At 37.1% G+C, this 144,179-nt stretch overlaps 2 protein-coding genes, 1 long non-coding RNA gene and 1 other non-coding gene across 9 annotated transcripts; 3 read left to right on the top strand and 1 right to left on the bottom strand.

Annotated features, from left to right (window-relative positions):
• Window positions 1–60,226: 60,226 nt before the first annotated feature.
• TRNAT-GGU (transfer RNA threonine (anticodon GGU)) lies at window positions 60,227–60,298 on the bottom strand. Its single transcript has one exon. It is a non-coding gene; the product is annotated as a tRNA-Thr (tRNA).
• Window positions 60,299–81,377: 21,079 nt separating this feature from the next.
• LOC133806185 (GPI ethanolamine phosphate transferase 2) lies at window positions 81,378–115,115 on the top strand. 4 transcript variants are annotated; one of them, XM_062244310.1, is made up of 18 exons: window positions 81,378–81,645; window positions 81,738–81,831; window positions 81,995–82,036; window positions 82,134–82,301; window positions 82,394–82,478; window positions 82,582–82,688; window positions 82,996–83,076; window positions 85,227–85,313; window positions 91,217–91,269; window positions 91,354–91,456; window positions 91,654–91,794; window positions 92,215–92,311; window positions 98,885–99,107; window positions 112,370–112,463; window positions 112,620–113,645; window positions 113,888–113,980; window positions 114,109–114,392; window positions 114,741–115,115. In XM_062244310.1, exons 1-18 carry the CDS (start codon window positions 81,521–81,523, stop codon window positions 114,880–114,882), a joined length of 3,045 nt encoding a protein of 1,014 aa, XP_062100294.1. In that variant the 5' UTR covers window positions 81,378–81,520; the 3' UTR covers window positions 114,883–115,115. The 4 variants fall into 4 exon arrangements, with proteins under 4 accessions (XP_062100294.1, XP_062100300.1, XP_062100304.1 ...); XM_062244316.1 differs by lacking the exon at window positions 85,227–85,313 and having other exon boundaries at window positions 81,379–81,645; XM_062244320.1 differs by lacking the exon at window positions 81,378–81,645 and having other exon boundaries at window positions 81,736–81,831; window positions 82,129–82,301.
• Window positions 115,116–117,512: 2,397 nt separating this feature from the next.
• Window positions 117,513–120,850, top strand: LOC133832657 (anthranilate phosphoribosyltransferase, chloroplastic-like). 3 transcript variants are annotated; one of them, XM_062262976.1, is made up of 4 exons: window positions 117,513–117,835; window positions 117,995–118,244; window positions 118,564–118,654; window positions 119,973–120,412. In XM_062262976.1, the coding sequence occupies exons 2-4, from the start codon at window positions 118,104–118,106 to the stop codon at window positions 120,074–120,076; spliced, it is 336 nt and encodes a 111-aa protein (XP_062118960.1). In that variant the 5' UTR covers window positions 117,513–117,835; window positions 117,995–118,103; the 3' UTR covers window positions 120,077–120,412. The 3 variants fall into 3 exon arrangements, with proteins under 3 accessions (XP_062118960.1, XP_062118952.1, XP_062118957.1); XM_062262973.1 differs by lacking the exon at window positions 117,513–117,835 and adding an exon at window positions 120,784–120,850 and having other exon boundaries at window positions 117,866–118,244; window positions 119,973–120,078; XM_062262968.1 differs by lacking the exon at window positions 117,513–117,835 and having other exon boundaries at window positions 117,865–118,244.
• A 17,674-nt stretch (window positions 120,851–138,524) lies between these two features.
• LOC133832643 (uncharacterized) lies at window positions 138,525–139,255 on the top strand. Its single transcript, XR_009892575.1, has 3 exons — window positions 138,525–138,604; window positions 138,970–139,084; window positions 139,170–139,255. It is a non-coding gene; the product is annotated as an uncharacterized LOC133832643 (long non-coding RNA).
• The last annotated feature ends 4,924 nt before the right edge of the window (window positions 139,256–144,179 follow it).

Raw genomic sequence — 144,179 nt, 5'->3', positions numbered from 1 at the left:
ACTAATACCTACCTTTATCCTGAACATGCTTTTTCAAATAATAATCTTCCAACAACTCACCCACCCTCAAAGTAATGTTATGCATCTCACACGTGACTTCAAGAGCCATTATCACCCTCCAAGCCTTAGGCATCAGCTGGCCAGGGGAAATCCTATGGTAAGAACATAATTCTAATATTGGACTAGGGATAGGGAGTCGAAAACCCTCCTTAAATGGGAGTTCATATAAACAAACTCAGCATGGCAAGTTCCAGTCAGCTCGCTCACAAAGGGCAGGAGCATGAATATCAAAGTAAAGAGGGATATTAAAATGTTGACGGATCACCGGTAGCTCATCTAGGAGGACTAAAGAGTGGGGATTGGAGTTTGAAAGAGGGAGGCCAGGTTTGCCACCATCTATAGGCTCATCATTGTTGCCCCACCCTATTGTAATAATCTCTAAAAGCATCCTCGTCATAGTCTACTACTGTCACGGGGTTACCTTCACTTTCTAACTGGTCTCTAAGGTCTTCATCACTAGAAAAATAAAACAGTTGGCTTAAGCTGCCAACACAACTACCACGATTGCTGGTAAACATAATGAAGATCACCTAGAATAAAACACTAAGTTCTGGGGAGTCAGGAATAATATAGAATCAAGCATGATCAAGCACACCAGAACATAAACATTTTACTCAACAAGATAGTAACCATCCAACTAGCCAACCAAACACATTTATCAAAATAGCAAAATATTCATCAAGAGGTGTAACTATTTTAATCAAAGTATAGCTAGCACAAAGGTTCAATAAAATAATAAGAGAGTGATTAAGTATACATACATGAGAAAATAAATGACTCAAATGGAATCATTTCTACATCTCAAGGGATGAGACTTAGACTCCCTAAAGAGATTCACAATTGATGGTAACCTATCTTAATACTAGTTACCTAACTAGTATTAAGTTCAATAGGTAATAACAAGTCAATCAAGTGAATATTAGTAGTACTCAAATTGTGTCCCATCTGAGAAATGAGCACTAGTGTGCTACCAAAATGAGGGTTAAAACTGAAATGTTTTTTTTTAATAGAACTCAGTCTTGAGAAGACAAGTATTTTAGGGTAACTACCTATATAGACCTAGGGGTGGTGCTGCCCCTCATGAGAAGTGAGAGTCATTCTCAAGAAAAGTTTATGAATGGAATGTGCACATGGCCATTAACGGTGCAAAGTGAGACATTGAGGTCTCAAGCGAACATAGCAAAGGTGTGTGTGTGTGTTACCATCAATTTGTTATCAAGGAACAGTGGTTCAATGCTTCGGCAATCAAAATTTCAACAAACTTTGTGATAATTACACTATGGTAAAGTTCAAGTTGAAAGACACTTTACCTTATGCACTAATGCAATGGTTCCTAAATAGAGAGTAATTATTTAATCAAGTGGAGGAATATATTTTAATATAATGATTGATTGATTAAATAAGTGTTACAAGAAGTGATTATTTAATCTAAGTGGGGGAATGTTATGTTATTTTAGATAATATAATATTAGATTAAATAATGTAACAAATGTGATTTGTCACACTTTGTAACATAATATTGAGAGTTACTAAATTGGACATATGTGTGTGTCCAAGTGTAACATATTTTGGACTTACAAAATTAGCTACAAATTTGTAACTTCCAAATATCACCCAATAATGTGTAAATTGAGAGTTACACATTTTGAGATTGAATTTCATAAGCCATAATGTGATATGGCTGTTGAATATATGCTTTTAACTCCCGTTAGGTGTATGAAGGCTACAAAATCATGTGGGAAAGATATTGAGACGTTTTGAGAAAATGTGCAAAATTGCGAGAGTGTAACAGCCTCCAGGCCGCGGCCAAGAGCATCCCAGGCACAACCTGGAATGTCTCAGGCTGCGGCCTGGGGTGTTGGCAGCCAAATTCCATTTTGTAATTTTTTTCAATTTGAACGTTTTCAACAAACTAAGTAACTCACAAATCTTCATTTTAATTCCATAAATATCCAATTAAACATTGTTAACAACCAATAGGGTTGGTGGAATTTGAAATTCAAAAGGTGTCTCAAAACTCTATAAATAGGAGCCTAATGCTCACTTGTAAGACATACCATTTTCTATCCACAAAGCATTTGGCTAGAAAATACACCAAAAGGCTTGATAATTCCAGAGACCTATTTCCATACTTGAGAGTCCTTTAGTGCTTAGAGAATAGGAGGAAATAAGCTTTTGGACAAATTTCTTGTACCTTGTTTAATTTGGTGATTCCCACTACTCTACACTTTGGCTGTGTGAGAGTTCTTGTTCTTTTCTTATTCTTTATTTCTTTTGTTCTTATTTCTTTATTCTAGTCTACATCTTTATTTGTATTATTTATGCTTTGAGTTGTATTCTTCTTCTTCTACATCTTTCTATTTTATTTGTATCTATTGCAATTGAGTTGTAACATTTCTTTAATCAATTACCTTGTTTATTATATTTTTGCATAGAGTTGTATTTTTTGTTTTCCCTATTTCCATTGAATAATATATATTCTCTAATAGATGCTACTATCAAAAATGGAATAGGAGCAGCTGGTGTGGTGGTCCGAAGTTGAGATAATGGAATAGAGATGATTGTTACATCCCCAATAGTGATGAATAGCCCTCTTAAAGTGGATATGATGGTCTTGTCTTTCGCTATTTTCATGGTGGGTTGTTATCGTTGGTATTTTTGGATTGCCTTTATTTGTGCAAGGCTTTGGAAAATGAAAATTTCACAGAGTAGAGAAGCTTTGCTACTTTTACTAGAGTCCTTCAATTGGTTAGATCTTTTAATTTTCTTGTTGTTTGGATTAGTATGAACTTTAATAAAGGTGCTCACCAGCTTGCGGTGTGGGTAAACCATGCTAAAATCTTTGGTACCTTGAACTTTTGGGAGGTGATCCCCAATGTGATCACTACTTTACTTGGCGGGTTTATTTTAGGAAGCTTGATAAGGGTATTTGGATATTATATTTGTTATCCTTTTGCATTTAGATAATGTTAATTTCAAGTGTTTTTAGGTGTTCTTAGCTTTGTTTTATGAGTCTTTGATTTTTAAGCCATAAAATATTTTATAAGGTATTATTGATGAATTTGATATATTTTTGTGGTTAGGAATGGATGTGCAATGCTATGAGTCAAGAAAATGAAGTTTGTGATAAGTTTGAAGTGTTTTAGAAGTCCCTAAACGAGGTTTGAGCTTAAAGTTAAAGATTACGAAGAAAAAACATGTGAGAAGATTTTGGGCTGTGGCCGCAGCCTGGGAGTTAGAGAGTAGTGGTCGCGACCACCATAATCTCCTTACTACGGTCGCCGTGCGTAGCCTGCCCAGAAACATCCCATGGCCGCGACCACTAGGAATCAGTGGCTGCGACATGCAATAGCATTTTTCTTAAAATTTTAATTTTTAAATGTAATTTTTAATGGGCTATAAAAGGGAATAGGGTTAACTTTGAATACAACTTTGGATTGCGAATTTTAGAGGCTAGAACAGCAGAGGAGGAGAAAAGACATCAACATATACATTCTTCAATCTAGTTTTTCTTTCTTCTCAAAATTCTTTTATATTCATTGAATATTTATGTTTATGAATATGGATGTGATTATGGAGTAGTTTTCTTTAAAGTTGAGGGTTATTTCAAAACCCTAGACATGAGATCTTGAATGCATTGATGAATTTTATTCCTTCTATTCCCTCATATTAAATTGCTTCTATTTTTCTATTTGAATGTTATGAATCTTGTAAAATCTTGTCTAGATGGCTACTAATTAGGGTTTTTCATTGTTCTACTATCATCTTAGGATTGTTATTCACCTAATAGTTTATGATTCTAAGTAGAGTGATAAATTACATTTAGGACATTGTGACAGGTATTTTGATTGTGATGGAAAATAGAACCTAAGTTAAATGAATTGCATGCTTAATGAATTTGTTGCCTAGATTAACATGTTTCCATAGTGTAATGCTTTCACTAGGTTAATTAGATCGCATGCTTAATGGGTTTATTGTTGGGTAAAAAGGGTTAATTAAGAGTGCTTAGCTTTAATTAATTATAATAGGGAAGCTGGGATGATTTACTGCTTAAGTGTAATTGCAGGGTTAATAGTTTAAGTGGGAATAAGGAGTATTATTCGTCATTGTTGATAGATTGATTGTCGAAGGTGGAGAGTAATTCTTGACTATTTCTTTAATATTGTTCTATCCTTAGTTATATAATCTTGTATCATTATTTTATTTTATGTTTTTCAGTTTTTAAAAATAAAACCCCTATCTAATTTCTATTTAGCTGTTATTTTGAATAATAGTTTGATCATAATCCTCGTGTGTTCGACCCTTAATTACAACTATACTAAAGTAGCTGGTATACGTGAATAAAAATATATATTTAAATTTGATACGGCATACGACACCCATCAAATTTTTGGCGTCGTTGCCGGGGACTATTGTAAGTCTTTTTATTATTCAATTTAATTAACTACATACTAACTAGTCTAAAAAATTTTATTGCAAGTGTATATGTCTGGTGACGATACTCAAGAAAGACTACAAGCCATAAAGCAATATCTTGAGACATCGTGTCTCGCTCTTCAAGGACTATCACTGACAATCCACTCTTTCATCCTTCAAAGAAAGTCAATCCAGTACAAATACCATTACCATCTAACAACGATTCTGACTCTGAAACATCAGTTAAGTCTCAAATGGCTCAGGGAAAGACATTGAAAGAGTTGGTAGTGCCAAATCTAGACCATCAACCTCTGTGTATTCAATATCCAGCGTTGGAAATTAACTTTGAACTCAAGTCGGGCCTCACACATTTACTACCTTCTTTCTATGGGCTACCAGGAGAGGACCCGAATAAGTATCTGACGGAGTTTCACATAGTCTGCTCTAGTATGAAGCCATCATTAGTAACTGAAGAGCAAATAAAATTAAGAGCATTTCCATTTTCTTTGAAGGATGGTGCAAAGTAATGACTCTATTACCTTCCTCCTGGAACTGTTAATACTTGAAATGAAATGAAGACAGTGTTCTTGGAGCGTTACTTCCCAGCATCTAAGGTTGGCAGTATAAGGAAGGAAATTTGTGGCATTTTCCAACGAACTAGGGAGTCATTATATGAGTATTGGGAGAGATTTAAGAGGCTATGTGCTAGCTACCCCCACCACCAAGTAAGTCAACAACTCCTGATCCAATACTTTTATGAAGGACTATTTCCATTGGACAGGAGCATGATTGATGCCGCAAGTGGGGGAGCATTGGTGGACAGGACTCCTGCTACAGCTAGGAGTTTAATTTCTAATATGGCAGCCAACTCCCAACAGTTTGGAGTTTGTCATGAAGTTTCAGTTAAGGGAGTAAATGAGACAAACTCTAAAGTAGAACAGCAGCTTGCGCAGTAAACTAGTATGGTTCAACAAATGGCTTTAGGTCAGCAAGTGAGACCTTGTGGCATATGTCAGTTGGTGGGGCATCCTACTAATGCATATCCCACACTAGGGTGGAACATCGGGCGGGTTTTCGGGGTTTTGGGTGTAAGAAAATGGTACCAAACCCATTTGAAACAATTTCAGATTTATAGCATTTTCGGGTTTCGGGTGGGCTCGGGTTGCGTTGGCTCGGGTTCGGGTGTCAAATGGTCAGTTTTTGGATTTGGGCCTTCAATGGGCTTTGACATTTTTTTTTTTCAAAAATGTCATTTTTTGAGTTTTTTTTTACTTTTGTCTTGTATTTTTTTTTTTACGTTTGTCATGTTGTCTTAGAAACTTAATTTGAACATAATGTGTAAAAACAAACATAATTTTCATGCCACATTTTCATCATGCCAAACATAATTTCAACACAATTTATAGAAAGTTAGAAACTTCATAAAGTCTCTTCCCTAACTAATGACCATCAAAAGTTCAAATTCAAAATACAAACATAAGAAAATAAAAGAAGTCATAAAGTCCAAAGTCCAAAATAGGTACAAACGTCCAAATAGTAAATATTAAATACTAAACAGTAAACACTAAAAAATTTGGTTCATAAAGTCCAAAAAATACAACCATAATTCCCAAACAAACTTCAATTCCCGGATTGTTGTGCAGACGATGAGGCTGAAACTGAAGATGGAGCATGAATAAAGGGAGCGCTATCATCGGTCATTATCTCTGCAAATATTATTAAAATAAAGATAAATCAATATAAAACACTTAGACGCTTGAATTGAAATAATGAAAATTCGTAATAAAATTACTAGACTCAAGATCATCAGAGGTTTGAAGCACTTCTGCTTCATCCATGTAGTCTCGAACGATGATAGGTTGATGTGAATTGCTCCACCAATTCTGGAGACAAATTAATGCTTCAACCATCCTTGGGCTTAGCGAACTCCTAAAAGGATCCAAAATTCGACCCCCAGTTGAAAATGTCGCCTCAGAAGCAACTGTGGTAACTAGTATAGCTAACACAGCACGAGCCATAATTGACAAGAACTTGTATTTGCATCCACTACTCGCCCACCATCCCAAAACATCAAAATTTTGACTTGGTAGCTCAACTGCCTCTTCCAAATACTTATTGACCTCATTTTTTGTCTTACCACCCTCCTTCTCCATTTTTCATGCCACATCCTCATCATACATGACCTCTTACTCTTGTTACAGGTACTACTGGTGGTAGGCCGAGCAGACATGACATATGAGGATGAACCAGAAACAATAGCTTAAGACTGAGTCCTTTATTGATCAACATGTGTATCAATTGACTCATGATATTGATTAAACATTGCCCGTATGGTTTGCTCCACCCCTTTAACCATCATAGTGCATGTGACATCATCATGAATATCACCAAAGCAATGAAGGAGATAATCAAGCTTGTATCTGGGGTCAAGAACCAAGGCAATCAGAAGTGCCCAATTACATTCATCAAGCTTTCCTCAATACTTGTCATATTTCTACTTCATATTCTTTACCATGCCACGCAACAACTCATCCTCCTCATCATCAAGTGTTAAGTCATTCAACTCGTGTTGCATATTGCATATTTCAATGAAGTACTTATTAGCGGTGACGTATGTGGACCCACTAAACCTCAATGTTACATCATAAAATGTCTCAAGAAATCTCACAAAAACTAACGCATCCTGCCAATGTTTTTCAAATGGTGGTCCCTCCTTTGGCTTCCCATCTTTGTCAGCCTCATTAAAATATTTCAAATAATTTCCATCACCTTCCATTCTTTCAAATGCCTTTCGAAATTTGAGTGCACAATTAAGCATGAGGAATGTCGAGTTCCACCTTGTTTGGACATATAAACAGAGAAGTCCCTTGCATTCGATCCCTTCCTCTTTCACATGTTCCTTAAACGTTATAAGCCTAGAAGAGGAAGACCTAACATATCTCACAGCATTTCTAATTGCAGCAATGGACTCATATTTTTCCTTCAACCCTTCACTGAAAATTAAGTTTACTATACGAGCACAACACCTCATATGTAAGAACTTTCCTTCCAAAATAAGTCCTTTCTCTTTCTCTCTAAACTTCCTTTTCAAGTACCTAATGGCAACATCATTAGAGGAAGCGTTGTCTATCGTAATAGTAAACAACTTAGATATACCCCAATCATTCAGACATCGCTTGATCTCTTTGCCAATAGTTTCCCCTTTATGATCTATCACTTGGCAAAAGGGAATAATTCTTTTTTGGTATGCCCAATTATTATCAATCCAATGAGCTGTGATGACCATGTAATTCATATTTTGGATGGATGTCCATGTGTCTGTAGTAATAGATAACCTCTCATTGCTCAAAACCTTTTTCAATGTCACCTTCTCTTCTTCATATAACTTCAAAACATCCCTAGCAACAGTCATCCGATAAGGGATCACGAACCTAGGTTGAAGAGTTTTCACAAATTTTTTGAAGCCCTCGCCCTCAACATGTCTAAATGGTAACTCATCTAACACAATATATTGTGTAAGAGCTATCCTACAAGCTTCTTTGTTATAAGCCAATGCTACTAAGCTTGTTTCCCTCTCCTTTCCTCCCTTAACCTGTTAAAAACTTAAAATCTTCTGTTTTTGGTCATCTATCCTCCATGGAAAAAACTCACAAACGTTCCTAAAATGGTTCCATAGATGACTTGTCCCATGTTTTCTTGTGTCACTGTAACGCCCTACTACCTTAGAGCCGTTACTAAGTGAGTTCAAAACAGAAATTGTGCATTTAATTGACTCAAAGTGGTTTCTAAAACCAAAAGTGTGATTAAACCAGAGTTTAAGGCTGTATTGTTTTAAAATGGTCAACTTCATTGAAAACGTTAAATATAAAACATCTGGGATCCCAAAATAAGGTTTACAAAATGTTTACAACTCAAAAAAAATAGATTTACACTTGATCAGCTATCAAAAGAATGGTTAAATACAGCCATATACAAAATGCCCCCAACCAAAGCAGTCGGGCAGGCCGAACATGTACGCGCCGCCCCCACGCTCTCCATACTCATGGCCGGTTGATTGACTCCTTGCTTTTACCTGCCACACAGAGCACCCGTGAGCCGAAGCCCAGCAAGAAAACCCAAATAGTACATAACATATGCAAATCATATAGCTAGCATAATTCACTGATAAATAGGAAAACCATCATAATAAACAAGTACGGCCATGCCGCCCCAGAGGCTTACCAAAGCCTGGGGTTTCGGTTCTCACCGCGAGGATAACTCATGTATCCCTTGGGTCCCACCCTGAATATAAGCATCCCATATGCTGTGTGTTACTTTCGGCCCCATGGCCGCCCCGGCCTACGCCGTACTCGGCCCCACGGCCTCCCCGGCCTAAGCCGTTCATTTCATCATAATCACACATATAGTACATTCAAAATAAGCATTCACACACATCACGGTTCATTTAAGGTTAAGCATTTGCACGTAATACAATCCGGGGCCATGCCCTAATCTCGGGTGTTACGGTTTTCTTACCTGTAATCCGTGCTTTCCGATGCACCACGGTCACGAGCACGGTCCTCTAGCACGAGCCTGTCCGAAATCCTAGTCACAACACACATAAAACACTTTTAATACTAACCAAACCCAAAACCACTTCCCGGGACCAATCCCGCACTCTCGGGACCTCTAAAACCTTAAAACAACACCCCGGAGGCATCCCCTGAACCCCCGGAGCTAAGACCTAAAATTGCCAAAAAAGCTATCCTGAAAATTGCCTTGTGCTGCGGCACCACATCCTTGTGCCGCGGCACCCATCAGACAGAAGCTCCCTTGCCGCGGCACACAAAAACCCTGCCGCGGCACACCTTCGCAGACCCAAAATTCTGGGTTTTTCCTGCAATTTTTCCCGAGCTTTAACCTCTCCAAATCACCCCAAACCAAAACCTAAACCCCAAAACTCAAATCCAAACCTCATATGAACAATCTAACACCCCATAAACACTAGAATCAAATCCAAAACATCAACACACACAAGATCCACTCCTTTGATTTCAAATTCAACAACCCAAACCAAAACCCATGAAAATCTTAACTCAAGCATTAAATTCCTCAACCAACACAGAAAACAAACTTAAATAAGCATAAGATCCTTACCTCAAGAGTAGAATCCACCCTAAAAGTTCCCTTGATCTCCTTCTAAGCTTCCCACTTCAGCCCCTTCTACACCTCTTCTTCTTTCTTCTTCTTTGCCCTAGCCTTTCTCTCCTCTTCTTTTCCTTCTCTTCTAATTTTATCAAAGCCACAAGTGAACCCAAATGCCCAAACCGTACCCCCTAAATCCCAGCTGCAAAATTTCTATTTGTCTTGCCAAAAGACCAAATTACCCCTCCTTACTAATCCTTCTAAGCTAAACCTTCAAGGGTACTTAAGTCTTAACACTTTCATTTCAATTCTACCACTTCCTATCTTAAAACTTGTTACTCACAGCAGTTACAAATGGTTACCAAAATACCAATAACTAATCACTCTTTCTAAACTCAACTTATAAGATTCTCGAAGTACCCCTAGGCTCCTCCCGAGCCAGGTACAACATCCCGTTGTGACTTTTAGACTAACTGGCTCACTAGGACCGTCTCGATGCGTGCATCCTGATAAAAACATCACACTCACATGGCACAATTCACATAGTACAATTATCACAGTTATGCCCTAACATGGCCAAGTTACAATCATGCTCATTCTAAGACAATCAGTTCTACATGCATACTGATTCACATAGTCATGCATCTCAAATAATCAAATAGTCATATAACGTGCAATAAATCATAATGATGCATTAAACTTAATAAAGTCACACACAAAATCCCATCATGCCCTCCAGGCATACTACTCCAGGCCCTTAAGCCTTAACACTGAATTTGGGTCGTTACAGTCACAAAAAAAAAAAAAACCAGATCCACAATAGTTACACATACACTTAGACGGAGGAGGCTTTTCCAAAGGATTGGTTGTTGATGGGGGTGGGGGAGGATGAGGGTCTTCCTTGGTGAAATGTTCCCAAATGGAAGACCATTTTGCCCTTTTGTAGGGAGGGGAGGCTTAGAACTAGAATAAGGTTTACCCTTCTTCCTTCTACCCCTAAGTTGACATTTATCTGTATGGTTATCAGTGGGAGTAAGAGGTTGATATTGATTCTCTTTTGCATGAGTTTCATCGACTTCCTCAGTATCCATCACCTAATATAAATGATTTAACAAAAATACATAACTAAATCTAATCAACAGAACAACACACAAGCCTATAATCCACTACAACTGAGCAGCACACATTCACACACAAGCCTAGAATCCACTAAAATAAAGATAATAGATTAAGAATTACCTAAAGCTTTTTATTAGAAGCAAGTCGCAACATCTTCAAATTTATCGACCACTCAGCACTTACCTTCTTCTCAAAATCACTACAAATATACATAACAAATAATTAAACAGATTAAATAAATCCAAAACAAAAAAAATAGGATATGTCTATTTGATTTAAACACACAAATAATAATATGCAATAATAATAATATGACTACTATTATAGTTGCTGCCTTTGATTTAAACACACAAATAATAATATGCATATGTCTATTTGATTTTATTTGAATCACACAAATAATGGTTGCGTATGTTCTATATTATTTAATATTTACACCAAAAAAACTTTCATAATCATTAACATAATCTATTAATCTTCACTCCTATATCAAACAATAATATATGTAAATTTAGTATTAGTTTGAGAGTGTATACCTGCCTGAGAGTAAGAGACAGACCGAGCCGAAGGTGAGTGAGAGTGAGAGAGGTGAGGGGCGAAGAGGAGAGGGGCGGCTGGGTTGGGGTGTGAGAGACAGAGGGAGTCGAGATGAGAGAGAGGAGATGGACGGAGAGGAGAGGGGTCGAGGCCAAGGGGGGCTGGCTTAGGCTGGAGGTGCAGCTGGGGACCTGGGGTGGGGTGGTCGGCTGGGCGTTGCCGTTGTGGTCGGGGAAGAGAAGAGAAGATCATTAAAGAAGGAGAGAGAAAGATAAAGGGGTCGAATGAGAGGGGCAGCTGGGCGTTGCCGTTGTGGTCAGGGAAGAGAAGAGAAGATCATTAAAGAGGGAGAGAGAAAGATAAAGGGGTCGAATGAGAGGGGCAGCTGGGCTGGGGGTACGATGGTGGCTGGCTGGGGATGGGGTGTGGGCATGGACGTGGGGTGGTTGGTCGGGGCCACTGTTGCTTGCTGGGACTGGGGGGTTCGGGGAAGAGATGTCACGAGCGAGAAGAGAGAGGGGGATTTAAGGTTAAGGAAAAAATACTAAAAAAAAAATTGGGATTTTTTTGGATTACTTTTCAGGTTTCGGGTTTAACCCAAACCCGCACACAACCTAAACTCTAAACCCAAACCTGAATGTGTTCGGATCAGTTCGGGTGCACCCGAAAATTCATGTGTTGGGCTAAAACTGGGTTTTGCGGGTTTGGGTCAGTCAGGTTTTGCAGGTTAAATATTCAGCCCTATCCCATACTTCAAGAGGATACCAATGAGCATGTAAATGCAATTGTTGGGGGGGGGGGGGGGGGTGTTCCCAGGGCAACCTAGGCAAAGGTATGACCCTTATGCTATAACTTATAATGAAGGATGGAAGGAACATCCTAATCTTTGATATGGGAATCAACAACAAACTGTGCCTACTAGACAACCAGGGTTTCCTTATCAACAAAGGCCACAACAAACCTATGCACCTCATCCTCAACAACCTCTTATCTCACAAGCTCAAGATCCATCAATACCGGATATGCTAAAAACGTTAGTGGCCTCCAATATACAGACTCAAGTAATTCTTCAAAGCGCTCAAGCGTCCCTGAAAAATCTAGAGAACAATATGGGTCAAATAGCCACTTCATTAAGTCAAAGTGAGCTACAGAATCAAGGAAAATTACCTTCACAGCCTGTTCGGAATCCAAGGGAAAATGCTAATGCCATCACATTAAGAGATGACAAGACTTATGATCCACCTACTATTCCATCAAGTTCAAAGGATGCACAATTACCTCCTACCCTATCCTCCCAACAAGACAAAGATGAAATCCTAACCTCAACACCCAAACCTAAACCAACTATTCCCACTTATGTCACTACTCCTCCATTTCCTAGTCGTTTGAGAAAGACAAAGAAAGATGAAGCTGAATAGGAAATATTAGAGACTTTTCGCAAGGTTGAGGTAAACATTTCTTTACTTGATGCCATTAAACAAGTACCTCAATATGAAAAGCTTTTAAAGGAGTTATGAACCTATAAGAGGATGCTAAAAGGGAATGAAAATGTGAGTGTGGGGGAAAATGTTTCGGCGGTACTTCAAAAGAAACTTCCACCAAAGTGTAAGGATATTGACACCTTCACTATTCCTTGCACTATTGACAATAAAAGGATTGAAAGATGTAGGTTAGATTTGGGTGCTTCAATCAATGTAATACCTTACTCTATTTACACCTCTTTGAATTTGGGACCACTTGAAGAAACAGGGGTGATCATACAATTAATTGATCGTTCTAATGCCTATCCAAGGGGAGTAATAAAGGATGTATTGGTCAAAGTAAATGAATTAGTATTTCTGGCAGACTTCTACATTCTTGATTGGAAGATGACTCAGCTCCATGCTCTACACCAATTTTTTTATTGGGAAGGCCATTTTCAAAGACAGCTAGAACTAAGATAGATGTTCATGATGGAACTTTGACCATGGATTTTGATGGTGAAGTGATTCGCTTTAATATTTTTGAGGTTATGAGGTATCCAAGTGATGTTCATTGAGTTTCTTCAATTGATATTCTGGACTCATTGTCACAAAGAATTCTTAATTTACATGGAGAGGATGGGTTAGATGTTGTTTTAAGGGAACCAATAGACTTGAAGAAAGATGATGTTACTACTGAAGTAAAGGAGACGGTGGCTGCACTTAATAGTGATGGAGAGGTTTCTAATGAGGTACTGTTCTCAGAGTTGCCTATTTCTCATGAGCAGCTTCAACCCTCTGTTAAATCACCACCCAAGCTTGAATTAAAACCACTACCGGAGCATCTGAAATATGTTTACTTGGGTGAGAAAGAGACATTACTGATCATAATCACCACATAACTTACCCAAGTACTAGAGGATCGTTTGATAAGGGTACTTTGGGAATACAAAATAGCCATAAGACCATAGCAGATATCAAGGGAATAATCCCAACTATGTGTATGCACCATATTCTCCTTGAAGAGGGGTCAGCCTTCTAGAGAAGCTCAACGAATGTTAAATCCACCTATGATGGAAGTAGTTGAAAAGGAGATAGTGAAGCTCTTAAGTGTGGGTGTGATTTACCTATTTCAGACAGCAAGTGGGCGAGTCCAGTTCAAGTAGTTCCTAAGAAATCAGGCATCACTGTGGTAAAGAATAATGAGGATGAGTTAGTGCCCATGAGAGTCCAAGCAAGTTGGCGAGTTTGTATTGATTATAGAAAGTTGAACACTGCAACTCGAAAAGACCACTTCCCTTTGCCATTCATCGATCAAATGCTTGAAAAATTAGTAAGACACGCTTATTACTACTTTCTTGATGGTTATTCAGGTTATAATCAGATTGTTATTGCTCCTAAAGACCAAGAGAAGACCACATTTACATGCCCATTTGGCACATTTACTTTTCATAGAATTCCATTTGGATTATGCAATGCTCCTACCACTTTTTAGCGATGTATGGTTAGTATTTTCTCAGATTACATAGAGAACATCATAGAAGTGTTTTATGGATGATTTAGTGTGTATGGTGATTCTTTTGATAAGTGCCTCCACAGCTTAACTCTAGTTCTTAAACGATGTATTGACACTAATCTTATATTGAATAGGGAGTAGTGTCACTTTATGGTGCAACAAGGTATTGCTTTGGGGCATGTTATTTCATAAAAAAGGGATTGGAGTGGACAAGGCCAAAATTGATCTCATTCATTCTCTTCCACCACCATCAAGTGTGAAAGAAATAACATCCTTTCTTGGTCATGCATAATTCTATAGGCGGTTTATAAAGGATTTCTCAAAGATTGCTTCTCCCTTATGCAATCTTCTTCAAAAGGATGTGGCATTTGAATTTAATGATAAATGTTTGTTTGCATTCAACAAATTTAATGAATTCTTGACATCAACACCTATTATCCACCCACCGAATTGGGAGTTACTGTTATATTATTTTATAATATAATGTAATATTATATTATATTATATTATAATATAATGTTTAGATTAAATAAATGTGACAAAGTGTGTCACATATTGTAACATATAATAGAGAGTTACAATATTTAGATATATGAGATATATCCAAATTATGTAACATATTTGGTGTTACAAATTTGTAACTTCCAAATATTACCCTTTATTGTGTAAAATTGTTGTTACACAATATTGAGATGAATTTCATAAATACATATGTGATATGGCTGTTAGAGATATGATTTTAACCCCAATAATGTGTTTTGGGAGTTACAAAATCATTTGGGAGGGTTTGGAATCGTTTGGAAAAACATCACATTTTTAAGTGCTGAAATTGGTCGGTGGCCGCGGCCTGTGGGACAGAGCCTAGTGGCCACGGCCACAGGCCAAAAACTGACAAATTTTCAGTTTTTTCAATCTTTGTTGAACGGCTCAAAAAAACCCAAATAACTCCCAAATCTCCTTTTTAATTCCATATTAATCCAATTAAACATTGGTAACAGTCATGGGGGTTAGTGGAATTTGAAATTCAAAGGGTGTCTCTAAACTCTATAAATAGGAGCCTATAGCTCACTTGTAAGACACAACATTTCTATCCATTAGAGCACTTGGCTAGAAACACCTTGAGGCTTGATAATTCCAGAAAGCTTTTCCAATATCTGAGAGAGATCCCTTAGTGCTTGAGTTAGGGGGAAATAAGCTTTTGGACAAAGGTTTTAAACCTTGTTCAAGTTGGTGATCCCCAACCCTCTTCACTTAGGTTGTGTAAGTGAGAGTTTCTTGTATTTCTGTTCTTCTTTCTATTGTATAGTTTTCTTCTTATTCTCTTGTTCTTTTTAGTTGTATTTCTTGTTCAAGAGTTATAATCTTTTCTTTTCTTTTCTTTTGTTTCAAATACTTTACTTTATTTGTAACCTTTTGCTTTGAGTTGTATTTTACTATTCTCTTCTTCTTCATCATCTTCTTCATTTCCTTTGTTTATTTGTAATTTTCAGTTATAGAGTTGTAACTCCTTTTAATCAATCATTATTTATTTGTAATATATAGCATAGAGTTGTAATATTATTATCAATTTCCATTGAGGCAAAACAATTTTTCCTAACATTCAAAAGCTTATCCATTTTTGTTTCAATGGAAGGGGAGATAATCAAGATCATGAACCAAGACCTAGTGAGATTGGATAGGTTTTATGGATCTAATTTTACTAGGTGGCAAGACAAGGTGAGGTTTCTTTTAACCACTCTTAAGATCACCTACATCCTTGAGTCATCCTTGGCACCTCTAGCCGAGCCATCCGACAAAGACACTCTCGAGGAGGTGGAGAAGAGAAGGAAGAAGGAGGAGGACAACCTTCTTTGTAGGGGTCATATCCTCAACGCCCTATCCGATAGGCTCTATGACCTCTACACTGAGACCAAATCAGCCAAGGAGATATGGGATGCACTTGAGAAAAAGTTTAAGGCGGAAGAGGAAGGTACCAAAAAGTTTTGATATCTCAATACTTTGATTTCAAATTTTTTGGTGATAAACATATTCTTCCTCAAATTCATGAATTGCAAATTATTGTTAATAAATTGAAAGTGTTAAAGATTGAGCTTCCCGAGGCCTTTCAAGTTGGTGCTATAGTGGCTAAATTACCACCAACTTGGAAGAGCTATAGGAAAAGAATCCTTCATAAAAATTAGGATTATTCTTTGGAGGAGATCCAAAAGCATATTCGAATCGAAGAGGAATCGATATGTAGAGATAAACTTGTGGAGGGGTCTAATGGAGAGACTTCCAAAGCAAATGCGGTGTCACAACCAAAACATCCCAAAAATAAAGGGAAAAAGGGTAATGAGAAACCTTTGGGTCCAAAAATCACCCAAACAAGTTTAAGGGCGAGAAAGGTCCTTGCTTTGTGTGTGGGAAAAAGGATCACTATGCTAGAGAGTGTAGGCATAGAAAAGATCAACAAGGACCTAAGGTGAACGCAACTCAAGAGGAAAACATAGTTGCTACCCTTAGTGAGGTGAATGCGGTCCAAGGCAAGGTGAAAGGGTGGTGGTATGATACATGTGCCACCGTCCATGTCACCTATGACAAATCATTGTTCAAGACATTTGAAGAGTCAAAGGGCAACCATGAGATACAAATGGGCAATGAGGGCAAATCCAAGGTACTTGGCAAAGGTACTATTGATGTCTACTTCACCTCCGGCAGAAAAGTTACATTAGTGAATGTACTTTATGTTCCCGAAATGAGTAGAAACTTGGTAAGTGGTGATTTGCTTGGCAAGCCCGGCATTAAAGCCGTTTTTGAGTCCGGTAAACTTATACTTACCAAATCAAATGTATTTTTGGGAAAGGGGTACTCTTGTGAGGGTATGGTTAAATTGTGCACCAATGATGTAACTTTCAATGTTATCAATAAAAATGCTAATTCCGCCTATATTGTTGAGTATGATTCTTTATTTTTGTGGCATCTTAGACTATCGCATATAGGTTTTTCTACCATGAAAAGAGTAGTAAAATGTGGTATGATTTCATGCAATATTAAAAACTATGGTAAATGTGAAACATGTGTTAAGGCAAAAATGATTAAGAAACCATTTCCTAGTGTAGAAATATCATCTAATTTACTAGATTTAATCCATAGTGATCTTTGTGAATTAAATGGTGTTTTAACTAGAGGTGGTAAAAGGTATTCTTACTTTTATAGACGATTTTAGTAGATATACCTATGTGTTTCTTTTAAAGCATAAAGATGAAACTTTTGATGATTTTAAATTGTATAAATTAGAAGTTGAAAATCAACTAAATAAAAAGATTAAGGTGCTAAGAAGTGATAGAGGAGGAGAGTACTTCTCTAATGAATTCAATACATTTTGTGAAGAAAATTGTATAATTCATGAGTGCACTGCACCTTATACACCACAACACAATGGTGTTGCCGAAAGGAAAAATAGGACTTATCTAGAGATGATAAATTCTATGTTGCTGTTTTCTAAGTTGAACTTAAACTTATGGGGTGAAGCGCTTTTAACCGCTTGCCACATTCTTAATCGAATACCGATGAAGAAAAATGAGATATCTCCATATGAGTTATGGAAAGGAAGAAAACCCAACATAGGGTACTTCAAAGTGTGGGGGTGTCTTGCATATTGCAAGAAAAACGAACCTAATATAATAAAGTTAGGTTCAAGAGCCATAAAGTGTGCTTTTGTTGGTTTTGCTAACAATAGTAAAGCTTATAGGCTATTAGACTTAGAGTCTAATATTATGATTGAATCTAGAGAAGTTGAATTCTTTGAGAATATGTTATGTGACAACAATTCTCAAGCTTCAACATCTCTAAAGGAGAATTTGTTATATGAGAACAATTCTCAAGCTTCTACATCCAAAGTTGATTCTCAAGAGGAGAATTCTCAAAAGGATGTAAAGCAACCCTTTGAACCTAGAAGAAGTCAAAGGCTTAAAAATCATAAAAGTCTAGTAGTGGATGAGATAGATTCTCAACGAATTTCATTCTACATGGTAGAAGGAAATAGAGAGGAAGTCATTAGGAAAATTCCTATTGTACTTCTCGTTGAGGATGATCCTAAGACTTATAGAGAAGCTATGCAATCGAGAGATAATGCATTTTGGAAAGAAGCCATCAATGATGAGATGGATTCCATTCTTTCCAATAACACTTGAGAATTGGTAGACCTCCCACTGGAGTCTAAGCCAATTGGGTGTAAGTGGGTATTTAGGAGAAAATATCACACTGACGGCACTATCCAAACCTTTAAAGCTAGATTAGTAGCTAAAGGGTTTAGGCAAAAAGAGGGTATCGATTATTTCGATACCTATGCGCCTGTTGCAAGAAAAACTTCTATAAGAATTTTGTTCGCTTTAGCTTCTATACACAACTTGTACGTTCATCAAATGGATGTCAAAACGACATTCCTTAATGGTGACCTCAATGAGGAGGTCTATATGGAACAACCCGAAGGGTTTGTCCTACCAAAATATGAACAAAAAGTTTGTAGACTTGTAAAATCCTTATATGGATTGAAACAAGCTCCTAAGCAATGGCATGAGAAATTTGATCAAGCCATCATGTCTAATGGGTTTAGACATAACAATGGAGACAAGTGTTTGTATTCCAAAACTTGTAAGGGATATGTGATCATTGTTTGCTTATATGTGGATGACATGCTTATTCTAAGTAATAGCATGAAAGGGATAGAAGAAACGAAGAGGTTTCTATCATCAACCTTCAAGATGAAAGATCTTGGAGAATTTGATACCATACTCGGTATCAAAGTAAAGAAACATAGTAGGGGTTTTGCGTTAGGGCAAGCCCACTATGTTGAGAAAGTATTGAACAAATTTAACCATCTCAAGGTTAAAGATGCCAATACTCCATTCGATCATAGTGTAAAACTAGAGAAGAATGAAGGAAGAGCGGTAGCTCAATTGGAGTACGCTAGTGCTATAGGGAGTCTAATGTACGCTGCCCAGTGTACTAGACCTGATATAGCATTTGTAGTAAGTAAACTTAGTAGGTTTACAAGTAATCCAAGTGTGGATTACTGTAAGGCAATTGGAAGAGTCCTAGGTTATCTTAAGAAAACCAAAGAACTAAGCCTTCACTACTCCAAATTTCCTTCGATTTTAGAAGGATATACAGATGCAAGTTGGATATCCAATCTTGGGGACAACTTGTCCACAACTGGTTGGGTATTTACACTTGGTGGAGGTGCAATTTCTTGGGGTTCCAAGAAACAAACCTGTATATCTCATTCCACTATGGAAGCAGAGTTCATAGCTCTAACTGCTACCGGCAAAGAGGCCGAATGGTTAAGGGATCTGTTGATAGAGATTCCCCTAATCAAAGATAATGTATCTACTATATCGATACATTGTGATAGCCAAGCGACATTGGCTAGAGCATACAGTGGAGTGTATAATGGGAAGTCTAGACACATTAGTCTAAGACATGGATATGTAAGAGAATTGATTCAAAGAGGAGTCATCTCAATATCCTATGTGAGAACAAGTGAAAATCTGGCGGATCCTTTCACTAAGCCACTAACGAGGGATTTAGTGGCTGCATCATCTCGAGGGATGGGACTTAAACTCCCTAAAGAGATTCACGATTGATGGTAACCTATCTTAACACTAGTTATTCAACTAGTGTTAGGTTAAATATGTAACAACAAGTCAATCAAGTGAATATTAGTTGTACGCAAAACAAATCCCATCTGAGATATTGAGTACTTGTGTGTTACCAAGTGGAGGGTTAAAATCAAAAGGACTTTAATAGAATTCAGTCTTGTAAAGACAAGTATTTTTGGTAACAAAATACTGTAAGAATTCTACCTATATGGACCTAGGGGTGGTGCCGCCTCTCATGAGAATTGGGAGTATTCTCAAGAACGTCCATGAATGGAAAGTGCACATGGCCATTAACGGTGCAAAGCGAGACATAGAGGTCTCAAGTGAACATCGCAAAGGTGTGTGTGTTATCACCGATTTGTCATCATGAAAAGATGGTTCAATGCCTAGTGCAACCTAATTTTCGACAAATTTTGTGATAATTACACTATAGTAATGTTCAAGTTGAGAAACACTTTGCTTTATGCACTAATGCAATGACTCCTATAAGAGAGAGTTCTTATTTAATCAAGTGGGGGATATGTTATATTTCAAAATATAATGATTGATTAAATAAGTGTTACAATAGATGACTATTTAATCTAGTGGAGGAATGTTATATTATTTTATAATATAATGTAATATTATATTATATTATAATATAATGTTTAGATTAAATAAATGTGACAAAGTGTGTCATATATTGTAACATATAATACAGAGTTACAATATTTAGATATATGAGATATATCCAAATTATGTAACATATTTGGTGTTACAAATTTGTAACTTCCAAATATTACCCTTTATTGTGTAAAATTGTTGTTACACAATATTGAGATGAATTTCATAAAGCCATATGTGATATGGCTGTTAGAGATATGATTTTAACCCCAATAATGTGTTTTGGGAGTTACAAAATCATTTGGGAGGGTTTGGAACCGTTTGGAAAAACAGCACATTTTTAAGTGCTGAAATTGGTCGGTGGCCGCGGCCACTGAATGTTGGTGGCCGCGGCCTGTGGGACAGAGACCAGTGGCCGCGGCCACAGGCCAAAAACTGACCAATTTTTAGTTTTTTCAATCTTTGTTGAACGGCTCAAAAAACCCAAATAACTTCCAAATCTCCTTTTTAATTCCATATTAATCCAATTAAACATTGGTAACAGCCATGGGGGTTGGTGGAATTTGAAATGCAAAGGGTGTCTCTAAACTCTATAAATAGGAGCCTATAGCTCACTTGTAAGACACAACATTTCTATCCATTAAAGCACTTGGCTAAAAACACCTTGAGGCTTGATAATTCCAGAAAGCTTTTCCAATATCTGAGAGAGATCCCTTAGTGCTTGAGTTAGGGGGAAATAAGCTTTTGGACAAAGGTTTTAAACCTTGTTCAAGTTGGTGATCCCCAACCCTTTTCACTTAGGTTGTGTAAGTGAGAGTTTCTTGTATTTCTGTTCTTCTTTCTATTGTATAGTTTTCTTCTTATTCTCTTGTTCTTTTTAGTTGTATTTCTTGTTCAAGAGTTATAATCTTTTCTTTTCTTTTCTTTTGTTTCAAACACTTTACTTTATTTGTAACCTTTTGCTTTGAGTTGTATTTTACTATTCTCTTCTTCTTCATCATCTTCTTCATTTCCTTTGTTTATTTGTAATTTTTAGTTATAGAGTTGTAACTCCTTTTAATCAATCATTATTTATTTGTAATATATAGCATAGAGTTGTAATATTATTATCAATTTCCATTGAGGCAAAACAATTTTTCCTAACAGTTACCATTTGAAATAATGTGCGACGCTAGTGATTATGCAGTAGGAGCAGTCCTTGGGCAAAGAGTTTGTAAGGTTCCTCATGTTATATACTATGTCTCTCAAACTCTTAATGATGCTCAGTTGAATTACTCTACTACGGAGAAAGAGCTTTTAGCAGGTCATCTTTGCTCTTGAAAAGTTTCGGTCTTACTTGATTGGAGCTAAAGTTATTATTTACACTGACCATACAGCTCTTAAATATTTACTAGCTAAGAAAGAAGCCAAGCTCGGACTTATTTAGTGGATTGTACTCCTTCAAGAATTTGATCTTGAAATAAAAGATAAGAGAGGGTCAGAAAACTTGGTGGCTGATCATTTAAGTAGAATTATTCGGGATGAAGATAACTTGTAATTAAATGAAAAATTTCCTAACAAACAACTCCTAGCTCTTAAAGAAGTTATTCAATGGTTTGCTGATATTGTTAACTATTTGGCCACTAAAGAGTTACCAGGAGACCTTACAAAAGCTCAAAAGAACAACATTAAGCATGATGCTAAGTTCTACATTTGGGATGAGCCTTATTTATGGAAACACTGCTCTGATCAAGTCATTCAAAGGTGTGTTCCCGATTCTAAATCTCAATCTATCCTTGTTTTTCCACATTCTCATGCTTGTGGTGGTCATTTTGGACCAAAAAGAACAGCCCATAAAGTACTTGGCAGCGATTTTTATTGGCCTACAATTTTTAAAGATTCATATGCATATTGCAAGGCTTGTGACCGTTGTCAACGAGTTGGTAATATTACTGCTAGGGATCAAATGCCCCAAACTCCCATACTTATTATCGAGATTTTTGATGTATGGGGCATTGATTTTATGGGACCATTTCCATCGTCATTCAGTTTTGAGTATGTTCTTTTAGCGCTGGATTATGTATCTAAGTGGGTGGAAGCAAAAGCAACTAAAGCGGATAATTCTAAAACGGTGAATGAGTTCATTAGATCGAATATCTTTATGAGATTTGGTACTCCAAGGGAAATAATTAGTGACCGAGGTACTCATTTCTACAATAAAACTATTGAAGCTTTATTTCGGCGCTAAAGTAACCACTGCCTACCATCCACAAGCAAATGGTCAAGCCGAGGTATTGAATAGAGAAGTCAAGTCTATTCTTGAAAAGACGGTGAATCCAAATAGGAAGGATTGGAGTGTAATACTAGATGATGCTCTATGGGCATATCACACGACATACAAGACACTGCTTGGTATGTCACCATATCAGTTGGTGTATGGAAAGCCATGCCATTTATCGGTTGAATTAGAGCATAAAACTTGGTGGGCTTTGAAAAAGTGTAACATGATGATGGACAATGCAAACCAACAAAGAATGCTGCATTTACAAGAGCTGAAGGAAATTCGTAATGATGCTTATGAGAGCTCTAAGAATTACAAAGAAAAGACCAAGGCCTTTCATGATCGAAATAGAATTATTCAGAAAATGTTTGATGCGGGACATAAAGTATTATTGTATCATTCTCGTCTTAAACCCTTTCTGGGTAAGTTGAAATCCCGATGGGTTGGACCATTCATAGTGGTACACCATTATCCTCATGGAGCAGTAGAAATTTCAAGTCCATCAACGGGAAAAATACTCAAGGTTAATGGCCAGAGATTGAAGCTTTATTATGAGTCTTTTGAGGAGGAACAAGCTATTGTGATTCACCTCTTCGATCTGGAATATATTGATGAGGTATGAAAAGGTTTTACATCGAGCTAGCGACATTAAACTTAGCCAAAGTTTATGTACTTTCTTTTATTTTAAAGATATTTTCGTTTAATTTATTTTTCCATGTAATTTTTTCTTTTTGAACTTAGTTTAAATATTTTTTATATATTTTAGAACCATGAAAATCATGAAAAAAAAAAATTGGGTTGTGGCCGTGACCAGCTCTATTCCAGGTCGCGCCCTGGAGAATATGGAGTAGTGGCCGCGCCCACCAATAACCCCAGGCCGCGGCCACATAGCATTTTCAGCCAAAAAAAATTTTAATACCTCCCATTTCATTTTTTCCACTTCCCACAAAAACCAACCCCAAACCGAAAAAACTTTCGAATTTTCACCAAATTCTATCATTTCAAACCCATTTTCACTCAAAATATTCCCCAAAATCATCACAATTCCAATCATCAATCTTCATTTTCTAAAATTTTCATCTATTCTCATCAAAATTTTCATCTTCTACAACATTTCCCCTTTCAAAACCTAAAACCCCATAATTCCAAAATTGACAATTGAGGTTGTCCAAGTAGTTTCAAGGTGATTCATTGGCACAATCAAGCTTCCAATACTTTCTATTGTCAATTACAAGTAAGTAGTTTCTCTTCATTATTTGATTTGTAGGTTTTGAGTATTGAAGAATAATTGGGCATTTTGGATTATATGATTTTTGGTGGATGAATTACTTATCTATTGTGATCATTGGCTTGGATTAAGTGTTTATGTTGTTATATTAGTGATAATCTAAAATTTGGGGAGATTGGATTACTACAACATAATTTTCAACTCTTGGATTAGCTCATGCTTGCTAAGTGTTTGATAAAAGTTCTAAGAGAAGTGTGATTGAGTTTTAAGGGGAATTAATTGAATATTTTTTAAGAGGAAGCATTTAATTGCTTAGTTGATATTTGGTTGGTGTAATTAGAGGAGTTTGAATTGATATTTTTGGGGTATCTTGAATTATTCTCTTAGATCTTGATTATTTTTGTTAAAGGAAGCTTGTTACTGAGTTTTGAAGTGAAGAATGGCAGCAAAGAGATTTAGAAAGCATACCAAAGGTGCTTCCTCATCTGGGGTTCAATTTGATGCCAACAAATTTTTTTCCAATGAGGCATTCAAACGCTATCAAGATGCGGTAGTGAAGCAGAAAACAATGATTGAAGAGAGGGGATTTGATATGGAAGTTCATCATGGGTATCCATCCATTGTGGAGCAGATTGAGAAAAGAAATTGGAAGAAATTTTGTTCTCAACCCGATGATGCAGTAATTGTTAGGAGTATGTCCTAAAAACATGTAAAAGACATTTATTATTTCGATGAATAAATAAATACAATGGTCTATTATTGTTATATATAGATTATTAAATTATTGTTTGAATAATTTTGTAAATATCAGAAAAAATTCCATATTTATTATTGAGGATGTGATCTTGTATTAGTACGAGAGAATTAAGATCACATGAATGAATAAAAATATTCAACAACAACAAATTGAAGTTATGGAATTCTTTAATTGGGGTTGTAAGTACGGTTTGCTGAGTATCATGTTGATACAAATAATCTAGATTTGGATTATTGATGTGGTAAGACATCTCGGTAAATGTGCTTTATATAATATGATTATATATGACATGGACCGATATGAATAAAAGTCTTTATCCAAAAACTATTTAATAATAAAGACTTGTAATTCATATCATAACTAGTGATCATTTATAGATCAACCTAAATCCTGAGTGTTCATGAACTCCTGTTCATGTTTATTAAATTGTTTGATTCATTCATTAAGGTCTCTTCATAGAATGAGGCTAATGACTTTTGTTTTGGAGATTTAATATCATGGATAGCTGGGAACATGTATCAACAATACAGAATCTAATCTTTCCTAACGGATCGTATATTAGTTCCCTTAAGGGTTAATTCTGGAACTGAATGATTTTGAGCTCAAATCTATAATTAGATTATAGATTAATTATTCACTAGAGAATTAATGGTACTTAAGGAATAAGAAGTAAATTAGAAAGGTAAAATGGTAAATCTTCCATTCTAATTTATGAACTAATTAATTAGAGGGTTGAACTATTGTAAGATGGTTATATCAATGGACAGCTTAGAATAAGATTTTTGTAAAAGTATATCTATAACATAAAGAGTTCAATTCTGAATTTATAGTGGAGAAATATTATAATTAATAAATTAACTATTATAATTAAAGAGTTTAATTATTTAGTTTCAATTTATTGGAGTTTAATGTTATAGGTTCATGGTCCCTGAAATGGCTTAAACAAACACTGACAAAGATAAATACAAAAAATGGGCGAAATGACTTATTTGATAAGTAAAATATTTGTCTATGCATTAAACATAATTATTCTATAATTATGTGTAATTAATTAATTGAGAATTAATTAATTATTTGATTTAACAAAAATATAATTAATTTTGAATTAATTTATTTTTGGGTTATTTGGTATTTAAATACTAATAAAAATTGGGAAAAATCACATGCCTTCCTTGGCATATGGTACACGTGTAGCACAGTGCACAGTCATTGTGCTACACACACAAGAAACTTCTAGAAGTTTCTTTGTTCCACTATTTTAGTTGTTTAAATATTAAAGAAATAATGAGATATTGTAATATGATTAAAATATTATTATTTAAACAAAATCTGATAACTAATTAGTTATTTTCAAATTGTTTAAAATAACTAATATTTTATTTTTAATATATTGAATATATTAAATATAAGAGATCAATTTTTCAGAATGATACTTTTCAGTGATAAAAAATATATCGTGAAATCTCCTTGAGAGAAAGAGAACAGTGATACAAGCATAGATCACTGTTCTTCAAAAACTTAGGTCCAAACTTTATCAGATCTCATATGTTGAGAACATCTGATAAATAGATTTTGCATATTGTTTTGTATAGCGAGCCCACACTCGTTCTTTGTGTGCTGAGAACATTTTGGAAGATCTTGGTGTGAGATCTCAATTATTTTTGTCGTACAAAAAGATAGCAGCAAGGAAGGACTTGAGGTAATTTTCTGTTCGTATCTTTGATTCAATATATATATATATGTAAAGAAGTAGATCTAGAAATCTTGTGGGGTTAAATTAACAATTTTGATTGTTGTTTCGCTGCGTATAATCTCTGATTTGATCTATTAAAACCAACAAATGGTACCAAAGCCATCTTCACATATATATATATGTATTGAATTTGTGTGGGTTTAGTATTATGCATTTATTTATTTTTTGATGAATGAATGGATGACTTAATATGATTGAATGCATGAGAATGTTGAATCGTTAATTATATGGTGTTTTTGGGTTAGGATTTGTTTATGATTAGATCATTGTGTAAGTCATTAAAGGGCATAGGATTTATGTAATTTTATTTGGTTTTTGACACCATAAAATACTAATTTCGATCACACAAAGTCAAAACGAAGCCCGAGATTCAGAATTCAGCCACCGTTCCTTCGAGGCCACCCTCCGAGCAATTGCCAGGGACGTCATACGAACAGGTCCGTATGGTTTCGTACAAATGGGCCCCGGCAGCATTTTTTGATGCCACGTGTCCCCGTCTTATTGGTCCTTAATTTTTTTTATTTTCTGAAATTAATCTATTATTTTGGTAATTTTTAAAATGTTAAATATCCTATTTATTAGAAATTTGATATTTAAATAATGAGATAATTTGGTTATCTTAACAAACTTTTTTGAATATATTATTTAAAAATTTATTTTTCTAAATAACAGATTTTAATTAAATTTATTTTAGATTTTAATTAAAAAGGAAAATAAAATAATGATTATTTAAAAGTTTTGTTTTAATTAATCAAGATAATTAGAAAATTGTTTTCTTATTATTATTCTGGATCAACGACACATATCCTACCGAAAGTAAAGTAAAGAAGCCCCGATGGAGATCAAGGCGGTTTTATTTTAATTTTATAAAGAGGTTGTAAAATTAGAAATACCCAAAAGCACCCGGTTCAACATTTATTGGTTATTTATTTATTTAAATAATTATTTTCATGTGATTGATAATATGTTCATGCATTTTATGCCATACATAAAAAACCCACACAGTCATTATCATGCATCTCATTGGTAGAAACATGATTATTAGGATTGTCCTATATGTTTATATGATTTGTTTTACGTAACCAATTGCATATAAAGTACTTAGTTTTATTCTTTGAAAACTTGGTAAAATATCACATCGGTTTTAAGTCTTTATGACTTAATTTCTTTAAACCAACTTTATTTTAAAATTGTTTTTTAGTAAAGTTTAGATGAACATAATTGGTAATTTAATTGGATATGGACCTAGAAACTCGTTTTCTTTCCAATTTTAATTATGTTCATAAAGTTTAAAGAATCTATAATTAATTTGGAATTAATTAGGTTAAAAACATTTATTTCAAAATAGTGAGTGAGAGAGGGTTGATATCTCAACATAACCCGTGGTCTCCATTATTAACATAACACTGTGAGACAAGAATAGTGCCTCGCAACGGCTTTGTTTTCGTCCCCCTAAGGAAGGTGTCTAGACATGTCAATAGCAAGGTTATATTTCTTACACAGATAAGAACTAATGATGTATTTTAGATCATACCGACCCTAAGGCGGCATGTCCTAAGTTAAGTCATGAACTCTGAAATAATGGGTTACACTCACAAAGTTATGATTAAGCTTTTGCAGTGGATAACCATAACTTGACCAAACTAAGCGGTACTTTAATGTTTAAAAGAAAAAATAATGAGTTATTTTAAGTTTTAAACAATCAAGATAAGAACGTCTTATAAATTCTCTAAGATTAATTTGACCGACACTAAGGCAGCACTTTAATTGTTAGAAAGTTTTATCGTGGAAATTAAAACTTTATTTTATGTGTTTTAATTGTGCTCATGCATCATGTTTAATTTCTGAAATTTTGATATTTATTTTTGTAGAGTCTAAGAACTTTACTTAGCTAGTTAGATAGTAGTAGCAATAGTAATAATTGTAGTATTTTTATGACTGTGGATTTTGGTTCAGGCCGGGATTTAATTGGACACTCGTAGTAGCACTTGTAGATTTTCTATGTTTAACCTATAGTTTAAGAATATTAATTTTAACCTAAGGTTTGATTAATATGACTGATATTGATGGTATATTTATTATATTATAAGGTTTAGATAGACCCAATAAGATAGTAACACTTGTCATATGTATGTTTAATGAAAATTAAGTATTTTTGAGGAATAAGTTTATTAAGATAAATATTTGAATATCCTAGGGTCTGTCAGCAGCTTTGAAATCGTTAGAGGACTTAGTCAAGGCTGTTTACTCAATTCAAATTAGGCTGAAAATGTGCAATTTCGTGTTTAAATATTTAGCGTATGCCAATATATCGCAGTTATAGGGGGTGATATATCGCAGTATGGGGATACGAAAAACACGTAACTTTGCACGATCACCTCGACGAGCCTCGGACATACTAGCCCAGGCAATATATCGCCTACTAGGAGCGATATATCGGCTCCTTTGATGAATTTTTGAATGTTTTTGAAAACGTTCTCATTTTAATCTTTAACCTCTTGATAAGTCCAACATCTTTCTGACCGAGTCTTCAGCCTCTGCTGAACGATAATTCAAATATTTTTCACTTAAAAAGCCATTATTTTATTCAAGTTAAATGAAGATCTTTTCATTCTTGAACTCTATAAATAAGACCTAGTACCCAGCCATTTATTCATTCATCAAGCTAAGTTCAGAGGCTGCAAGCTGCTAGGTTATTTTTGAGTGCTTAAACACTTGGGTTGGGAATTATAAGCTTACCAAACACTTGGGAAGTAAGGTTTATAACACATTTCAGTTCGAGGTTTAGATCGGTCATAGAAGCATTCAAATATTTCAAACTCTAGTTCATTTTGGTATTGTTTTCCTTAAGTTCTTATAGTATTCTACTCAACATCCTAACTTTATTATTTATTCTTGGTTAGGAAATCTAAGATCTTGAACATAAGGTTCTTGGTAAGTATCTTTAAATGGTATAGTTCTTTCATTATTTTCATCCATTTTCTTTAGTACACTCACCCTTTCATTGATGGTTTTTAGGAGTGTTCCAAAGTCCCAATCCTGTTCTCATATCCCGGTATATTTGGTAAGGAAAATAGGATAGGATATTATATGTTATCTTATGATTTATGTGTTATGTTATGTATGTTGTAGACTTGGGCATATGACTTGTATAACTAACAAGCCCCAATAAATTTATGGGCATATGACTTGCTTAGCTAGCAAGCCCCACAAATCTAATGGGCATATGACTTGTTTAGTTTACGAGCCCCAAGTAATAATGGCCATTATAGTATGTGTGACATATGTTTATGATATGTTTTATTATATGTTGCGTTATGAATTTTATGTATATGGTTTACGTGTTAGGTTTTCCTTGCTGGGCATTAGGCTCACTCCTTTATGTTTATATGTGCAGGAAAATAGCTTTGGTGGTGGGAAAGGTTCTTGGAAGCTTGGGAATGTGTATTGAGGCGGAATGGAATTGATGGATCGAGCGTTCGATTCGAGGATGAAGTCTCTTTAAATTTTATATGTATTTTCCGCACTTTATTATGTAATCCATTTATTTAAAATTATGTTATGTTTTTATTTTAAAACAATGGGATCCCATATCCTACTTTAAATTTTATGTAGTTTAACATTTGTTTTACAAGTTTTTAATGAAGTTATGATTATTTCGCTTGTAAGTATTATTAAAAATTAGTGTCTATGTATAGTTGTCGTTAATGGTCCAAAGTCTAGAGTAGTTGGGTCATTACAGATGGTATCAGAGAAAACGGTTCATTCGCATGAAGTTCTCCTCGATATACACACTCAAAGCTCTGAATCTGACCGCCAAGTAAGTATTTAAGTTATAGTTATTATGCTTATATGTATAGCTAATGATTTTAGCATTTATGTTTTCAGTTAAGTATGAACGGAGCATTAACCTATGAGGATATCCGAGCCATTAAGGCTTTAAAGAGAATAAGAGAACTGAGAAACACCATAGGAACACTAGAGAGAATCACTCGGAGACTGCTTTTGTTCCACAGAGAAACAGGTCACCTTCAAGAGTCTAAGCAAATCATGATGAGAGCAACGGAACAATACGTTTTAGTAATTAGACTATTTAGAGATTTTCATCCCGTAATTGCAGCCTTAGAGGAAATATGGGAAACAATGGATGATGAAGATGAATTGCCAGCAGCAATGTGATATTACTTTCTCTTAATTAGGTTCACTTCAAAATTAGAATTTCAGTTTACAAATGAGCAAAAACATAGGATTTTTACGAACCTTCCTCGAGGACATTTTGAGGCACATGATAATGAAGACTATGAAGAATTAGATGATGATATGCTAGATGAAGGATCGGATGTAGAAGATCCTGATTTTTAGAATAGTTAGTTTCATTGTTTGTTTTATTTATTGTTTGTTTTATGGTTGTAATAAGTGAAAACTTTTTTTTCCAAATTAATATCATGTTATTTTGTTATCATGTATGAGTTTGATTTTTATTTCGCAATCATAATAGATAATAAATCAAACAAATAATGACTAAGTTCGGTGAGGGTGGATACAAATCAATGAACCAAGTTTCTATATTGAGAGTTAGGGGGCCATAGTAATGGGAACGATTTTACTGATCCCAGCCCTCCCTCAATATGGTTAACTTTGGAACAAAGATGAGTTTCGAGCCTGAGAATTAAGTCATATAGGATGAATGGAAACAGACTTAGAAAATAAAGATGGCTTGTTTTTCTAAGTATAGAAACCCACTCTAATAATAAAGAAGACTTATATAATTTTTTCATAAGAAGTCATAATCAATAGGTCCAAGATATGTTTGTTTAAGAATAAGTTTTTGCCTTAGAGCCTATTAGGTAAAGTTCTAACATGTTTCTTTCAACTGTTAGAACTCTGCTGCGATGTCGCTCCGAAGATCTGCATGCACCAACGGAAACGCCTCCAACGCTGTTCCAGTGAACAATGAAGCCCCTCCAAGTCACAGAAGGGGAGCGCGTGCTACTGCCAGCCGCAACGCGCCGGCACCGCCAGCTGACAACACTGCGGAGATCGCCAGACTGCGACAACAAGTCGAGGAACTTTTGCAGCAACAACGACAACAGGCTCAGCCCCAGACTCAGCCTCAGCCTCCACTGCAGCCGCAGCCACAGCAAATGGCCTCAGCATCCCAACAAGTTGGTCCATATGGGGGATGACCAGTGGCGAACTACGTGCCGTATCCAGTACAGCATATGGAGCCAGTTTATGAGAGGTTCCGCAAGCAGCACGCTCCAAACTTTGAAGGGACTACAGACCCCTTTGAGGCAGAAGAGTGGCTAAGGAATGTGGAGCCAATTCTGACGCACATGAATCTCAGTAATGCAGATCGTATATCCTGCATCTCGTCATTGCTCAAGAAGGATGCCAGGATATGGTGGGACTTGGTCCAGCAATCGCATGATGTTGCCACCATGACATGGACTCAATTTATGGAGCTGTTCCACAAGAAGTATTACAATTCGGTTGTACTCGCTTCGAGAGTTTAAAAGTTTGCCAACTTGAAGCAAGGAAGTTTATCAGTGGCAGAGTATGCTCGTCAGTTCGACCACTTAGCTAAGTTCGCATCTAAGATGGTTCCAACCGATTTTTTGAGGGTGAACAAGTTTGTTAGAGGACTTCGACCGAAGATCAAGATGGGGGTTAAGCTAGCGAACCCAGGGAATACTACGTATGCTGACATTCTAGAGACGGCAATAGAAGTAGAGAGGTTGCAGGCTAATGTAAGTAAAGAGGAAGCCAGTAAGCCTGAGCCTAGATAGCAGGGTCAACCTCAGAACAGTCGGAACAACAACCATAATAGCAACAATCATTCCGGCAACAACAGTAATGGTCAGAAGAAAAGGCATCCTGATAACAAGCAATCTGACAGCGATAAGAAGGCACGGACAAATAATGGAGGAAATAGGCCGGGTTATGTGGAATACCTGCCATGTGCTAAGTGTCAGAAGAAACATCCTGGAGAATGCCGCGCAAACACCAAGGAATGTTTTAACTGTGGTCAGGAAGGATACCAGAAAAGAGATTGTCCTCAGTGCAAGCCAGAAGGGAAGAAGGACGACAAGATGGTTCCTGCTAGGGTTTTTGCCTTAACCCAAGGAGAGGCTGATGCTAGCAATAAGGTGGTAATAGGTCAGGTTTCTATCCTCAATAACATATGCTCTGTATTATTTGATTCGGGAGCCACTCATTCGTATATCTCGTTAGGAATGATAGAAAAACTAGACAAACCTTATGAAAGATTTAGAACTAGGTTTGTAACCGAGTTGCCTTCGGGCAAAGTAATTCTATCATCACGGATAGTACGAGGCATACCGATCAAGATTGAGGACGTAGAACTAGAAGGAGACTTGATAGAATTGGTAATCAAGGACTTTGATGTAATACTAGGCATGGACTGGCTAGCACGGCATGGCACAACCATCGACTGCAAACGCAAGAAGGTGATGTTCGAGACTCCTAACGGCCAGAAACTATGCTTCATGGGACAAGCTTCAGGATTACGCACCCTGTTAGTATCATCTCTCAAAGCTCAAAGAATGATGGAAAAAGGATGTCAAGCGTTCTTAGCCAGCATCACAGATATGGTAAAGGAGACACCACTTAAGGTTGGAGATGTCCATATTGTAAGAGAATTCCCAGAGGTATTTCCCGATGACTTGCCAGGATTGCCGCCAACTCGGGAAATTGACTTCACAATAGAATTAGTACCGAGCACCGAGCCTATCTCTAAGGCACCATACCGGGTGGCACCTACGGAACTCAAGGAGTTAAAGACGCAGCTACAAGAACTCCTAAACTTAGGTTTTATTAGGCCAAGCCATTCGCCATGGGGAGCCCCGGTGCTATTCGTGAAGAAAAAGGACAGAAGCATGCGGATGTGTATAGACTATCGCGAGCTGCACAAGGTAACAATTAAGAACAAGTACCCGCTACCCCGGATCGACGACTTGTTTGATCAACTCCGAGGCACGACTATATTCTCAAAGATTGATTTACGGTCCGGGTATCATTAGCTCAAGGTAAAGGGAGAAGATATTCCTAAGACAGCCTTTAGAACTCGTTATGGATATTACGAGTTCTTGGTTATGTCCTTTGGTCTTACTAACGCACCAGCTGCATTTATGGACTTGATGAATAGGGTCTTCAAAGACTACTTAGATAAATTCGTCGTAGTATTCATCGACGACATCTTAGTATACTCTAAGGATGAAGTAGAACACGAGGAGCATTTGAGATTGATTTTGTCGCGACTAAAGGAGCATCAACTCTACGCCAAGTTCAAGAAATGCGAATTTTGGCTTTCGCAAGTGGCATTCCTTGGGCACATTATATCAAAAGACAGAGTTGTAGTAGACCCAACAAAGGTAGAGGTCGTGAAGGATTGGCCAAGACCAAAGAACGCATCGGAAGTAAGAAGCTTTCTAGGGTTAGCAGGTTATTATAGGAGGTTCGTAGAGGGCTTTTCTAAGATAGCCACTCCACTCACCAACTTGACCCGGAAACAACAAAGATTCAACTAGAATGATAGATGTGAAGAAAGCTTCCAGTTGCTTAAGGATAAGCTTTACTCAGCACCAGTACTCTGTGTACCGACACCCAACGATAAGTTCATAGTCTACTGCGATGCATTGAAGCAAGGATTGGGTTGCGTACTGATGCAAAATGACAAGGTGATAACCTACGCCTCACGACAGTTGAATGAGTACGAGCAGCGCTATCCAACTCACGATATGGAATTGGCAGCGGTGGTCTTTTCGTTGAAAATCTGGCGCCATTATCTTTACGGAGAACGGTGCGAGATTTATACGGACCACAAGAGTTTAAAGTACATCTTTACTCAGAAGGAGCTCAACATGAGGCAACGCAGGTGGTTAGAGTTAGTAAAGGATTACGACTGTGAAATCTTATACCACCCGGGGAAGGCAAATGTAGTTACTGATGCGCTAAGTAGGAAAATTTATGGAAGTTTAGCAGCATTAGCCAGATTAGAAAAGCCACTGCAGCAGGAGCTGATCAATGCCGGAATAGAAGTAGTTTTCGACAAGCTGGCTAACTTGTCTATCCAGTCGAATCTGTTAGAAGATATACGGATTGGTCAGGGACATGACGACACACTAGCAGCACATATGGATGTAGTCAAAGAAGGCAAGACCACAAATTTCTCAATATCTAGTCAAGGTTTATTAAGATATAAGGATCGGATATGCGTGCCAAATAATCAAAGGATTAAGAAGACGATTCTAGAAGAAGCGCACAGTACCCCGTACTCAGTTCACCCAGGATCTACCAAAATGACTCATGACATCAAGATAATCTATTGGTGGCCAGGGATGAAGAAGGACATAGCAGAGTTTGTGTCTAAGTGTCTTGTATGCCAGCAAGTGAAAGCAGAGCATCAGTAGCTTGCAGGCTTATTGCAGCCGCTTAGAGTACCAGAATGGAAGTAGGACGATATAGCTATGGACTTCGTGACAGGTTTTCCAAGGACAAATAAGCAGCATGATTCCACTTGGATAGTAATAGATAGACTAACCAAGTCGGCTCATTTCCTGCCTGTTAAGACTTCATACACGGCAGACCAATATGCAGACATCTACGTCCAAGAGATAGTACGGTTGCATGGAATCCCCAAGACAATAGTGTCGGATAGAGGATCGGTGTTTACATCGAGATTTTGGGGAAGTTTACAGCAAGCTATGGGTACTAAGTTAAGTCTTAGTATAGCTTTTCATCCTCAGACAGATGGGCAGTCCGAGCGTACGATTCAGATTTTAGAAGATATGCTATGCGCATGTGTACTTGATTTCGGAGGATCATGGAATAAGTACTTGCCGCTAATAGAGTTTTCCTATAACAATAGCTACCATTCAACGATTGGGATGGCACCTTATGAATTTCTTTATGGAAAGAGGTATCGATCACTGTTGCATTGGGACGAGGTAGGAGAAAGGCAGTTTCTAGGTCTTGAAGCTGTTTGACAAGCTCAAGAAGCAGTAGCGCTTATTAGACAGCGTATGCTTACTGCTCAAAGCCATCAGAAAAGCTATGCGGATGCCAAGCGACGCGATGTGGAATTCAAAATCGGAGATCAAGTCTTCTTGAAGATATCTCCTATGAAAGGTGTGAAACGGTTTGGGAAGAAAGGCAAACTTAGTCCCCGATTCATAGGTCCTTTTGAGATATTGGACAAAGTGGGAGCAGTTGCGTATAGACTAGCCCTACCGCCAACACTAGCAGATAGTCACAACATGTTCCACATCTTGATTATGCTACGCAAGTATGTGTCAGACCCATCTCATGTCCTCAAGTACGATATGATAGCACTCCAGAAAGACTTGAGTTACGAGGAACAACCGGTTAGCATCCTGGATAGGGGTGAAGCAGTTTCGGTCCAAGAGCATTCCTATAGTCAAAGTCCTATTGAGTAATAGTTCTGAACGAGAGGCAACGTGGGAGTTGGAGGAGGACATGCACAGCCGGTATCCAGAGTTATTTAGTAAGTAAATTTCGAGGACGAAATTCTTTTTAGTAGGGAGAATTGTAGAGTCCAAGAGCTTTACTTAGCTAGTTAGATAGTAGTAGCAATAGTAATAATTGCAGTATTTTTATGACTGTGGATTTTGGTTCAGACCGGGATTTAATTGGACACTCGTAGTAGCACTTGTAGATTTTCTATGTTTAACCTATAGTTTAAGAATATTAATTTTAACCTAAGGTTTGATTAATATGACTGATATTGATGGTATATTTATTATATTATAAGGTTTAGATAGACCCAATAAGATAGTAACACTTGTCATATGTATGTTTAATGAAAATTAAGTATTTTTGAGGAATAAGTTTATTAAGATAAATATTTGAATATCCTAGGGTCTGTCAGCAGCTTTAAAATCATTAAAGGACTTAGTCAAGTCTGTTTACTCAATTCAAATTAGGCTGAAAATGTGCAATTTCGTGTTTAAATATTCAGCGTATGTCGATATATCGCAGCTATAGGGGGCGATATATCGCAGTACGGGGATACGAAAAACACGTAACTTCGCACGATCACCTAGACGAGCCTCGGACATACTGGCCCAGGCGATGTATCGCCTACTAGGGGCGATATATCGGCTCCTTTGATGAATTTTTGAATGTTTTTGAAAACGTTCTCATTTTAATCTTTAACCTCTTGATAAGTCCAGCATCTTTCTGACCGAGTCTTCAGCCTCTGCTGAACGATAATTCAAATATTTTTCACTTAAAAAGCCATTATTTTATTCAAGTTAAATGAAGATCTTTTCACTCTTGAACTCTATAAATAAGACCTAGTACCCAACCATTTATTCATTCATCATGCTAAGTTCAGAGGCTGCAAGCTGCTAGGTTATTTTTGAGTGCTTAAACACTTGGGTTGGGAATTATAAGCTTACCAAACACTTGGGAAGTAAGGTTTATAGCACATTTCAGTTCGAGGTTTAGATCGGTCATAGAAGCATTCAAATATTCCAAACTCTAGTTCATTTTGGTATTGTTTTCCTTAAGTTCTTATAGTTTTCTACTCAACATCCCAACTTTATTCTTTATTCTTGGTTAGGAAATCTAAGATCTTGAACATAAGGTTCTTGGTAAGTATCTTTAAATGGTATAGTTCTTTCATTATTTTCATCCATTTTCTTTAGTACACTCACCCTTTCATTGATGGTTTTTAGGAGTGTTCCAAAGTCCCAATCCTGTTCTCATATCCCGGTATATTTGGTAAGGAAAATAGGATAGGATATTATATGTTATGCTGTATGTTATTTTATGATTAATGTGTTATGTTATGTATGTTGTAGACTTGGGCATATGACTTGTATAACTAACAAGCCCCAATAAATTTATGGGCATATGACTTGCTTAGCTAGCAAGCCCCACAAATCTAATGGGCATATGACTTGTTTAGTTTACGAGCCCCAAGTAATAATGGCCATTATAGTGTGTGTGACATATGTTTATGATATGTTTTATTATATGTTGCGTTATGAATTTTATGTATATGGTTTACGTGTTAGGTTTTCCTTGCTGGGCATTAGGCTCACTCCTTTATGTTTATATGTGCAGGAAAATAGCTTTGGTGGCGGGAAAGGTTCTTGGAAGCTTGGGAATGTGTATTGAGGCGGAATGGAATCGATGGACCGAGCGTTCGATTCGAGGATGAAGTCTCTTTAAATTTTATATGTATTTTCCGCACTTTATTATGTAATCCATTTATTTAAAATTATGTTATGTTTTTATTTTAACACAATGGGATCCCATATCCTACTTTAAATTTTATGTAGTTTAACATTTGTTTTACAAGTTTTTAATGAAGTTATGATTATTTCGCTTGTAAGTATTATTAAAAATTAGTGTCTATGTATAGTTGTTGTTAATGGTCCAAAGTCTAGAGTAGTTGGGTCATTACAATTTTTCTAAATATAATAATAATATTTGTATTTTTTTTATTCAGAATATGTCTATCTCTGGTAATCCAATCACTGCTTTAATCGCACAAGAAAAATTAACTGATGATAACTTCATAAAATGTAAATCAAGTATGAATCTATTGTTGGTTAGCGAAAACCACAAGTTTGTCCTAAATGAGGAATGTCCTGAAGAACCTGGCGCCAATGCCTTGAAACATGTTCGGGACAAATTTGATGCATGGATTCAATCCAATAACAAAGCTAAGTGCTCTATGCTTGTAAGCATGAGTGATGTCTTACGAACAAAGCATGAATCCATGGAAACTGCTTTTGAGATACTAGAATCTCTTAAGGAAATGTTTAGGCACCCATCTGATCAAAGTCGTCACGAGGCTACTAGAACCTACATGAATGCTAAGATGAAGAAAGGTCAATCTGTGCGTGAGCATGTCTTGAACATGATCAGTGTACTCCATGAAGCTGAGACGCATGGAGCAGTCATGGATGAAAAGACACAAGTAAGCATTATACTTGAGTCTTTAACTCCTGTTTTTTCTACATTCACAAAAAATTATGTCATGAACAAATTAGAATTTAACATGACACAATTGCTGAATGAATTACAAACTTTTGAGTCTTTGAACAAGATGATCTCAAGTCAAGCTGAAGCAAATATTGCTGAAGCAAAACCATCTTCTTCTAAGAAGAAAAGGAAAAGCAATAACAATGACTACAAACCTAAAAAGGACAATTTGAAAAAGGCAAAGAAGTCATCCAAGGCACCCGAGAACAAAAAGAACAATGACCCCAAAAAAAAGGCACCCAAAGGAACGTGTTTCCATTGTAATATCGATGGTCATTGGAAGGGAAACTGTCCAAAGTATCTCGCCGAGCTGAAAGAGAAAAAGAAAGGTAAATTAGATTTACTTGAACTCGAAGCTTGTATGGTGGAACATGATAAATTATCATGGATAGTTGATTCTGGTTCCACTAACCATGTTTGTTCTTGTTTGCAGATGCTTGAGTCCGCAAAATAGTTGGAGCAAGGAGAGATGACTATGGGAGTGGGAAGTGGAGCACTTGTTTCAGCTAGAGCATGTGGAACAGTCCGTTTAAATTTTAAGAATAATTTTCTAGTTTTGAATAATGTTTTCTTTATTCTTGATATTACTAGAAACATTATTTCTTTATCTTTGTTACATGAACAAAATTTTGGCATTTCTTTTAATAATAATATGATTTTAATTTCAAGGAATGGGAACAATATTTGTCATGCAAAACAAAAGGATGGACTGTACATGCTTAATCCAATTGAAAAATCGCTCAATAATTATAAATTATTTAAAGTAGCTATTCCACAAAGTAACAAAAGACAAAATGTTTCTAAAGAAAATGACACGTATCTTTGGCACTTAAGATTAGGTCATATTAGTCTAGATAGGATAAACCAGTTAACTAAAGATGGACCCTTGAGGGAACTAACAGTTGGAACCCTACCGGTTTGTGAATCCTGTTTATAAGGAAAATTGACAAAACAACCTTTCACTTCAAAGGGAAATAGAGCCAAAGAACCACTAGAGCTTATACATAGTGATGTATGTGGTCTAATTAACATTCAAGCTCGAGGTGGTTATGAATATTTTGTCACATTCACTGACGACTATTCTAGATACGGTCATGTTTACCTAATGCTTAAGAAGTTAGAAACTTTTGATAGGTTTAAAGACTTCAAAGCCTTAGTTGAGAAGCAATTAGGTAAATCTTTAAAGACACTCCAATCTAACCGTGGTGGTGAAATTTTGGATTTTGAATTCAAAGATTTCTTGCTGGAGCATGGTATTCTATCCCAACTCACAGTACCTGGAACACCACAACAAAACGAAGTTTCTGAGAGAAGAAACCATACCCTGTTGGACATGGTCAGGTCTATGTTAAGCTACTCTTCACTTCCCTTATCGTTTTGGGGATATGCACTTCAAATAGCTAATTACATTTTGAATGTAGTTCCCTCTAAAGTTGTGACAAAGACACCACTAGAATTATGGAATGGAAATATACCTAGTTTACGACATTTCCGTATTTGGGGTTGTCCTGCTCATGTGCTAAGACCTAAATCTGGAAAATTGGATTCAAGGTCTGAAGTGTGTATATTTGTGGGCTATGCTCCAGAAACAAGAGGTGGATATTTCTATAGTCCAAGTGATTAAAAGGTATTTGTTTCGACGAATGAAACCTTCTTAGAACACGACTATATGAATGATTTTAAACCTCGGAGCAAAGTAGTTTTACAGGAACTAATGACAGATAAAATTCCATCTCCATCTTCTTCATCAGTTACTGATAAAACAACCAAAGAAACCACAATTCCTGAAAAGGAAAAACCAGTGCAATGTCGTAGTGGGAGGATTGTGAGACAACCTATTCGCTACGAACATGGGGCACACGTTCTTGTATCAGATACTGAAAAGGATGATCCATTGACTTTTAAAGAAGCAATGGAAGACCCTGATGTTGATAAGTGGCAAGCTGCCATGAACCAAGAAATGGAATCAATGTATTCCAATTCAGTCTGGGAACTTGTGGATCTGCCTGAAAATGTTATGCCATTGGATGTAAATGGATCTACAAGAAGAAAAAGGGTGCAGATGGAAAGGCAGAGACCTATAAAGCAAGGCTTGTGGCCAAAGGCTACACACAGAGAAGGTGTAGACTATGAAGAAACATTTTCTCCTGTAGCCATGCTTAAGTCCATTCGCATACTTTTATCCATAGCTGCCATCTATGATTACGAGATCTGGCAAATGGACGTCAAGACAGCCTTTTTGAATGGCCAGCTTGATGAAACCATATATAGGGAACAACCAGAAGAGTTTATTAAGAAGGATCAAGATCAAAAGGTATGCAAGTTGTTGAAATCCATTTATGGGTTGAAACAAGCATCAAGATCTTGGAACTTAACATTTGATTAAACTATCAAAACATATGGCTTCGAACAAAATGTTGACGAAGCATGTGTTTATAAATAATCAAAGGGAAAGTTGTGGTTTTCTTAGTTCTTTACGTTGATGATATCCTACTCATTGGGAATGATGTAGAGACATTATCAAATGTAAAGAAATGGTTGGCTGACAAATTCCAAATGAAATATTTGGGAGAAGCGAGCTATGTTCTAGGCATTAAAATTCTAAAAGGTAGAAAGAACAAGCTCATGGCACTTTCACAAGCAAATTATATTGATAAAGTGCTTGAAAGATCTCTATGAAAAATTCCAAAAAGGGTCAATTGCCAACCAGACATGGAATTACTCTTTGCAAAGATCAGTGTCCAAAGACACCACAAGAGTAAGAGGATATGAGAAAGTATCCCTATGCATCAGCTGTAGGGAGCCTAATGTATGCAATGTTATGCACTAGACCTGACATATGTTATACAGTAAGGATTGTCAGTCATTATCAATCAAATCCAAGTTTGGAACACTAGATTGCGGTGAAACATATTCTCAAGTATCTCAGAAGAATGTGGAACTATATGCTAGTATATTTAGGTAGTGACCTTGAACCTACTGGATACACTGACTCAGATTTTCAATCTGACAAGGATAGTAGAAAGTCTACTTCTGGGTCAGTATTCACTCTTGGTGGTGGAGCATTTGTCTGGAGAAGCATTAAGAAATCCAGTATAGCTGATTCAACCATGGAAGCTGAATACATAGCAGCTTGTGAAGCAGCTAAGGAATCAGTTTGGCTGAAAAAGTTCTACACGGATCTGGAAGTGGTTCCAGAAGTGGAGAAACCACTTGTTCTTTACTGTGACAACAGTGGAGCAGTGGCTAATTCTAAAGAACCAAGAAGCCACAAGAGGGGAAAGCATATGGAGCGCAAATACCACTTAGTCAGAGAAATCGTACATAGAGGAGATGTGTCCATTCTGAAAATCGCATCAGAACACAACTTGGCAGACCCATTTACGAAGACACTTCCTACAAAGCAATTCGAGGGTCGTGTACTTAATATGGGATTGAGATAAATGTCCTACTTGCTTTAAGTACAAGTGGGAAATTGTTAGGAGTATGTCCTAAAAGCATGTAAAAGACCTTTATTATTTCGATAAATAAATAAATACAATGGTCTATTATTGTTATATTTAGATTATTAAATTATTGTTTGAATAATTTTGTAAATATCAGAAAAATTCCATATTCATTATTGAGGATGTGATCTTGTATTAGTACGAGAGAATTAAGATCACATGAATGAATAAAAATAGTCAACAACAACAAATTGAAGTTATGGAATTCTTTAATTGGGATTGTAAGTACAGTTTGCTAAGTATTATGTTGATACAAATAATCTAGATTCGGACTATTGATGTGGTAAGGTGCTTTATACAATATGATTACATATGATATGGATCGATATGAATAAAAGTCTTTATCCAAAAACCATTTAATAATAAAGACTTGTAATTCATATCATAACTGATGATCATTTATAGATCAACCTAAATCATGAGTGTTCATGAACTCTTGTTCATGTTTATTAAATATTTTGATTCATTCGTTAAGGTTTCTTCATAGAATGAGACTAATGACTTTTGTTTTAGAGATTTAATATCATGGATGGCTGGGAACATGTATCAACAATACAGAATCTAATCTTTCCTAACGGATCGTATATTAGTTCCCTTAAGGGTTAATTCTGGAACTGAATAATTTTGAGCTCAAATCTATAATTAGATTATAGATTAATTATTCACTAGTGAATTAATGGTACTTAAGGAATAAGAAGTAAATTAGAAAGGTAAAATGGTAAATCTTCCATTCTAATTTATGAACTAATTAATTAGAGGGTTGAACTATTGTAAGATGGTTATGTCAATAGATAGCTTAGAATAAGATTTCTGTAAAAGTATATCTATAACATAAAGAGTTCAATTATGAATTTATAGTGGAGAAATATAAAATTAATAAATTAACTATTATAATTAAAGAGTTTAATTATTTAGTTTCAATTTATTGGAGCTTAATGTTATAGGTCCATGGTCCCCGAAATGGCTCAAACAAACACTGACAAAGATAAATACAAAAAATGGGCGAAATGACTTATTTGATAAGTAAAATATTTTTCTATTAATTAATTATTTGATTTTAAAATATATATAATTAATTTTGAATTAATTTATTTTTGGGTTTTTTGGTATTTAAATAATAATAAAAATTAAGAAAAATCACATGCTTTCCTTGGCATGTGGTACACGTGTAGCACAGTGCACAGTCACTATGCTACACACACAAGAAGCTTCTAGAAGTTTCTTTGTTCCACAATTGTAGTTGTTTAAATATTAAAGAAATAATGAGATATTGTAATATGATTTAAATATTACTATTTAAACAAAATCTGATAAGTGATTAGTTATTTTCAAATTGTTTAAAATAACTAATATTTTATTTTTAATGTATTGGATATATTAAATATAGGAGATCAGTTTTTCAGAACGATACTTTTCAGTGATAGAAAATATATCATGAAATCTCACTGAGAGAAAGAGAACAGTGATACAAGCATAGATCACTGTTCTTCAAAAACTTAGGTCCAAACTTTATCAGATCTCATGCGTTGAGAAAATCTGATAAATATATTTTGCCTATTGTTTTGTATAGCGAGCCCACACTCGTTCTTTGTGTGTTGAGAACATTTTGGAAGATCTTGGTGTGAGATCTCAAAGATTTTTGTCGTACAAAAAGATAGCAGCAAGGAAGGACTTGAGGTAATTTTCTGTTCGTATCTTTGATTCAATATATATATGTGTGTGAAGAAGTAGATCTAGAAATCTTGTGGGGTTAAATTAACAATTTTGATTGTTGTTCTGCTGCATATAATCTCTGATTTGATTTATTAAAACCAATAGTAATGCCTATAGTAAGAGAGTATTATGCCAATGGAATTTCTCAAGTCACAACTATGGCTACAGTGATAGGGGTCAATATGAATTTTTCAAGTGCGACAATAAACCACTTTTATGGGCTTCCTAGCATAGAAAATGATGAGTATAGCCAAATAGTGGATAATCTTGACTTTGATGAGATCATCCAATTTTTGTGCAAACCGAACACCCAATGGATCTTAACTAAAATATGTCTTCCTATTTAGTTTAAGCAAGAGGCAATGGGAGTTATTGAAAAAGCATGACATAAGTTTATCAATACAAAATTCTTTCCAACTAAACATGCTAGTGATGTGAATGTGGATACTACCATACTTTTATATGCCATCTTGAAGGGGAAAACAATTGATGTAGGACGCATAATCAAGTCTTCCATTCATAACAGTTTCAGACATGTCTCCAAGGGGTTTTATCATCCCCATCTCACTACCGCCATTTGTGCTCAAGTTGGTGTGAAATGGGATCCTTATGAGCCTTTGTTGCAGCCTATGCATAAACTAAATAGATAATCCATCACTTTCTTCAAGGTCACTGACACTGCTGGGGCGAGCTCATCTTCTCAAACTCAGGCTAGGCCACTGCCATCAACCAAAAATTTAACACTGGTGGACCATATGACACTTGTGGAGGAATCTCTGTACAATACCTCTCAAGAGCTACATGCTCACTGTACTGAATTCCAAGCACACCAGCAGTGCATGATTGAGTGGGCCAGCTACCAAGATGTCTGTTTTAGGATGAATGCCATGCACCTTGGTATGGAGATCTCGAACTATCCACCTGCACCACAGTGGTTTCAGCATATCCACGACCTATTCCCATGATGCAAGATGACGAGAACGAGGATGAAGCTGAAGATGATCAGGAAGATATGCCTGATGAGTGAGCATTTACTTCGGTTGAGGGAGTTTTTCTTTATTTTTCATTGTAACAATGTACTGTTTAAGTGTGGGGTAAGGGAACAACTAAAACTGAATTGCTTTGTTTTTATTTTTATTATGTTGCGTTGTTTTTATGTTTTTATGTCGTTTTTTTCATTTTTAGTTTATTCTTAGGTTGTCATAAGCATGGTAATGTTGAAAATTGTCTGTCAATGATAAAACTTCTAATTGATATAAGAATATGTCTAGGAATTTGATGAATTCTGCATGAATTGTGTGCTTAACTCTAGTGTGGTTGTTACTTAAGCTTGATCTTAGATTTTTTCAATATAATGTGTGTACAATTAGATTTACCTTTTCACTATTGTTCGGAGATATTTATGCATGCTATCATCTTATATATAGTCTCCACCACTCTAGAAACCCTTGATTAATTGTTTGAGGCAAAATCCTAAGTATAAATGATTAGGAAGATGATTAAGGCATGTTCTTTGGATTCTTTGAGCCTTTCAAGCTTACCTATGAAATTGAATATCTTAGTTTCCCATTTTTGAGCCATAATGACTAATCTTTTTCTTTTATAAGCCAATATATAAACCTTTTGCAACTTAAATTTTTTTATCCTTTTTGTGACCCAATATACCATAGTTTTATATGATTGTTTGATTTGGTGGATTGGGTTATGGATTGTAAGAAGGGGAAGTTGTATTGGTTTGTTGGATTTTATTGTGAAAGTATATGATCTGTTATTTCTCCTAATGAGTTGAATTGTAAAAAAAAAAAAAACAAAGAAAAATATGCATAGAGAAATATTGAAAAAAGAAAAAAAATTGCAAATGTATAAGTGTGGGGGAATTTAGTAAGATCAATGTGAAAAGAAGGAAATGGAGAGATTATGTAATTTTTTTTTTTGAATTGTATGGGAAGTTTGTGGGAAGATCTAGAGAATAAAAAAATATATAGGCTATGGTGTGATTTAAACTTAAATATTCATTTTTCATCTACCTTCAACCTTAGCTTTACATTACAAGCTTTTAAAGAAATTTTGATTCTTGATTATGTGTGTTTACATTAGTGGAGAACAATTGGTTAATGTCTATGGAGTGGATGTTTTTCATGAAAATATTATTATATATGAGACTTTAAAATATATTATGGCATGTATAAATTGATTCAATTGTTTGTGTTTTGGTAGGTTTAATTGTGCATAATCACAAATAGATCGAGTTTAAGTGGTGACTAGACATTGAGTTGAAATTCAGATGAATATGGAATTTTAATTTTTCTTATAATGTATTCGATTGATCAATTTTTGAGACAACTAACGCTTTTGACAAAAACCATTGCTTATGTTTTTATTTGTTTAGTTTTTAGTTTTTATTAGTTGTTTTGCTAAGGGACTAGCAAATTCTAAGTGTGGGGGAATTCGATAATGGTATTTTGGATATTATATTTGTTATCCTTTCGCATTTAGATAATGTTAATTTCAAGTGTTTTTAGATGTTCTTAGCTTTGTTTTACGAGTCTGTGATTTTCAAGCCATAAAATATTTTATAAGGTATTATTGATGAATTTGATATATTTTTTTGTGGTTAGGAATGGATGTGCAATGCTAGGACTCAAGAAAATAAATTTTGGGACAAGTTTGAAGTGTTTTAGAAGTCCCTAAACCTGAGGTTCGAGCTTAAAGTTGAAGATTACGAAGAAAAAGCACGCGAACAGATTTAGAGCTGTGGCCGTGGCCACCACAATCTCCTGATCGCGGCTGTAGCGTCTCAGAATTTTACTTAGTTAGATAGTAGTAGCTTGTGCTGTAGTATTTTAGTTTTCATGGTTATTGGTTCAAGCCGAGATTTATTTGGAAACTCATAGAGATAATTATGGATTATATAAGTTTAACCTATAGTTTAGAAATATTAATTTTATCATAAGGTTTGATTAATATAATTGGTCCTATAAATATTATTTATTATAACCTAAGGTTAAATAGAATAATTAAGAATGTGACATTTGTCACATGTATGTTTATTAAGAATTTAAGGATTTTAAATGAATAAATTAATCAAGGATAAATCTAGGAAGTCTAGAACCTTCCCTAAGATGTTAGGATCTCGTATTACTCAGTCAAAGTGGTTTAAACAACTTCAAGTGTGCTGAAAGTGTGCAAAAACGTGTTTAATATATCAGCGTAAGCCGATATATCGCAATTATGGAGGCTGATATATCACCTATGATTGATATGGAAAACACGTTGACTTCGCACGAACGAAACCACGGAGGCTCGGGAATATGGGGCAGGCGATATATCGGCTCCCTTAGCTATTTTTGAAACTCCGTGGAATCCGAGCTAGAAACAACCCTCAACATCTTGGACTTGCTATTGAACGATTTTGACCAAGTTCTGGACATCTATTGAGCAGAAAATTCAATTTTTATTCATTTATTTATTCATTCATTTTAATGGGAGTTAGTTTCACTCATTGAACTCTATAAATAGGACCATTCACTCAGCCATTTACATCATCTTTCAAACACTTCTCAGAGCCTCCAAGATGCTAAATTCATTTTAGAGAGAAACACTAGGGTTTTGGGGTTAAAAGCTTTCAAATTTAAGCTTTTCTAAACACTTGGGAAGTAAGCTAGAGTGTGATTTCGGTATTGAAGTGTAGATTGAAGTTCTAAGCTGTCTAAGGTACTCTCAATCCTCAAGTTTAGTTCATCACAGTTCCTCTTATTCTTTTCTTTTACTTCAAATCCTAACTTGTTATAATTGCTTTTGGTTAGGTGTTTGATTTCTTTGAAAATTAAGGTTTTCAGTAAGTTCTTATCTTGGTGGTTTAGATCTTCTTTTCATCATCTTTTCTTTAGGAAACTTATGATTTTACTGTTTGGTTTTAGGAGTTTCTGATCCCGCACTTGTCTCCAATACCCCAGTTTTGGTAAGGAAAATAAGTTAGATTTTATGTGTTATGATTATGTTTATATGATGTGTATGTATGCATGTTGTTTTTATGTTTGTAGTCGCTTGGGAAATATGGTTGCTTAGATAGCAAATAAGCAAATCCCGATATTTTTATCATTATCGTAGACTATAGTTGTGTTTAAACCTACCTCTAAATAGTAACAAGAGGACCTAAATGGTTTCCATCACATACTACGGTGATGAGTTAATGGCCATTAATTTGTAGTCTTATGTTTTATGTTATGCTTTAGTAGTTTTTCTTTGCTGGGCATTAGGCTCATTCCTTTTTATTTAGATGGTGCAGGTAAATGAACTCGGAAGGCGGGACGGATCCTAGGTGGCTTTGGCATGTGTATTGGGAGAGGACTAAAGAAATGGACCGATGGAATCGATCGAGGATGATGTTGATATTTGAGTTATTTATTTATGTATTTATGATTTTTGCAAATAGTATTTGAACAATTAATTAAAGGATTTGTTTTTCTTTATGATTTTATGTAATAACAATGGGATCCCGTATTTTGGATTTTCTATAATAAAGTATATTATTTTATGAATATATCCAAAAGATAGTAGTATGCCTTAGTAGTTTTAAAAGGTCTGAGGTCTTTAAGTTAGTCGGGTCTTTACAATTGGTATCAAAGACACAGTTCATATGCATGAAGTTCTCCTTGATACACACTCAAAAGCTCCAGATCTAACTACCAATGCAAGTGCTTATGTTATGAATATTATGTTTTTGTTAAAATCTAATGTATTAGTCATTATGTTTTTAGTCAAAATGAATGGAGCTATGAATTATCAAGATATTCGAGTCATTAAGGCATTGAAAAGGATTAGAGAGCCAATGGATACAATAGGAGTGCTAGAAAGAATCACTCAAAGATTGGTCAAATTTCACAAGGAGATAGTTCACCTTCAAATCACTAGGCAACTTATGATGAGAGCCATGGAACAATATGTCCTAGTAATTAGGCTTTTTAAATATTTTCCTTCTGTGGTTACAAAATTGGAAGAATTATGGGAAATTATAGATAATGAAGATGATTTACCGATAGTCATGAGATATTATTTTCGTATACTTAAGTTTACCTATAGGTTTGAGTTTCAATTTACCAATGAACAAAAGAATAATATCCTAATGAATATTCCTCGTGGTAGTTTCGAGGCTTATGATATTGATGATTATGAGGAAATAACTGATGAAATGCTAGATGAAGGGTTAGATGTAAAAGATCCTGATTTTTAGAAATTTTACCCTTGTTATTATTAGTATTGTTTCTTTATTTATCTTGAATTATTATTGTAATAGGTGAAAATCTTTTTCCAAATGAATAAAGTTGTTATTTTTTAATGGCATGTATGAATTTTGTTTTGAATTTATTTCATTAAATCATAATGGACTTAGAATAAATTCAATAAATAATGACTGAGTTCAATGAAGGTGGATACAAATCAATGAATTAGGATCTGTATTGAGAGTTTATGGGGCCATAGTAGCGGGAACGATTTTACTGATCCCAGCCCTCCCTCAATATGGTTAACTTTCGAACATCGACAAGTTTCGAGCTTGAGAATTAAGATATATAGGGTGGTTAGAAACAGACTTAGAAAATAATAAAGATGGCCTAATAGTCTAAGTATAGAAACACACCCTAATTTAAAAAGATGACTTACATACAAATTTTCATAAGACTTCATAACTGATAGGTCCGAGTTATGTTTGCTTAGACTAAGTTTTGCCTTAGAAACTATTAGGGTAAGTTCTAACGTGTTTTCTCGACTGTTAGAACTTTGCTAAAGATGTCGCTCCAAAGGTCTGCACGCACGAACGACAATGGCCCCAGCACCGCCAACGAGACTCACGAGGCCCCTCTAGTCCGAAGAATGGGAACGCATGCTACCACGGCTGCTGCTAATAGAAATGCACCACCTCTAGTTGACAACAACGCTTAGATTATTCGGTTACGACAACAAGTAGAAGAACTACTGCAGCAACAACGACAACAGCCTCAGCCCGCGGTTCAAGCACCCCAGCAAGAGCAGAATGTAGGATATCCGTATGGGGGATGGCTGTGGAAAATTATGCACCTTATCCAGCTCAGTACATAGAGCCAGTCTACGAGCGTTTTCGTAAGCAGCATGCTCCAAATTTTGAAGGGACAACCGACCCCTTTGAGGCTAAAGAATGGCTTAGGAATGTAGAGTCGATTCTAGCACACATGAATCTCGGCAATGCAGATCGCATATCCTGTGTTTCTTCTCTACTGAAAAAGGATGCCAGAATCTGGTGGGATTTGGTATAGTAGAATCATGATATCACCACCATGACTTGGGCCAAATTTGTGGAGCTATTTCACAAAAATTTCTACAACTCGGCAGTCATCGCTACGAGGGTGGAAGAGTTTGCCAGTCTGAAATAGGGTAATTTGGCGGTAGTCGAGTATGCTCGACAATTTGATCGGCTAGCCAAGTTTGCACCAGAATTGGTCCCGAACAACTACTTAAGGGTAACCAAGTTCACCGGGGGACTCAAACCCAAGATTGAATAAGGGGTCAAGCTTGCAAACCCTGGAACCACTTCTTATGCCAATGTTCTAGAAAAATATATAGAGGTGGAAAGACTCCAAGAAAATGTTAGTAAGGAGGAGGCAAGCAAGTCTGAACCCAAGCAGCAAAATCAGACTCAGAATGGTCGAAATCACAACAACAACCAGCATAACAATAATGGGCAGAAAATAAAGCATCCCGATAATAAGCAAACCGACGCTAACAAAAGAGCATGAACTAACAATGGTAATAATAGGCCAGGTTATGTGGAATACCCTCAGTGCTCCAAGTGCTAGAAAAGACATCCTAGGGAGTGTCGTGCAAATAGCAAAGGTTGTTACAATTGTGGCCAGGAAGGTCATCGAAAAAGGGATTGTCTGTAGCTTAAACCAGAAGAAAAGAAGGACAACAAGATGGTTCCAACCAGAGTCTTCACCTTGACCTAGGGAGAAGCTGAAACTAGTAACAAGGTGGTCATAGGCTAGCTTCCTATCCTCGATAATATATCTTCATTATTGTTTGATTCAGGAGCAACACACTCATATATCTAGTTAGGAATAATAGAGAAATTAGACAAACCTTATGAAAGATTTAAAACTAGGTTTGTTACGGAACTGCCTTTGGGCGAAGTCGTTCTATCATCATGAATAGTATGAGGAGTACCGATCAAAGTCGAGGGCACGGAGCTAGAAGGAGACCTGATAGAGCTAGAAATCAAGGATTTTGATGTAATACTAGTCATGGACTAGTTAGCAAGACATGGTGCAACCATCGACTGTAGATGCAAGCAAGTGACATTTGAAATTCTTGAGGGTCAGAAACTATGCTTTATGGAAAAGGTTTCAGGACTATAGACATTGCTTATCTTATCTCTCAAAGCTCAGAGGATGATAGAGAAAGGATGTCACACATTCTTAGAAAGCATCACAGATGTGGAACAAGAAACACCATTAAAGGTTGGAGACATCTGCATTATAAAGGAATTTCCAGAAATATTTCCTGATGACTTACTAGGGTTACCCCCTACTCAGGAAATTGACTTCACAATCAAACTAGTACTAGGAACCGAGCCTATCTCAAAGGCACCATACCCGATGGCACCTACCAAACTCAAGGAGTTGAAAACCCAGTTACAAGAGCTCTTAAACTTGGGTATCATCAGACTAATCCATTCACCATGGGGGGCACCGGTTCTATTTGTGAAGAAGAAGGATGAAAGCATGCAAATGTGTATCGATTATCGCGAGCTGAACAAGGTGACAATTAAGAACAAGTACCCGCTACTCCAGATCGATGACTTATTTGATCAACTCCGAGGAGTGACTGTATTTTCTAAGAATGATCTACGGTCCGGTTATCACTAGCTCAAGGTAAGGAAAGAGGATATACCAAAGACATCTTTTAGGACTCGATATGAACATTACGAGTTTTTACATATGTCTTTTGGTCTTACCAACACTTCAGCCGCATTTGTGGACTTAATGAATCGGGTCTTCAAGGATTACTTGGACAAATTCATCATGGTATTCATTGAAAATATATTGGTGTACTCCAAGGACGAAGTCGATCACGAGGAACATTTAAGATTGACCATCCTGCGATTAAAGGAGCACCAACTTTATGCCAAGTTCAAGAAATGCGAATTTTGGCTATCACAAGTAGCGTTTCGCATGCACATAGTATCCAAAGATGGAGTCGTTGTAGACCCAGCTAAAGTAGAGGCTGTGAAGGATTGGGCAAGACCTAAGTGTAATGCCCTGGATAACCAAGACCGTTACACTGTGTGTTTGAAGTAGTGCGAGACTTGCTAATCAAGTAATTCAAATAAAAATGTGTATCTAAAGACATAAATAGGTTAGGTTTAAAAGATTTTGGTTATAACGAATAACTTTCATTAAAATAAATGGTTGATACATGGGATCCCAAATCAGGGTTTAAATGACATAATTACAGAATTTCTGAATGTTATGGATAATCAAAGCCACTCTAATGGAAAAATGCACATTTTAGGTTTCCGTCCCTGTACAAACCCTTGACCTTAGCATCCGAGCAGCTGACAATGTACACCTCGCCCCCAAAGCTCTCCAACCCATGGTCAATTCATCCTACCCTTGCCTTTACTTGCACCACGTAGCACCCGTGAGCCGAGGCCCAGCAAGAAAACATAATACCATACCATGAACAATATCAATAACCAATTATTCTACAAAGCATAACCAAGTATTCAGCAATTCATAACATTCACCTGTTCAGTGACAACAATCGACCAATTAACAACTTGTCATCCTGATAATCAACATATCATATTCATCAGATTTACAACAATAATCACGTTCATAATCAACAATTTATCATAACCATAAAACAATATTAAGGGTCGGCACCCTTAGGCCGCACCCTCTATTTAACCCACTGTCTTCGGCTTACTTAGGCTGCCCCCAGTGTTATATCCACTGACTCCGGCCAGCTCAACCGAGCTCAGTGATTAATAAGCTGTCCTCAGCTACCAGTGGCTGAGCTGCGCCCTATGCGTAAGTGTTGATTCCGGCACTCTTACGTTGTTTATCACATGTCCTCCATGGCATAATACCACCTCATGACATTTATACAATTATAGGGAGCTCTTAGTCCCAACATATTCACATGGTTTATCACAACAGTGCATACAAATATAGAGAACACTTAGTCCCAACCTATTCACATAAACGGATGCAGTTTTCTTACCTTTAATTTCCAAGTATTCTGATTACGTGAGATGCCTCTTGAGCACGATCTGTTTCCCGAGCCCTAGCTTATACCTAGTCACAACCAAGATAAGAGATTCCATTAATAATTGTATAAAGGTTTCCGGATAAGGTTTTAACCTCCGGGACATCGAATTCCACTAAACACGGTAGTGGGATTGCTCCCGTGCACCCTAGGTTAGGTTCCTGCGCTTAAAAACTCCAAAAGGCCAAAAATCCCTTTAAGGGCCACGGCCCTATGGACCCATGCTGCGGCCCGCCTCAAAATCAGAGGCACAGCCTCCCTGGAAAACCAAACATGTGCCACGGCGCTCCCCTGAGGTGCCGTGGCCCGCCTCTGCCTCCGAGCCCTCTTGGCTCCTCTTTGCTCCATAGGGCCGCGGCACACCAAGAACAGGGCCGCGGCCCAACCCTTCAAACCCAGAAAATTCACCATTTTTAACACTCAAACCTCACTCAAATCCACCCAAAACCATCCTAATAACACAATTCAATTATCACAAACATTCTAACATGATTTTAGCAACATAACCTAGCAGAAACCTAGTCTAGAAACTCATCAAAATAACATTTTAATCTTGAAACCCACAAGCTCAAAAACTCCTTAGAACAGACAGTAATTCCCAAAAATTCAGATGCTAAACCATTATTAAAGGCTTACCTTTACTGAAGAGTAAGCCCACCAACTAGTTGCTGAGTTAATTCCCAAGCCTTAGCCCCCAATTTAATCTTCAAAATAAAGAACCCAAAACACTTAGAACTCAGCCCAAATCTACAGAATTAAGTCAGCTAAACCGCAATTCAATACTCACCTAAACTCCTAGTCTGAACCTTCAGATTGCTACAGAAATTCTCCCCACAACTCCAGCTCAAATTCTTGAATTTCCAGCCTAAAAATCCTTTGGTTCCAATGGCTAGCTTGAGAGACTCCTTAAGAGAGAGGAGAGAGAGAGAGAAAGTCAGTTTTAGGCAGGCTTCTAAATGTTTCTTACCTTTGTCTTATCTAACTTAAGCATCTTGAGTTAATCCCAAGGCTCGGGGTACCAAAAACGTCCCCGAGGGAAAAATTGTAAATTTCCCCAATATTCCCACCTAGGCTTCCTAACGTCAAATATATCTTCAATTATTTATTTTCGTAACCCGGTAACCCAAATAACTGTCTAATATCCAAAATACCCCTTGACTCGCCCCGAGTCAAGTATCGGGTCCTGTTGTGACTTTCCTGCTACTTGCTCCCTAGGATCGCCTCGTGTCGAATGCTGCAAATATAAATATATCCACATAATAATGTGGTCTCAACAGTATATCACATTTATGCCCTGACGGGCCAAAATTACAATTATGCCCTTATTAGCTAAAAAGGGCCCGCATGCTTATCTAATACTCATAAATATGCATTACACATATCCATATAATCATAGGATCATGCATATCACATAATCAGGCATTTTCACCATTAATTCACATATCTTCCAATTATGCCCTCCTGTCACACTAATCAAGGCCCTTAAGCCTTATTAGTAATTTTGGGTCGTTACAACTATCCCATCCTTATAACAATTTCGTCCTCGAAATTTACTCGAGCACATCAGTTAGTAAACCTTGTACCTCTGTCTATAATTCCCAAGGTCCAACGCCTTTACTCTTACTCTTCGATAACACTCTTACGAGAGTAATAATCCTGTTCCACAAGATTTTGTCTAATAACTATACTTTCGTTAACCTTTGCTTGCACATCAGATCTGCAGAAACTCCAGGGTCTGCCTATTTCATCAACAGCCGCTTTATTGTTTTATCATCGATACCAGAAATATTCATGAGTCATCACCCTACCAAGGTGAGATCGACTTATAGGCCCCTGGCCTAACCCTTGGTACAACCTCATAATTCTTGTCGAATCGGGAGTCAGAACTCCCCTTTCTTCTCAGAATATCATACTCTTCCTAGTCTGCACTACTTGGAGAGATAAAAATCTCTCATCCTAGAACTTTGTATTCCAAAGTTAACAATTTACAAGCTCTTATGTCCTTTCAAATAGGCAGACACTCCTGCCTTAAAAATTCCAACAACCACTTTGGTTTTCCCCTGAACCAATACTAAACTGTAGTACCCACTACCTTTCATTTCTTTACTTAGCATAGTACTCCTTGCTTTTTATCTTACCATGTCCTATGTCGTGTCACCTTAGTTGTACTCCAGCATTCATCACTATGACTACTTCATCAAGGATTACACTTTCCTTAATATCTCAAATATTCACACACTCAATGCTTAATCCCTTAAAAATAACTGTTAAGTCTTCAGATTGTTATTCCATCTGCAATCAACCAATAACTCCAGGTTCTCACTCTATTCTCTTCGTTCTTTAGTTCCTTCCCAAAACTTGGAGAATTATAGGGTCTCAACTCAGCATTATCAATGCTCTGCCCCATTACCAGTTCATATGAACCAAACTACATTAACTCATTCAGCTGAGTTATAACCTTCCCTGTCCAATCATCTTACTTATAGTCTAATGTGGTCTATTCCTATGACCCATCACCATATCACTTTACCTTTCCAATGTCCTAGTATATTAAATTTTGTCACCCACTTAAACCTCCCAGTACAATATGCCCTAGAAGGTGGAACGACATCCATTTAGAATTCTCATCTCCACGCCAAATTCCCATCGAACCACTCATCCGATCCTTGTACCTTAACTCGCGTTACACTCATAGGGTTCTTCCCCGTCTCCACAAAACCATCACTCTGGATTCTATTGTCCAAAGGAATACGTATCTGTTCATCACCACATACTGATGCTATACCAATCTCAATCGTTATCTTGTTCGTTCCACTGAAGTCTGTGGCGCTCTGTTCAAGTGACATACACCTCCTAAGTAAGAGATCTACCTCCAATTAAATCTCCTCCTCATACAGTCAAGGACTTCTAACATGAACCATCCATCCATTACGTTTCACTAAATCTTGGTCCCAAGGTTATCCTTCTTACAAATGACCGAACGCTCAAATACCTTACGCTATGCATACACTGCCAACTTAACGTTCCATGTATATCGACCATGTTCCCATTCTTTTACCTCCCGCGAGGCTCGATCCATCCTCGCGCCAGTTCGTGCCTAGGCGCGTCTCAACCTATGATGTACCACTCACAATTTCATATCTTTATAAAAAATTAGGTCCTTCATGCTACCCTTTTGTATTCATCCATAACACGCATATTCCTGCATCACCAAGTGCTAATCAATCCCCACTCTGTCTTCTGAACTTCTAATCTGACACTATCCATTCAGTCTAACTTCAAGTTTTACTATCCCCACTCTGGTGTAGCTGCATGCGAAGATACTTACGTAGTAGATGACGCGTTTACTGGCCTCATTGTGCTCCCTATCCTTCAAATGTTCTTTAGTAGCTTCTCTGTGGCTTCAGATCAAATCTCTTCATACCTGACCCCTTCGCTTCTTGTAGCATTATTTTGAATACCCCTAGAGAGACCAAACTGACACTTCATGGAGCCCTACCTGTGGCCCTGCTTCCTTAGTACTAACATCATCGGCGTAGTAGTCGTTCGCATTCCACTTCTAACTAGAGAGTAGTCCAACATACCGCCAATAAACCTGAAGGTGGCTTGTTCACACTGTTCCTATATTTTCTGCTTGTAGAACTTACCTGTGTTGCTGAAGCTTGAATCAGTTAAGAACCTTTGTTACCAATTCATCACACCCTACCTGGTACAAGTAGTAATTCTTGAAATGTCTCTTTCCTTGATCCCCAGTTTGTAATAACCAGATCGTAGATCAATTCCTGAAGACATTGTCCTATCTTGTAACCGAGAATTAAACTCTTCATCCTTAACAAATGATGCCAACAATTCTCACAATATGATGCTCTGTCCGTAGCTCAGTCCTGAAGCATACCCAGTAATTCCTTGTATACCCATCAGAATTCCTATTGGTCAGCTCAATTTCCATTCAGTCCAATTAACATTCCCCAGGTAATATCCCCTACAATCCATGGTTGTCTCTTTAATTTGACTCTCACTACGAACGTCTTCATTACTTGTATTTCAATTCCTCTTCCAGAAGTTTCTAATTCCTCCTCAACAAATACTATATCTCCAGTCCCTCATATATTACCCCTGAGGCACATTCTCTATGTCTGAACCTTTCCTGAGACATTCTCAACATCGAACTCTTCCAGTTCATTATATAACCAAAAATGTGAACTATCCAGTCAATTGATCATCTCCAAGGAACTAGCCTCAGACTTCTAATATAACAAGGCATTCTAGTCTTCCATTCCCTAATCATGGGCAATCCATCCTAACACATCGAATCATTCCATGTAGAAGTCGTGCCCTCACCTGACATCCTTCCAGGTGTCGTCCCCTACCTCTGGTGCATAATAAACAACCCCACTGGTTCCCATCACTGTCCTGACGGCTATCTTGTAAATCAGACCCCTTCCTGCCAAGACCAGGAGCCATAGAACTGTCCGGGGTTCTTCTACTTCGATTACCAAGAATCTGTCCTTACTAAATTCCACCAATGGAAATACCGTCATTTGCATCTCTTGCCCTACGAAATTCATGCTCTATACCTCATTCCAAAGATCTCAAATAACATGGCCCTCTCTGCTGCCCAAATACAAATGAAGATCTTATACATTGGAGCAGCCCTGATGCTCTGGACCATTCCAGAGTTTAATCCTTAAATGGGTCATCATTTTTAGCTACACCCACCTATATCAATTTCTAAAATGAATTGTTCAACTCACAAAATTCATTGGCATACACTGTTGTTACCTTATCATTCCAAATCAAACTCATAAGCCTATTAGTCTTCGCAGCTCAAACTATGTCTTTATAACCTCTTGTATCAAGTTACCATCTGAGTTCTTCCCAACCCATCATGCCAATGTCTCGGTCTGAGTACCATTCCCGAGCATCCTTCTGCCACAAATACTTAGCACAACCCCTTAGTCATGACCTCGCATCTTTGTATAACCAAGGATGGAATTAGCTTTGCCCATCCACTGACCAATTCTTAGGCATACCCAAACTTTCCTCAAAACCAGAGGATAACGCCTTTTAGGCCTTCCATTTAGTACTCTTATCTGTCTGTATCCTCATATCAAACCAACACTGGTATCCTCACTGTCAAAGTATACAAAGCAGCTCCTTCCCCTGAAAAGTCTGCTATTCTTTCATTTAGTCTCAGCTATTAGACCCCCCAGCTTACTCACATACTAGCGAACATCTGCTGCAACTTTCAGGGGCAGATGGAGGTTTCCAACCCCGACTGTCATCTGCAACCCCCTTTAACACCACACCAAGTCCACTTAACCATTCTGGGCGCAAATAATTTTAATTCATCCGCCACTGCTGACTAAACTCCTCAGCCCTGAGGTCCACACTCCGAACCAATCCACAACCTGGTCCAAATAACCACAATAATCATGCATACATAAAGCATAATAAACAATAATTCACAATTCTATGCATTTAGCTACCAAATTTTTATTACTACCAATTATATTCACACTCTACCATGCTTTCTACATACTAATAAATAGATACAACATATAAGTTCGATTTAGGCAGCTCACCACATACAATCAGTATGCAAACCATTATCCAAATATTCATTCACATGCAATAGCAATGCTGATCAGCACACCTCAATCTCATCACACAATAGTCAAGGGCCAGTCCCTATCAGTATCTTATGCTTCCTATAATCATACAACATAATATATTCATATTTAAATCAAGAACTTAAGCATATAATCTCATATACTCAATTACAAAACTCTGAGTTGAGCTTGTCTTTAACGACGAGTGTACATGTCCAGCCAATCTTCAGGAACCCTTAAACCTAAACTGCTCTAATACCAAGTTGTAACGCCCTGGATAACCAAGACCGTTACACTGTGTGTTTGAAGTAGTTCAAGACTTGCTAATCAAGTCATTTAAATAAAAATGTGAATTTAAAGACATAAACATGTTAGGTTTAAAAGATTTTGGTTATAACGAATAACTTTCATTAAAATAAATGTTTGATACATAGGATCCCAAATCAGGGTTTAAATGACATAATTACAGAATTTTTGAATGTTATGAATAATCAAAGCCACTTAAATGGAAAAATACACATTTTAGGTTTCCGTCCTTATACAAACCCTCGACCGTGGCGGCCGAGCAGCTGACAATGTACACCTCGCCCCCAGAGCTCTCCAACCCATGGTCAATTCAACCATGAATTGTCTTATTATTCATCAATTATCTATCTGATTTTTTTTTTAAAGAACTGCTCAAAAAAGAAGTGTGATCCCCCTTCTCGCTACCGATAGATCCCTAGACATATTCCTCTCGTTCCATCACCTAATCTTATTTCTTATTCCTGACTCCCGTTGGGAAATTTTTCGAATTTAGATGTGTATTAAAGTATCATATATTTTATTACTTTATAGTTTATTCTTTCATTTTCTTTTAAATTCAAGAATTTCCTATTATTAAATTCACTACAATATTCAATTTCAATCTAATAAATAATATTAAATAAAATAATAGTAAACTATAAATGAAAGCCTCTTTCTCACACCCATTTTACATCACATTGTCTGGAATAAAAATAGTTAAAACGTCTCTTATTAGAATAAACTATTTTCTGTAAAGGAGGGGAATAGCAATTTATTCCTTGAAAACATCTAGGAAAAAGAAGATTTAATCGGCAATATCGACAGATTCCCGTGTAGTCCAAAGAAATATGAAAAAAAAAGCCCCACTGTTCCAATTTTTAATTTTAATATTTATTTTAATATCAGAATAGTGGATATATTTCTGATTCAATGGGTTAGGTCCACTTACTTTTTGATTTTTTTGATTTCTAATTGATTTGATTGCAATAATAGAAAATAGGAATATTTGGAGATTCAAGTAGACAACTTGTTTTTTTTTTATCAACTAAATATTATTCATTATACATTATAATATAATAAACATAATAGAAAATGTTCAACCTTATAACTAGAATTACTATATAATTAGTATACTAGATATAGTAGAATTCAATAAAAAATTTATATTTCTATTAATTTTTTTAATAAAAGAGAAATATTGTTTGCTACTTTATTTATTTTATTACAAATATAAACAATATCTCTATTCTTCCTTCAACTATGAATACTCCCACGGGAGTTTTATGAAAAAACCAAAGCCCCTTATCGGATTTGAACCGATGACTTACGCCTTACCATGGCGTTACTCTACCACTGAGTTAAAAGGGCCTGTTTGATTCAATTCCTGAATAAGCCACTAGTCACTATGTCCTTGTTTAAGTGTATAAACATATTATATGTTATATGTATATAAATCCATCGTATACATTATAATATATTTTCAATATATAATATAGCGGTTAACTCAGGAATGAGAAATTTGATTTACATAATCAGTATAGGGTGTACTTTAAAAGTATAAATATAAGTAAAAAAAAGTTTATTGATATTGGATTTGATAAATATCAATGCAATGAATTGTTTGTGTAAAATCCTTTTTTGGCTAAACTTTAATTTAGACAAAATATTTTAATTGATTAAAGAAAAATCAGTAGCATATCTCCATATTGATTTTCGGTTTTATTGGTAATATTTTCAGCTGGTTTTGTAATGTGAAAAGATCTTTAAGTGTTAATATATTTGTTGCCTTATTTATCTCAAATAATCAATTTTTGGTAAAAATATATTGTGCAAATATCTTGAGATTATTTTCAGGGATTATATGGGATTATGTCTATTCTGGAAATAAAGAAGGTGTTGAAAATGAACATGGTCAAAAGAAATGACCATGTTCGTCCTGCCAGATAAAACTAATTACGTTGCTGACTCATCAGTTTCCTTTTCTGTCGACACAGAATCCATCTGGCTGGCTGTTTTCCTAAATCAAATGAATTCGCAAATTGATTTCAAAGATTCCAGAATATGATGGCCTTGGACGATTTCTCTGCCTATAAATACCTTGCCAAGGCCTTTGGAATTTTCATCTCTTCCATTTCGAATATTTGTAAACATTACGTTATTTTGAAGAGTGTGTTTATTTGTAGAGATTAAGTTTGTTCACCTTAATCTTTGTGAGAGTGCTGAGTGTACTTGTGGATATCTATATAGTCCATTTAAACAGATAGTATCTTTTGTGAACGTGTTCACAAGGATCTTCGGGAGAGGATTCTATCTAAGTCTCACTTTGGGAGGAAGTGTGCACTCGCTATTCTTTGAAGGGAGTTCAAGAGAATCAGCATTTCATCAAACCAGATTCGTAGAGAAGAGTACAACAAGATTGCGGCAATAGTTTAAGAGGGAGTCTTACATTGTTTAAGTCAATGCTTTTGTACACTTTGTTTCTTTACTAATTAGTTTATTCTCTGGGCGTGGCCCTAAGGAGTAGGTTATCCGAAAGGGTTTCTGAACCTTGTAAAAATTCGTTGTGTTCTTTAATTTTTGCACTGTCTATTCTTATGTTCAGTTCTGTTGTGACAAGTTCGGATTCTGTCCCGACAGAACTGTTTTCTGTGTAAACAACTAATTACCATTCCGCATTTTAATTAATTCAATGTTTAATTAATTTGGTAATTACTAAAAACGGAATTTCAGTTTGAAGACAGATCCTAATTGACATCATAATGAAATTCATTTGATTGATACCTGTACCTACTTCAACCTAGATCAAAAATAGTTCCTTGAATTATTAATAAAGCGATTTGGCCTGTCCCCCAAACAAAATTATTAATTATTAGAGAAAAAAAATTCAAATTTTAAGAAAAAAAAAAAAAGAAAATAGATTTTTTTATGGAATTATAGAATGTCGATTAGAATGAACGAGTCATGAATAGAAATTATCAAAAAATTATATATAATCGTGGAATATAGAAAGATCCTTTGAATTGAGTCATACGCTTCCATTATATTGACAATTTCAAAAAACTATTCATACTATGATCATAGTATCATGTCGGTCGGGCAAGTATGCCCCCATCGTCTAGCGGTTTAGGACATCTCTCTTTCAAGGAGGCAGCGGGGATTCGACTTCCCCTGGGGGTAGGGTACTACGAAAGGAAGTTGATCATGGATTATCACTAAGCCTGGATTGATTCTTCCCGGGTCGATGCCCGAGCGGTTAATGGGGACGGACTGTAAATTCGTTGGCAATATGTCTACGCTGGTTTAAATCCAGCTCGACCCAAAAATTCGCCGATCTGCCATGAAATGATAAACCATTTGTTCTTCTCCAGAAATGCTCGATACCCATCGCAAAAATCAAAAGTCAAACTTTTCTATTATGATATTGATATATCTTACCGTTATCGTTATTTATTTACTCTATTTCTTTATTTCTTTTTTTCAACAAGTTTTGATCTTATCTTGCTAATGATCTAGATTCCTATCAAGATCTGGAAATGTAAAGTCTAAGGAAAAAGGAAAAAAAGAGGTAAAGAAAAAAAAATTCATTGAAAGAATGAAATCATAAAACTATGTATTGTAGACTGTACATTTTATTATGTTATTTCCCTGGGATTGTAGTTCAATTGGTCAGAGCACCGCCCTATCAAGGCGAAAGCTGCGGGTTCGAGCCCCGTCAGTCTCGATAGATCCAAATCCAATAAAAAATAGAGCAATTCATCCCTTCCATTTTTTGCGAAAGGGAGTACAAACAGGAGAATTTAATTCCCAACAGGAATCCCTTTTCTTTTTATTTTTTTAATTTATTCTATTGTTTGTTTGGGTTTGTTTACAACCAATGTAAGTGTAAAATGATACTTCATCAAATGATTGTCCAAAGAGGGCAGTAGGTTATAGAAAAGAATGGAATGGGTGGAAAAGAATTAAAAATAGAAATAACAAGAGAGTAAAGTCATTTTTTATTGTAATTGTATCAGGAATTTACTTTTGAATTCGGTATGGATAAAAGATCTTCCTATGTTATACTATTCAATTCTTGACGATGAATCAATTTGTCAGATATTGTTATTCATGATATTGATCCGATTCGATTACATCGAAATGTAATTCATCCCGTTGAATTTACACACAAAAGATTTATTATCTCTATGGGATTAAATCCCGAGTTATTTCGAATTAAAGAAAAATGAAACGATGAAATTATGGAAGTAAATATTCTCGCATTTATTGCTACTGCACTGTTCATTCTAGTTCCTACTGCTTTTTTTACTTATGATATACATAGAAACAGTAAGTCAAAGTGATTAATTTGAATTAAACTTGTGACTTTTTAGTTCTTATCAATGATTGAAGAGAAGAAATACAATAAAAAGGATTCCAATTTCGTGTTTTAAATGAAATGAGCGAACTAGAATTAGCAGTATTACCTGCACCACATAGCACCCGTGAGCCGAGGCCCATCAAGAAAACATAATATCATAGCATGAACAATATCAATAACCAATTATTCTACAAAGCATAACCAAGTATTCAACAATTCATAACATTCACCTGTTCAGTGACAACAATCGACCAATTAACAACTTGTCATCCAGATAATCAACATATCATATTCATCAGATTAACAACAATAATCACGTTCATAATCAACAATTTATCATAACCATTAAACAATATTCAGAGTTGGCACCCTTAGGTCGCACCCTCTATTTAACCCACTGTCTTCGGCTTACTTAGGCTGCCCCCAGTGTTATATCCACTGACTCCGGCCAGCTCAACCGAGCTCAGTGATTAATAAGTTGTCCTCAGCTACCAGTGGTTGAGCCGCGCCCTGTGCGCAAGTGTTGATTTCAGCACTCTTACGCCGTTTATCACATGTCCTCCATGGCATAATACAACCTCATGACATTTATACAATTATAGGGAGCTCTTATTCCCAACATATTCACATGGTTTATCACAACAGTGCATACGAATATAGAGAACACTTAGTCCTAACCTATCCACATAAACGGGTGCAGTTTTCTTACCTTTAATTTCCAAGTATTTTGATTACGCGAGATGCCTCTTGAGCACGATCTGTTTCCCGAGCCCTAGCTTATACCTAGTCACAACCAAGATAAGAGATTCCATTAATAATTGTATAAAGGTTTCCGGATAAGGTTTTAACCTCCGGGACATCGAATTCCACTAAACACGGTAGTGGGATTGCTCCCGTGCACCCTAGGTTAGGTTCCTGCGCTTAAAAACTCCAAAAGGCCAAAAATCCCTTTAAGGGTCGCGACCCTATGGACCCATGCCGCGACCCACCTCAAAATCAGAGGCTCGACCTCCCTGGAAAACTAAACACGCGCCGCGGCACTCCTCTGAGGCGCCGCAGTCCGCCTCTGCCTCTGAGCCCTCTTGGCTCCTCTTTGCTCCATAGGGCCACAGCACACCAAGAACAACCCAGAAAATTCACCATTTTTAACACTCGAACCTCACTCAAATCCACCCAAAATAATCCTAATAACACAATTCAATTATCACAAACATTCTAACATGATTTCAGCAACATAACCCAGCAGAAACCTAGTCTAGAAACTCATCAAAATAACATTTTAATCTTGAAACCCATAAGCTCAAAAACTCCTTAGAACAGACAGTAATTCCCAAAAATTCAGATGCTAAACCATTATTAAAGGCTTACCTTTACTGAAGAGCAAGCTGAGTTAATTCCCAAGCCTTAGCCCCAATTTAATCTTCAAAATCAAGAACCCAAAACACTTAAAACTCAGCTCAAATCTACAGAATTAAGTCAGCTAAACTACAATTCAATACTCACCTAAACTCCTGGTCTAAACCTTCAGATTGCTACAGAAATTCTCCCCACAACTCCAGCTCAAATTCTTGAATTTCCAGCCCAAAAATCCTTTGGTTCCAATGGCTAGCTTGAGAGACTCCTTGAGAGAGAGGAGAGAGAGAGAGAGAGAAAGTCGGTTTCAGGCAGGCTTCTAAATGTTTCTTACCTTTGTCTTATCTAACTTAAGCATCTTGAGTTAATCCCAAGGCTCGAGGTACCAAAAACGTCCCCGATGGCAAAATTGTAAATTTCCCCAATATTCCCACCTAGGCTTCCTAACCTCAAATATATCTCCAATTATTTATTTCCATAACTCGGTAACCCAAATAACTGTCTAATATCCAAAATACCCCTTGACTCGCCCCGAGTCAAGTATTGGGTCCCGTTGTGACTTTCCCGCTACTTGCTCCCTAGGACCACCTCGTGCCGAATGCTGCAAATATAAATATATCCACATAAGAATGTGGTCTCAACAGTATATCACATTTATGCCCTAATAGGCCAAAATTACAATTATGCCCTTACAAGCTAAACAGGGCCCGCATGCTTATCTAATACTCTTAAACATGCATTTTACATATCCATATAATCATAGGATCATGCATATCACATAATCAGGCATTTTCACCATTAATTCACATATCTTCCAATTATGCCCTCTCGACACACTAATCAAGGCCTTTAAGCCTTATTAGTAATTTTGGGTCGTTACACTAAGAATGCGTCAGAAGTTAGACGTTTTCTCGGGCTAGTAGGCTATTATCGGAGATTTGTAGAAGGCTTTTCTAAGATAGTCATTCCGCTTACCAACCTGACCCAAAAAACAGCAAAATTTCAACTGGACAAATAAATGTCAAGAAAGCTTCTAGTTTCTCAAAGATAAATTATGTTCAGCACCAATACTTTGCGTACCCATACCCAACGACAAGTTTGTAGTATACTGTGATGCGTCCAAGCAAGGTTTAGGTTGTGTGCTGATGCAAAATGACAAGGTGATAGCCTACGCCTCAAGACATTTGAAGTAATATGAGCAATGCTATCCAACACATGATATGGAGTTGGCGGCGATGGTCTTTGCACTAAAAGTCTAGCGTCACTATCTAAACGGTGTGAGATTTATACGGACCACAAGAGCTTAAAATATTTCTTCACGCAAAAGGAGCTTAATATGAGGCAGCACAGGTGGTTGGAACTAGTAAAAGACTATGACTGCGAAATCCTATACCACCCAGGAAAGGCAAATGTAGTTGCAGATGCGTTAAGTCGAAAAAGTTACGGAAATCTGGCAGCATTATCCAGAATTGAGAAGCCGCTACAGCAAGAGCTGATTAATGCCAGGATTGAAATAGTCATGGGTCAACTAGCTAACTTGTCCATCCAGTAGAGTTTACTAGATGATATATGAATTGGGCAAAGGCATGAGGACACGTTAGTATCACATATGTCTGCAGTCAAAGAAGGCAAGACTACAGATTTCTCTATAACAGGACATGGGTTCTTGAAATATAAGGGTCGGATATGTGTGCCCAATGATCATGGAATTAAGATGAAGATATTAGAAGAGGCACACACTACCCCATATTCAGTTCACCCAGGGTCTACCAAGATGACTCACGACTTAAGGCCTATATTGGTGGCCGGGAATGAAGAAAGACGTAGCTGAGTATGTGTCTAAATGCCTAATATGTTAGCAAGTAAAGGCAGAACTACAGTGACTCGCAGGCTTATTGCATCCGCTTAGTATTCTGAAATGGAAGTGGGAAGACATAGCCATGGACTTCGTGATAGGATTACCACGAACAAATAAGCAACATGACTCAGCTTGGGTTGAAGTAGATACATTCACCAAGTCAGCTCACTTTCCTGCCTGTCAAGACTACATACACTGTGGACTAGTATGCAGACATTTATGTTCGAGAAATTGTATGACTACATGAATCCCTAAGACCATAGTATCCGATAGAGGTTCAGTGTTCACAACGAGATTTTGGGGAATATTGCAGCAAACCATGGGTACCAAGCTAAGTCTCAGTACGACATTTCATCCTCAGACCGACGGACAGTCCGAGCGTACCATACAGATTTTATAAGATATGTTACGTGCTTGTGTACTAGACTTCGGAGGATCATGGAGTAAGTATTTGCCATTTATAGAATTCTCCTACAATAATAGCTATCAGGCAACGATCGGTATGGTGCCCTATGAACTACTTTATGGAAGGAAATGTTGGTCACCATTACATTGGGATGAGGTAGGAGAAAGACAACTTCTTGGACCCGAGGCTGTTAGAGAGGCTCAAGACGTAGTGGAACTGATTAAAAAGTGTATGCTCCCTGCTCAGAGTCGACAAAAGAGGTATGCAGATGCCAAGTGACGAGATGTGGAATTCAAGGTCGGAGATCAAGTCTTCTTAAGAATATCTCCTATGAAAGGAGTGAAGTGGTTTGGGAAGAAAGGCAAACTTAGTCCCCGATTTATAGGTCCTTTTGAGATATTGGACAAGGTGGGGCCAGTAGCATATAGATTAGCCCTACTGCCAGCTCTAGCAGATAGCCACAATGTGTTTCACATCTCGATGCTGTGTAGATATGTGTCAGACCCATCCCACGTTCTCAAGTATGATACGTCAGCACTTCAGAAAGACCTAAGTTATGAGGAACGACCGGTTAGCATCCTAGATAGTAGTAGCTTGTGCTGTAGTATTTTAGTTTTCGTGGTCATTGGTTCAAGCTAGGATTTATTTGGAAACTCGTAAAGATAACAAATAATAAGCAAATCCTGAGATTTTTATCATTATCGTAGACTATATTTGTGTATAAACCTACCTCTAAATAGTAACAAGAGGACCTAGATGGTTTCTATCACATACTACGATAATGAGTTAAAGGCCATTAGTTTGTAGTCTTATGTTTTTACGTCTTATGTTTTATGTTATGCTTTAGTAGTTTTTCCTTACTAGACATTAGACTCATTCCTTTTTATTTAGATGGTGCAGGTAAATGAACTTCCGTGCAAGTAAATGAACTCGGAAGGCAGGACAGATCCTAGGTGGCTTTGGCATGTGTATTGGGAAAGGACTAAAGAAATGGACCGATGGAATCGATCAAGGATGACGTTGATATTTGAGTCTTTTATTTATGTATTTATGATTTCCGCATTTAGTATTTGAACAATTAATTAAATGTTTTGTTTTTCTTTATGATTTTATGTAATAACAATGAGATCTCGTATTTTGGATTTTCTATAATTAAGTCTATTATTTTATGAATATATCCAAAAGATAGTAGTATGTCTTAGTAGTTTTTAAAGGTCTGAGGTCTTTAAGTTAGTTGGGTCTTTACACCGGCCATCGTGCGTAGCCTGCCCAGAAACATCCCGTGGCCACGGCCACTAGGAATCAGTGGTCGCGGCCTGCGATAGCATTTTTCTTAAAATTTTAATTTTCAAATGTAATTTTTTATGAGCTATAAAAGAGATTAGGGTTAACTTTGAATATAACTTTGGATTGCGAATTTTAGAGGCTAGAGCAGTAGAGGAGGAGAAATGACATCAACATATACATTCTTCAATCTAGTTTTTCTTTCTTCTCAAAACTCTTTTATTTTCATTGAATATTTATGTTTATGAATATGAATGTGATTATGTAGTAGCTTTCTTTATAGTTGAGGGTTATTTCAAAACCTTAGATCTTGAATGCATTGATGAATTTTATTCATTCTATCCCCTTATATTAAATTGCTTCTATCATATATTCCCTTATTTAATTCGTTTTTTTTCTTTCTATAGGCATGTTATGAATATTGTAAAATCTTGTTTAGATGCCCACTAATTAGGGTTTTTCATTGTTCTAATATCATCTTAGGATTGCTATTCACCTAATAGTTTAGGATTCTAAATAGAGTGATAAATTACAATTAGGATATTATGACGAGTATTTTGATTGTGATGAAAAATAGAACCTAGGGTAAATGAATTGCATGCTTAATGAATTTGTTGCCTAGATTAACCTGTTTCCATTGAGTGTAATGCTTTTACTAGGTTAAATAGATCGCATGCTTAATGTGTTGTAGAGTCCAAGAACTTTACTTAGCTAATTATTTAGTAGTATTATAGTATGTATAGTATTATCTTTGTAACTGTGGATTTTTGGTTCAGACTGAGAATTATTTGGACACTCATAGTAGTACTTGTAGATTTTCTAAGTTTAACCTATAGTTTAAGAATATTAAGTTTAACCTAAGGTTTGATTATATGACTGATATTAAGGATAATATTTATTATACTATAAGGATTAGATAAGAACCAATAGGATTTTAAGAACATGTTATGGATGGGTGATTAAGGATTAAGTATTTTGAGGATTTAATTTAATAAGGGTAAAAGTTTGAATGCTATAAGGTCAGTCAGCAGCTTTGAATACGTTGAGGGCTTAGTCAAGGCTGTTTACTCCATTCAAACTTAGCTAAAAATGTGTAATTTCGTGTTTAATTAATCAGCGTGTGCCGATATATCGCAGCACGTAGATACGGAAAACACGAGACGATGCACGACTGCCTCGGGCATACTGGCCCAGGCGATATATCGCCTACAGGGGGCAATATATCGCCTCCTTCAGTATGTTTTGAAAGTTTTTGAATTCTTTTTCCATTCAGCCATTCAACCTCTTGATAAGTCCAGCATCTTTTTGAACGAGTCTTCAGCTTCTGCTGAACTATTATTCAAATTATTTTCACCTAAAAAGCTATTATTTTTATTCAAGTAAAATCAAGATCCTTTCATTCCTAAACTCTATAAATAGGACCTAGTACCCAGCCATTATTCATCTTTTGCTCTAAGTTCAGAGGCTGCAAGTGCTAAGTGAGTGTGAGAGTGTAAACACCTGGTTTGGGGAAATCATAAGCTTGATCATCATAAGCTTATCAAACACTTTGGGAAGTAAGGTTCTATAGTATTTCGGTTTGTGGTGTAGATTGGTCTTACAAGTCTTTAAGGTAACCCAAAACTCTAGTTCATTGGTTTTATGTTATTTTCTTTCTCATAGCCTTCTACTCAGCCTCTAACCTTAATCTTTATTTTGGTTAGGAAATCTAAGTTCTTGAGCACATAAGTTTTGGTAAGTATGTTTCTCAATGGTTTAGTCTTCCCATTCATTTTCATCTCTTTTTCTTCATTAGACTTACTCTTTTTCATAATGGTTATTAGGAGTGTTCCAAAGTCTTAACGCTGTTCACATATCCCGGTAACTTTGGTAAGGAAAATAGGATAGAATCTATATGTTATATGCTTGTGTTATCTTATGTTTTATGTTATGAAATATGTTATAAAATATGTTATGAATATGTATGCTGTAGGCTTGGGCATATGACCCATATGACTAACAAGACCCCAAATAGATTATGGGCATATGACCTACTTAGCTAGTAGGACCCCACTAATCTCATAGGCATATGACTTGTTTAGTCTATGGGACCCCAAGTAATAATGGCCATTATAGTAGGTGTATGTATTAGTGTTATGTTATGTCTTTATGTTTATTATGAAATTTATGTACATGATGTATGTGTTAGATTTTCCTTGCTGGGCATTAGGCTCATTCCTTTTTGTTTAATGTGCAGGAAAATAGCTATTAGTGGCGGTAAGGTTCGTGGATGCTTGGAGATTGTGTATCGATGGTGAATAGAGTCAAGGAGTCGAGAGTTCGTTTTCGAGGATGTAGTCATTTATTTATGGTCTTTATATGTATTTTCCGCACTTACTATGTAATCCCTTTATTTTATAAATCATGTTATGTTTTGTTTTTCAAACAATGGGATCCCATATCCTTTTTGGTATTTATGTAAGTAACTCTTATTTCTATAAGTTTTCTAATAAAATTATGGTATTTTCGCAAAATGTAAGTTTTAGTAAGAATTTGTATGTATAGTTTCGTTAATGGTCCAAGAGTCTAGAATAGTTGGGTCATTACATGTGTTTATTACTGGGTAAAAATGGTTAATTAAGAGCACTTAGCTTTAATTAATTATAATAGGGAAACTGAGATGATTGACTGCTTAAGTGTAATTACATGGTTAATAATATAAGTGGGAATAGTGAATATTATTCGTCATTGTTGTTAGATTGATTGTCGAAGGTAGAGAATAATTCTTGACTATTTTTTTAATATTGTTTATCCTTAGTTATATAATCTTTGATCATTATTTTATTTTATGTATTTCAGTTTTTAAAAATAAATCCCCTATCTAATTTTTGTTTAGTTGTTATTTTGAATAATAGTTTGATCATGTCCTCGTGGGTTCGACCTTTATTTACCGCTATACTGAAGTAGCTGGAATAAGTGAATAAAAAAATATATTTAAATTTGATACGGCATACAACCCCCATCAAAGCTCTTTTTCATATTAAAAAATAGAGTAATTGGTGGCATAAATACCTAAGTTTTTCAAAATTAGCAGTTTAATACCTAAGTCTTTTTTTTACGGCATAAATACCTTTCGTTACTATTTATTGACAACAATAGGTCCCTCACCATTAATTATCACTTAGACTGCCAGATGTCCTTTTTTTATTGGACCATGTCATTTAAAAATTGCCCAATCATTTTTTAGTCTTCCATGTCATTACAAAAATGCCATCTTACCATTAAAATCTAAAGGTTAAAATAAAATAACTAGACATATAATCAATTAATAATAATAATATATATCTAAATAAAATTAATTATATATTAATATAATAAAAATAAATCAAATAAAAATTAAACTCAAAGAACCTGCAAACTCGTAACCCCAAAATCCTATTCATCTTCCTTTTCTTCTTCTTTCAATCCCGACAAGCTCTTCTTCTACGATGGGTCTGAGTGGATGGTTATGGGAGGAAGCTCGATAAAGGCAGGGGCTTTGAGCATGAGGATCGCCTGTCTTGAGGCAGATCTAGTCCTAAAGGCGGACTAGAGCGACGCTAGCTACAATGGTGATGGCTATGTTTGAGATGGGTCATCGTCGTTTCTGGGTTTGTTGGTAGAAGAGTATGCCGAGAAACATCTAGCTCGACGAAGTGAGATGAGTTCTCGTCGATTCTGGGTTGGAAGTAGGTGAGGACGCCGACAAAAATCTAAGATGGGCTATCGTCAATTCTGGGTTGTTCTCCATCTCCTTTATCTTCTTCGTTGTTAAGCTTTGCCCAATCTTTTGCATCTCCAGATTGGGAGACAGGTATGTGCATCCGTGTTTTTGGGTTCGACCAGGGGAGTGAATCAAAATTTGGGTTGTTTATGTTCATACCCATATTTTTCTAGGTTTTAGTTGGATCTGAGTTGTATTTCTTATGGGTTTTATGTGAAAAAATCATTTAAACTTCAAATATGAGCCAAAAAAATTTGATTTTTCTGTTTTAGTGGATCTGAGTTGTATTTTGATGAACAAAAAATTATTATTCAATCTGAGATAAGATTTTGGTTTTGAATTTATTCTTGTCTGATGATATCTATCAATATAATAAATGTGTAGATAAGGAAATTTTTTAGTTTTAACAGTTTATTATATTTTGAACGGTTTTTTATATTTTTAAGGTTAATTTTATTCTTATATTTAACATAATATTTTTATATTTAACCGTAGTTTCTAAACACTTAAACTTAAATAAAATAAAATAAATAATTAAAAAATTAAAATAGAATATTTTTGAGATATTTTGCAATGATAATTATTTAAAAATAATTAATAATTAAATAAATTAAAAATAAGATATTTTTTTAGATATTTTATAATAATAATTATTTTTAAATAATAAATAATTAAACAAATTAAAATATAATATTTTTGAGATGTTTTACAATGATAATTATTTAAAAATAATAAAATCATATGTTATATAACTTAAATAAACATTTAATTAAACTTAAACTCACTTATTAGAATAATATCATATTAAACATATAATATAATCTACCGTAAATTAGCAATAAATTGTTTTTTTTTTAAAAAAACTTAAATTTAAAATCCGCGTATAATATTTAATATTACATTAAACATATAATATATAATATCTTGTTGTCACTCCCAAATTCATAAATTAGAACAAACATAAACTTAAAAAATAAATAAATTATTTAATTAAAATACGATATTTATTTCAAAATTTATATAATATTAATATAAATTTAATAAAAATAATTAATAAATTCTATAAATAAAATTAAGCAAATGTGCAATATGCATGTTTTTTGTATCTAGTATATATATATTTGTGCTTTGGAAACATAACAAATTAAAAATTCAATTTTGGGTTAATTAGTTCATCGTCATGTTCATACCATTTTAGTTCTAATATAAAAAACTGTTTTGATTTAATTTAATTTAAGTTTAAGTTTTTTTTAAGGAGAATCTGAATTTTAAGTGTGTAAAGTTCATTTTCATATTTTATTTCATTAATTTTAATATATTTTAACCTTAGATTTTAATAGCGAGATGGTATTTTTCTAATGACATCGAAGACTAAAAAATGATTGGACAATTTTTAAATGACGTGGTCCCAAAAAAAAATGAACATCTAGCAGTTTAAGTTACAATTAATGATGAGGTAACTACAATTGTCAATAAATGGTGACGGACTATATTTCTGTGGTAAAAAAAAAATTAATATTTAATTGTTAATTTTGAAAAACTTAATCAAACCATTAAGTATTTACGCCACTAATTCCTCTAAAAAAATAAATAAAATTTCCACTTTTCTACTTATGAAAACACTTTTCCATTAATTTTTAAAATAAATAAAATTACTACCTTACCTTGATGTTTTCTATTCTTATTCTATTCTAGTTCCATTCTCATCAAATTCAACATAACCAAAGGCGACCTTTATTTCCTACCAAACATTGCTCTAATAATCAAAGTTCATATTTGTAGTAGGGAAATTTTACCCTTTATGCATCATAACATATTTTATTTTTTTAAAATGCCAACATAAAAATTCTCCCCATAATATGCCCCCTCTTATATTTTGGACAAAAATACCCTCCTCACTCAAATTTAACACTTCACACATTTTTTCTCTCTATCTCTTTCTCTCATCCCTCATTTATAGCCATTTTTTCACAGTTCGGAGGTGGAAAGGATTGGAAGTTTCTTGGCATTTTTTAAGATAAAAAATCATGGGTAAGTATCATTTCATTAATCTACTTATGAATATGAAATGTCATGGTTAGATATTAGATTCGAACTGTTCCGTAGTTGAGTTTGTATTTTTTTCTGGAATTTTTGAACTGTTCTTCGGATCTGGGATTTCCAAAATCGATGGTACATCGATGCCATTTCGATACTGAGGCGAACATCTAAATTAGACGATATTTTCGATGTAATATCGATGGTGTATCGATGTTGAATCGATGTCATATATGTTGATTTGGTTCAACGTCGATATGGCAACGATTTACCATTGAAATTGAATCGCATACATAGGGCAACCATCAGCATCGATGGCATTTCGATGGTACATCGATGCCATTTCGATACTGAGGCGAATATCTAATTTCAACGTTAGTATCGATGTAATATCGATGGTGTATCGATGCCATATATGTTTATTTGGTTCAGCGTCGATATGGCATCGATGTGGCATCGATATACCATCGAAATTGAATCGCATACATAAGGCAACCATCAGCATCGATTGCATTTCGATGGTACATCGATGCCATTTCGATACTGAGGCGAATATCTAATTTCGATGTTAGTATCAATGTAATTTTGATGATGTATCGATGTTTAATCAATGCCATATATGTTTATTTGGTTCAGCGTTGATAAGGCATCGAAATGGTATCGCATCGAAATGGCAACCATCAGCATTGATGATGCATCGAAATGTCATCGATGTGGCATCGATTTTGAACTACAATACAGATTTTCATAGGCATCGATTCTTCATAGATTACACTTTATTTTTATAATTTTCTTATGTTTTTTTTTTGTAAATTTGCAGGTTCCAGAGTTAATATAATTGTTTCTTACAACGGTGTTTGGGAACAGAAAGGAGAAAAATGGAATTTCAAAGCTGGTTTGAACACTACAATACATGTACCAATTGATGTTGGTTACATAGAATTATTGGAGAAGTTGAAGTGGATAGGTCATTGTTTGACTTAAAGTTGGAAGTGTCGTTTACATGCAATGATTTTAGCGTAGATCCCATTGAAATCACAGATGATGAAGGAGTTAGTGCTCTTATTCTTGAAAATTCAAAGTCCTTAAAACATCGGGTTCCTTTATGCGTTAGTTCGATTGCAAAGAACATTGCTCTTATTGATCCATCTCCTAGAGCGAGTGTTAATATGGAAAATCATAATCAATCATGCACGACTGTTCCACAAACAGCTCCTGGGCCAAGTGTATGCATGGGAGGTCCTAGTCATAATGAAACTTTTTTCCCCCCAACAAATCCCCCGCATGATGATGGGTATGAGTATGAGCCTTATGTCAATGACGATCCAATTGCCCTTTTTGGTGATGATGATGAAAGAGTTGAGGGGTGCAGTAGTTCTGATGATAACTCAGAGGATCAGTTGTCGATGCTACATGTGGTTCAAGTAGATAATTTAAATGTACGACCATTGCCAAGTCGTCCAGAAAGCCAAGGACGGAGGACTGCTGGCTCAGAGAGCAGTCGTCCAACTACACAAGATGATGGAAATAGATGGAGTTCTCCAGCGTATACTGCTGAAGATATCCCATGCCCCTCTTATGTTATCCCCACGTTATCTGGGGTGAGTTGTGGAGTAATAGAAGTTGGGAAAGTTTTTGAGAACAAGTTAGAGTTGAAGACGAAGGCACACTTGTATGCAATGAAGTAGAACTTCGAGTTTGTGGTGAAGAAGTCAGGTACTGAAGTTTGGTATGGATCTTGATTGTGGGTGGAGATTGAGGGGGAAGAGAATTCGTAAATCTGATATGTTCAAGATAACTCGTTTCACCAACAAACACACTTGCTCACTTGACCTCTGACTTAAAGGCCATCGCTAAGCTGCACCTTGGGTTATTGGTCATTGCATAAAGAAAAAATATCAGACTGGATCGAATGCGTACATGGCAAACAACATAAGAGAGGACATTAAGAATGATTATGGCATTGAGTTGTCATATGGAAAAGCTTGGAGATGCCGAGAGAAGGCTCTTTCTTATGTCAGAGGGACACTGGAAGCATCCTACCAGAAGTTACCATCGTACCTATTCATGCTTCAATAGAAAAATCCCGGGACGTTGACAGATTTTGTCACTGAGGAAGATCGATTCAAATATTGCTTTTTCTCACTCGAAGTTAGTAGAAGAGGGTTTCGTACATGTCGTCCTGTGTTATGTGTTGACGGTACCTTTTTGAAGACAAAATACGGTGGGCAGATGTTATGTGCAGTCGCGTTGGATGCAAATAACCATCTATATCCAGTTGCATTTGGTATTGTGGATAGTGAGAATCATGATTCTTGGAAGTATTTCATGTCAAAGCTAAAGGAAGCGATTGGGGAAGTCGAGGACCTGGCGTTTGTATCTGACAGGCATGCAAGTATTACACATGCCTTGGAAACTATTTTCCCCGATGCCTATCACGGTGCTTGCTACCACCACATTAGTATGAATGTGGTTACTAAATTTAAGATTGATCATTGTCATGTGTTGATGTATAATGCGGCATATGCTTTTAGGAAATCCGAGTTCCACGCTAACTTCGAAAAAATCAAATCAAAAGACCCAGCCATTGCTCAATACCTAGAAGGCATGGGTTTTGATAAGTGGTCCTGTGCTTACTTTCTTGGAAATAGGTATGTCATTGTGAATTGTATTTTAGTTTATGAAATCTTCTAAATGTATGTTACTATTAAATGTTAGTTTTCCTGGATACTAGGTATAATATAATGACAAGCAATTACGCTGAAAATTTCAACAATAAGACCCGAGATGCTAGGAGCTTTCCGATAACTACATTCGTCGAATTTATTCACTTCACACTACAGTCCTGGTTCTGTGATAGGAGAGAAACTAGCGAGAAGACAACTATAACTCTTGCACTGACCTATGAGAAAATTTTGGTGGATATGGCTGAGAAAGCTCGATTCTTGATTCCTTATGCAATAGGGAGGCATGAGTTCCATGTGTTAGATGGTGAGCTGAATGGTGAAGTCGACCTCCTGAATAAGACATGCACATGCGGCGTGTTTCAGATTATTGGTATCCCATGTGCTCATGCACTATCTGGATCCCTTAAGCGAGGGGTGAACTTTTATTCGTTGTGTTCAGATTACTATAAAATTGAGACATGGAGGTCCTCTTACACAAAATCTATATATCCTATTAGTAACGAGGAAGAGTGGATTGTTCCACATGACATTATGACAATAAAAGTGAGAACACCTGCGCAGAAAAACCCGGTTGGTTGTCCAAAGAAGAAACAAGATAGGCCTAAGACGAAACGCCATCCTTCCAATGGAGATAAATTGGTTGTTCAATGCAAGTGCGGCACTTGTGGAGGTCTAGGCCATAATAGGGCAACTTGTAAAGTTCATGTTTGAAATTTATGGCATCAATGTTAAACTTTTTATTTGTGTATTGATGGACTTTGTTACTCTTTTTATTTGTGTATTGATGGACTTTGTTACTCTTTTTATTTATGTATTAATGGACTTTGTTACTCTTTATATTTGTGTATTAATGGACTTTGTTAATCGAAACGACATTTTTTATATACAATACTAAGGAGAAATATACTATTGTGTGTCATCGAAATCAAAATAAATGTTCTAACATCAAGGGTACACATTCTCATAAAAAATGTCGATGCATAATTTATCCCTGGAGTACTGAATGTTGTCCTTGATGGCATATGATAAGGGAATGTCTCCAAGAATGAACTCCAAGTGTTTGATGGCGAATACGCCGCAATCTCCGCTGAAACCAAGAAATCTTTATTGTGAGTGTATTGAAAATTAAAGGAGAACAATATTGAAAATCTAAATTTAGTACGTCTACCTGGTTCTAGACCGTGGGACAATATCAGTGGACATGCGCTGCCAATCAAAGTTTGGAACGGTGATCTTTGGTCTAGCTATTTTCAACTTGGGGTGTCCTTTAAACATACCAGAAGCGTTGAGTAAAGATGGAAGCATCCTAGTCCAAGGCTCGATCAACTCAGACAACTTATTATGGCTAAAGTTAGAATGATCTGAGTCAAATACAGTGATCATCCAATTAGCGAAATTTATTTCGCAAAGGACCCAGTGCCGATTTTCCATGCACCAGTGGAAGTAGACCTCGTTGCAATCACCCCAAGGCTTCTTGTACTTTTTGGCATCTCCTTTCAGGAAATTAAGAATGTCCGAGTCCCATTGGTAAATCCTGCCATTTTTCTTGAATTCCTCGTATCTGGCAGGAATATATTGTGCAAATGATGAATCAAGTATGGTGGCTTTCACGTGGTACGTCTTCGGCAACTCAAAAAGACGTCTCCGTATAAGATAATTCGCAGTGTTGAGATGCTGCAAATAAATAGAGCAACGTTAAGGAAGAGTGGATTGTTAAAATGAGATAAATGTTCTAACCAACATAAGAGACTTACAGTTTCTGCCAACCATTCTTTTGCCACCTTCAACTTCAAGAACCAAACAGGGGTCCCATCACAACATTCCAACTTCCTCGGTCTGCTGTTGTCAATCTCACCGAGTACCCATCGGTTAAAAGTTGTCAACATATCTTGATCCAACACCTTTAAAGGAAGGATCGTAACTGTGTCCTTGAACTTTGGTTTCTTGGCTGCTGGAGTATAGTCCTCGTACCTTACTGGTCTCTGTCTAGTGTGCTTACCTGTAAAGGAGGAATTCGTATCTAATCTCTTTAAAAAAAAAAAAAAAAACTCATGGATTAGTCGTACCTAAGACCGTCTGCACTGGTTGAGAAGGTGTGGCTTCTCCAACAGAAGGCTCGTAACATGAGGGGAGAATGTCGTACTCTACATCATCTGTTGGAGTAGGTGCATGAGTATGTGCAGGAGTAGGTATACCACCTAGTGTTGCCAGCTTCTCTAATATGACTTCTTGATTTTTAAGGACGATACCTAGAGTGGCCTTAACATCGTCCACTGCACCTGATAGTCTGGCCATCTCACCCAACACCTCCTCATAAGCCCCAGGAGTAGGAGCAGGAGTAGAAGTAGGTTCTGTACTAGTATCTGGAGCTGACTCTGTCGGGGCATCCTCCACAAATATGCCAGCCTCAACGGCTATCTCAACCACCGCAGCAGCCTCTGCCTCAGGATCGTAAGGTCTTCCATCCTCTGGTGCAGGCTGGATCATATTCTGCAGCATCGCATACCTAGGAGCATCCCCCTCTGTCCTCTGATGTATGGCATCAAAGAAGTCTTGCTCATTTGGTCGAGGCCTTAGGATAGAAATGCATGACAACTGTAATGGAAACAAAACAATCAAATTAGAAACGACATAAGTTGATTAGTATAATTCAAAATTTCTTGAATTATTTAAATGTATTATAACTTACATGTCTCCTCGCAAGTACATCCTTCAAATGCAAATGCTTCGGCTGGCCTATGCTCTCCCACTATAGCATCCTAGGGAACTTGAATCCACAGGGCTTGGCGTGTTCCTTCTATAAATCAAGAATCGTCTCGTATGCCCAATATTGCAAGGCTGGTGGATACCCCTTGCAAGTGTACTTTGCCTCCACCTTAAAACCCTTAGAAGACTTCACCTCAGTGATCTTCTTCGCCTTCTTACCTGGTATTGTACCACCAATCACTTTCATATCTCTATTGAATTGTTTTACAGTTGTATCGAATGAAAGGGATCCCCATGGATACTTCTCAAAATAATCTAAATCCTCGACCATCGACAATGAATCTCGCCAAATAGCATTGTCATTCTCAGCGCCCAATAGTATCCCCTCCACAAAGTAAACCAAACCGAGATTGTACAAATCATCAGGTACATTGCACATACTAAAAGCTCGTTCCAACATACTGAATCGAATGTCTTTCTCGGGTTCCACACTGAAATATGTATCAACTAGGCGGGAGGAAGTAATGTGAGGTTCAATGTCAACGGCAAGTGGTGGACAGGAGCAGCTCAGGCCGGTGATAATGGCAAACTCGTGCACCCCAAACTTACATAAGTTTGGGCCCATCAAGAAGTGCACCTCATCGCCACACGGAGACTTGACCTTCCGCAAAAGCAGTGTGTGCACCAATGCCCCAGAGAACGAAAAGGGAGGGGTTGTGAAGAATGGTCCAAAAACAAACTCATTCACCCTTCCCCACAATCCATGCTCCTCAAATCATTTCTTCAATTTTGTTAACCTCTCGGAACCCCTATAGGTCATACGATCGACATAATGATCCTCCATAGGGATCTCAAGCGGTGGGATACGTTTGGGTGGCATCTGAAAAATATCCAAAAAAAAAAGAGAATTAGTTGAATTTATAAAAAAATACTCAATCTGTTGTTGTCATCGAAATGGAATCGATGTACCATCAAAATAGCATCGATGGAGCATGGAATCGATGCCATATATGTTTAGCATCGATATGGCATCGATGTGGCATCGATAAACCATCGATGGCATTTCGATGGTACATCGATGCAGCATGTCGATGATACATCGATGCCATTTCGATGGTACATCGATGCCATATCGATGTTGAGGCGAACATCTAATTTAGATGTTATTTTCGATGTGATATTGATGGTGTATCGATGTCGAATCGATGCCATATATGTTCAGCATCGATATGGCATCGATGTGGCATCGATATACCATCGATTGCGCATCGATTATACTTCAGCATCGATTATGCATCGATGTGGTATCGATAAACCATCGATTATGAAAGAATTGACATGGCATCGATATACCATCGATGGAGAATCGATGGAGCATCGATTGCGCACTGTATGTCATCGATGGAGCATCGATGTGGAATCGAAAGAACATCGACCCACAAATTTTTTGCAGAATTTGTAGAATGCACATAGAATCAAACCCATTTTAAGCTACATTTTTTGCAAAATAAAGATTAACAATCAAACCCATTTCATCGATTTATACATTACGATTCAAATTTTTTTTTAAAAAATCCACATGACAACCGAATGTCTTACCTTATCGTGGCCGGCGATGGAGAACACGGTGGCGACGACGGCTGTGAGGAGAGAGAGAGCTTCGCCTGAGAGAGATGATGAGAATGTGAACCGAGAGAAAATAATGAAAAGAAATGAGAGAGTTTGGCTGGGAAGAGGGAAGAGTTTGGTTTGGTTGGGAAGAGGGAAGAGTTTGGTTTGGCTGGGAAGAGAGAAGGTGAGGGATCTCGGTTAGTGGTAGGGGTATTTTTGTCCAAAATTTTAAAATGACATATTTTTGGGAGAGTATGTTATGTTGGCATTTTAAAAAAATTAAGTATGTTCTGTCTAAAATTTTCCTTGTAGTATTTGTATGCTTGTTAATGGTTCTTCACATGGTTTGTGGTTTAATTGTGTATATTTTCTAACAGTAATTGCTCAAAATAAATAAAAAATAGAACACTATGAAATGACAGAAAAGGGGGAAAAGTCTGCGTCTTACCACCCCTTTGCTCTTCTTCCTTTCCTATACTTGAAAATTTTAATATTACATAAATTTGGGTTGTGCTACAGAAATTGAAAAGAAGAAGAAGAAAACTGAAAATGTCTTCCTTAACTTGTACTAAGCTCACCATCTTCACCTTAACTGGAGTACTCATCCAAATCATTGGTCTTTCTCTCTTCGTTTTCGGATTCTTCCCCGTCAAACCAGCTCTCTCTGGTTTCAGGTACCCTTTTATGGATTTTGGCAAGTCAAATTTATGAAACCAACGAAGAAGTTTTTTTTTTTTTTATATTCTCTCTTTATTGGTAATCTCAGTGGTCAGGAGGCTTTTCGTGCACCGAGTTCTGATTCAGTTCAAAATCATAGCATTGCAAATCTCCCTCCTGATGAGCTCAGATCACTGTATCAGGTTCTTGTTTCATCGAGTGCTCAGATTCTCAATTATTGCTCTGTTAAGATTTCAGCATTGTTTTAATTATTCAGTAATTAACTAGTTTTCTAGGTTATGAATTTACAGAGGTTTGTAATGGTTACTCGGGTTACTTTTGAGTTATCTTGTTCTTGTAATGTAGGAACTATCTGGGCTCCCTTCTTTTGATAAGCTAATACTAATGGTATGTCCATCTCAAGAATTAGCTTATTGATCAACCTATATTGGTCCATGTCAATTTTCTTGCTTGTAAAATGTTACTCTCAATAATTTTAGTTTAGGTTATTGATGGTCTCCCAGCAGAGTTTGTGCTTGGCAAGGATAGTAACCCTCCACGAAGGGAGTTGATGGAAGCTATGCCATATACTCAGTCACTGTTAGCAAATGGCATGGCAATTGGGTATCATGCAAAGGCTGCACCTCCTACTGTTACAATGCCTCGTTTGAAAGTGGGTGTCATTACCTCAGGTCATGCGTACGTGAAAATAACTTTCCTGCTTAAGCCTGCTAATCCTCTGATGCTTTGGGTATATGCTTTCAGGCTATGGTTTCCGGAGCAATTGGTGGGTTTCTTGATGTGGCTTTTAATTTTAATACACAAGCTCTCTTAGATGACAATCTTATTGGTTAGTTCATCCTCATTTACTGGAGATTGTCCACCATAATTTTTTTTTTCCGAATATGACTGCAATTGCTATAGAACTAGTTTTTGTTTATTTTTTTTTGCAGACCAGTATTTTAAGATTGGTCGGAAAATGGTGATGCTTGGTGACGAAACATGGCTGAAGTTGTTTCCGGGATTATTTAAGAGGCATGATGGAGTTAGCAGTTTTTTTGTATGTATTTCTATTGCTGATATCAACCATAAAAATGCTCTCATTGGGCTACAAATTTAATGTACTCAATTCCTAAAATAAATATCATGGAGTGGCAAGTTAACTTCTTCTTGTTTTTAATATGATGTTGGCTCAGCTAAATCTTGATTTATCTCTTTAAGCCATTGCTCCTTCTTCAGCCTGCTTTAGTTTTTTCATGCTAATTTGTAAACTAATGTAGCACAGTGCTTTGCATTATGATCATTGCTTCGATGGAGAGTTGTATGATACACTGACTTGCACTATGTATCAAAATCTTTTGTATCAGGTTAAAGATACTATACAGGTTGATCAAAATGTTTCTCGACATTTACCTGATGAGCTTAGTAGATTTGATTGGGATCTCATGGTTCGTACAATTTTCCCAATTTTGTTTCTTGATCTAATTCCTTACTGATATAATATTTGCTTAGTAGATATCATTGGGATCTCATTGTATACATGAAGGTGTTGTTCCATTTTGAGTCAATTTTATTTGTAGTTACAAAAAGAAGAATTTTTCTTAAATGAGCATGTAATGTAGAAAATGTTGAACTTCTTCTACGAAAAATCCAAAAGGGTTTTAGCAGTTGACATTCATAATGAATCCAAGTGTTTCACCCTATCCAACAAAGACTTCGCGTTCTGACCTTTTCTTAAAAATTGTAGAATACCAACCTACGCGTGTAAGCTAGCTGTATCTTTGATTCTTAGGGATTAGTTTCCTAAAATTGTGATAGTGTGTATGTGACAGTAGTGTGTATCATTTAGGCCCTAATTTTTAGGAGATTTTTCTAGGAGAGTTTGTATTTGACTTTTCTATATTTGTTTGTATCTTTTACAATTGAAATCAAGAGAGAAGTTTATCACAAAAATCAGAAAACTTCGTGGTATCAGAGACATGAGAAAAAACAATTGATCCTCTTTCCTCGAAATTTTTTCTCTGTCCAGGTCCAGTTGCCTAGGTCCAGTTGCCTTCTCCGGCTCCGGCAACCCTTGTCTTTCTTCTTTAGGTTTAGTTGCACATTCAGTCCCTGCCAGATTAGTCACAATATCAGTCACCTCCTCAGTTGAATCGCACCACCTCGGATCAGTCGCAACTCTCCCATCAGTTGCAATTTTTTTTTTTTAGGAGGTCTTCAGATCTGTCGCACGTGATCCCATCATCCATCATCCTCTTCGATTTTATTTATCCTGAAATCCTCTCATGGTAGATTCCGAGCAAACATCTAGGGTTTATTCTACAACTAATCCTTCTTCTGATACACCCACAAACTCTCGGCTAACACCTGCCACAACTGAAGGTCATTTTGTTCCTATCACCTCTCACAAACTGAATGGCCAGAACTATCTTTAGTGGTCTCATTCCATGATGATGTTTATAAGCGGGAGGAGCAAAGATGAATATCTTACTGGAGACATCCCAAAACCAGATTCAACTAGTGCTGAATACAAAAATGGAGAGCTTAAAATAATATGGTAATGTCATGGCTAATTAGTTCTATGACAATTGAAATGGGAGAATTTTTTTTGTTCTATACCGCAACAAAAGATGTATGGGAAGCAGCACGAGAAACTTTCTCTAGCAGTGAGAACACAACCGAGCTCTTTCATGTGGAAGTACACTCTAGGTTCTTTGTCAAGGTGAGAATTTTGTTACAATTTATTTCACAACTCTTACTCGTTATTGGCAGCAGATGGACCTATTTGACACACGTGAATGAAAGTGCACTGAAGATCGGGCATATTTCGAAAAGATTGTGGAGAAAAAACGGGTCTTTAAATTCGTGAGGGGCTTGACAAATCGCTCGATGAAGTAAGAGACAAAATTCTTGGAACCAAACCTCTCCTTAGTTTGCCAGAGGTCTTCTCAGAAGTTCGTAGAGAGTAGAGTCGGAAACGGGTTATGTTGGGACAACCTCATCCTGCCTTAGCTCTTGAAATTCCAGCGTTCATAGCTGCCAAAGACAATCAACCAGACTTAGGTGCTTTTGCTGCTCGAAGCAATTTTCAAAATGACAATCGAGGCAGAAAAAGCCGCCCATGGTGTGATCATTGTCGAAGACCTGACCACTTAAAGGAAACCTGTTGGAGGTTGCATGGAAAGCTTGCTTATTGGAAGCCAAATCGAGATCGTGAAGCAAAAGGAAATGTTGCCGTATCTGAAGCATCTCCATCTACCCCTCTCAGCAAGGAATAATTAAAACTTCTCCAACAACTCATACAGAAGGCCAATGTTCCCACATAAAGCTCCAACAGATCAGCACAACCGATCATATGACAGGTAACAAATCACTTTCTACAACTTACTCTTCTTGTACCAGCCCTCAAACAGTATGTATTGCCAATGGTACATGCGCCAAAGTGGTTGGCACTGGAACTATCTGTCTCTCAAATAATCTCACTCTCCGATCTGTATTATTTGTGCCTGAATTTGACTGCAATCTTATATCTGTTAGTAACTTGAATCGAGATTTAAACTGTGCAACTAAATTTCTTTCCAAATCATGTGTTTTTCAGGACTTGAGCTCGGGGAGGATGATTGGCAATGCTGATTTTTGTGCAAGCCTCTATGTTCTAGATGTCAACAATCCTTCCAACCATATTGTTAGTTATCAATCTCAATTGAGTCATAGTCTCATGTCTGCTGGTCAATTTAATAAGGAAAGTGAGGTCATGTTGTGGCACTTTCGTTTAGGTCATCCAAATTTTATGTTTTTGAAATGTTTGTTTCCATCCTTATTCATCAATTAAAATTCCAATTTATTTCACTGTGAAGTTTGTCAATTGGCAAAGCATACTAGGAACACTTAGTCACCGCAATTCTATAAACCAAGTCACCCTTTCTCAATTCACGGTGGTATCTGGGGACCATTCTGTATTCCTAGTATGACTGGTGCTAAATGGTTTTTACTGTTAGTAGATTATCATACTCGATTGTGTTGGACATTTCTTATGAAAGAAAAATCAGAAACCAAACACATTCCAACAATTTCATGTCATGGTCCAAACCCAGTCTAGAGCAAATATTCAAATCCTCAAAACTGATAATGCCAAAGACTTCTTTAACTCAAGTCTTGGTTCGTATCTCAAATCTCACGGTGTTGTTCAACAAAGTTCATGTGTTGACACACCACAACAAAATGGTGTAGCTGAAAGAAAAATCCGACATATACTTGAGGTTGCTCAATCTCTGCTATTTCAAGCCAATGTTCCTAAAATTTTTTGGGGCGAGGCTATTCTAACTGCAACATACCTCATCAATCGTATGCCTTCTTGCATTCTCCAATTTCACTCACCGTTGTAGATATTTCAAAGTCTACCCTACCTCACGTCTTGTGTCCCAGATCCCTTTCAAAATTTTCAAATACACTGCCTTTGTTCATATTCATTCTCAATTCCGTGGTAAATTTGATGCCCGTGCACTAAAGTGTATCTTTCTTGGGTATTCGACCGATCAGAAAGTCTACAAATGTTTCTCTCCCATTACCCAGAAATTTTATAAGGGATATTTGCGGCATAAGTACCCAATGTTTGGGTTTTGTACGCGGCATAGACCCAATATTTATTTTTAGTGGCAATAGTACCCAAATTTAGTAAAAATATAATTCCGTCAGCCTCCTCCTTTAGGTCTCCGTTTCGTGATGACTGGACCAACACGTGTCACTCCGTGATTGGTCCAACTCAATAATATTTTAAAAATAATTATGATTTGGACCAATAAAAACGTGACTCGTGTCTGCCTAACCAACTCACTAACAGACCTAACGGAGGAGACTGACCTAATTACACTTTTACTGACTTTGGGTACTATTGCTACTAAAAATAAACATTTGGTCTATGTCGCGTACAAAACCCAAACATTGGGTACTTATGCTGCAATTATCCCATTTTATAACACCATGGATGTTACATTCTTTGAACAAAGCCATTTCTACTCCAATTCTGCAATTCAGGGGGAGAACACAAATGAATCACAGAATTGAGATTGGTCGTCACTTCTTGAACAACCATCACTACTTTCCTCCACTCTATCTTCTCTGCCTAACACTCCAATTCTGATTCCAGCTTCATGTTTGGGGTCAGATTCCCTCTAACATGCATCCCTTTCTTCTCTAGAAAAATCCGTGCTTGACCAATCTCCCATACTCTATCCCAAACATCTTCATCTTCTTGATGGTGCTGTAAAAGTTTATGGTAGATGGAACAATTCTAATCTGCTTGTACCAAATCAGCAAGGTCAAGAGCCTCTCCTAAGTCAGGTCGAACCTGAAGAATTACAAGAAGAGTCAGATTCTGATTCTCAGTTAGATTCAAATTATGACCCCAAGTTGGACCTTCCTATTGCACAGTGAAAATGTGTTCGAACATGTACCCAACATCCCCTTTGCAACCACATCTCTTGCATGAATCTGTCACCAAAGTTTCTGGCATTTGTGACATCCCTTGACAGAATCACAATTCCCAACTCAGTGTATGAGGCTTGTTATCTGAGGTGAAAAGAATTGTATTTTCTTGCTTTTCATTGAAAAAAATGATACATATTTATAAATAAAATAGAATAGCTAACTTGGGAAACTATGTCAATTGGTATCTCTACAATTAATCTAATTGATAACTATTAGACAGTTATATACATGTTGTAACACTCCTCAAGCTGGAGCATAAATGTTAATCATGCCCAGCTTGTTACAAAGATAATCAACTCGAACTCCATTCAACGCTTTTGTGAAGATATCCCCTTGCTGAATTTTCTCGTGGACAAAATGACAATCAATTTCAATGTGCTTAGTTCGCTCGTGGAATATAGGGTTGGATGCAATATGAAGGGCAGCTTGGTTATCTCACCATAATTTTGCGGGTACTGAAGTTTTAAGACTTACTTCAGTCAAGATCTGATAAATCCATGTTATCTCGCACACAAATTGTCATAGCCCTATATTCTGATTCTGCATTGGATCTTGACACAAAATCCTGCTTCTTACTCTTCCAAGAAACCAAATTTCCGCCAATGAAAAGACAATAACCTGAAGTGGATCTTCTATCCACTTTGGAACCTGTCCAATCTGTATCTGGAAAACATTCAATATGAGAGTGAGCATGATTTTCATATAAGATACCCTGTCTCGGTGCTCCTTTCAAATAACACAAAATTTGCTTTAATACTGCCCAATGATGAATTGTTGGGGATGTCATAAACTGACTGATAACACTGGCTGAATATGCAATATCTGGACGAGTTACAGTAAGGTAATTCAACTTTCCAACCAACCTTCGATATCTCTCAGGACCCTCAAATAGTTCTCCATCTTTTGTAAGGTGCATGTCCGACTTCATTGGAGCACTACAAGGCTTTGCTCCCAATTTTCCTATCTCAGTTAACAAGTCAAGAACATATTTTCTCTAAGATAGAAAAATACCTTTCTTACTCCTTGTGACTACACCCAAGAAATACTTTAGCATCCCCAAGTCCTTCGTATGAAGGAAAGACTTGAGAGATAAGATTCTCACAGTATCACTTTCAGTAATCACATTATCATCCACATACACAACTAACAGAATGATACCAGCTTCTGATTGTTTGTAGAACACAAAATGATTTGACTTTTCATCATGCCAAAATTTTCAACAGCTTGACTAAATTTACCAAACCAAGCACGGAGGCTCTGTTTCAAACCATACAGAGACTTTCGAAGATGATAAACTCGACCATACTCTGCCTGAGCAACAAAACCAGGAGGTTGCTTCATATACACCTCCTAAAGAAACACATTCTTTATATCAAGATGATGCAAATGCTAGTTGTGAGTTGCTGCCATTGAATTAAACAATCGAAGAGATGTTAATTTTGCAACCAGGGAAAAAGTGTCAGAATAATCTACTGATTCTACTCCATAAGTTTGAGCATGGCCCTTAGCGACAAGACGGGCTTTCAATCGAGCAACTGACCCATCCGGATTAATCTTAACGACAAATACCCATTTGCATCCAATAGCCCGTTTCTCTGAAGGTAAATCGACTAAGTCCCAAGTACTATTGTAATCTAAAGCATTCATCTCCTCTATCATTGCATTATGCCAACGAGGATGAGATATGGCTTCACAAACCGTTTTAGGAATAGAGATAGAATCAAGGGAAGCAATAAAAGAACAAGATAAAGACGACAAGTGATTATAAGAAACAAAAGAAGAAATCGGGTAAGTACACTGAGGTTAACTTTGCATAAGGCAATAGGAAGATCATCATTTGGGACTGAATCTGATGACGAAGGAGCAGGTGCGGGACATAAATCAGGAGGTGGACGCCTGGAGTAGACTTGCGTAATAGGAGGCCTGTTTGGAGCTGTGTTTGTGGCTAAGACATAATCAGAAGAAGTGATAGAGTATACCAAAAAATCATCATCCTCTTGCTTTTCATTGAAAAAAATGATACACATTTATATACAAACTAGTATAGCTAACTTAGGGAACTATGTCAAATCTAATTGATAACTAATTGACAGCTATATACATGCTGTAACAAGGCTTTATATGTTTCAGAATGGCGCAGGGCTACATTTGAAGAGTATACGACACTTGAAAAGAATGGTACTTGGGTATTAACAAAACTTTCTTTTGGGAAGAAAACAGTAGGCTGTAAATGGATATTCTCAGTCAAACTGAAAGCATATGGAGGCGTAGAAAGATACAAAGCTCGACTAGTGGCGAAGGGGTTCACTCAATCGTATGGGATTGATTATCAGGAAACTTTTGCTCCTGTGGTGAAGTTTAATACAGTTCGTGTCTTTTTGACTGTTGCATTTAATAATGATTGGCCATTGTTCTAACTTGATGTCAAGAATGATTTCTTGAATGGAGAACTAATTGACCAAGTCTACTTGGATGTACCTTTTGGCTTTGAGACAAAGGAGACACAGGGAAAGGTCTGCAAGCTGAGAAAGACATTATATGGACTTAAACAGTCTCCTAGAGCTTGGTTTGACAAATTCACCAAGGTTCTTAAACAAGATGGATACTTCCAAGCACAGGTAGATCATGCCCTATTTGTGAAACACTTCCCAAATGGGAGAATCACCGTCTTAATAGTCTACGTTGATGACATAATTCTCACAAGAAATTATGATGAAGAAATGATAAGTGTAGAAATATCTTTGTAAATACATTTTGTACAGCTAATTTTAGGTTGTAATTTACAACTAAGTTAGGTTGTAATTGACAGCTATGTTTAGGTTGCATTTTTTTCCTTATTTTTTGTCTACCTCTTTGTATTCAGCCTATATATAGGCCGTACTATTCATCAATAAAATGAGATTAGAAGTATTATTCACACAAATCTACAATAAGGCCCAAGAGGCAATTGTCCAAGGAATTCGAGATCAAAGATTTGGGATTTCTAAATATTTCTTAGGAATGGAAGTTGCACGAAACAGTTAAGGAATCTCAGTTTCTCAATGCAAATAGGCTCTAGATCTCTTTTGTGAAATTGACATGATTGGGTGCAAACCTATTGAAACTCCTATGGATCCTAATACTAAACTGATGCCCCGAACGGACGAGTTGACAGCCGATAAGGGACAGTACCAATGCATGGTGGGTAAGCTGATATATCTAACTCATACATGACTAGATATAAGTTTTGCTGTTAGCATTGTGAGTCAATTCCTGAGCAACGCATCAGTGGATCACTTGGAGGTAGTTTACCGCATCCTAAGATACTTAAAGAAGGATCCGGGGAAAGGACTTGTGTTCAAGAAAGCTATCAATCGAACCTTAGAGGTTTATATAGACGCTGATTGGGCTGGTTCTCCTTATGACAGAAAATCTACATCAGTATATTACTCATTTGTTTGGGGGAATCTAGTGACATGGCGTAGCAAGAAACAAGCAGTGGTGGCACGTAGTAGCGCTGAGGCAGAGTTTTGTGCCTTAGCCTTAGGCATTTGTGAAGGAATTTGGTTACAACAGCTGATGAATGAACTAAGGATTGAAACTTTAGATTCTATCAAGATCATGTATGCCAATCAGTCAGCAATTGCAATTGCCAAAAATTCAGTCCAACATGATCAAAATAAGCATGTGGAGATTGATAGACATTTCATAAATGAGAAAATTAAAAGCAAGGCTATCGCACTCAACTATGTTCCTTCTAGAAAACAAGCAGCAGACATTCTACTAAAGATCTGTTTCGCCCCAACTCACAAAGCTGAGTACTATACTTGGATTGGAAAACATATATCGCCCAGCTTGAGGGAAGTGTAGAATATCAACCTAGGCATGTAATCTAGCTGTATTTCTGATTCTTAAGGATTAGTTTCCTAAAATTGTGATAGTGTATATCTGACAGTTGTGTGTATCATTTAGGCCCTAATTTTTAGGAGATTTTTTAGGAGAGCTTGTATTAGACTTTTCTATATATGTTTGTATCTTTTAAGATTGAAATCAATAGAGAAGTTTATCACAAAAATCAGGAAACTTCAAAAATATATGCTCTTGACTAAATTTATGATTCAGATTCTTCATTACCTAGGCTTGGATCATGTTGGACATATTGGTGGGCGCAACAGGTATTGTCTTTTCCCAGTTTCAGTATATTTCTTACTTGACTGATTCTATAATTTTATTTCTTGAGTGTTGTTGAACTATTTCAGTGTCTTGATGGCCCCAAAACTAATAGAGATGGATGAGGTGGTTAAGATGATTCATACAAATAGAATCCTGAATCAAATGAATAATCACGGAAGGACACTTTTGGTTTGTGATAATTTCTTTGCCTTTTGTATGTTTTCGTTTAATTCCATTTTGGTATAGCAGTAGTATTTTCTAATTTGGATTATCTCTTAGTGAAAATTTAATTGCACCTTTCATTTCCCAAGAATTTATTTTGTTTATAAAATCACATATTTAGAAACTCACATGTAACGCTTCCCTGATATGTGTTTACCCTGCAGGTAGTGGTAAGTGATCATGGCATGACTGACAATGGTAATCATGGAGGATCTTCTTATGAAGAGACTGATTCTTTAGCTTTATTTATTGGCCTGAATGATGTATCCGGTCATGAATCATTCTTCCAGAAAGCTGTGGACCAGGTAATTATCATTTATAATATTATGCTTATATAGTTGTTTGCTTCATGTTTTCAAGTTGTGACGATCATTTATTTGCATTGTAATTACTTCATGCCTTCAAGGCACGATTGTCATTGTCATGTTATGCAGTTGTTGTCCAATTAATGAAAAAAAGAGACAACAAGATCCCCTTCCATTATTGACCCATTAATTAATGCAATAACGTAATGATTAAAATTAAGCACTCAGGTTAACAAAGCTAACTCAGATTAAAAATAACATTTAATACCAATCCCCTCTATATTTTTAAAAACATTTAGTAAATATATACTTTGGCATTAAGTTGCCTCAACTATAATGTATTCCTTCTAAGCAGGTAAATAATTCGAAATTAATTCTGTGACATCCTATTCACCTCTTATCTTGATTTGTTTAACCCAGGTTGATATAGCACCAACATTAGCTCTTCTTTTTGGTTTACCAATTCCCAAGAACAATGTTGGAATCCTGATTTCAGAAACTTTTGGGCATTTGGCTGGTTAGTTCGCTCTCTCTCTACACACACACACACACAACGGCAGAAGATTGACTTTGTTTAGTGACTCTTTTTATGGGCACACAAGTTTATATAGAAGATTGATTGTCAGTATACAGTTTTTGCTGCAGTTTTCATTCGAAAAGTTTGGCCTTAATAAAATGTTTTATTATCTAATTCATTTTGTCATGAATTGTAATTCAACAAGTAAATTGCAGGAGTCATCACTTGGCTTGTATAAATGTATACATGTTTGTTGAAACTATGTCTTAATCCTAAAAAGTTAGTTTTTTGGTCAGGCACGGGTCTTATGATTTATGAAAGGCTATAGTCGTTTGTATCTGTTATCTGAGGTGAAAAGAATTCTATTCTCTTACCTTTCATTGAAAAATGATACATATTTATATACAAACTAGTATAGCTAACTTAGGAAACTATGTCAATTAGGATCTCTACAATTAATCTAATTGATAACTAATTGACAACTATATACGTGTTGTAACACTCCCCCTCGAGTTGGAGCATAAATATTAATCATGCCCTGTTTGTTACAAAGATAATCAACCTGAACCCCATTCAATGCTTTTGTGAAGAGATTCTCTAATTGTTCTCCTGTCTTCACATACCTAGTAGAAATCAAACCTTGCTGAATTTTTCACGGACAAAATGACAATCAATTTCAATATGCTTAGTTCGCTTGTGGAATATAAGATTGGATGCAATATGAAAGGCAGCTTGATTATCACACCATAATTTTGCGGGTATCGAAGTTTTAAGACCTACTTAAGTCAAGAGCTGATAAATCCATATTATCTCACACACAGATTGTGCCATAGCCCTATATTCCGATTTTGTACTGGATCTTGACACAACATTCTGCTTCTTACTCTTCCACGAAACCAAATTTCCGCCAACGAAAATACAATAACTTGAAGTGGATTTTCTATCCATTTTGGAACCTGCCCAATCTGCATCTGAAAAACATTCAATGTAAGAGTGATCATGATTTGCATATAAGATACCTCGTCCTGGTGCTCCCTTCAAATAACACAATTTGCTCTAACGCTGTCCAATGATAAATTGTTGGGGATGTCATAAACTGACTTGACAATACTAACTGGATATGCAATATCTGGACGAGTTACAGTAAGGTAATTCAGCTTTCCAACCAACCTTCTATATCTCTTAGAATCCTCAAATAGTTCTCCATCTTTTGTAAGGTGCATGTTCGACGTCATTGGAGCACTATAAGATTTTGCTCCCAATTTTCCCGTCTCAGTTAACACGTCAAGAACATATTTTCTGTGATATAGAAAAATACCTTTCTTACTCGTGACTTCAACACCCAAGAAATACTTTAGCATCCCCAACTCCTTCGTATGAAACTGAGTATGAAGAAAAGACTTGAGAGATAAGATTCCCACAATATCACTTCCAGTAATCACAATATCATCCACATACACAATTAACAGAATGATACCAACTTCTGATTGTTTGTAGAACACAGAATGATCTAACTTACTTTTCATCATGCCAAACTTTTCAACAGCCTGACTAAATTTACCAAACCAAGCACGGGGACTCTCTTTCAAACCATACAAAGACTTTCGAAGACGACAAACTCGGCCATACTCCCCCTGAGCAACAAAACCAGGAGGTTGCTCTATATACACCTCCTGAAACTCACCATGAAGAAACACATTCTTTATATCAAGTTGATGCGAATGCCAGTTATGAGTTGCTGCCATTGAAATAAACAATCGAACAGATGTCAATTTTGCAACCGGGGAAAATAAGTGTCGGAATAATCCGCTCCATAAGTTTGAGCATAGCCCTTAGCGACAAGACGGGCTTTCAATCGAGCAACTGACCCATTCGGATTAATCTTAACAACAAATACCCATTTGCATCCAATAGCTTGTTTCTCTGAAGGTAAATTGACTAAGTCCCAAGTACCATTGTAATCTAAAGCATTCATCTCCTTTATCATTGCATTATGCCAACGAGGATGAGATATGGCTTCACGAACCGTTTTAGGAAGAGAGATAGAATCAAGGGAAGCAATAAAAGAACAAGATAAAGATGACAAGTGATTATAAGAAACAAAAGAAGAAATAGGGTAAGTACACTGAGGTTAACTTTGCGTAAGGCAATAGGAAGATCATCATTTGGGACTGAATCTGATGACGAAGGAGCAGGTGTAGGACATAAATCAGGAGGTGGACGCCTGAAGTAGACTTGCGTAATAGGAGGCCTGTTTGGAGCTGTGTTTGTGGCTAAGACAGAATCAGAAGAAGTGATAGAGTATACCAAAAAATCATCATCCTCTCCTGACGAGTAAAAATAGGTGAGGATGGAAAATAAGGTGCGTCTTCCATGAAGGTAACATCAATTGAGACGAGATATTTGCTAAGACTGGGACAATAACACCTATACCCTTTCTAAAGATGAGAATAATCAAGGAATACACACTTCAATATCTTGGATCTAATTTAGTGACTTGTAGACGAACATCTCGAACGAAACAAGTATTACCAAATATCCTAGGATTAACTGGAAACAATGACTTATTGGGAAAAAAGGACCTTATAAGGAATCTCACCATTAAGAACAGAGGATGGCATGCGATTAATGAGAAAGCATGCTGTAGAAATGGCATCGGCCCAAAAAAGTTTAGGAACATTCATTTGAAATAAGAGAGCTCGTGCAGTTTCAAGAAGATTTCTATTTTTACGTTCTGTGACGCCATTTTGAGATGTAGTATCAACACAAGAAGTTTCATGAAGCATACCATTCTGAACCATATATGAGTGAAATAAATGTGATGTATATTCTTTGGCATAATCACTTCGCAAAGTACGAATGAAAACATTAAATTGAGTTTTGATCTGAGCACAAAATGCACAAAATATAGAAAACAGCTCAGAATGATTTTTCATTAAGAATAACCAAGTTACACGAGAATAATCATTCACAAAAGTAACAAAATATCTGAATCCAGGTTTAGAAAAAATAGGTGAAGGACCCCAAACATCATAATGAACTAATTCAAAAGGAACTCTAGGACGTTTATTAATTCTAGGACTCGAACTAAGACGATGGTGTTTGGAAAATTGACACGACTCACAATCTAACGAAGATACCTTACTATTTTGAGGACAAAGCTTCTTGAGCAAAGGAATAGATGGGTGACCCAATCGACAATGAGCTTCGAAAGCGGAAGTGACACTCGAGCAAGCAATAGAAGTTGATGGCAGTGGGTCAAGAACACAGAGGCCTCCAGACTTGTGTCCTTTACCAATAATCTTCTTCGTCATAAGATCCTGAAATAAATAATAATCGGGAAAAAAATGAGATGCAACAGTTAAGATTACGAGTGAGTTGACCGACAGAAAGTAAATTAAAGGATAAATTAGGTAAATGTAAGACAGAGGACAAAGAAAGCAAAGGGGTAGGATTGATAGTGTCAGATCCACGAACACAAGATGACGACCCATCAACTAAAGTAGCGGTATGAGTGGAAGCATGTGATTGAAAGGTGGTCTTGGGATAGGACATTTAGAAGAAAGGAACAAATCCTTTCTTCTCAAATGGTTGTGGAGATTCCCTTTGGAGCGTAATTCTCTGTGGCATAAAGTGGTGTTGAGTCGATATGGCCGGGCAGAAAATTTGTGGGACACAAAGTCAATAGGGAGATTTACTGTGAGGGGCCCGTGGAAGGACATCTCCTCTCTTTACGGTGAGTATTTGGGGATGGTTCACTTTAAAGTGGGGCGTGGAGATTTGGTGAGGTTTTGGGAGGACGTCTGGATTGAAGGGCAAGCATTGAAGGACAGGTTTCCGGATTTGGCCATCATTTCTCAAGCTAGGAACACTCCAATTTTTAAGATGGGTGTTTCTAGGGATGGGGGAGCAGGGGTGGATTGGGACTTTCGTTTCAGATGGTCTCTTTTCGATAGGGAAGTTCTATCTTTGATTGAGCTACTAAGGATTCTGGAGTTTGTTAAATTACCATCAATTTTGGACGATAGGATGGTATGGGAGCCTGATCCCAGCGAGTTGTTTTCTTGCAAGTCTGCTTTTCAGAAGATCATTTTTGTTAATGGTTGGTTTGATGTGTTTTGGGCTAGGATGTTGTGGAAAAGTCAAGTTCCTTCTAAAGTTAAGGTGTTTAGCTGGTTATTGTGCATGGAGAAACTAAGTGTTAATGATGCTCTTCAACGTCGCCGTCCTTATCAGTGCCTCTCTCCTAGTTGGTGTGTTTGTTGTAAAAGGGCGGCTGAATCTGTATCTCATTTATTTTTGTTTTGTGAGTTGGCCCAGTCAATATGGTCAAAGGTGTGGGATGAGTTTGGGGTGAGTTGGTGCCATCCTTCTTCTTGTTCTCAGTTGTTAAGTTGTGGATTAATGGGGGATAAGCGTTTAAATAAGTTGTGGAAGGCTACAATATTGGCTTCTTTTTGGGCAATTTGGTTAGAACGGAATAGCAGAATTTTTGACGAAAAATCTAGTCTTTGTGACTTCATTTGGGAGAGAATTAAGTTTTGGGTTGCCACTTGGGTGTATTGTACAAAGGGTTTTGAGGGATTATCCTTTTTGGATCTCTCTAGAGAGTGGAAGAGTTTTTTGGTTGTGTAGTCTGGTTAGTAGTAGGTGTTGCTTTGCCCTTGTATTTAGATTTTTAATTGTACCAAGGTTTTCCTCCGCCATAAGTGAGGGTATTTTATTTATTTGAGTGGGGGCCTGACCTAGTGTTTGGTCCCTTTCTCCTTTTTTTTTCAAAAAAAAAAAAAGAGATAGAGAATTACCTGTCATATGATCTGTGGCACCAGAATCAATGACCCATTTGGAGGATGAGGAAAGAAGACACGCATTGGATTTACCTGAGTCAGCAATAGCAGTGACAGAAGAAGATGAAGGCTTTCGGTAGAAATAAGGACTGATTTTTCAGAGGTATCATTAGTAGAGACGACGTTGGCCAAGTGTTTTTGCTGATTTTTGTCCTGAAGCTTTCGACACTCAAACTTCGTATGGCCTGACTTTTTACAGTAGTTGCACATAATGATTCTATAGTCCGACGTTCGAGTTTCAAATCCTTGCGAGCCACCTCCCTTGTTTCCAGTATGATTATTTGATCTCCCAGGAGCATAATTATTATTCCAACCGACTAAAGCACCACTAACTGGAACAGGTGGAGGACTTTCTGTGCGTAAAATGCGACTAAAGACATCTTGGAGAGAGGAGATCTCAGAACCAGAGAAGATTTGAGACTTAGCAGACTCAAAATCAGAAGAAAGGCCAGCCAGAAAACTCATAATAGCCATCTTCTCCCGTTGGCTTTGTTGAACCTTCACATCAGGACTAAAAAGTAGCAACATATTAAGTTCCTCATACGTCTTCTTGAACGTCATAAAATAGTTTATGAGGAACTGATCTTGTTTTTCTACACGGTAAAAGGCTTTGCAAACTTCATACATGCAGGTGAGATTCCCTTTTCCAGAGTACAAAAAATCTAAATAATCCATTAGTTCTTTAACAAATTCATAGTGATTGATCAAGCCAATTACCTCACTATCAATAGAATTCCGAATCGGAAGGAACAAACGATCATCCTCTCCGAGTCATGTAAGATCATCTTTCTCCTTCGAATTGTCTTTAGGAGGATCTTTCGTCAAATGATCATCTTTGTCTATGCTCCGCAGATAAAGGCGAACAGTCTTACTCCAGTCCAAATAATTCGAACCATTTAGCTTATGGTTCGTGATCATAGACTCATCGCCACCACATCCGTCACAATCGACGATTTGTTCTCAGCCATAGAGCAAACGAAGAGATAAGGCAGCAACCACTAGAACCAAGATAGAATCACAACAAAGGACCAAGAACAAACCTTGACAAACTCAAATTCAGAAGCTAGATGAACGAAAGCAAAGAACAGACAAACCAGAGACGCAGAGGAGAACAATCGGCGAGAAAACGGCGGTCGGAAATTGTGCCACTCGCGCTCACGCGCCGGCGCGTGGAGAGTGTCGTGGCGGAGGACGAAGGTGGGTGGGGCTCACGCACATGGCTTTTGGTCACCAAACTCCGGCGAACGGCCGATCGGAGGGTGGACTTCTTCACAGGACAGGCGGTGAGAATAAATTATTTCTCAAAATATGCTTTCCGAAATGGAACCCTAAAAGACACAAAACCCTAATTTGTGTTTATAAACCCAAAGAAAATCTGAATGTGGAAAACCCTAAATTCAAACCCTAATGCTCTGATACCATGATACCATGTTATCTGAGGTGAAAAGAATTCTATTCTTTTACTTTTCATTGAAAAATGATACATATTTATACTAACTAGTATAGCTAATTTAGGAAGCTATGTCAATTAGGATCTCTACAATTAATCTAATTGATAACTAATTGACAACTATATACATGCTGTAATAGTATCTATGTTATGCAGTTGGTGAGTAATATTATTAACACATTCTTTAAATGCTGCATCTTGTTGTCAAGTTCGAAGCCAGCGTGCTGACATCCTGTTGAACTTGTGAGATTCTTATTAGTATTTTCTATTGTATAGATGGCCAAAAGCTAAGAGCACTCGAATTGAATTCATGGCAATTGCTTAGATTATTGCAAGCACAACTACCTGGCTTATCATGTGAAGGTTTCCCATATCAGGGATCAATCGATGAAACCTCCAGAATAAGTAAGTGCAATGGTAGCACAGAGAAGATATTTTGTTGCTTATATACAACTGCCGCATTTCTCCATAATTCATGGATGTCTAAGGATGTATCCAGGTAGGTTTGTTACATTATTTGTAGAAAGTTATTTATTGTCTTTAATTAGAATATATTTAGTTTTCTTTTCTTTATTATTCTCTCTTTGCTTTCCTGTACTTAGTGGAATTCCTAGGATTTCTATCCTTTTATCTTTTGTCTTTTAGTATGCCAACCACCTATTGTGTATATATATTAGGTTGAAATTCATCTTTTTCTTAAGAAAATAAGAAAATTCAGTATTCTTCACTTCATTTTCTTCATGGTATCAGAGTTGATCTCTAAATTTTAATTCTTTTTCAAACTCTTCTCTTCCTGGCTGTGTTCTAATCATGACCAAATACGGCATGACTTCACAATCTATTTCCTCAGAAGTCACTTCTAGATTTGAGCCTAATCCTTCAACTCCTATTGTCCTTGATACTTCTTCTCAACCTGTCACTAATCATAAACTTCATGGCCATAATTTTCTGCAATGGTCACAATCTGTTTTCATGTACATCTGCGGCAGAGGTAAAGATGGGCATCTCGCAGGAGAAATCTTAGCACCAGCAACTATAGATCCTAAACATTGGGCCTGGAAAACTGATGATCACTTGGTTATGTCATGGCTAATAAATTCCATAACCACGGAGGTTGGAGAAAATTTTCTACTTGAGAAACATATTTCAGCAATGAAAATTCCTCAGAGTTATTTGAGATTGAGACCAGATTGTATGATTTACGACAAGGAGACTTGAGTGTTACTCAATATTTCAACACTCACACGTTGTTGGCTGCAGTTGGATATGTATGAGATTTATTCTTGGAAATGTTCTGATGGTTCTACCCTATATAAAACGATTATTGAATAGAAAAGGACCACTGGGTTTCTTCTTGGCCTCAATAAAGACCTAGACGAAGTCAGGGGGAGAATCATGGAGATTAAACCTCTTCCAACTATTCGAGAGGCCTTTGCTGAAGTTCGTAGAGAGGAGAGTAGAAAGAAACTAATGATGACAACCACTCACCCTACTCCGAATGTCGAAGGGTCTGCCTTGTTCACTCACAGGTCATCCCAAAATAATAAGCTCAGGAAAGGACGACCACGGTGCGATCATTGTAAGAAACCTGGTCATTTGAAGGAGATATGTTGGAAAACATATTAATAACATGTAGATTGGAAGCCATCCAATGGACGATATGACAAGGAAAATAGTGCAAATGCTGCTGCCATAGCAGGTCACACTTCAGAATTTAGTCCGTTCACAAAGGAGCAAATTGAAGCACTGCACAAAATGCTTGGTCATGGTTCCAATTCTAGAGAAGCAGCACAAACCTCTGCCGAGCAACCTACCAGTCTTCTAGCACATCAAGGTATTCTCTCCTATGTTCATATTGTCCAAAACATTGCACAAAATCCTTAGATAGTTGACTCAGGAGCCTCAGATCTTATGCGTGGAGACATCAACATCTTCAAGAATTATAATCCATGTACCAGTCACGCTGCAGTCCAAATAGCTGATGGTTCATTCTCACCAGTAGCAGGAACCGGTTCAGTCCAATTCACCAAGGAGTTTTACCTATATCCTGTTCTTTATGTTCCTAAATTAGAATGCAATCTAATTTCAATCAGCGAACTTACTTGTGACTTGAAATGTGTGACTAAAATTTATTCCAATTTTTGTGATTTTCAGGCAGTGGATTCGGGGAAGGTGATTGGCAGTGCTGAGATGCATTGTGGCCTTTATTTGCTCAAACAAGCTATTCTCCTTGGTAGACAAGATCACCCATCAAGTTGTGTTTCTGAGTCTAGTTCAAATTCAGTTAATTCAATCAATCTTGTTTCCAATTCTGTTACAATTGAGAGTCAAGTCATGCTATGGCATTTTTGCTTAGGTCATTCAAATTTTGCGTATATTGAAAAGTTGTTTCCGCATTTGTTTGTCAACAAAAAACCAATTTTTATTAGTGTGAAATCTGTCAGCTTGCAAAACATACTAGAAATGTATATTCTAGTTTGCAATACAAGCCTTCACATCATTTTTCTATGATTCACAGTGATATTTGGGACCCTCACGAGTAAAAAATATAAATGGGGCTCGTTGGTTTGTGACATTCATAGATGATCATACAAGAACAAGACATTCCTTATGAAAGAAAAATCTGAAACAACCACTATTTTTCAATCATTTCATTCCATGATCTCGACTCAATTTCAAAGCAACATTCAAGTTCTTAAAACAGATAATGCCAAGGATTATTTTAATTTCATTATTGATTCTTATCTTTCCAAGCATGGTATCATTCACACAAGTTCTTGTGTTGATACTCCTCAACAAAATGGCATTGCTGAGCGAAAGAATAGACATTTACTCGAGGTGGCTCGTGCCATTATGTTCTCCAATCAAGTGCCTAAACATTTTTGGGGGGAAACCATACTCACAGCCACATATCTCATCAATAGAATGCCTAGTCGAGTCCTAAAATTCCAAACACCTCGTCATGTTCTCATAAAAACCTATCCACATATTCGCTCTTTTTCCTCCGACTTACCATTAAAGGTTTTTGGTTGTTCTTCCTTTGTTCACATACACCAACAACACCGCACCAAACTTGATCCCAAGTCTCTCAAATGCATCTTCCTTGGTTACTCCTCTAATAAAAAATGATACAAGTGTTACTCTCCAATCACTAGGAAAGTATACAACACCATGGATGTGACCTTTTTCGAGAACCATTCTTACTTTCCCAAATCTGAAATTCAGGGGGAGTACTTGAGGGAATATCATATTTGGGATCTTCTCCAAGACACTTAGGCCATTTTTTCTCCAGTCACTCCACCTTCAACAACCCCAAACACTTCCACTCAACCAACTCCTCTTGAGAAATCAAACTCCATCACTGAAACTATCCCTACAAATGAAACAACCCCAATTGTCCCTACTCTATCTCAACTTGCCACTAATAATCATGAACTTCTTGTCTATACTAGAAGGAGAAGACCATCCGAGCATGTAAAGGACAATGCGCAGCCCCGTGACTGTCAAGAACTGGAACCAAGTCTTCCTGCATCTGATGAACACAATGGTATGGATTCCTTATCTCATGATTCTCTTGTGCCATTAGTTGATGACTCAAATCAACCAATTGCACTTAGGAAAGGTGTTTGAAAGTGCACTGAGCATCCTATTGAAAGATATGTTGCTTATGAGAAGTTGTTACCATCTTACAGGGCTTTTGTATCCAATAATGATAGTGTGCAGATTCCTAACTCTATCCAAGAGGCTCTAAAGGTTCCAACATGGAAACAAGCGATTGAGGAAGAAATTCGAGCTCTAGAAAGTAATGGCACATGGGCCCTTACAACATTACCTCATGGAAAAAATCCTGTAGGCTGCAAGTGGATATTCACGGTCAAATACAAAGCAGATGGCAGTGTCAAAAGATTCAAAGCCAGACTTGTAGCAAAGGGTTTCACGCAGTCCTATGGGATAGACTACCAGGAAACTTTTGCACCTGTTGCCAAACTCAATACTGTTCGAGTTCGCCTTTCTCTTGCAGTGAATCAAGATTGGCCCCTATACCAACTTGATATTAAAAATGCATTCTTGAATGGGAACCTTGAAGAAGAAGTCTACATGACTATACCACCGGGCTTGGAAAATAGTTCAAACAACAGGTTGGTTTGTAAGTTTAAAAAATCCTTATATGTCTTAAAACAATCCCCTCGTGCTTGGTTTGATAAGTGTGCCAAAATTGTGATTACAAATGGATACCATCAGTGTCAAGCTGATCATACACTGTTTGTTAAATCCAATTCTAGTGGCAAGATTGCTATTCTCATAGTATATGTAGACGATATCATCTTGACTGGTGATGATTCTGAGGAAATTATTAAACTCGAAAAGATGCTTGCAACAGAGATTGAAATCAAGGATCTCGGGACTCAGATATTTTCTTGGAATGGAGGTGGCTCGTTCTAAGACTGGAATTGTCACATCCCGAAGAAAGTACATCTTAGACTTGTTAAGCGAGACTGATTTTCTTGGGTGTAAGCTTGCTGACACACCCATGCAGCCCAACAAAAAGCTAAACAAAAATGAAGAAAGTAATCCAGTTGACAAGGGAAGATATCATAGACTTGTGGGCAAACTAATCTACCTATCACACACAAGATTGAATATTGCCTACTCAGTCAGTATAGTGAGCCAGCACATGAATAATCCGAGCGATGATCATTTGGAAGCAGTAAACATAATTTTAAGATATTTGAAGATGATTCCTGGACATGGTTTGCCCTTCAAAAGATCTGAATCTCATGAGGTTGAGATATACACGGATGTTAGCTGGGTAGGAGAGTTAACTCAGAGAAGGTCAATGTGATTTTAGAGAATAATAATTAATCTTATTATTCATTGAATAGCTGTGTGGCTTAAATAGAAGAATATACAAAGATTAGAAAAATATTTCCTAAAAAATAGGAACTGACTAACAACTTTCCTAGGAATAATACAACTTTTGACCTAACAAACATCCCTATTTTTACGTTAATTCACACTCCCCCTCAAGTTGGAGTATAGATATCAAACATACCCAACTTGTGTACAAGAAATTCAAATGTTGGTCTAAATAAACCTTTGGTTAAAATATCTGCAGTTTGATCTTCAGATCTCACAAATGGAATACAAATGACTCCCATTTCCAAATTTTCTTTGATGAAATGTCTGTCAACTTCCACATGCTTGGTTTTGTCGTGTTGCACTGGATTATGTGCAATGCTTATGGCAGCCTTGTTATCACAAAATAACTTCATAGGTAGAATAACTTGTAGCTTCAGCTCCTTAAGAACTCGTTTAACCCACAAAATTTCACAAACCCCGTTTGCCATAGCTCTATACTCGGCCTTCGCACTACTCCTAGCAACCACAGTTTGTTTTTTACTTCTCCAAGTCATCAAATTTCCCCATACATAAGTACAATACCCAGAAGTAGATTTTCTGTCTGTAATAGAGCCTACCCTATCAGCATCAGTAAACACTTCAATACTTCTGCTGTCTCCCTTTTTTAAAAAAAAGACCTTTACCAGGACTACTCTTCAGATATCTCAAAATACGATAAGCAGCTTCAAGATGTTCTTTATATGGACGATGCATAAACTGACTTACCATACTTACTGCGAATGCAATATCAGGACGAGTACGAGACAGATAGATAAGTCTTCCAACTAACCGCTAGTATTGTTGTACATCTACCTGTTTTCCTTGCTGAATATCACCAAGCTTCTTATTTGGATTAATAGGAGTATTCATAGGACAACACTCACTCATTCCTGTATCTTTAAGTAGATCAAGAATGTATTTCCGTTGGGATATAATGATCCCTTGTTTAGACCGTGCAACCTTACTAGCCAAAAAATACTTCATCTCACCAAGATCCTTGACTTCAAATTCTTTAGAGAGCTTATTCTTCATTGCCTCTAATTCACCTACATCATCACCTGTAAGGAGTATATCATCAACTTAAACAATTAATACCGCAACCTTTCCATTGTCAGAGTGTCGAGTGAATAACGTATGATCACATTGTGCCTGTGTATAGCCCTGATTCTTCACCACTTGAGTGAATCTTTCAAACCAAGCTCGTGGTGACTGTTTTAGGCCATAAAGTGCTTTTTCCAACCTACAAACCTTATCTCCAAATTCATGTTCAAAACTGGGTGGTGGAAGCATATGCACCTCTTCTTCCAATCTTCCATTTAGAAAAGCATTCTTCACATTAAACTGTCTCAGGGGCCAATCTAAATTAGCTACAATAGACAATAAAATTCTAACAGTATTAAGCTTGGCTACTGGAGCAAATATCTCAGTATAGTCAATACCATAGGTTTGAGTAAACCCCTTGGCCACCAGTTGAGCTTTGCGCCTCTCTAAAGTGCCATCGCACTTAAACTTTGGTGTAAACACCCACTTACAGCCGACTACAGGAGAACCTTTAGGAAGATCTTCAAGTCTCCATGTCTGATTTTTCTCCAAAACACTCATCTCCTCAAGGACAGCCTTCTTTCACTCTGGAACATTTAGAGCTTCCTTTATATTATTTGGGATCTGAATAGTTGAAACATTTGCGGTAAAAGTGGCAAATGAAGATGAGAGTTTTGAGTTAGACACAACAAGGGACATAGGATATTTGACACAAGCACGTTTGCCCTTTCTAACAACTATTGGAAGATCAGTATTAGGACCAGAATTTGAAGGAAAATTGCTAGAAGAAATACCTGTTTCAGCTTCCAGCCGCAGTTCAGACTCTTGGTGTGGCAGGGGTGTTGCAATTTCAGTTCCCCGATGAGGAAATCTTCGCGTATAAACACGCTCGAACCTGTTTCTTTCCTGCTCATTACATTCTGTCTGTTGATGAGATTTATTCAACACATTTTCGGCCTGAACCTCCTGATTTTGAACATTATTTTCGCTGGAATTTTCTAGTTCATTTGTTCCAGAATTTTCTCCTATTTCATCATGATTTTGCCTCTTATTTTGTTCATTTGTTCCTTTGTGAAAGCTGGCTGTCCCAATTAATGCTTGGCTCTGAAGGAGAATCAGCCACAGATTGTAAAGCTCTTTCTGTGCAGTTTGTCTTTGCTCCAGGCGGCTTCCCATGTATTTTCCAACAAGTGTCACATGTATGCCAATACTTTTTGCAGAAATCACACCATGGTTTCTTTTTCTTGTCATTGTTTGACTCATTTCCATTGACAAATAAAGCAGAAGTATCATTAGTTAAAACAGGTGGACTTGCTGCTGGACATTACCTTCCTGCGGCTTTCTTCAACCCGGATTTTAGAAAACACCTCTCGGATTGAGGGTAAGGGGCGGCGGCCAAGAATCCTGCTTTTCACCTCATCCATGTTTTGATCAATTCCAGCCAGGAGCATAAAGACCCTATCACGCTCTTCACGTTTCTTGTGCTAGAGCAGATTCACTTGACTCTCCCAAACGTCATCATTATATTGGTCCAGCTCTTGCCACCAAGCCACCATCTCATTGTAATAACTTGTGACATTTCGGTTACCTTGTTTTGATTGCCATAGTCGAGTTTGTAACTCGAAAATTTGAGAAAAATTCTCTAGGTCAGAATACGTTTCACGAATTGAATCCCATACCTCCTTAGCTGTCGCCATAAACTGTGGATTTATTTCAGTAATTAGTTAGTTGACCATAGCTGTAAATAGGGATCAATTTGGTATTAATACCAAATATTTTGTATATTTATTCTTTCTAAAATTATGGGATTTTACAGTTGTACTTTCTAGAATTAGTTATTTGTATTTATTAGGTCAGATCCTAGGTTGTATATATATTCCCTCTCTTTGAGATAATAATACACAGAAAAATATTCAAACAATCACATGGTATCAGAGCTCTCCAATTTTTTCTCTGCCTAGCTCTCCAATATATATATATATTTTTTCCTTTCCTCTTCTCCGTGTGTTTCTGTTCTTCTTTCCTGACTGCCATGGCTGCTGAAAAAGACAGCTCCATCTCAGAGGTAACCTCCAAGACCTCCTCGCTAGATCAGCCCCTCTCTACTCCAACTTCCTCTCACAGCAATGAAGCTATCTCCCTAGTTACCAGTCACAAATTCAATGGGCACAATTATCAAATTCAATGGGCACAATTATCTTCAGTGGTCCCAATCTGTGGTGATGTATATTGGTGGAAAAGGCAAAGAGGAGTATCTCACAGGTGAAATCTCTGCTCCAAAACATGATGATCCTGCCTTCAAAACTTGGAAATCTGATAATCACATGATTAAATCATGGCTGATCAATTCTATGAACAATGATATAGGAGAAAATTTTCTCTTATATGCCACAGCAAAGGAACTATGGGATGCTGTCAAATATTCTTATTCAAGTTCTGAAAATACCTCAGAACTTTTTGCAATCGAAGCTGCCTTGTTCGATCTCCGCCAAGATGATACCTCGGTCACGCAATACTTCAACACTCTCACACGATATTGGCAGCAGCTGGATTTATTTGAAGAATATGCTTGGAAATGCAGTGATGACACTACTCTATATCGTACTATTGTGGAGAGAGAGAACTTTCAAATTTCTTCATGGCCTTAACAAAAATCTGGACGCAGTGCGGAGTCGAATCATGAGCACCAAGCCACTTCCTAAGGTCAAAGAAGCATTTTCAGAAGTTCGTCTTGAAGAAAGTAGGAAAAAGGTTATGATGGGCTCTCATAATTCTTTTTCAGATCAAGAATCATTTGCCCTTGCTGCTGGAAGACAGTTCCATGAAACAACTCCTTATACTCGTCAAACTAAGGGGCGCCCCTGGTGTGATCACTGCAGAAAACTAGGACACTACAAAGAAACATGCTGGAAAATCCATGGAAAGCCTCCAAATTGGAAGCCAAAATCCTGGGGTGATCGTGAAAGTAGGGGGAATGTTGCTGCCACTACTGGTTTCACAGCTGAAGGAAAAAATGAGGCAACTGAATCAGCTCCTTTCACTAAAGCTCAGCTTGAGGCCCTTCAGCAGCTTCTAAATCAGTCCTCCACATCGTTGACTGCCTCTCATAGTACTGGAATGTTGGCAGAACGAGGTAATAAATCAGTAGCTTATTTTGTCAATAAAAGAACTACTAAACCTTGGATTCTTGATTCTGGGGCGTCAGATCACATGACAGGAGATGCATCCAATTTTTCTGAGTTTCACATGAGTACATGAAATCAAACTGTCAAAATTGCTGATGGAACACTCTCTAAAGTTGAGGGTGTGGGTTTAGTCATCATAAATAAAGACCTAACCCTCACATCTGTACTCTATGTACCAAAATTGGATTGTAATTTACTCGTGACCACCATTGTGTGACTAAATTTTTCTCAAATCTTTGTGTGTTTCAGGACTTGGATTCGGGGAAGAGGATTGGCAGTGCTGAGATGTGTTCTGGTCTGTATGTTCTAAGGAATGAAACTCAATCTACTCGCATTGCCCAAAAATTTAGTTTGCTTTCTTTGAATAACCAATCCATTTCTTGTTCTAATAAAGATAGTGATATTATGCTATGGCCCTATCGTCTTGGTCATCCAAATTTTTTGTATTTGTCAAAAATGTTTCCCTCTTTATTTATTAATAAAAATCCAAACTCCTTTTGCTGTGAAATTTGTCAGTTTGCAAAACACACTCGCAATAGTTATTCTAGATCAACATATAAACCATCCAAACCTTTTTCATTAATTCATAGTGATGTTTGGGGGCCTTCGCGGGTCAATACTATAACGGGAAAAAGATGGTTTGTATCTTTTATAGATGACCACACGAGATTAACTTGGGTGTTTCTCATGAAAAATAAATCAGAAGTGGGTGAAATATTTCAGCGCTTTCATTCTATAATTCAAACACAGTTTCAAACTAAGATTCAAATTCTCAAAACCGACAATGCCAAAGATTTCTTTAATTCTATTCTTGGTCCTTATCTGATACAACAAGGCATCATTCACTTAAGTTCTTGTGTTGATACTCCTCAGCAAAATGGAATTGCTGAACGCAAAAATTGACATCTCCTTGAAGTTGCTCGATCTCTCATGTTTGGGACTCATGTTCCCAAATTTTTCTGGGGTGATGCCATTCTTAGTGCTGCATACCTCATCAATCGAATGCCATCCAAGGTGCTAAAATTTCAAACTCCTTGTCAAACTCTTTTGCAACTATTCCCTCATACTCGGTTCATTAGTTTTGTTGACCCTAAAATCTTTGGATGCATTTTTTTTTGTACATATCTATTCACAACATCGTAGTAAGTTGGATCCTAAGTCTATCAAATGTATCTTTATTGGTTATTCCTCCCATCAAAAGGGTTATAAGTGTTATTCTCCTACAACTCGAAAAACTTATAACTCTATGGACGTAACCTTTTTTGAAAAACATGCTTACTACAAATCTGAGATTCAGGGGGAGAATGTAAATGAATCTCATCTTTGGGAGAGTATTCCAGGTACCCATACTGACATTATTCCAGGTACTCATACTCATACTCCACCTCTCGATCATACTCATACTCATACTCCACCTCTCGATCAATTTTCCAATCCAGTCAAAGACACTTCTTCGACCTCTTCAGTCATGGAAAATCAAGGTCCATCTAATTCTTCTCAAGTTATAGAAAATCAAGATCCACTCATGACTATTGAGTCTCAACAACAAGAACCTAAAGAGATCCGTGTCTACCAAAAAAGGAAATATTCTGACAAAGAATTAAAAGATCAAACACATCTTGAGTGCCGCCATGAATCGGAACTGGATCCACATCCTCCAGAAATACATTCAGGTTTGAGTAATCCTAGTCGTGATAATGTTATTCATATAAATGATGACCTGCCTATTGCTTTAAGAAAAGGTGTTCGAGCTTGTACTCAACATCCTATTGGCAACTTTGTGTCCTACAAAATCTTATCTCCATCCTATCAGGCATTTGTTTCTACTCTTGACAGTGTACAGATTCCTCGTACAATTCAAGAGGCACTAACTGATCCTAGTTGGAAAAAGGCTATACAAGATGAGGTCAACGCCCTGGTGAAGAATGGTACTTGGGAAATCACAAAATTGCCAACTGGAAAGAAACCCGTGGGATGCAAGTGGGTATTCACTATTAAGCATAAAGCAGATGGTAGCATTGAGAGGCTTAAAGCTCGCTTGGTTGCCAAGGGTTTCACTCAGTCTTATGGGATAGATTATCAAGAGACCTTTGCACCCGTTGCTAAACTCAACACCATCCGTGTCCTTCTCTCTCTTGCTGCAAATCAGGACTGGCCACTACACCAACTAGATGTTAAGAATGCTTTTTTGAATGGTGACCTTGAAGAAGAAGTCTATATGGATATCCCACCTGGTTTTGAGAATTCATCCAACCACGATAAAGTATGTAGACTAAAAAAATCTCTATATGGCCTTAAGCAATTTCCACGAGCATGGTTTGGAAAATTCACTAAGTCAATCATTCAGAATGGCTATACACAATGTCAGGCAGATCACACATTGTTTGTCAAACTCGACTCAGATAAAAGGATAGCTATCCTAATCGTTTATGTTGATGATATAATATTGACAGGTGATTACAAGGAGGAACTAGTAATGTTGAAAAGTTTCTTATCAAAGGAATTTGAGATTAAAGATCTAGGGTATCTCAGATATTTTCTTGGCATGGAAATTGCACGATCAAGACATGGAATTTTTGTTTCTCAACGTAAGTATGTTCTTGACTTACTCAAAGAAACAGGAATGCTTGGGTGTAAACCAGCCTCAACTCCAATGGAATCGAACAAGAAATTGGCTCTGGGATTGATCAGACACCTGTGGACAGGGGGAGATATCAAAGGCTAGTTGGACGTCTTATTTATTTATCTCACACTAGACCTGACATTGGTTTTCCTGTTAGTGTGGTGAGTCAATACATGAATAATCCAACAGAGGAACACATGGAAGCAGTTACAAGGATCCTGAGATATCTCAAGATGACTCCAGAAAAAGGTGTGCTTTTCAGGAAGAGTGAAAATAAGGAAATCAGAGTGTACACTGATGCAGACTGGGCAGGAGATATAACAGACAGAAGGAGTACTTCAGGTTACTGTTCTTATGTTTGGGGTAATCTAGTAACATGGAGAAGTAAGAAACAGGCAGTTGTTTCTAGAAGCTCAGCTGAAGCTGAGTTTAGAGCTCTAGCTCTCGTCATTTGTGAGGGAATTTGGCTGAAAAAGTTACTTGGCGAACTGGGAGTATTTACAGAAGAGTCTATCCAAATGTTTTGTGACAGTCAAGCTGCCATTAGCATTGCAAAAAATCCTGTACATCATGACAGGACTAAACATATTGAGATAGATAGACACTTCATCACTGAGAAGATTGAGAATGCCATTGTTCAAACCGTTTATATTCTATCAAGATTTCAAACAGCTGACATCCTCACTAAAGCTCTCCCAAGAACCAGCTTTGAAGATTTAATTTGCAAGCTTGGGATGGTTGATATACACAACCAAGCTTGAGGGGGAGTGTGGATTTATTTCAGTAATTAGTTAGTTGACCACAGCTGTAAATAGGGATCAATTTGGTATTAATACCAAATATTTTGTATATTTATTCTTTCTAAAATTAGGAGATTTTACAGTTGTACTTTCTAGAATTAGTTATTTGTATTTATTAGGTCAGATCCTAGGTTGTATATATATTCCCTCTCTTTGAGATAATAATACACAGAAAAATATTCAAACAATCACATAAACATATGAGGGTTTGCGATTGAGGTATCTATGGAATTCAACAACCAGGCAGTAACAAGTGAATTCTTTGATCGCCATTGTCCATATCCAGCATCTTTCTCCATCGACTGCTTCTTCTCTCCAGTCAAGAATCCCAATTTTCCACGGCCATCAATTGCAAGCTTCACCGACTGCGACCATTCAAGATAGTTCTGTCCATTTAGTCTATGCACAGTGATTTGCATAGATGAATGGATAGCATCATTGGTAGATGGTTGTGAACCAGGTGTGGTAGTGGTATTTGTTTGGATTGGGGTAGTGTTGGAGTCTTCAGCTATTTGGAAGGGAGGTAAGGTACGGTAGGTCTAGGAGGGTTACGAGGGTTTAGAAAGATTAAGCACAAGACTCTGATACCATGTGATTTTAGAGAATAATAATTAATCTTATTATTCATTGAATAGCTGTGTGGCTTAAATAGAACAGTATACAAAGATCAGAAAAATATTTCCTACAAAATAGGAACTGACTAACAACTCTCCTAGGGATAATACAACAACCTTTGACCTACAAACATCCCTATTTTCGCGTTAATTCACAGCCAACAATGGAATAGTGCAACTAAACTATGTTCCAACAAGACTTCAGATTGCTGATATTCTCACCAAAGCTCTACAGGGTCAACTTTGATGAATTGAATTCCAAGCTTGGTTTGTATAATATATACAACCTAGCTTGAGGGGGAGTGTAGAAAGTTATTTATTGTCTTTAATTAGAATATTTTTCAGTTTTCTTTTCTTTTTTATTGTCTCTTTGTTTTCTTGTATTTAGTGGAATTCCTAGGATTTCTATCCTTTTATCTTCTGTCTTTTAGTATGCCAACCACCTACTGTGTATATATATTAGGTTGTAATTCATCTTTTTCTCAAGAAAATAAGAAAATTCAGTATTCTTCTCTTCATTATTTATTATATTAATTACAACACAAGATTTTATGAAGCTTGCTACTAATACCATCATTCTTTCTTTGTACTGCAAATAGGTTTAACCATGGGGATGAGTATGCCATTGCTGTTGGAGCATACAATGAGTTCTTAAGAATTGCAAGTGAGTGGTTATCACGCAGAGCCACTGATGTATGTACTTTTCTAACAGCTCTTAACTCTTTCCCTTTGTAACATGTAAGATGAAAAGTGACAGCTGGTTTTGATGTAATAGTGGAAATTTCTCATTCTTTCCTCTTGAAATTCCTTCTTTTTTTTTCCCACTGATAATGTCGTATCATTATGCAGAAACCTTTCAGCTTGCTTGGTTCTGGAGTTTCTGCAATGATCCTATCTTGTGTAATATTGCTGAGCCTTTTATGTCTAATGTGCAAAGAAGTTTATGGCAGAGAAAGGAAATGTGTTTCTAACTTTGAGAGTAATATCATGCATGCATGGAATTTAGACGAGGCTTTTACAATTGGTGTTATCTTTATCCTTGTAATAAGTATGGGATCGAGTTCTATGGTGGAGGAAGAGCAATATATATGGCACTTTGTTAGTTCGACATTGCTTTTCCTATTACTGCGTAAATCAGTACAGTCTTCACAAGCTGAAAGGGCACAGAATATATTTAATTTGTTCAATGGAAAAAACAAAAATATTGGTTTTCAAACAATGTCCATAGCTTTGCTTCTTGTCTCTGGTAGGATCTTGAGAGGCTGGCATCAAGGAGGTGTGAATTGGACAGATCTTCCTGATATATCTAAGTGGCTTGAGCAGGCTGGGGGTGATCATCTACTTAGAGAAATTCAGCTAGTTGCAGGTCTCATGGTCATTGCTTTAAGCTTAATTTCTCTATCTGTATTTGATTTAAACAGAAAGTCTGTTGCAGTAATTGGATTTTGCTTTTTGACTTCTGGGCTATTGGTTTTGCAACATATTATGAAACAGCAGGATAGTATGTTTGCACCATCTAGCTATAATGCAACGATGTTGGTACAAATAATCTATACAGTTCTCGGTTTTTCCACACTTGGTATTGCTGTGGCTGTACCATGGTTATCGCCTTGTTTGAATTCCAAAACATGCTCAAATAATTATTCATATATATTAGCTTCTGGCCCTGACGAGCTTCATTATAAGTCTCTGCTGGTGGAACTAAAAAATTGTTCGCTTGTGATTGGTTGGACATACATATGCTCTTGGTGCCTTCTGCAGTTGTTACTCCAACAACCAATTAATTCAATGCCTATATTATTGCTGCTTTTGCAAGTTTTAGTCGGCATGCTTTATTGTTTTTACAGGGGGGAACATAACAAGCACTGGGTTGAGGTTGGTTTCGAATTCATCTTCCTTTTGTGTACACGTTACAAACAATTTAGTTTCTGGTACCAGTAGGCCAGACATTAAAGGCATCGAGTTTGATGGATGACTAAAAGTCTAAAATAATTATTTACTCACATTGAATGATGGGAAATTTCAGAGGTTGCTCACATATGTTTAGAATATTTACTGAAACATGATTATTTTTTTCATTCCTCAGTGCTAATGTTGGGCTGTACTGTTTGTTCTAGGTTGCTGTGTTCTACTATATGGGAATGGCAGGCCATTATGCTTTGGGCAACAGTAATTCTTTAGCCACCATTGATGTTGCTGGAGCTTTTATTGTATATCCTCATTTTGAACTGCCTATATTATTCTCTTTTAAAATAGAAAGTACATTGGAATACTCTTCTGCGCAATGATTTTGATCTCAGAAGGTTATCTTACTAATTTGAGAATGTTTTTTCCTCAGGGCATCTCAAATCATTCAACTATACTGTCTGGCATTTTGATGTTTATGATCACCTATGCCTCCCCAATGCTAGCCGCTCTTAGCATGGTGATGTACGTCTCTGTTAAGATCAGTAACTATGCTGCACTTTCCCTAAATGTGGATTCCAGACTACTCCTAAAAAGATTGCTGGGCTTTCCTTGTCTACTCCCACTGAGCTTGAACTCCATTTTGTTGGTGTCTTACACTATCGTATTGATATTAATGAGGAACCATCTGTTTGTGTGGAGTGTTTTCTCTCCAAAGTAAGTCTCTATGACATAATGCTATTTGTTGTTGTTGCTAGGATAGGAATAGAATACACCTGGGAATCTTATAAAAAATGGGGCTTTCTTTGATGAGATGATAGTGAAGGAACTCTCTTAGTGTTATCTTATGTGACTAAAGAATATTCCTAAGAGGTGCCTAATACCACTTGATGTGGCAAACGTTTCTCACATATTTTAATTTAAAATAAAATATGTAGGATCCTATATTGAATTTCACCAATCACAAAATATGGTATTAAGTATTATAGGTGACAAATAGCAATGCTCGTGACTAAACAGTGTCCTTGGAACTTATGGTGTGGATTTCTTATGTTTCCTTTTCAGGTATCTTTATGTGTGTGCTGCAACGGTGTGTCTTTATATTGGGGTCTCTATTGTGGCAACAACTGTGATTTATACATACTTGGTTCTGTCTTTTATGAGAACCATGCGGGGTTCTTCTGCAAGCACTAACGATAAAGAATAGAGCTCGGTTACCTCGACCCATAATTCCTTTTAATGGTTGAGTATGTACTTGAAGTAGTTTAGCAGGGGAAACAAAGAGTAACACGACTAGTTTGTCACAGTTGAGCAACTACTCATCATTATTGTCTTTTCAATTTTTTTTCTTTATTATTATTATATTTTTCTTATAAAAAAATAGTCATGAATCAAACAAAAATATACATTTCTTATAAAAGATTATAAAATATACTTTAATGTTTTTTGTTTTATAATTTTTTCAATATAAAAAAGATATTGGCGGCGGTAATACTAATTTTTATTCAAAAGTTACACTTTAATACTTAATTTTTTTTTGCTGTAATAATACCTAAATCTAAAATTTCGGTGCAACTGTTAGTACTTACCGTTAATTATACGTTAAGTATTCATATGACATATTTTATACTCGTTAATTTGAATATTAAAGTGTAACTTTTGAAATGATTTGGATATTATCACTGCCAATATCTCTAAATTTTTTAAATACTATAAAATCATTTTAAATTTTAAAAAATCTAAAAGATTATAATAAAAATAAAATTTGCAAATTCAAAACAACCCAAATTAAAATTGAAACTCAAAATCATTCCAAAATCCAAATCTTTAATTAGTTTTTTATACTCTTTTTGTAATGTTTCATGTCATTATAGTTGCTTGGAATAACGACTGGCCTTGCAAATCAACACGAGTCTTTCCAAGAAGTAGTCATAGTGATGTGAGGCGTTACAAATGGTATCAGAGTCTTGACCCAACTAGAAGTGTGGTCGACGGGGACGTCGGACCCCTAAGGAGGGGTGATTGTGATAGTTAGAATCTCGTGATCTGTAGGGGAAAGACCGAGTAAAAGCTGTGCAATCCTACATCGCTTGGGGAATGTCAAGTGTGATGATTCTAAGACTGTGTAGGTATGAGACTACATAGTTGAAGATGACTGAAATTGATTGATGTGTACTACCTATGCCAACAAGATGCATCTTCTTTTCGGTAACTCATCACTTGAGAACTCCAAAATTAAGCGTGCTTGATCTGGAGTAGTCTCATGATTGGTGACCTTTCCTAGGAAGCGTGCGAGTGAGGACAAAACACGCTGGAAAGACTTGTGTTGGTTTGTAGGGCCAGTCATCATTCCAAGAAATAGCCATAGTGGCGTAAGGCTTTACACTTCTAGTTTTTTTTTTTAATTTTAAAATGATTTTCATAATATTTAAATAATTTAGTCTAAAATCATTCCAAAATCTATATGTGCCACATGGATACTTAACAGACAGTTAACGGTGAGTACTAACAGTTGTACTACAATTGTAGATTTATGTATTATCGCAAAAAAAACATTGGGTATTAATGTATAACTTTTGTAAAGATTTGGGTATTATCCTCGCCAATTCGACTAATAAAAATGTTCCACGTTGATACTTAACAGGCAGTTAACACTGAGTACTAATGGTTGCACCAAAGTTGTAGATTTAAGTATTTTTACCGCAAAATTTTTTTGGGTATTAAAGTGTAACTTTTGAAAAAATTTGGGTATTATCGTTGCCAATATCCCTATAAAAAATATATAAATTGTTAATAAAAGTAACAAAAATTGTCCATGTGATTGTATTGGGTCAAGTTAGATAAGTTGGAATTGGTATTCATCTCTAATAATGCTTAATTTGTTATTGTTTGTAAATATATTTAATGGCAAGCACGTCACACATATTTTTTTAGGATAACTAGGTGCAAGCAATGTGCAATGCACGTTTGCTTAGTTTTATTTAGAAAATTTATTAATTATTTTTATTATGTTTTTTTTTATAATTATCATATCAATTTTTTAAAAATTAAAAATATTATATATAAAAGAACAACATAAACATATTAAAAGAAAAATTAAACCAAAACATTGCCTTTGATTTTTTTTTTTTAAAATTAAACATATTAAAAAAAAACTAACAAGTTCAAGGTACCACTACACCAAAAGCTACTTTCCAGAACACATAATTGTAAGTCTTTTGAAAATGTATTATTATATATACTATGTAAAAAGTGGTAAAGTAATAAAAATAAAATATAAAAAAAAACCAGCCTACCCTCGAAACCAAGCCACTCCTTCTCGTTCTCTTTCTCATTCTCTTCCCTTCGCCCTAGCCGCCACTCCCGTAACCACCATCATCCTCAGCTCCGACCACTTAACCACCATCCTCACAACCCTTTTTCTTCGAGCCAAGCTCCAAATCTCAGGCACTCGTGAACCCAACCCCCCAACCAAGTGACCCCAGGTGTGAGCCCACCTCTGCGTGCCTTCGACCCAGTCCGACTTCCATTCGTGGGCCACCACCAGGCACGATTCTACACCCGTTTTGCTGTAGAGCCTCGAGTGTGCACCAAGCGAGGGCCTAGATTCCACAAGCCCAGGCATGAAGAGTGAGAGAGCCACAAGAATGACGAAATTAGAGGGCTTTCAAGGAATTCCAATTCCATCTCTACTAGGGATTCCAAATGGACAACATAAACGCAACAATTTATGGGGTTTCATTTTCTTCCCTAATTTCCTTTTCAATCAAATCGACAGAAGAAATTAATGGGTTTCAGTCGGTAGATATCATTTGTTTGATTTTGGCTTCCTTGAGTCTCGAAATGGTACTTTACTCTCACAATTAACTTCATTCTAAATTTTTATAATTTAGCAAAATGTGTTATTGAAATTTGTTGAATTTAGCATCTCATGTGGTAACAGTTCAAGCTTCTATATCTTCATACATTATAATTAGCTATATTATTATTATTCATGTTGATGGACGTTGAGAGCCAAAGGAGAGACTTTCGAGGAGATGAGGCTTTGCAATTTTGGCACCACAAGCTGCAGCTAATTATTTTTGCTGAATGGTGCCGATGAGGCTTTGATTAGTGCTTTTCTGGTGTTACTGAGAGCCAAAGGAGGGACTTTCGAGGAAGTAAGGTTCCTTTATTCATATCAATGTGAATTTATTTACACTAGATAACTTAGTTTGTCCAGCCAGGGTTTTAGACTGTTGAAAGTCTTATTACCATGCTGTTTGGATAGAAAGAACTGTTATCAATGCAATTGATTATTTTCTAAGAAATTTTGATAGGCTGTAGGTTCTCTACTGAAGAATTTTTGGGGGTATGTTTCAAGGAAATAAGTAAAGAAATGACTTATGGATTTTAGTGGTTAAACAAATTGTGGGGCTTGCGAGGGCGATGATCAAGCATAGTTTAGAAGTAGAGGGCTTACTTGATGCAGTGGACATTGTTGGAACAGGTGGTGATGGAGCAAACACAGTTAACATTTCGACTGGAGCTTCAATACTTGCTGCAGCTTGTGGTGCCAAAATTGCAAAGGTGGCATCAATTTTATTGATTACTTGACATGAATGTGATCCCATATTGTAAATTGTTAGAGCTAAACTTGAATTGTTGAAAGTAAAAACTGTTTTGTTGAATTGTGGTCTACATATGATGTTCATGGTGACTAGCAAATATGACTAGCATATCTAAGGCTTTTACATAAATGATGATGGAACCGTTTGTAAAACAAAAAAGATAAAGTAATTCACATTAAACAACATAAATGATGATGCATGTAATTCACATTAAACAAATCTTTGACAAGCATAATCTTTTAATACCTTGTTTCATGTTTCTGTGGTTCATTGAATAGGTTTTGAATATGGCTAAAGCATTGCAGCAATTTGGCATGAAACAAGCATTAGTTGTTTACTCAGAGGGCTTGGATGAGATGAGCCCCCTTGGTAATGCATCTAGTAGTTGATTTTAGTGTGTGTGTGTGTATGTTGTGTCTATGCGTGTCTTTCTCATAAGATAGTGTTAACAAAAAGAGGTCCAAAATAATACATATAAGTATTTATTGATTTCTTTATTGATAAAAAAAGCTTTAATGACTCTGTTTTTGAATTGTAATGTTGATTTAATTACGCTAATATTTTAAATGAAAGGTTTGTTTTGAGTTAAGTGTTAAATGTTTACTATATTTTGGCTCTTATATCACTGTTGCAGCTTATTCTAGCTAACTTTGTTTTATATGCTTTATATACATATATATTTATATATATCTTGACCATTATAATAGTGAGTTTTGCTTGAATAAATAATTTCAAGAATTTACCCAATTTTTTTGTTGGAGCAAAGAAAAAACAAAAAGAATTCAATATATATATATATTAGCATATAAACTATATGTGGATATAGTTGATAATCATGAGCGAACATTGCATTTTCTATTTTGTATGAATATATCTCAATTCAAGAAACTTAGTTAAATGTTACACTTAAATTTATCCTTACTCTATCATGGTTGGTTTCCTTTGATGCTACTAGATTATTCCAATGTTGAAATGGACAAGAGGATGTTCATTCAAAGAAAGTGATGGATGGAAATGTTGCGTGTCATTGTTTCATTGATTAATTTAATCAATTGAACTATATATATGCATTTAAGCAAATACATGTGGAGATCTCACTTTTGTCAATGTTGGAATCATCTTTTAAGCCTTTTAATGTGAGAGAGTTTGATAGTGACCACACAATCTTTATTATCACAGTCCTAACTCACGAAACTAGTCATATTTTTTAGTATTTGACTACTTTGTTTACTTGTATCTCATTCAGAGATTGACTCTTTTTTGGGATTGCTAAGTTATTTTTTGGAGTCTAATGTCAAAAGTGGATATTTATGCAGTATTGTTCCTCTGTAAATTTCTATTTAATTAGCATTTGAAACATTAGTGGAAATTGAAAATTGGATGTGAGTTATACTAATTCTTACTATTACAGGGGTGTCGAAATATTTCAATGTGAGAAATATACAAAAAAAAAAAAAGAAGCTTGCAAGAAGTAACTCTATATGTTATATGTTGTGCGTGTTTATTTTTGTATGACTTGTGGGCTTTCTAAGTTTAATGTTTAATGTCTATAAGTTTATATGTTTTATTTGTTTGATGGTTTAATTTTGATTTTTCTCTTATAAATATTTTTTTCTTCCTTAAAGAGATTAATGAGCTGAATGTGGTTTGTGACTTTTTATTTATATTTTTCCACCTTGTTAATTAGGTTCATATGGGGCGCAATTGAAGCATAGAGAGGAAATCTATGTCATGACTCATGATTGTCCAATACATAATTTGGGGCAAAGTGAAATATATACAAATATATAATGGTATGTAATCTTCATTCTTGTATTTTCTTTGATTAGATTGTGATTTTATTTATTTATTTCTGGACTTGGTCACCTCTATTTTTCTTTTTGAAGTTCTTCTGTTGAATTTATTTACTATAATCATTTCTTTTTTGGTATAGGCTGCTTTTAGAATCTTAATCATGCAGTTTGCTAACTGTAATTCTATGAGAAACGTATATGTTTTAGGTTTTACCTCGTGTCTTGGGATATCAATACCTCAAAATTTTATCATTTTTCCAATAGAAAATAAATTTAGCAGGTAGCTTTTGACTTTTAGTATCATTTGTTTCCCTGTAATAAATTTTGATGTATACATATGTACAAATTCTAATTTTTTTTAGGTATTGGACAATCATAATTCTTTTTATAATCTGCTTTGTGGGTCGGTCATAATTATTTTTCAGAAAATTTTTGTGAGAGTTTACGAATTCGTTCCATTCTGTGTTAGTTTGGGTGTTAGATTCACTGGTTGTTTACTTAGTTAAGAGATAGTTTTGGAAGCAATAAAATATGTGTATTTCAGATTCTAGAATGCCAAAATAATGGTTGGTTGTCTGGATTGTTGTTATAAAGCTGCAATTTTACACATTATTACAATTTTAATATGTGATTTTGATAAATTGCTTAATGTTGTAATGTGAAAATTAATATTTGGTTTTACCACATACACTGTTATTGATACAGTTGATGCGATTGCAATTCTGAGGCATAAATAAAAAGGATGAGTTTGTGAGAAGAATTGCAGAAGCAGCAGAAAGTAAGTTCAATTCAATTTCGTTTTCTGGTTTTAGATATGCAATACGCATTTTATTGATTTTTCCTCTTTTTTATTTATATTTAATGTGATAAACATTTCCAAGTCTATACTTATTCAATAAGACCAAATAAGAAAAGAAGAAGAAAGAAAAAAGTCCACTGTACTTAAAGATTATAAAAATCTGAAATCATCAATTGCTGAAGTCTACAGATTTTATATTTATTGCACTCTTTGTTTCAAGGATGGAATCATGAAACTATACATATAATGAATTATGTTTGTGTAAAAATTATTTATATAAATATACAATTAATTTCAGTTACATTTTTTTACAAGTGGTTTGAATTAAATTCAGATTGAAAAGAGAGAATAAAAAAGATAAGTGAAGGGACTAAACTATAAGTTGCAATCAACATGAATTAGAAATTAGAAATGCCACAAAGAATAAGACAATACAATTTTTACATTATGAAAAGAAAAATATCCGTGTATAGTCTAGCCAAAAGAGCAAAAATTTCTTCATAAATGGCTTATTTAGTCCTATTATAATCGTGCCACTGATTTCTGTTGTGGGTCTTGGGCTCTTTGCAAGGGGATTCCCACTTGTAATGTCCAGAAAAATCTGTTACTTTAGCTTTTTTTATAAGCTAAAGCTATTACATTTTGCTTTGATTTTCCCTGAAAAAGATGCGATTTTTACCTGGGTTTTGGGGGTAACAGAAGTGTTTGTACATTAGTAACAAGGTTTTAGTTGCTGGCATAGTCTGGTGGCCATATATTTTCCCAATGTCCCCACTCAAGGGCCTTAAAAACAGAAGGAAGTCTTAGATCACTATTGGGTTCCATGACTAATGAGTTGATTGAGTAATCAAGATAATGATTTAGACAAAAGATTTGTTTTTTTTAATCAACTGGGGCTCACTTTTGTGTTTGGTGTTCATCAGGGTTATAATATACGTTTCTTTCATCCTTTTTATTTATCTTTTATAAGGTAATCTAATTTCTGTGCTGTATGTTAGTATTTGATGTTGAATTGGTCCACCATTAAGAGTGCAAGTTCTTACTGTATGTCCTGAAACAAGTTCTAGCTAGTGATAAATCATAGTTATGATTAGATTGAGATTGGCTATAGTGCATGCTTAGATTCAGGACATACCGCTTGGAAATTTGGTACCTAATAGACTTTGGAGTCCTATGCCCCAGTTGGTGCTTATATTAGAAATCTAGTACTGGTTGGATAAAATGGGATTATTGGCTACACATAGGGTTAGGGACTCAATGGGATGCAACAGACTTATTTATTTCTTTTTTCATAACCAATTTGTTTTATGAGTACATAGTATGATCATATTGTTTTGAAGTTGCTGAAATATTGTTTTGGGTATTTTATTCTTGATTTTTGTTTGCTAAGTAACTCATAAATTAATTATGGTTTTTCTTATTAAGGTGATTTTTCCTTAGACTCAAGTTGGCAATTTTTATTTATATCATCAATACTAAACATGAGTATAACACAGACCATATTATGAGAGCCAAACCAAAACACAGAATTAAAATAAAGAAATACACCACATGGTTGGTCTATGACCAAGTTTTACAATATTCAACATTTTTTTTAAATAAAAATTATTACAATAATCACTTGTTAATCTATAAAAACGAAAACTAAACACCCACTAGCTGCTCCACCAAAATCTTATTAAAAAAACTTCACTTGGCTAAAATAAAATACCCAAAACACTTGTAACTACCAATCAACCCTCAAAATAAGTGCCAGTGTTTGTTGCCTTAGTTTATAAACACTGAATATATGTATAAAAATTGTTGAATTGAGTAGAAAAGTTTAGTACTGACCATCACTAATGGCAAGCACCTTAGTGCAGTCCATGACAGTTGGGATTCTGTGAGCCATAGCTATGACGGAGCAGTCTACCAATTCTTTTCTTATGGTTGTTTGTATGCATGTGAGTGTAATTGCTTTACCTCAGTTCTGTAAGTTGTTTATGCACTTCTTCTTCCTTGCATAATGTTTTGGTTATATGGTGAATAGGCAGATGTGGAGTAGTGGTTGCCTTATCATCATTGAGTGGTTATTATCTTTATCTTTATTTTTTCCTTAGTATAATTCATGTCTTACATGTGTATATATATAGATAAGTATTAAAACATATTGTCATGAAATGATCAGTAAGTCTTGTAAAGCTGTAAAATTTTATTTTTGTTTTTCAATATCAAAAGTTCTCAGTTTATTTATCATTATTTTATGATAAATTGATGTGGTTTCAGGACTAGATTAAATTACTAAAAGAAACGGTGTTGCAATTTTAAAGTGTGGCCAACCTTAAAGGTTCTACCATTATAGGTGAGATTCTATTTCACATTCTTATAAGGATATTGATTAGTGTTATTATTTACTTTTAAGTTTTTTATTCTTTAGTTTCAGATACTCTTTAATTATCAACATTTGTTTATTATCAATGCTCTCCAACTAGATGAGATTAGATCACTACAGGTTGCTCAAAGCATCCATAAGAATTAATCTGTTATTATTTTCATTTTAATTGTCGATGAATAATACTGATTAATGCCCTGTATAGTATGTTTCAATATAATTGAAGGTTTGTGTTGATCATTATGAGCAATTATGTCTTGGTTCGTGTTTTCAATATAAGTGGCCTAGATTAACGTTTTATGAAGTAAATTATGAGCCAAAAGCTTATTGGTTAAAGCATAATATAAATTATATCTTATGTTTAAGCCTGTATCTTCAATATATTTGTCAACCTTCCGCATTTTTCATCCTTCAGCATTTTTCATTCTCAGTAATAGTCGATCATTTCAGATCAAGTAATAAAACTATCATATAAATATATATTAACATAAATGTGTGTGCATATATATATATACATAAACCAAAAAAAATGAAAAAGCCCAATAGCCAGCCATTATAAAAAAGAATTATATAATTTATTTCTCTAACTTTGTACACTTGTTACATATTCAGTGATAATAGAATTCTAAATGAGTGGAATGTATTTAGTATTATAATTTTTAAGATAAAAAGACTAATTATTGTAATTCTATTCATGAAACTAAAAAATATATTTATATTATCCTGTTTTTCTTCAAGTTTAATTTGGACTCTTTATGTTTGTAAGGAAAAAGTGTTTCTATAAGAAGCATCATCCTTTTAATATTAGGTCTAGTAGTTGATACATACAAAGAGTTTTTAACTATGATAGTTTTTGTTTCTGTTGTTTTCTTCTGAAATAAATTAGCCTTCTTTAATGTAATGCCTTTCAACTGAAATGTGATAGAATCAACAATATATATTCAGAGTTGTGTTGTTAAATTAATTATTTTTAATAAATCAGATATATTTTTATTTGTAGCTATGATATATGAATGAACTTTATTAGGTTACCATAATAATTATGATCATGCAATAGTTTTTGATTCGATCCTTTGTAATATAACGTTTCTTATGATTTTACTAGGTCTTTCTATTTTGCCTTTTATATTCAATCCTTCTAGTTTTAGAGGCAAAATACTATAAATGATATGCTTGACTGGAATGATTAAGTGGATAAGCAATTGAAGGATATCTGTGTTCCACCTGAGAGCAATTGAAGTGAATAAGCTCTGATCATTTTTTTTTGGAGCTCATGCACATGGTACTAAGATCAACATTACATATATATTTGATATTAGAAAGGCAAAAATAATTATTTGTCTTTGATTAATTAGTTAGTTTCTGTTTTTTAATTGGAGCATTTCTTTATTAAATAATTCTTTCTTTTTGTCCATTTTTCTTTTACTTGAATGGGTGTGTTCATTATTGTTTTGTCCTCTGTTTTTTAGTATTTATTTTATAAATTTCTAGAGATATATGTGTAATTATTTATAAATGAGTAAATGATTTTGGCATAAATCCTTTCTTAACTTGGCTATGTATGCTTCTTAATTTGGCCCTGAATTGTGAGATATATGACACTTGTTTTGTTAAAAATGATGTTTAAATGCATGCTCATTTTACCTATGTCGTTATCATTGTGAGATTATGCACTAATATTCTGCCAAAGAGCCTTGTCCAAATGGTCCTTTTGAATTTTCCTGTAACATGCTTTAATGCCTTATTGATTACTTGGCAGACTCTGAGCTTTAATTGTCCTATTTCTTGTACTTGATTTATTTATCTGCTCTGTTTGCAGAGGCAAAATCTGGTTAAAGGGAATATGCAATTCTTTTCAGTGGAACAACAGAGAAGTCAATCTCTGGAAGCTCATGCTGCTGCTTTTGCACAATTTAAAGTTGTACGCCCTAATTTTCCACGGGCTATTATCGAGCTGAGATATGGCACAATTATCTTAGCCACGTGGAGGCCGCATGCCCGGAGCTGCTGTTGTCAGGTCCTACCTCTTTAGCTCGAGGTGACCAAATGTTTATTAAGATCGCTAAGGATCCGAGTCAGAGGTATGAAGATCGCGAGTTAAGAAGGCATCCAGCTCGAGGCCGAGCTTGAGTTGGAAGCCATGACCCTTTATAAAGTCAACCACGCAATGTAAACGTGCATATATCAGACATCACGTGTCTGATATATCCCTGAATTCTCGGACACGTAGCATAAACGTGCGTGTTCAGGCACCCACGACTTGATTGGGCCATGCGGCCCATTATCCCCCTTTCCCATTGATTAGACCACACTTCATTTGTCAGGTTTTAGGAATTAATCATGAATGTCACAGGAATGACATGATGGGTAAGAAGGTCACGGGATGACCCCCTTGCCGACCCCCAGGTGTCCTCCCCTATAAATAGGGAGACCCTGGGAGTTGCAAAGGGTTGGATTCCATTGTGTAAAGAAATACCTTGTAAAGAATACCAGAAATATAGCAATAATATTGGCTGGTGGAGTAGAAGGATTTTAACCTTTGAACCACCTAAAAAAAGTATCGGAATCATTAGTACATTTTAAGATCATTTATCTATTTCGGTTCGTTACATAGCACTAATCCCATTCTCTTAATTTCTTAATTATCTGTTGGCGAAGAGCCGCGTCAACAGATTAGTGCTTTCATTGAGAGCTTGTTAGATTGGTGTTATCGCAAATACCCAACCATGGTGATCACTCGCTCAAGACACGGTAACGAGGCGGACCAACATGATGGGCAGGAGGCCCATCATGCCGCCATCTCCGGTGAGCAAAACCTTGAAGTTCAGCAGCGGCCGGGCAAGCAGCCAATAGGCCATGATGACACTGGAAGTTCGGCTCCCCGGCCACCTAATCCGAACCTGTATTTTTACATGGCAGTAGAGATGGAGAATGCTCAGCTGAGGAGTCAGCTGGCGAAAGCTAACCAGCAGATTAAGGAGGTGTTGGCCCGACTACCCCCTCTTGCAACCGACGCTAACGTCGGAAAGAGGCAAGGCGAGACTCATAAGTCCCGCCGGGGTAATCGGTCCAGGCCTAGCCGGTCAGCCAGACCCCCGGCATCCAACTCTACTCCCTCATCGCACCGCAGAGAGACAACCTTCGAAGAACTACCCAGGGTCGAGCAACAGTATAGCCGCTCGGTCCGAACTTCAACTCCCAGCTCGCTACCACCCTCGAGCGCACCCAGGAGGGCTCGAGGAAATTCTAGAAGGAGATCCAGGGAGGGCTCACAGCGACAACCTGTCCCGGCCAGCTGTCCTGCGCCCCGCTCAGACCGCCAAGCACAAGACCCGCAGGTTGGCAGGGCCGAGAGGCCCCTACCTAACCTGATCCGCCCTGACGAGACTAGGATTGCATCCCCGGTTAGACATCCTCCTTCACTGATAAGATATCCGTCTCCTCCTCAACCTGTCCGAGATATTCCAGCTTATGGGAGCAGCAGGAGAAACCCACCTTCCACAAGACCTTCCCATCGTGGCAGGGCGCCCAGAGAAGTCCCGGATCCTCATCCCAAGAGGCAGGCTCCGAGCTTCTCAAACGGGAGCTATTGGACCGGAAGCCACCGTAGTGACCTTTCTGGCGGAGACCTGTGCCAACGCCTGAGCTCGGCGCAGAGTCCTCAAGCCACCCCGAGGGGCGTTCTCCGAGATCGTCTTACCTCTCAAAGGGGAAACCCAGTTGGAAATGGCAGCCGTGCTCGCCCAAGGGAAGACTTGTCCGAGGTACGCGACAGCGGGAATGTCCCATATAACCTATCTCAAGATATGAGGGACGATAACCCGCCAAACATGTACAATGGATCCGGAGCTGTTGAACAGCCCCGGAATAACCAAGGAAATCAGGACAAAACCCTTGAGCGCCTAGCTCAGATGGAGGAGCTAATAAGGAAGCTCCTGTCAGAAAAAGAAAAGGACGAATACGATTCGGGGGACGAACTTGAGCTCTTCGACCCCATCATAGCAACAACGGCGTACCCGCTCGGTTTCCATATGCCGCACTTGTCCGAATTCAACGGAGATGGAGATCCGTCAGATCATCTGGGTATGTTCAATACCTTGATGATGGCCCACAACATTGGCCCCGAGCTGAGGTGTTTAATATTTCCCTCCACACTGATTGGGTCGGCCAGGGAGTGGTTCAAACAGAATAAGAAACAGTCAATCAGCTCCTGGAAAACTTTCTCTACTGACTTCAAGAGAGCATTCCGAGCTTCCCAGGCTGCCCGCGTCAAGGCCGACTCCCTGGCCAACGTGAGGCAACAACCCGACGAGCCTCTAAAGGCTTACCTGAGCCGGTTCGCGAACGTCGCTGCTCGGGCTAGAGACGCAGATGACAGCTCCAAGCTCATGGCTTTGAGAACTAGAATCCTCGTCGGAGGGGGACTCTGGAATGAGATACAAAGGAAGGGAGTCAGCTCCGTAAACGAATTCCTAAATAGGGCCCAGGGGTGGATCAACTTGGAGGAGGCCCAAGCCTCGGCTGCGGGAACCAGCCAGGTCCCTGAGCAGCCCACTGAAGTGGGAGTGGAGGTCGTGATAGCGACCCAGAACGTTACACAGAATAACCAGTTTGGTGGAGGCAAGAGAAAGGGGAACGGCGAGGGCAACCAGCACGGCCCAAAGAAGAATAAGTCCGTAGAAAAATTTAAGCCGATCTACGCGACTTATACGGAGCTCACCCAATCTAGGGAGAACATCTTCCTAGCAAACTCTGCTCGCCTCCCCTAGAAGAAGCCGGAGCCGTTAAAGCACCAAAAGGGGAAGCGAAACCCCTCCAAGTTTTGCCGTTTCCACAACGACGTTGGCCACAATACCAATGACTGCAGACACCAGAAGGATGAGATCGAGACTCTCATCCGAGCTGTCCCCTTGGCTCAATACGCGCAGAACAGAGTTCCCGCGGCCCGTCCAGCTCCAGAAGTCCCGGTCACTCAGCCCAGGTCTCGGGTTGATCAGGACGTCCCTCCTCCAATAATAGGAGGAGAGATCTCCACAATCTCTGGAGGTCCTCATTTGGCTGGCACGAGTAGAGGTGCCCAAAAGAGGTACGTCAACGAACTTAAGGCTCATAATGGAGTAGAGTTTGTCCTTGAACAGCATCTGCCAAAGCAACAGTGATTGGAAAGGCAACCAATCATTTTTACTGAAGAAGATGCCAGCCACGTTCAGTTCCCCCATAATGACCCTCTGGTCATAGCAGTGCAGCTCGCTAATCAAAGGGTTAGGAGAGTGCTGATCGATAATGGGAGCTCGGTAAACCTTCTATTCCGGTCCACGCTGGAAAAGATGGGTTTGACTGTTGCCGAGCTGAAGGCGACCTCCGTGATGCTTTATGGTTTCTCTGGAGAAGGATCAGCGGCTATAGGAACGATCGAGCTGGTGATCACCTTAGGAGAGGGACCTCGGACAGTCTCAAAACTCCTCGAATTCATGGTCATCGACTGTCCCGCCGCATACAATGCCATTCTGGGTCGACCTACACTTATAGCTTTTGAGGCCATCACCTCCGTCCGCCACCTCGCGCTGAAATTCCCTTCTTCCACAGGGATATGCACAGTCTGTGGCGATCAGCTTGCTGCCAGGGAATGCTACAACATTTCCATGAAGGGAAAATTGAAACTCGGGCAGTTAACAATGGCCGTCCAAGGTGGAGAAGAGGAATTTCAGGAACCTTTGCCTAATCATGAGATTGAAAAACCTTAGAGCGCCGAAGGGGAAAATATCGTCCTAGGTGAGGATATTGACCCCCGAATAGGCGAGGATAAGTCCGAGCTCCAAGCTATTGAAGAGCTCGAGGAAGTAAATATCGATCCACAGAATCCCTTACGGATGGTTAAGCTCGGGAAAAACCTCTGTGGTAAAAGGAAGGCGGAGCTGATCAAGTTCCTGCAAGAGAACCTGGATGTGTTCGCATGGTCACACGAGGACATGGTGGGAATCAGTCCAAATGTCATCATGCACACCCTTCATTTGGATAAGAGCATTCCTACAAAGTCCCAGAAACAGAGGCGCCTGCGAACAACTCGAGCTGAAGCCCTAGAAGAAGAGGTAGCCTGGCTCAAGAAATGCGGCTTTATCCGTGAAGCCAAGTTTCCGATTTGGGTCGCCAATCCTGTGCTGGTCCCGAAGCCCAACGGGAAATGGCGGACCTGCATCGACTTCTCTGATCTGAACAAAGCTTGCCCCAAAGACTGTTTTCCCTTGCCAAGGATCGACCAATTGGTGGACGCCACGTCGGGGCACGAGCTCATGTCCTTTATGGACGCGTACTCAGGCTATAATCAGATCGCCATGAATCTGGCGGACCAGGAGCACACTAGCTTCATGACCCAAACTAACGTCTATTGTTACAATGTCATGCCGTTCGGACTGAAGAACGCCGGTGCAACGTACCAGAGATTGGTGAATAGGATGTTCGCTAGCCAGATCGGGAAGAACATGGAAGTATACATGGACGACATGCTGGTCAAATCGAAGACTGCCAATCACCATGTTTCCGACCTGGAGGAATGCTTCAAGATACTAAGGGAGTATGGCATGAGGCTTAACCCACAGAAGTGCACTTTTGGGGTCGCATTTGGAAAATTCCTGGGTTTCATTGTCAACACTAGAGGAATCGAGGCAAACCCTGATAAGATCAAGTCATTGCTCGAGCTTCCCTCAGCTAGGTCGTGAAAGGACGTCCAAGGTCTGACAGGAAGGGTGGCAGCCCTTAAACGATTTATTTCTAAATCAACCGACAAGTGCCTGCCATTCTACAACCTGCTCTGGGAAAATAAGAAGTTCGAGTGGACAGAGGAGTGCGAAAGTTCCTTCGTCAACCTAAAAGCGCATCTGGCCGAGCCGCCCGTATTGTCCAAACCAACGGCAGGGGAGCCTCTTTTCCTTTACCTAGCTGTCACAGAAGATGCAGTTAGTGCTGTATTGATCCGAGAAGAAGATTGGGTTCAAAAACCAGTCTATTACATCAGCAAGAGACTTCTCGGGGCCGAATCCCGATACCCGTTGATGGAAAAGATGGCATTCTATCTTATCACGGCCTCCTGAAAGCTCAGGCCGTTTTTCCAATCTCACTCAATACACATCATAACCGATCAACCTTTAAGGCAGGTTTTGCAAAAACCTGAAGCATCGAGGCGCCTGTTGAAGTGGGCTATTGAGCTCAATCAGTTCGAAATTTTGTACACCCCACGAACTGCAATAAAAAGCCAGGCCCTGGCCGACTTTGTGGCGGAATGCACAGGATTCAGGTAGGATTCTGTGGAAGATCCACCTCAGGTCACACCGGCCCAGGCGTCGTGGAAGATCTTCGTGGACGGCTCATCTAATGAGAACGAATCCGGGGCTGGAATCATTTTGATATCCCCAGAAGGCCATAGATTCCACTCGGCGCTGAGATTCGGATTCAAGGCATCAAACAACGAGGCCGAATACGAAGCTTTCCTGGCCGGGCTAAGGATAGCCCGGGAGCTGAAGGCTAGCTCCGTTCAATGCTTCAGCTATTCCCAGCTTGTGGTAAACCAGGTGCTAGGAGAATATCAAGCACGGGGGACCAAGATGGCTGCTTACCTGGCCAAGGTGAAAGTCGAGCTGTCCGCATTTGAACGGGGCTCAATCGAGCAGATACCTAGAGAGCAGAGCACTAACGTAGACGCCCTCGTCAAGCTCGCTACCTCCGGGGAGACGGAGACCTTGGGGTTAGTACCGGTAGAGTTCTTGGAGAAACCAAGTATAGAAGAGGTCGGGGCGGAGGTCAAGATGATCGACGCTAGACCGACCTAGATGACCCCCATCCTCGAGTATCTCACTGAAGGAAAGTTCCTCGAGGGGCGTAATGACGCATGGCGGATACTGTACCAGGCTCCAAGGTATATGGTGGTAGACCCCTGCGTGGGCACTCCCTACCCCTCCTACAATGTGTTCTGCCAGGCGAAGCAAAGACCATCTTGCAGGAGGTGCATGAGGGTTTTTGCGGGGACCACACTGGGGGGCAAAGCTTGGCCCTAAAAGTCTTAAGGCAGGGGTATTACTGGCCCACTCTGTCGAAGGAATCAGTATCATACGTCAAGAGATGTGACAAGTGCCAACGATTCACCACGATTGCACATGCTCCCCCAGTCGAGTTGAAGATGATCTCGTCCCCGTGGCCATTCGCGGTATGGGGAATCGACCTGGTTGGCGCCCTCCCTACTGGAAAGGGCGGGGTCCGCTACGCTGTGGTGGCTGTCGACTACTTCACAAAGTGGGCTGAAGCCGAACCTTTGGCAACAATCACTTCTAGGAAAGTCCTCGACTTCGTGGTCAAAAGCATTATCTGCTGGTTCGGGCTGCCAAAGAAAATCGTATCCGACAATGGGACTTAGTTCGACAGCGACCTCTTCACCGAATTCTGTGAAAGGTATGGCATTGAAAAAAGTTTCTCCTCCGTGGCCTACCCCCATGCTAATGGGCAGGTCGAAGTCGTCAATAAGACGCTAAAGGCGAGTCTTAAGAACAGGCTGGACGAAGCCAAGGGGGTCTGGCCAGAACAGCTCCCCCAGGTACTGTGGGCATACCGGACCTCGCATCAGACTCCGCCAGGTCACACTCCTTTCTCCCTGGCTTTTGGGAGTGAGGCAGTCCTACCTGTCGAGATAAAGGTATCTTCGCATAGAGTCCAGGCGTACGACCAGGACCACAACCACAAACTACTATGCGCGTCCCTCTACCTGATTGAGGAAAGACGAGAAGATTCGCAGCTCTAGCTCGCGCATTACCAGCAAAAAATCACTCGTTACTTCAACTCAAAGGTCAAAAAACGCGCCTTTAGCATTGGCGACCTGATCCTCAGAAGAGTCTTCTTGGCCAGTAGGGATCCCAAAGATGGAGTATTGGGACCAAACTGGGAAGGGCCATATCAAATAACCGAGGTCATAAAGGAAGGAACCTACAAGTTCGCTCGGCTTAATGGAGAAGCGGTCTCACGAACTTGGAACGCCATCCATTTGAAGAAATATTATCAGTAACACCCTTGTAAGGCTTATTCAGAAAGGCCATCTTTTGTTTATCAAGCAATGAGAATTAAGTCTTTTTTTCATTATTGTGTATAGTTGCGAATATAATCTCAAGTAACCATGAAAGACCCTTTCCTAATTATTTGGGGGGCATATGGTGCCTGGATATAACCAGGTCGCCTTAAAGACTTAGAAGTTGATTCAAATTGATTGATCGATGTTTTTCTTAAAAAACACGAGATATTGATAAAGGATTAACGCGAACTAAGTCCTATCCTGGATATAACCAGGTCCTAAAACTTAGAAGTTGATTCAAATTGATTGATCGATGTTTTTCTTAAAAAACACGAGATATTGATAAAGGATTAACGTGAACTAAGTCCTATCCTGGATATAACCAGGTCCTAAAACTTAGAAGTTGATTCAAATTGGTTGATCGGTATTTTTCTTAAAAAGCACAAGATATTAATCAAGAATTAACACGAACTAAGTTTTCAAATTAACATCTTGGATATAACCAGGTCCTAAAACTTAGAAGTTGATTCAAATTGGTTGATCGGTGTTTTTCTTAAAAATCACAAGATATTAATCAAGAATTAACACGAACTAAGTTTTCAAATCAATGTCCTGGATATAACCAGGTCCTAAAACTTAGAAGTTGATTCAAATTGATTGATCTTTGTTTTTCTTAAAAAAAAAAGCACGAGATATTAATAAAAAATTAACACGAACTAAGTTTTTAAAAGCAATGTCCGGGGTGCAACCAGGACTTATCTTAGAGGTTGGCTCAAAATTGATTATGTTTTTTCCTAGAAAAAGCATAAAGTATCAATCGCAGCACCAGCAAAAACTAAGACTATTGCCAAAACGCATGAAGATAAAATGATGCAAATCAATTAGAAGCAAGAAGTTGGTAAAACCAATTGTCTCGAGGTTAGAAAACCTCATACAAAATTACAAAAAAAAAAATGTATACAAAGGATAAAAGGAAAAGAAGTCCTAGGCCCCGCCAGGCTGCTCCGATGAGGTCACCACCTCGCCCTCCTGCTCGGCGGTTGCGGAGTTCTCCCTGGTCTCGGAGGGCGCCTTGTCCTGAAGGCGAGCTTTGAATTTCTCCAAGAAGCTCTCCCACGCATCCGCCTCCATGAAGGAGAAGTCACCATCTGGGTTATAAACCTAGCAATGGTATAGCATAGCCTCCATGGAGGAGCTGGAGGCTGCCCTCTCCGTCACCAAGGCGGCTTTGGCCTCCTCGGCCTCGGCTTTCACCGTGTCCAGTGCGGCCCGAGCAGCCCTGGCCTCCTCGAGCTCAGTCCTCGCAGCAGCTAGCGCGGCCTTGGTGGCCTCGGCCTCCTGCAGCATAGACCGAGACGTATCCAGCTCAGCCTGCACGATGGCCAGGGCATCCTTAGCCTCCTGCGCCTGCTTCTTGGCAGTCTCAAGGGCGGCCAGGACAGTCTGGTGTTCCCCCCTCATGTCATCGAGCCTGGCCCGAGATCGGGATATGCTCCGGTGGAGAACCAAGGCACCCTGTAAAAAGCCAAAAAGATGATAAGGCAACTGCCTTGGATAAAAAATAATAAACATATGATGCATAGCGAGAAAGGAATACCAAAGGCGAGGTCAGCTTACCGTGAGAGCCATCCCCAGCGACGACTCCATCACATTCTCCGGGCTCCTTGTCTCGATCGACCTCAGGTCCCTCTCGGTGGCATTGTAATAATGGTCCACGGTGTAGCTCGCTGTCTCGTAGACTGTTCCCCAAAAGACGTCGAGGATCTTCTCCAGAGCCCGGGGGTTCACCGGGATGTGTACCTCGGGGGTTGTGGCCGCCAAGGTCCCGGGGGGCACCTCCGTTTCCCGAGCGGGGTTGGGAAGTTGCGAGGGAGGAGGGGGCATCTTCATAACAGGAGGAGGCAGATGCAGCTTCTCCGGAGTTGCCGGAGCCTGATTCTTCCCCTTTGCAGGAGACTTTGAAGTACTGCCGATGGCCTTCTTTGCCAACCGGAGCTTTTTCACCGAGGGCCCAGAGGTCCCGGAAGGGTTCCCTCCAGGGAACATGGCTCGCAGATCATTGCCTCCGGGCTGAGACATCTCCTCTGAGAAAGCAAAGGCAAAGTATTAATATACAAGTAGAAATATTTATGCAAGACAACAAAAGTTAAAGGGAAAACAGATCTCAAGTATATTGAAAGGGATCCTACCCTCCGAGCTAGAGGAGGAATCTATGGTTACGACCATCGCCCCCGGAGCTGTAGCGGGTGAATCTAGGATAATGACTTCGTGGGCTGGGAGAGGTTCCGGGTCCGAATCTGGCTCGGGACTAGACTCTTCTACATATTTCCTAAGGCCCGGAGCTACTGTGCCCTCCCGAAGGGAGGGCCATGTCCGAAGATTGGTCCCATACTCCTCGAAAAAGATCGACCAGAATGCTATGGTGTTATCTACGACTATAGTGCCCCTAGGGCGGCTACTTTTGTAATCCAGCATGAGCTGGTCGACGCACTGGAGTAGGGTTATATCGCGGTCTGGATCACTCCGATGACATTGAACGGGCTGGTTGGGATTGAACCTAGCTAACTGAGGATCTGCGGTGGCCCTATCTAAGTCCCTAAACATGTAAGGATTACCTTGCCCAGAGGGACTGGCTGCTGCTCCGGACCGGGCCCTCTCCTCATCCATTTGTTGGGCGACTTCCAGAGCCCGTTTCCGCCTCACGAGGGGCACCTCGTCCTCTTCCTCTTCTCCCGCGGCCTCCTCCTTGGGGATGGGTGCTATCTTGCGAGGTGGGGGGAGGCCTCGTGGTCTCCTCAAGGCCAAAGTCTGGCCTAGGGAGATTAGTTTGCACGCCAGCATCGTCTCATCCAACACGAGCTGGCGATAGTACTTTTCGCTGGGGGGCAGCCTCGCCAATGTCTCGTATTGACCCCCGAGGGTCACGAATTTTTCCGTCCTCGCGAAAATGGCTGCATGATTCTCTTCAAGTTAGAAACTAATAGAGGAAGAAAACCAATAATCATCTCACGAGCTAAGAGCAAGGGGTACATACGGGGGCGGTTGAAGTAGTGATGTTCGCAATTGCGGAACCCCATCGACAGGAAGATCTGGTCTTTGAAGTCGTTGGGGTGGCTGGGCAGCTCGATGACCGCAGCCGTGTTTGGAAAATGGGTCAAGTAGTAGAACCCGTCACCTCGCCCCCTCTGCTCCGGGCTAGCCTTGAGGTAGAAGAAGTATAGAATGTCCGCCGGGGTGGGAACCTCCCATTCCTGCTTCAGGAATAAGTACCTCAACCTCTCTAACAAACGGTACGAGTTAGGGGGGAGCTGGAAAGGGGCCAACCTCACGTAATTGAGGAAGTCGGCAAAATATTGGTCAAGCGGGAGGAAGGCCCCGGCCTTGAAGTGCTCATCACTCCAGGCCGCGTATTCTTCATCGAGCGGCGTGTAGCTCCGCTCGCCTTCTAGGGGAGGTCGGGTGATTAGAGCGCCCCTCCCAATCTTGATGTTGTGGGAAAGGAATATCTTATTCACTTTCCCCTATTAGGTGATCTTTGAGACGATCGTCTCAGCCTCGAAGAAAGCGTCGGGTCTCACCTCGAGCTCCTGCTCCACGGCCGGCCCGAAAACGGGGATGGGGGAATCCGTCACCACCTCATTTCCTTTGGATTGTTGAGAAGACGAGCTGCCAGCGGTCTTCTTAGGGGAGTTCTTCTTGGGTCCCATCGGGTCGCCTAGCGAACAAAAGAAGAAATTTTAGAAAGGGCAACCTAAGTATAAGAAAGAATCTAAAGCGAAGAGTTTCCTTTGCACGGGTTGAGGTAATCTCAGCCCGTGGAGAGTGAGACCATGCGGTTCTACGAACACGCGCCTGTGCTCCCAACGGATCCCCGATTACTCGAAATTCGTGTGTCAGGAGGGTCAGGATAACAGTTTGCCTTGGAAGGAAAGTTTCAGTAGACAAACAGTGCAAAAACCGCCTGTGAAGCGTGTCCCCCAAGCTAGCTGGTTTTGCTCCCAAAAGGCTGGATATTTCAAACAGGCATACCAAAAATCCTACCCAGAAAATTTCCCCAGAAAGCATACCCTATGAGCCATGCTCCTAAATGGTTTTTTCTACGATCGATGCCCTAAAATAAAAACCTGCGCCTTTCATACCCACAAAAAACCAGCAGAATGTTGCATGCGGCTACAGGAAAAATTTACCTAAGCTACAGTGAAGAGGAAATTTAAAGCATGCATGAGTAGAAAACTTACAGAGTGTTTTGCTGTGGGGGGAATGAAGGGGTCGTCTGGGTTGGGGCCTCGTCGAAATAGCTGGTGCCAAAGCCTCAAAGGAGCTCTTGCGCCTGAACTTCTGGAACGTTGGGAACAGTAACCGGAAGAAAAAGAGGGTTTTTTGAGGATGAGAAGAAAGAAGAAGATGGGAAATTTAGAAAATTTTCAAATAAATGGGTGGCCCATTCATAAGGTGTCCACCCCTTTTATATACGTAGAAGGCCAAATGAGGGGGGCTGCTGGATTGCCCTGATGTGGGATACGAGGCTCTCTACTCGAAAGGCGAAATGACGGCCGAGTATAGGCTAGGCCATTTAATGCAGTTCTCGGAAGACGTACCGTCACCAACCACGATGCTCCACGTAGTCGACGCCTGTGTAATGGGCGGAATGTGAAGAGTCCATAAGGAAGCCTAAAAGCCCCCACTGTGGCCTAGGTGACGTCATATGCCACGAGCAGAGGCTTGGGGGGCAAATGTACGCCCTAATTTTCCACGGGCTATTATCGAGCTGAGATATGGCATAATTATCTCAGCCACGTGAAGGCCGCATGCCCGGAGCTGCTGTTGTCAGGTCCTACCTCTTTAGCTCGAGGTGACAAAAGGTTTATTAAGATCGCTAAGGATCCGAGTAAGAGGTATGAAGATCGTGAGTTAAGAAGGCATCCAGCTCGAGGCCGAGCTTGGGTTGGAAGCCATGACCCTTGATAAAGTCAACCACGCAATGTAAACATGCATATATCAGACATCACGTGTCTGATATATCCCTGAATTCTCGGACACGCAGCATAAACGTGCGTGTTCAGACACCCACGACTGGATTGGGCCATGCGGCCCATTATCCCATTTTCCCATTGACTAGACCACACTTCATTTGTCAGGTTTTAGGAATTAATCATGAATGTCACAGGAATGACATGATGGGTAAGAAGGTCACGGGATGACCCCCTTGTCGACCCCAGGTGTCCTCCCCTATAAATAGGGAGACCCTGGGAGTTGCAAAGGGTTGGATTCCATTGTGTAAAGAAATACCTTGTAAAGAATACCAGAAATATAGCAATAATATTTGCTGGTGGAGTAGAAGGATTTTAACCCTTGAACCACCTAAAAAAAGTATTGGAATCATCAGTACATTTTAAGATCATTTATCTATTTCGGTTCGTTACATAGCACTAATCTCATTCTCTTAATTTCTTAATTACCTGTTGGCGAAGAACTGCGTCAACAAAAGTGCGTAAATTAACTTCTCCCTCTCTTTATCTCTCTGAATTCTCTTGTTTTTTATCGCACTTGGTATGCATATTTATTGATTGATTGTCGAATTTATACAGGTTCTAGGGAATGAGAATCCTTCTACTCTCATTTCCTTTGCAACAAAGACTTTTAATGCTGGCCAGTTACATCAAAGTTGCATGTTATAGAGCTTGATGCCCAAACAGGTTAGCTTAGTATTATTTAATTCACCCCCTTTATTAAAAAAGACAAATATGTTTGATAGGTCTAGAATCTTAATCATAAATTTATTCCTTTCTTTCTGTCTTGATGAATAATTTTTACATCCTTTTGTTGGTTCATCACAAATTAATATTCCATGAATGATTTCAGGTTGTCTAGCGATTCCAAGAACTGTTTGTGCAAACAAAGTATAAAGAAGATGCTGAACTTGCTGCTGAGTCTCCACAAGGAATTCTTCGTACTCCTGATACAATTGCCAAATTTCAGGTTCGTGAGCTCCTGGTTAAGCAACACCACAACCCGAGCCCCAATTTCGTTCCACCACTACCGAGCTGCTCCTTTGTAGATCTTTCTGGGTAATATTTTTATGTACCTTGGATTGGTTTAGTTGCATTTGTGAATTGTTCCTCTTGAGTTTCCATCTTTGGTTAATTCTATTATGTATTGTGGAAATATTGCTCCTATCTTGATCTTTGAGTGTAGCATTGTGATTTTGGGGAAATTACACAGGGGTCTATTGTTGATGATGCTGCATATGAAGAGCTTCCTGCAGGGGAGTAGATATGTCCTGAGAGGCATGCCAATATAATTTCAAGTATGTCATTTTAAGTTCAGTAAAGAAAAAAAAATTCATCTTTGAATTGTTATAAACTTAGTTCTTTTCATACATACAGTATTATATACGTGGCTTCTTATTTTTTGGGCTGAGCAAGGGTATTGTCTATTTTGGCTCCCTTGAGATGTAGGTTTGATGTTAAATAATAATAAAAGAGTGATTAAATGTCATTTCAATAAAATGACATATTTTGAACTAATCTCTGCTTCTCTATGGAGTAAAATATACAGTGAGGCAGAGCTTATTCTATCTTCATCTGTCATACAGTTGTTTGCATCTGCTGATCATTCCTCTTTCATGTGGTATCTATTAATTCATATCTCGGCTATGTTTTCTTTTACCAGGAACATTCTTTGGTTGGATGAATCCCCTTATGCAGCGTGCATATCAAAGACCAATAACAGAGAAGGAAGTGTGGAAGTTAGATACTTGGGATAGAACAGAAACACTGAATGCTAAGTATGCAGTCATTCGTACCTTATAGTTTCTTGTCAATAGAATTTAACTGATAAAGGTTACATCATTATTTTTATACCTTTTGCAGGTTCCAAGAATGTTGGGTTAAAGAATCTCAGAAGCCAACGCCATGGCTGTTAAAAGCATTAAACAGTAGCCTTGGAGGAATATATGTATTTGTATTATAGACTTTATAAGGAACAAACAATATTATTAAGTACATGGCTGGAATGGAATTGCATCAGTTGCTATGTTAACTTAAGTTTCTTATGATACTTTTTGTACATGTGTCTAATTCCCTTTTACTTTTTCTGTCTCTTGTAACTTTTTATATAGGTTTTGGTGGGGAGGCTTTTGGAAGGTATTGAATTTATTTATTTATTTTTTTCCCCTTATCTTGTCTCATTAGTTCTCAGGCAAACTTCCATTAAGCTTTTTAAAATTGTTCATGGATTAGCAAATAATTCATTTGTAAGGTGCATACTGCATACCTAGACTTTAAAAGTGTATACTATAGACATTCATTTTGCATTAAAAAAGAGCATTACAGAAATTTTTATGATCTGCTGTTGGCTGTGGCTTTTTTGTTGTTGTGGATATACTCGGGTCTCCATTGCCCCTATTTTTTTATGCACTACCATTCTAACTTTGGCCCTTTTAACTTTCAAGTGTCTCATTTTACCATTCTAATTATGTTTTGGCCCCTTATTTTATTGTTGACAAAAAAAATTAGGTCCGGGGTAGTGAAAATTCATATTTTTGTCATACTTACAGTATAATAAAAGGCCATGTGACCTTTGTCAAAAAAAAAAAAGTATAGTGTTTGGTTTCTTTGTTTGCTTTAGTGTAGTTGTGAATTCATTATTTTGTATGTGGTGTCCTCTCTTGGAAATAATTTCCATAGAATTTTTCTTGAAGTAATTTGTGATGCTAGATAATAACAATAAAATATTTCTTTGTTTATTTTGCAGATGTGACAAGCGAAATAGAAAATGATACTTAATTTTGAAGGCTTTGTGTTGGGCAACTGTAGAATATTTTGTGCTTAAAGTAGTAACTTTTCAATATGTTGAATATTTAAGACTACTTGAATACTTAAAGAATATTTTGTTGTTGATGGCAGTGTTGAATGTTTTAAACTAATTTGTGGATTGTTAATACAATGTTGAATGTTTTTACTTTTTGTTATTTGAAAATCAAGTTCCTTTGATGATGCAAGTATATATTAGAAAGTTAATTTTAATTATATAAATAAAAAATAAACATATAATAGAATAAATTAGTGTTATATAAATGAATATATAATGCTAATTTAAACTTATCTAAATATTAAAATAATACGAAAAATGTGTTATAATATCTATCACAATAACACTTTTTATAAGTAAAGAATTTTGTTATGCAAACTTCATTATATAACAAAAAAAATGTGTTATACTAAAGTGTAGTATAACACAAAAAATGTGTTATACTAAAGCGTAGTATAACACAAATTTATAAGTATTGAAATGTGTTATATAATCGACTATAAATAATATAATTAAACACTTATCTATTTATTAAAATAACACAGAAAGTGTGTTATCGTTGACAGTATAATAACACATCTGTATAACAATGATAAAGTGTTATGTAAAGTACCCTGACCTACGATAACATAGTCGGTCTTAACACATCAAAAAGTGTTATGGTATATTTTGATAACACATTTTTGGTGTTATTAAAAGCATTTTTTCTTGTAGTGTACAAAACATTCATCATACTATTTCAAAGCATACCTCAATGATGGGATAATTTTTTTTTTATTCTTGATAAAAGAGAAATGTTATTTTAATTTCTTATATAGTTATATAGTCATTCTATTTGTATACACACAACACATATAGTTAGATTAAGTAATAATAAAGTAACATGTTTTCTTTTTAAATATAAATGATAAATTTTTTAATAAAAATTAAGATTATGTATTATATAATATTATAATAATGATATTTTATAACATTTGAATTTATATTAATATAATTATTAAATATGTAATCTTGTAATAAATATTACTATAATAATATTTTATAATATTTGAATTTATATTAATATAATTAGTAAATATTTATTATACTGAAATTATTTAAAAATTAGGATTATTTATTAAATATTATTGTATTATATATTATTATAATAATAATATTTAATAGCTGTAAATTTATATTAATATAATTATTAAATATCTAGTATAACAATGATTTTTTATAATATTTAAATTTACATTAAAATAATTATAATATTTATTCTACCATATCTTTTAAATAATTTTAAATGTATATTTTGTTAAATATTTATAATATTCCGTTAAAGTTAACAAAACAAACAGCTGAAAGCAAGAAAAATCGTTTGATATATATTATTTTACTTTTGTGTTTTGTTTAAATATCAATTTATAATTTTTTTAAGAAGAATTTATGATTTCAATAAAATTAAATTACACCATGCTTTTTACAAAATAATGCAAAAAATATTCTAAAAGAAAGTTTAGATCAAAACTATTTATAATTAGACAATAATATTTTTTTATTTATTTACTTGATTTATATATGTATATTTTCCAACATATTATAAAAAGATGTTTAAAAAATATGTATTTAAATAAAAACATAGCTATTTTTTACTTTTTGATTTAGAACTATTCGAAGAAATTAATTATTTTAAAATAGAAAATAAAGTAGGACTTTATTATTTTAATAAATTAATTTTTAACAAGTAATTGATTTAAAATACTTTAATGATAACAAATTTATTTCGAATAGTAAATGATATTTTTTTAATATTTAGTTTTACTTCAATAAATTCTTTTAAATATTTTATAATAATTAAAAATATAAAATAAATAAATAAAGAGTATTATTGCCTTATTAAAATTAATTTTGGCTAAAGATTTATTTAGGTGGTATTTTGTACTATTTGGTAAAACATAAGTTGTAATTTGATATTATGAAAACCAGAGTTATAAGTGGTTATTTAAGTAAAATACAAAGGTTAAAATGACATACTTTTAAAAAAAAAACATATATGGTTGATATTAAAGACACGTGTCAATAATATAATACTAACGACATCAACAGTGCTTGGTATAGAGCATGTAACGCCCTAATTTCTCATAAATTATTGAGAACACAGTGTTGGATAATAATCATAAACATTGCTCTTTTATTGAATGAAAACTTAAAAATAAGTATATGGATCCATGGTTTTACAAAAATAAAATAATTGTCTTTAACATATTAAAATGAGCAACATTAAATAAAACTTTAAAAGAAAACATTCTTTAATAAATAGGCTCGCTTGATCTTCCTCGACTATATGGTCCCCATGAGTACATCACAAAGCTTCTAGGTCCACTCGCCACCAACCTTATGATCCTTAATTGCTTGAAATAACAACATCATAAGGGGTGAGCTTCTAAGCCTATTAAGGAAAATACAAACAAGAGTTAGTCATATAATCAAACATATCATAAATTTCACAAGTGTCATAACAAAGCATATTTATACTAATCATACAACATCATAAAACCCTAGGTCACATCATAGCCTAATTCATAATCATAAATCATAATCTAAGTCATAGGTCATAAGTCATAATCGTAACTATAGGTCATAAATCATAATAACAAGTCAGATATAATAAAAAGATAAGTGCTTATACATGGGTGGCAATTAAGCCTCAGACAATAGTCTGTCATACATTGGACATCAACTTAGGTCCGTCATAAAACTTTGGCAACTGAGCCTACCGAACATAGGTCCGTCATACATCATTGGACACCTTAGGTCTAGCCACACTTATCCTTTTATTGTACCTGAAATGTTAGGTCATACAAAGCATAAATTAGGTCATAAACTAAACTACCTAATTTTTCTTACTTTGAGTGTGGAGAGAAAAAGAAAGAGAAGAGATTGCTTGCTATAGAAAACGTCCAATCAACCTTAAATACAACATAAGATCTTTATATTAAAGCCTTATAAAAAAAACTATACTTTCAAGAATTTTCTAAACCTCATAAAGTCATACCTTCAACCTAGAACCAAAATGATGAAATCTCGAGTCTTCTCTCTAATGTCTATCTCCAACAACAACACCAAGAGTTTGGATACTTGGGTAGATTTTGGCTATATATAGGCTTGATGGGTTTCGATATTTTGGCTATAATAGGTTTTAGAAAGGCAATAGAGTTTAAAGCCAAATAAAGAAAATAGAAGAAAAAGATCCCGAGCACTATAAGTACTAGTGTTTCGGCTATGGCTATGTAAAGTGTTTATGGAAAAATGGAGAGAGATTTTGGGACTATGGATTTCAAAATTATGAGAGGTTTTTGAGAGCTTTTGAGTGTGATAAAAATGGTGAAGGGTAAGTCTCTATTTATAGGCTTCAAACCCCAACTCCCTTTCTTGATTTTCTCCACATTATTCAACTTAAATTTTAAAAATCAAACCTTCCATCCACTATATGGTTTTGTCCAGCCTAGTATTACTCCCTTCTTGTTGCTACATCATCTCCAAGTATGCCACATAGTCTCCATTTGGTTCAAACTTTAGTCAAAGTCCAAACTACTATCCTATATCTCGTAACTCTAGACCCTCCTGTAGTAAAACTGACATAACTAAATCTGTAGGAGTCTGATTTAGGCTATTTTTATACCGTTGGAAAGCTAATTCAATTATCTACAACTTTGTAGAAATATTATTTTTCCAAAATCAAAATAAAACTGGGTAAAAACTAGGTCTGAATTTATAGCTCCCTAAAGTTACGAAAACTTCATTTACTTATCTAACTCTTAGTTCAACCATCAAACTACTATCTCTACTTAGTTATTTGACTACTTAAATTAAATCTTTTAAATACCCATTTATCTAACTCTCCTTGACACATAGTCACTTAATTCAAATAGATTTAATCTTGCCTATCTGTAAAATTTAAAAAGAGTCAAATCCTTCCTATTTTTGTGCCAAACCTAAGACTAAACTATTTTGGTTATCATTTTAATTCTAATATTTGGACTGAGTTTAATGCCACATGTTCACTTCTTAACCCATTAAATAACATG

The sequence above is a fragment of the Humulus lupulus genome, chromosome 1, assembly GCF_963169125.1.
Source record: "Humulus lupulus chromosome 1, drHumLupu1.1, whole genome shotgun sequence".
NCBI lineage: Eukaryota > Viridiplantae > Streptophyta > Magnoliopsida > Rosales > Cannabaceae > Humulus > Humulus lupulus.
The sequence above is the reverse complement of the archived record's forward strand: the minus strand, read 5'-3'. Positions and strand labels throughout refer to the sequence as shown.

Excerpts from the sequence above, each read along its gene's own strand:
- LOC133806185 (XM_062244310.1), top strand. The coding sequence starts at position 81,521 with ATGTCTTCCTTAACTTGTACTAAGCTCACCATCTTCACCTTAACTGGA. Across the intron at positions 91,795-92,214 it reads TCCAGAAAGCTGTGGACCAG|GTTGATATAGCACCAACATT; the intron begins GTAATTATCATT and ends TGTTTAACCCAG. Across the intron at positions 92,312-98,884 it reads AACTTTTGGGCATTTGGCTG|ATGGCCAAAAGCTAAGAGCA; the intron begins GTTAGTTCGCTC and ends TCTATTGTATAG.
- LOC133832657 (XM_062262973.1), top strand. The coding sequence starts at position 118,104 with ATGATCAAGCATAGTTTAGAAGTAGAGGGCTTACTTGATGCAGTGGAC. Across the intron at positions 118,245-118,563 it reads GTGGTGCCAAAATTGCAAAG|GTTTTGAATATGGCTAAAGC; the intron begins GTGGCATCAATT and ends TTCATTGAATAG. Across the intron at positions 118,655-119,972 it reads GGATGAGATGAGCCCCCTTG|GTTCATATGGGGCGCAATTG; the intron begins GTAATGCATCTA and ends CTTGTTAATTAG.